The sequence below is a fragment of the Synchiropus splendidus genome, chromosome 5 (assembly GCF_027744825.2).
Source record: "Synchiropus splendidus isolate RoL2022-P1 chromosome 5, RoL_Sspl_1.0, whole genome shotgun sequence".
NCBI lineage: Eukaryota > Metazoa > Chordata > Actinopteri > Syngnathiformes > Callionymidae > Synchiropus > Synchiropus splendidus.
This window is the reverse complement of record NC_071338.1, coordinates 10,692,506-10,827,506: the sequence shown is the minus strand read 5'-3', so window position 1 is coordinate 10,827,506 and position 135,001 is coordinate 10,692,506. Positions and strand designations below refer to the sequence as shown.

The 135,001-nt window shown below is 43.6% G+C and overlaps 15 protein-coding genes across 37 annotated transcripts; 6 read left to right on the top strand and 9 right to left on the bottom strand.

The window, feature by feature from the left end:
- The first annotated feature begins 15,222 nt into the window (after positions 1-15,222).
- On the top strand, positions 15,223-21,803 carry LOC128758901 (ADP-ribosylhydrolase ARH1-like). 2 transcript variants are annotated; one of them, XM_053865378.1, is made up of 8 exons: positions 15,223-15,390; positions 16,756-16,870; positions 17,461-17,569; positions 17,934-18,032; positions 18,105-18,210; positions 19,332-19,598; positions 19,719-19,933; positions 21,339-21,803. In XM_053865378.1, exons 2-8 carry the CDS (start codon positions 16,787-16,789, stop codon positions 21,485-21,487), a joined length of 1,029 nt encoding a protein of 342 aa, XP_053721353.1. In that variant the 5' UTR covers positions 15,223-15,390; positions 16,756-16,786; the 3' UTR covers positions 21,488-21,803. The 2 variants fall into 2 exon arrangements, with proteins under 2 accessions (XP_053721353.1, XP_053721352.1); XM_053865377.1 differs by lacking the exon at positions 15,223-15,390 and adding an exon at positions 15,850-16,105.
- Positions 21,804-22,827: 1,024 nt separating this feature from the next.
- Positions 22,828-29,511, top strand: LOC128758966 (ADP-ribosylhydrolase ARH1-like). 2 transcript variants are annotated; one of them, XM_053865493.1, is made up of 8 exons: positions 22,828-22,995; positions 23,765-23,879; positions 24,254-24,362; positions 25,562-25,660; positions 25,729-25,834; positions 26,197-26,463; positions 26,584-26,798; positions 29,071-29,509. In XM_053865493.1, exons 1-8 carry the CDS (start codon positions 22,988-22,990, stop codon positions 29,217-29,219), a joined length of 1,068 nt encoding a protein of 355 aa, XP_053721468.1. In that variant the 5' UTR covers positions 22,828-22,987; the 3' UTR covers positions 29,220-29,509. The 2 variants fall into 2 exon arrangements, with proteins under 2 accessions (XP_053721468.1, XP_053721470.1); XM_053865495.1 differs by lacking the exon at positions 26,197-26,463 and having other exon boundaries at positions 29,071-29,511.
- Positions 29,512-32,069: 2,558 nt separating this feature from the next.
- Positions 32,070-39,487, bottom strand: atxn2l (ataxin 2-like). 4 transcript variants are annotated; one of them, XM_053866265.1, is made up of 24 exons: positions 39,297-39,487; positions 38,849-38,979; positions 37,914-37,953; positions 37,780-37,836; positions 37,453-37,524; positions 37,221-37,380; positions 36,938-37,059; positions 36,718-36,809; positions 36,334-36,576; positions 35,815-36,263; positions 35,657-35,743; positions 35,469-35,582; positions 35,296-35,376; positions 35,123-35,184; positions 34,636-34,955; positions 34,493-34,562; positions 34,282-34,416; positions 34,127-34,190; positions 33,866-34,044; positions 33,627-33,765; positions 33,439-33,551; positions 33,130-33,309; positions 32,877-33,048; positions 32,070-32,670 (listed from the first exon to the last, which is right to left on the bottom strand). In XM_053866265.1, the coding sequence occupies exons 2-24, from the start codon at positions 38,962-38,964 to the stop codon at positions 32,621-32,623; spliced, it is 3,117 nt and encodes a 1,038-aa protein (XP_053722240.1). In that variant the 5' UTR covers positions 38,965-38,979; positions 39,297-39,487; the 3' UTR covers positions 32,070-32,620. The 4 variants fall into 4 exon arrangements, with proteins under 4 accessions (XP_053722240.1, XP_053722239.1, XP_053722241.1 ...); XM_053866264.1 differs by having other exon boundaries at positions 38,849-39,487; XM_053866266.1 differs by having other exon boundaries at positions 33,439-33,548; positions 38,849-39,487.
- A 568-nt stretch (positions 39,488-40,055) lies between these two features.
- On the top strand, positions 40,056-45,757 carry mto1 (mitochondrial tRNA translation optimization 1). 2 transcript variants are annotated; one of them, XM_053864752.1, is made up of 13 exons: positions 40,056-40,193; positions 40,622-40,824; positions 40,892-41,091; positions 41,163-41,280; positions 41,461-41,756; positions 41,826-41,938; positions 42,004-42,194; positions 42,290-42,420; positions 42,981-43,185; positions 44,634-44,799; positions 44,866-44,975; positions 45,249-45,406; positions 45,498-45,757. In XM_053864752.1, exons 2-13 carry the CDS (start codon positions 40,635-40,637, stop codon positions 45,651-45,653), a joined length of 2,034 nt encoding a protein of 677 aa, XP_053720727.1. In that variant the 5' UTR covers positions 40,056-40,193; positions 40,622-40,634; the 3' UTR covers positions 45,654-45,757. The 2 variants fall into 2 exon arrangements, with proteins under 2 accessions (XP_053720727.1, XP_053720726.1); XM_053864751.1 differs by having other exon boundaries at positions 41,458-41,756.
- Positions 45,733-49,318, bottom strand: LOC128758615 (tectonic-3-like). Its single transcript, XM_053864753.1, has 14 exons — positions 48,911-49,318; positions 48,535-48,649; positions 48,166-48,263; positions 47,976-48,094; positions 47,633-47,741; positions 47,377-47,489; positions 47,265-47,303; positions 47,107-47,181; positions 46,820-46,939; positions 46,665-46,757; positions 46,485-46,588; positions 46,253-46,400; positions 46,056-46,190; positions 45,733-45,986 (listed from the first exon to the last, which is right to left on the bottom strand). The coding sequence occupies exons 1-14, from the start codon at positions 49,179-49,181 to the stop codon at positions 45,753-45,755; spliced, it is 1,773 nt and encodes a 590-aa protein (XP_053720728.1). The 5' UTR covers positions 49,182-49,318; the 3' UTR covers positions 45,733-45,752.
- Positions 48,776-55,786, top strand: sult1st6 (sulfotransferase family 1, cytosolic sulfotransferase 6). Its single transcript, XM_053864754.1, has 7 exons — positions 48,776-51,643; positions 51,937-52,065; positions 52,203-52,300; positions 52,383-52,509; positions 53,615-53,709; positions 53,786-53,966; positions 55,512-55,786. Exons 1-7 carry the CDS (start codon positions 51,463-51,465, stop codon positions 55,622-55,624), a joined length of 924 nt encoding a protein of 307 aa, XP_053720729.1. The 5' UTR covers positions 48,776-51,462; the 3' UTR covers positions 55,625-55,786.
- A 3,589-nt stretch (positions 55,787-59,375) lies between these two features.
- atp2a1l (ATPase sarcoplasmic/endoplasmic reticulum Ca2+ transporting 1, like) lies at positions 59,376-68,441 on the bottom strand. The gene is made up of 23 exons (XM_053864750.1): positions 68,189-68,441; positions 67,420-67,437; positions 67,267-67,349; positions 66,467-66,571; positions 66,006-66,144; positions 65,003-65,083; positions 64,834-64,919; positions 64,452-64,749; positions 64,211-64,377; positions 63,839-63,927; positions 63,663-63,765; positions 63,451-63,582; positions 63,258-63,374; positions 62,968-63,186; positions 62,786-62,897; positions 62,448-62,671; positions 62,153-62,373; positions 61,872-62,074; positions 61,712-61,797; positions 61,505-61,638; positions 61,308-61,425; positions 61,095-61,212; positions 59,376-59,680 (listed from the first exon to the last, which is right to left on the bottom strand). The coding sequence occupies exons 1-23, from the start codon at positions 68,304-68,306 to the stop codon at positions 59,664-59,666; spliced, it is 2,988 nt and encodes a 995-aa protein (XP_053720725.1). The 5' UTR covers positions 68,307-68,441; the 3' UTR covers positions 59,376-59,663.
- Positions 68,442-77,391: 8,950 nt separating this feature from the next.
- ppp1cab (protein phosphatase 1, catalytic subunit, alpha isozyme b) lies at positions 77,392-84,056 on the bottom strand. 2 transcript variants are annotated; one of them, XM_053865240.1, is made up of 8 exons: positions 83,914-84,056; positions 82,080-82,166; positions 81,322-81,453; positions 80,656-80,886; positions 79,962-80,066; positions 79,077-79,300; positions 78,266-78,400; positions 77,392-78,188 (listed from the first exon to the last, which is right to left on the bottom strand). In XM_053865240.1, exons 2-8 carry the CDS (start codon positions 82,132-82,134, stop codon positions 78,093-78,095), a joined length of 978 nt encoding a protein of 325 aa, XP_053721215.1. In that variant the 5' UTR covers positions 82,135-82,166; positions 83,914-84,056; the 3' UTR covers positions 77,392-78,092. The 2 variants fall into 2 exon arrangements, with proteins under 2 accessions (XP_053721215.1, XP_053721214.1); XM_053865239.1 differs by lacking the exon at positions 83,914-84,056 and adding an exon at positions 82,275-82,516.
- An 80-nt stretch (positions 84,057-84,136) lies between these two features.
- On the top strand, positions 84,137-88,547 carry pelo (pelota mRNA surveillance and ribosome rescue factor). The gene is made up of 13 exons (XM_053865238.1): positions 84,137-84,682; positions 84,921-85,013; positions 85,829-85,979; positions 86,049-86,139; positions 86,215-86,378; positions 86,541-86,601; positions 86,693-86,854; positions 87,086-87,132; positions 87,220-87,293; positions 87,570-87,641; positions 87,740-87,814; positions 87,886-87,917; positions 88,226-88,547. The coding sequence occupies exons 1-13, from the start codon at positions 84,642-84,644 to the stop codon at positions 88,318-88,320; spliced, it is 1,158 nt and encodes a 385-aa protein (XP_053721213.1). The 5' UTR covers positions 84,137-84,641; the 3' UTR covers positions 88,321-88,547.
- An 11-nt stretch (positions 88,548-88,558) lies between these two features.
- Positions 88,559-90,758, bottom strand: LOC128758844 (progestin and adipoQ receptor family member 4-like). 3 transcript variants are annotated; one of them, XM_053865242.1, is made up of 3 exons: positions 90,475-90,586; positions 89,532-89,778; positions 88,564-89,340 (listed from the first exon to the last, which is right to left on the bottom strand). In XM_053865242.1, exons 1-3 carry the CDS (start codon positions 90,508-90,510, stop codon positions 88,907-88,909), a joined length of 717 nt encoding a protein of 238 aa, XP_053721217.1. In that variant the 5' UTR covers positions 90,511-90,586; the 3' UTR covers positions 88,564-88,906. The 3 variants fall into 3 exon arrangements, with proteins under 3 accessions (XP_053721218.1, XP_053721217.1, XP_053721216.1); XM_053865241.1 differs by having other exon boundaries at positions 88,571-89,340; positions 89,532-89,750; positions 90,475-90,754; XM_053865243.1 differs by lacking the exon at positions 89,532-89,778 and having other exon boundaries at positions 88,559-89,340; positions 90,475-90,758.
- A 252-nt stretch (positions 90,759-91,010) lies between these two features.
- Positions 91,011-103,643, bottom strand: cmn (calymmin). Of its 6 annotated transcripts, XM_053865354.1 has the most exons (48): positions 103,598-103,643; positions 103,478-103,537; positions 102,584-102,628; positions 102,451-102,492; positions 102,321-102,371; positions 101,799-101,849; positions 101,687-101,737; positions 101,542-101,610; positions 100,753-100,803; positions 100,230-100,274; positions 100,106-100,156; positions 99,948-100,016; positions 99,843-99,881; positions 99,690-99,761; positions 99,573-99,617; positions 99,445-99,483; positions 99,280-99,321; positions 99,195-99,215; positions 99,072-99,119; positions 98,979-98,999; positions 98,840-98,893; positions 98,663-98,755; positions 98,449-98,589; positions 98,196-98,381; positions 96,057-96,104; positions 95,904-95,957; positions 95,783-95,827; positions 95,569-95,619; positions 95,315-95,362; positions 95,200-95,238; positions 95,055-95,105; positions 94,596-94,634; positions 94,493-94,531; positions 94,383-94,421; positions 93,938-93,985; positions 93,778-93,822; positions 93,480-93,542; positions 93,249-93,305; positions 93,133-93,180; positions 92,974-93,045; positions 92,848-92,907; positions 92,645-92,722; positions 92,515-92,583; positions 92,374-92,433; positions 92,273-92,311; positions 91,919-92,188; positions 91,373-91,429; positions 91,011-91,308 (listed from the first exon to the last, which is right to left on the bottom strand). In XM_053865354.1, exons 1-48 carry the CDS (start codon positions 103,614-103,616, stop codon positions 91,304-91,306), a joined length of 2,829 nt encoding a protein of 942 aa, XP_053721329.1. In that variant the 5' UTR covers positions 103,617-103,643; the 3' UTR covers positions 91,011-91,303. The 6 variants fall into 6 exon arrangements, with proteins under 6 accessions (XP_053721329.1, XP_053721328.1, XP_053721330.1 ...); XM_053865353.1 differs by lacking the exons at positions 103,478-103,537; positions 103,598-103,643 and adding an exon at positions 102,702-102,844; XM_053865355.1 differs by lacking the exons at positions 103,478-103,537; positions 103,598-103,643 and adding an exon at positions 102,702-102,844 and having other exon boundaries at positions 92,515-92,580.
- Positions 103,644-107,758: 4,115 nt separating this feature from the next.
- Positions 107,759-114,950, bottom strand: patl2 (PAT1 homolog 2). Of its 2 annotated transcripts, none has more exons than XM_053865884.1 (20): positions 114,805-114,950; positions 114,664-114,714; positions 114,082-114,235; positions 113,706-113,980; positions 113,579-113,644; positions 113,453-113,503; positions 113,220-113,384; positions 112,487-112,564; positions 112,255-112,403; positions 111,253-111,327; positions 111,056-111,179; positions 110,862-110,979; positions 110,648-110,754; positions 110,509-110,562; positions 109,284-109,426; positions 109,058-109,214; positions 108,841-108,972; positions 108,675-108,772; positions 108,473-108,613; positions 107,759-108,406 (listed from the first exon to the last, which is right to left on the bottom strand). In XM_053865884.1, exons 2-20 carry the CDS (start codon positions 114,685-114,687, stop codon positions 108,373-108,375), a joined length of 2,145 nt encoding a protein of 714 aa, XP_053721859.1. In that variant the 5' UTR covers positions 114,688-114,714; positions 114,805-114,950; the 3' UTR covers positions 107,759-108,372. The 2 variants fall into 2 exon arrangements, with proteins under 2 accessions (XP_053721859.1, XP_053721860.1); XM_053865885.1 differs by having other exon boundaries at positions 112,487-112,561.
- Positions 114,951-115,672: 722 nt separating this feature from the next.
- LOC128759020 (transforming growth factor beta-1-induced transcript 1 protein-like) lies at positions 115,673-123,433 on the bottom strand. Of its 2 annotated transcripts, XM_053865604.1 has the most exons (12): positions 123,167-123,433; positions 120,936-120,986; positions 120,337-120,485; positions 120,201-120,256; positions 118,931-119,064; positions 118,777-118,858; positions 118,338-118,422; positions 117,332-117,568; positions 117,038-117,211; positions 116,816-116,897; positions 116,585-116,733; positions 115,673-116,387 (listed from the first exon to the last, which is right to left on the bottom strand). In XM_053865604.1, the coding sequence occupies exons 1-12, from the start codon at positions 123,177-123,179 to the stop codon at positions 116,121-116,123; spliced, it is 1,479 nt and encodes a 492-aa protein (XP_053721579.1). In that variant the 5' UTR covers positions 123,180-123,433; the 3' UTR covers positions 115,673-116,120. The 2 variants fall into 2 exon arrangements, with proteins under 2 accessions (XP_053721579.1, XP_053721580.1); XM_053865605.1 differs by lacking the exon at positions 120,936-120,986 and having other exon boundaries at positions 123,167-123,430.
- On the top strand, positions 122,998-134,175 carry pkmyt1 (protein kinase, membrane associated tyrosine/threonine 1). Of its 5 annotated transcripts, none has more exons than XM_053865603.1 (8): positions 122,998-123,145; positions 130,575-130,973; positions 131,055-131,292; positions 131,375-131,654; positions 131,732-131,838; positions 131,918-132,090; positions 132,790-133,019; positions 133,153-134,175. In XM_053865603.1, the coding sequence occupies exons 2-8, from the start codon at positions 130,617-130,619 to the stop codon at positions 133,490-133,492; spliced, it is 1,725 nt and encodes a 574-aa protein (XP_053721578.1). In that variant the 5' UTR covers positions 122,998-123,145; positions 130,575-130,616; the 3' UTR covers positions 133,493-134,175. The 5 variants fall into 5 exon arrangements, with proteins under 5 accessions (XP_053721578.1, XP_053721575.1, XP_053721577.1 ...); XM_053865600.1 differs by lacking the exon at positions 122,998-123,145 and adding an exon at positions 129,955-130,103; XM_053865602.1 differs by lacking the exon at positions 122,998-123,145 and adding an exon at positions 130,256-130,394.
- Positions 125,168-132,373, bottom strand: LOC128759022 (elongin-B). 3 transcript variants are annotated; one of them, XM_053865606.1, is made up of 4 exons: positions 131,348-132,373; positions 128,503-128,637; positions 126,316-126,424; positions 125,168-126,000 (listed from the first exon to the last, which is right to left on the bottom strand). In XM_053865606.1, the coding sequence occupies exons 1-4, from the start codon at positions 131,387-131,389 to the stop codon at positions 125,888-125,890; spliced, it is 399 nt and encodes a 132-aa protein (XP_053721581.1). In that variant the 5' UTR covers positions 131,390-132,373; the 3' UTR covers positions 125,168-125,887. The 3 variants fall into 3 exon arrangements, with proteins under 3 accessions (XP_053721581.1, XP_053721583.1, XP_053721582.1); XM_053865608.1 differs by lacking the exon at positions 131,348-132,373 and adding an exon at positions 130,095-130,258; XM_053865607.1 differs by lacking the exon at positions 131,348-132,373 and adding an exon at positions 129,833-129,995.
- Positions 134,176-135,001: the final 826 nt, after the last annotated feature.

Genomic DNA, 135,001 nt, shown 5'->3' with positions numbered 1-135,001 from the left:
CAAAATAAAGAATTGAAGCAAATTGAAACAATGGCAGCAGAAACCAAGTGAGATCTTGAAGGTTCTCTGCTGTGTGACAGAAGGTCGCTGTGAGAGAGGTTCAAGCTTCACGCAGCACTCGAATACAATCACTCGCTGAAAGGACGACACGTTGCACCGCATGACTCACTACTTATGGGTCTTGTGTAGAACTGGAGCCTCTATGACTGCATCATCGCATCACACCGTCTTGGAGAAGTGGAGATGAGCGGACGTTGCGTTCAACCGATCAGGACTAATAGATGGCAGCAGGTCAGAGAGTGGACGTTCATGGTGAACAAATGAAATGAAATGTATTGTGTCCAACATTCCTCTGAGCAGATTATAAAACCACTCATTTAAATGCATTGCTGGGGTTTTTCAGTGATATCGCTGGACTGTAAAATGAATGTCCTTGTAGATTAGCCTTTGGTGAAGTAATGTATTTAAATAACAGGAGACATTATGGGAAAAACTTTGCTCACCATATATTTATGCACGGCCCATACAATGACTTCCTAATGTTTATGTTTATTTATTAATATACTGCTTGCAAAAGTCTCTACCACCTGCAATACTTTTCTTCCATGCAACAATACAATAGTTTTGCATTAAAAACATTTTATTTTTTTATTTATGTTTTATTTATCTGAACAGAACGAACATCATTCTTTCACACTGAGTATACTGTATGTTAGGGACGTTTGTTCTTGGGAACACATTAGATAACATTAGATTAGATTTTATGTTGGATAGTTAATTTCTCCTCACGTTTTACTTCATCATGCTTGACCTGCACCAGTCTATTGTGTTTGGACATTGGTCCCTTTCTACAGACATCTGGTGAGTCATCCTTCGTTGGCAGCCTTATTTAGTTTTTTAGTCTTCTGGTTTTGCAGTTGGCATAAGAACAAAGGTCTGGAGTGGAAAGAAAAGAGTTACATTAGATGGATGTTTTACCTGCAAAGCTTTTAGGACAAATAAGATGTGGACACTTTTGGTGGACTCCAGTGGCACCTTTGCATCCGGGTGATAAATGGCACATTTGTAATTCTAAGCTGCGCTCGATGGTATCTGACTGTGTCAGAGTGGTTTGTGTAGTGTGGCTGTACAGAGGGCCTCCATATCCATAATTACTTTGACTGCGGTTGTCCTGAGAGTTTCTGTGGAGAGACGACCTTGATTCTTTTATCGAAAACCAATTTAGGTGTTTCTGAGTCAGAGGGATTTTGATTGAAAGCATCTGCAGTCAGGCAGATCATTCGCGTTTGTTCTACTCAACGGATGAAACACAAGGTTTGGTGGATAGTTGAAATCTATGGTGCATACTTGTCATTTATGTGTATTGAAAGCCAAAGACTGAGTCAAAGGAGCCTTACTAGTAAGCAATAGCATGGCTGCTGTGCATGTATAATCCTGTTGTGTCATAAAGTATGAAGTCATGTTAGAGATGCACCTCCTGTAGCGACCCCCTGGTTTTATTTTATTTTTTTTACCATGACACAATTGTAGGACTTAAACAATTTCTAATGTCAAATTGTTTTGATTTCCAGTTTTGTTTTTATTATTTTCATGGTGATTTAATCTCAACACAATTAGGATCTTGAAAATGAACATGGTCAGACACAACAATGACTAAATACTAGTGATGGGACTTTATCGGGTTCATTACGATTAATTAATTACGACAAAAAATGCGTTAAAATATTTAATTTAATTTAATTTAACAGTTTGCGCTCCAGATAACATTTCGCTACACAATGGCCAGGGTTTCCTCTACTCTGAATGTACTTGAAATTCTTATAAAATCGAAATTCTGATACAAATATTTTCAAGACATTGAAAGAGCTTGAGTTTAAATAAGGTGATATAAAAACTTGAATATAGCCACCATCGTGATTTATTGTGCTATTGTCAAACTGATGCAAAATAAACAATGTTTTGTTGTTTAAATGTATGTAAGGTTGATCATTTGATTCAGATATATACCAAATTAATTCAAATTGAAAAATGTGGCTTCTTGTGGCAAATATTCTTTCAACCATTAAACTGCGATTCATTGAGATTAATTAATCACAAATACTCTAATTAATTAGATTAATTTTTTAATCGAGTCCCACCCCTACTAAACACATGAGGATTCAGCCTCAGTGGGGACGACTGTTGGTGTCTGTGAGTCATACCCCCGTGAGCAGGAAGAGAACCAAGAAGCAGCGCTGCAGTCAAGACACCTGCGCACGCACCTGAGCCCAGAGCTGGTTTAGATCCTCCAAAACACAGAGAAGCATTAAAACCTGTCCAGAAGTAAGTGGCAATCAGAGACCGATGAATGATGATTGATGAATTGTAGAAAATGAAAACACTAATAGCTTTAAACAAGAAATTAAGACCCGAGTAAACAACACCACCGATAGCACAAGCTCAGTATTATAGCTGGAACAGTTTCCCCTCCTTCAGTACCATGATCAGTGGGTGTGTGGGAGAGCTTGACCCTGACTTCAGGGCGCCAGAGATCAGCAGTGCCAGGGGACTTGTATTGTCCATTCCACTGTTAGCAGCCCCTCAGCATTTCGCAGAGAGACTCTTGACCAACATGTCTGTGTGAGATCAGGTCAGACCTGGGGAGCACACTATTTACAGTACATGTAAATCTGCACAACGTACTTTTACAAGTGCTTTTAAATTAAGTGTTTACATGGAGCGTGGTGTACGCTGCGGCACGGGAGAAAAAGGGTGACGCGCCAGCTCATCTGCATGGTCGGCGCAGCTCGACAGCGACGTAAGTGAAGCTTAAGATTTATCATGCATTAATTATCACTATCAACTTGTACTTCGCAGCTTGAATGTACATGCTCATTTTCATTTACTGGTCTGTTGGACCCATTGTCAAACCGCTCTAGAGTTCAAGTGAGAGCTGCAATGGTGAATTTGTACAAAAGCCCAGGAGACAGGCTTTTCTCAGCAGAGGACATGTGGGTGTCATGGTGCAAATAAGTGCAATGTTGCAGTACAAACAGTTGGATGCTGTAAGGTTATATGCTTTGAAGCTTATACGATGCAAAATAAATGAGTTAATTTTAAAGAATTGGATTTTATTTTATTATTTCATTATTATTTATTATTTACAAAGTAATTCACATGAATTATCCCATAAAGACACACAAGAATACTGAAAAATAATAGTTCAGTTTCGTACTGATTCCTGTTATCCATTCAGATGTGAAACCCATCTGTAACTGTGACTAAAGTGCATGATTGTTTGAGATGCACTATACATCACAATGGATTAAAAAGAGCGAAAGGAGTGCAGCACAGCCAGAGAGAGATTCCAGCACCGTACAACGCTGGTCTGCTAGAGCAGTGGCCCCCAACCACTGGGCCGGGGACTGGTACCCGTCCGTGGATCAATTGGTACCGGGCCGCACAAGAAATAGTTAATTATTTCCATTTTGTGTATTTTCTGAGTTTGAATGATCTTTTATTTTGAAAAATCACCAGATACTCTTGGTTAAGCCTTGGTCTCTTGAAAGCCAAAGAGCTCGCAAAATGAGTCAGAAACAGCCATCTTTGGAAAGTTTGTTTTGCGAAGAAGAAAAGGCTCAGTGAAGAGACACGACTTCCATGAAGAAGAAAGTCTTTAACAGACAATAGTAGGAGTTGTACTTGAAATATGGATTTATCATGGTCAGTGATTCCCACGTGCCAATCACGCAAACATGCAGTGGCCTTATCTGAGGGTTCAAAGTGGCAACTTCATACCCCGCGGGCCACGTTCAAATGGTCAAGTGTAGACCAGTCCACGGTGATAACAAGGTTGGGGGCCAGTGGAGTGGCACAAACTAGAAGATGCATGAAGTCCAGGGTTAAGTTTCCCCAGTGTGTGATGACTTGATGATCCATGTCAGCTGCAGGTGTTGGTCCTGTGTGCTTTATCAAGTAAATGCAGCTGTTTACCAGGACGTCTTAGAGGCCTTAATGCTTGCTTCAGCAAACCAGCTTTACGGGAATGAGGACCTCAGTTCCAGACGGAAGTGGCACTTAGCCACACTGCCAAAAGTAGAAAATCCTGGTTGAAAAACCCTGGGATTACTGTGCTTGATAGGTCCGCAAAGTCACCTCAAAATGAGAAGAGACCAAACAATAAAGAAGCGCTCAAGGCCACGATTGAAGCATGTTGGTCCAGAGATTTGCCACAAGCCGGCAGCATCCATGGCATGACAAATTAAGGCAAGGCATTAAGTCATTGGTGCAAAAGGGGCCCCAACCAAGTGCTAAGTACAGAGGCAAGGTTTGAATTTTTGGATTTAAAATTACTAATTTCATGCAATGTTCAAATTTTCTGATGGAATTTGAGGTCTTGATCAGTAAAATCAAAGCAAATAAAAGCTTGAAATATGTTCATTAGTTTACTATTTGTCTATATAATATGTACATTTCATCTTTTGAGTTACTGAAATACATGCAGTGCAGCAGGATATTCAAATTTTCTGACTAGTGCCTGTGACCTGGATGAGTTGACCCAGACTAAAGTCAACTTTATTGCATCCATACCCTGTCTGCGATTTAAAGACAGTAGACTACGCCTTGCTATGATTGACAAATGGATGCTATTTGAGAAGATGCATCTTGGCTGTCACTGGCTGCATTTCAGTGTCTGTTAGAACTGAGGGTGAGGAAGTTGTTCAAGGAAATCTGTCAAGGAGACACAATCAGACAGCGCAGACATGTTTGGCAACCCAGCCATTCAAATTTGGCCTTGGTCCTCACACAGTCTGCAACTCTGTTGGAGGGCAAAGAACAAGTTTACATCACAGAGACGAGCTCAGACACTGATGAACCCCGCAGCCTTCTGTCCGTAAACATACACATACATGAGTCTGTGTGCTTGTTAGCCCATGATGAGTGTGTGCTTATGTTTGTGTGTCAGCAGATTCCTCTGGCTGCTGAGATGCTGGGAGGGACAGCTCATGTGTACAACTCCAGCAACAATATCCCCAGCATAGTCAGATAAACCCGTTTCCCAGCGTTATTAGATAAGACCGTATTGAAAAACACAATTACATCAGCATATGCTCGACACAGCCTCCCAGCTGTGAAAGAGGAGATTAGTTTTTATAGCACATGTTCACATTACCAAAGATTGTTTCTGCTCCCCAATGTGCACTGTGAGATAAAGTCGATGCTGATGGTGCATGTTAGGGAAGGACCAAGGAAAATGATCACTTTGCAAGCTTTTAAAAGTGAATTCACACCCCTGATGGTTCTGTGAAGCTCATCGTATTGATTTTACTTTACATCACAGTATGTCAATATTACACATATTTCGAGGTCACAAAGTACTGCTGAGCAGCCAAGCCCAGTGATCACTGAAGTGCAACGTGACAACGGGAAAACATTCAATAATGGTTCAATAATTTAACACCTTCCAATCCTAAAGCACAACATACTGACATATTGACTTTAGCGTTGACACAGAAGTCTGCCTTCCTTGTTGCATGTTGACACGTTAGGCTTTCAATTCAATGAAATATTTCACCTTTCTTGGCGTTCAAATAGAATAGTTGGGGTGAGGACATGCAGGGGTGATGATGGCATGCTCTCATTGTCTCAATGTGGTGTGTGATCACATGGGATACTATATGTACCAAGTGACGCCAACCTGTATTCCTTGCGCAGAACCTCAAGGAGTGCAGCCTGTGGTGTAATACTTAACTGAATGTTCCGTGTTTTCTTGTGCTTTTATTTTTTTATTTCCTGTCCATGTTTTCCTTTTTCTTTGTTCCTTCCAGCTTCATGGCAGCGCAGCTAGAGCTCGTCCAATGATCAAGCTCGCTGATTTCTACACCTGAGTTCCAGTCTACGCTGCCAGATGGTTGTTCCACGTCCTCCGGTAAAGTTTCCCTCGAAATCTGTTACTCCTGCATTCCTTGTAAACTTTCTATCGTGCATGTTGTTTCTGCCGCTTCCTTAATTTCCTTCTAGTTTATTTTCTGTCTTTTGTAGCTGCGTTTGTGCGTTGTGTGAGAGTTTTTCTTACTCTTGTCTTATTTTCTTTTGTTGGCTTTTTTCTTCCTCGCGTGCGTGTTAGAGTTTTCCACCACCAAGCATTTTTTGTTGTTTGGGCCTCGTGTATGTATCCGACTGCGGTTTTGGTTGTCCCTGTTAGTTGGCTTGATAATAATTTGCCTCTTTTCTGTTTTCAGGTTTTGCCCCGTCCTTCTGTAGGCCAGTTGCAACCTCGCACTTGGGTCTGGTCACCTGAGCCAACCATGACACTGAACTATGTATTGGACAGTCCGGTGAAGCACTGCGGTGGTGGGCAAATCAGGAACGACGAATGCAGTAACATGCAGCGTGGGAGGGGCTTCTGAGATACCCCAGGACGTGGAAGTACATTTAGCGCTGATCAATATGTCACACCTTAGGAGTAAGTTCAGTAAATCCCAGTAGAATGCTGAGGTCCAATATTTCACATCTGAAGGTGAGCAGGAACCCAGGCATCAAAATGAAAGCCGGACATGGCAGTTTCGTCCTCTCTACGACTTTAAAGAAGTCTTGCCATGATTGTGTTTTGTGTTTGAAAATCACTATTGGGGAACCAGGTGGTTTTTGAGGAACTGGAGATTGAGAGGATTGAGAGGAACTTTTCTAGAAAAGATGACCAGTGTCATCATTGATGCTGCTGCTAAATCATGCAGAGCTATGACCTTCTTACTGTATCTCTGCTCCACATATCCAAACCATCTGAGTCTGACCTCTCTAACTTTCTCTCCCGAACTTCTCTACATAAGCCGCCCCTTTCATCTACTTGTTTCTACTTGATCTTGTGCTCCCTGGACACACCCAATAATACTTGAGCATCTTGAACTGTGCTACTCTGCCTCTTGTCTTTGGGTCAGAGCTCCTGTCTCTTAACTCAGCATCACATACCGAGCCCAGACAACCATGGATTGGCCTAATAAAACAATCAAATCTGAAACCTGCAGAGACTTCTGATCTATAAATCCAGCGTGCTTTAAGTGTGTTGTGTCTCAACGCTGAACATTAGCTCATTAGGTGAAACCTTTGGGATTCATTTGCAGAAGCCCTTTTCTGAACTGTATATCCAGAGATTTAAATAAGTCTGGCTCAGTTAGCCGTTTTTTTTTTCTTGAGGTTTAGCTCTGTCCATCATAAACCTTCATTAAAATGGGTTTTAGATAAGACACTTTAGTAACAGATGCAGATTCCATGCAATTAAAGTAGGTTCTCTCCCTTGTTCTGGTGGAAGCATCGGATCTGAGGAATTTACTTATTTCCTTATCGTCTTTCAAGTGTAAAAGTATCTGGCCTGGCAGGTGGTCTCATTCCAAGTGACAACAGTCCAGTTAACTCATGTTGGTTTTGAATACAGTTGTAAATTACTAATGTCCAGGTACTGATGATGCAATACAACTCTTTTTTTTTGGCATGAAGTTAGTCAACATTATTTAATTGCCGAGAGACTATATGCTACATCTGCAGTGCACACACAACACAACATGGAGTTTCCCTCAATCAGAAAAATTACATTCATTTTACCGTTCAAAGTATGAATGCTCCTACACACACAGGCTTAAAGCCCACTCGCATTACTTTCATTTGTAATAAAACTTGAATCATAACACAATTTCCTATGAACATAACAGAAGAGATTTTTCCATAATGGAGCAGCCAACTTCTCTTGCTTCAGTTGAATTACTGTTTGTAATAAAAGTCATTCAACCAAAGCAAAAGTAACACAATGGCTTTGTGGTAACACAAAACAAAAGGTAAAGTCACAATAAAGAGTCAATGGAAATTTCAGCTCATTTTGTGTGACGCTTTAATCTGATCTGATGTGATGTATTTTGCCAGGAAATATCAGATTTCAACGTGCTTTATTACAGTGGAGAGGTGACAGCCAGTGGTGAGGCTCGTATGAAACAGTGACAAGCAGAATGTAATTTCCCAGAAAATTATTATGTTGCATGGTGAGAATCCGTCATGAGCCTCATGGTGAAATAACAGAAACTGAGTCTGAAAGTCATTTCTCCTTTCATGTAATAAAAAGAGATATTCTGAGCCAATAGCCTTAAAAAACAATATCATGGCAATGATGAAGACTGAAGCTGGTTTAACACATAGATCACTCATTTTGCTCGGTAAAAACTGGATACAAGAAAATCACTCTGAGGGACCTGCGCCAAGCAGTGCATTTGTGATTGCCACCTGTTGCTGTCCTTAATCGATATACTTGCCTTTTTTAGTATTCAGCTCAGCTCAATGGGGCAGCAGGAGGAAGAAGTCTACCATAACTGGCTTACACAAACCTAGAGAAAGTGGAAAGTTGGACGACATTGAGCGGCAGTATGGGCAAAACTGAACCTTCTGCTCTGTGTCCTGTTATCAACATGCCCAGGACATTTTAATGGAAACCATTCACATGATTTTTAAAACTATATTTTTTTTCATATTGCATGTCCCACAATGTTCTGCAACAACTCTTGAGAATTTTAACGTCAAAAGGTTGAATCAAATTGATATTCCTGATTTAGCGGATGATTAAATGTTCACCACATTTACCTGCAGAGAAAATTACATTAAAAATATTCTGATAGTAAATGTTGTCATTGGTAATAATTTATTTATTATTGTAATTGTTTATATTATTATGCAATGTAGCACCTGTTGGTCTTTCTGTGTGAAGCATATTAAGTGCTTGCATGAGTAGACAAATCCAATATATTCAACTTTCATGTGTTTTCAACCTCAAGTGTGTTCTAAAAATAAAGTATGGCTACCATGAAAACATGATTTTCATATCCATGTATACATTGTAAAAGGCTCTTATATATTTCAGTTTTAATGTTCTTGACAACTGACCAACAAACTGTGCACCCGACCCTGTTTGTTGTTCTCAAACGTTCAATTCTAATGTAGAAAAACAGCCGGTGCTGAGCCACATCAGTGATGAATCCAGTTCGTGGTAGTGTATGCTGATTCAACAGAAAATTCTTCTGTGTTGTTTAGTTCATCGTCTATTTCTTTCTGGTTATGCTATTCATCAAGACCTCTCGAGAAAAGAACAACAAACAACCTTGAGGGCAAAAACAACAGCAGTGGAGCTCCATAAAGTGGTTTTATTTCACATTTGTTTTTCTCTAGCTATAACGCCGAACATTAGCAGCAAACTGGCTTTCAGTGCACAGTCCACAGAGGTGACCTGCGAGAAGAAAATCCATCACAGTTCACATAAGATATTCAAGATAATTATTGAAGTTAGGTTTAGAAAGCTCTCCGTGGTCTTATTCCCTTGGATTTTTACTACATCAACCCTCCTGAACTCTGCAGTCCTCAGGTAGTCAGCAGTTGATTCCAGTGTCAGAACAAAGCTGGCTTATTTCGATTCCACCATGATCAGAACAGATTCTCTCTATATTCTTCTTGCATCTGTCCACCTGAATGGGCAGTACCACAGACGCACGTCCTCACTTCCAACTCATCAAGTGTGCTTGCATCCCTGGAGTTTTTACTATGTCCAAAATGGACTTTATTTCTGTTAACTGATACGCTGATATTCTCCAAACAATGATTGTCCCAGCACCGTCCGATGCTGATATATGCATGTATCGATGTGCTCCACTAATTGAAATTGTCTCACCATGAAAGAGTAATAACTGTCATTCTCAAGCTTCGATCCTCTCCTGGGAGGTTGAGGGTTCTGCACGGTATGTTAGCTGTCGCTCGATCTGCGCTCTTCTGGACTGAGCCGTCGGATGTTGTGTCTGGGATGTGCTGGATCCACTTTCCCATTTTGGGGGTCAGCGCCCCGGGTGCTCCTACTGCCATGGGGACCACAGTAGTCTTGACCTTCCACATCTGTTCCAGCTGTTCTTTCAACTCCTGATACTTCTCAACCGTTTCGTGTTCCTTCTTCCTGATGTTGGCATCAGCTGGTATCGCCACATCTCAAACCACTGCCCTCATCTGCTCTATGTCCGGTTGGTTAGCCAGCAGCCCTTGTGCTTAGGGCCTGTTCTTGTTCTGTCATGATCAGTGCCTCTGTGCTGTCTGTCAGTCCAGCATTGTTCAGCCACTTCCTCTATCTGACGCTGCCATGCAGGGGCTTGTCCCTCCATGTTGTCTCCTCTTCCTCATCAGGTTCCTGCTGTCTGTGGCATTCACTAAGCAGTTCATCTTTAGGGGCCATCTACCTGATGTACTCTTAGATTTTCAATTTTTCATCCTGGTTGGTTGCTCAGGTGCTCACTCGTCCTTGGCCTCCCTCTCTCTGGTTAGAGTACTGCCTTATGCCTTCCTTGTCTTCATATCTGTGACATTCCTCCTTTGACCAGCAGAAGATCTCCGCACAGTGTCTGATAACTGGCAATGCAGACATGTTGATGGCTCGGATCGTGTTCTTACCATTCAGCTAACTTCTCAGGACTTGCCTTACTCTCTGGAGGTTCTGTATTTGACTGTGGTTGACTTCCTTGCAGCCTACTCAAGATTTCCATTAGCCTGTGGGATCCCAAGGTATTTATAGCTGTCCTGGATGTCTCCTATCCAGCTCTTCGTTCCTGATCATCTTGCCTCTCCTTGGTACCATCTGGCCACATTTGACTCATCAGAACGACTGTATATTTTGTCCCAAACAACAGATGGGATCATGGCTATTACAACTAGGACAAATCAGACCTGTGCAACTTTGTTCAATATCTAGAAAAATGAAAAAAAAAGTTCCGTCTGTGTTGAAAAAACTGCTTATTTCTCCGAGGTAAAAACAACACTTTAGGAAGGAAAGAACGTGTGCACAGACAGACCTCGTCCAGGGTCCATTACTTTGACTAATTCGGTCTTTGAAATGATAAACCGGGCTCATTCTGCCTCTCTTTTCTATGAGGAACAAAAATTAAGCAGATGAAAAAGACAGAAAAGGTTAATAACGCTGGTCAGATTCTTATCGTTGAACAATTGTGTAGGAGGGAGCTTGTTTTCTGAGTGAAAATAAGCGACTCAGGTAGTGGTGAAGGATGACAACAGCCATTACAAAACGCACAATTGGTCACACTCCAAACTAACTCCAGGCCATGTTTAGTTTGTGTAGTGAAGCGCTAACAAGCTTTTTGCCACAGATAGCGGCACTTTTGTTGATTTGCTTCCCACCGGGGTTTGAAGGGGTCATCAATCCCGTTGGTTAAACGTCTGAGGACACAAGCATTTCCAGCATATTTTGGAAACCCAGGTATTAACATTATTTGAGAAAATACAGCTACAAGACGAACAGATAAATGTGCAAGTATTGGTCCGACAATGGCAGGCGAATCGTCATCATCCCTTGGTTTACACTGTTTTTTTAGTTTAATTCCAAGACTCAACTTTATTTCTGTTTTACTTTCCAGTGGCTTCTCTATGAAGCGTGATTTGTGTTTAACCCAGCAGCTCAATGCATGTGATTTAATTCTCTGCCAGACCTGCTCCAGCGACATGAGCTCATTTTAATCGCAGAGGAAGAGCTTTGTCACTTAAGTCGCGGGAAGCTTGTCTGAATCGTTCACCTCGAAACCTGACTTTCCTACAAACAAGCTTCCTAATGCGATCAAAGGAGCTCTATTTAACTTTTAACCAAATAAAACATTTTTGCTTTGACAGCCATATTTTAAAAGAAGAGGGAGAGACAAGAGGGAAAGGTTGTGTCAAACTCCCTTGACACGGAGTGTGAAACTCCGCTATCTGTCACGTCCAACCTGTCAAATAAATTACCAAACCGCCTTGACGCTGGGCTTTCTGACTCAAGCCGCTCTCCTGTTATCGTATTGATTTTACATTGAAGCGACATCTACTCTACTCCAACAGCTGGATTGAAATTCCTCAGACAAGAAGGATTTATTAGGAGGCATGACAGCGGTAAAAGGGAGGCGGGCAGCGGGGTGTTCTTCACCTACCACCATACTTTTTTCCAGGACAAGCTTTATTATCAAAGAAAGTTACACTGAATGTAAGTATTATCAGATAAGAAATACACGATCAACACTCGTCTTTATCCCTGAACCATCCATTACATTGTGACAATGAATGCTGCACTTGTTAAAAAAGAAAACATATTCCACCGCTCTCCTGCATATTTCCAGGATGATAATGATTTCTTGTAAAAGAGCCGATGTAGTTCTGCTGGCTGACAGTGAGCGTGGTGATGTTGCCATGGGCCATTAACTTCAAGAGACACTTTCCATTATCTGCTAGTGCACTTGGGCTCCTGAGCGAAGCCCCAAGGACTGGACTTGGACTGGTGTAAAGGACTAAAGTGTAATAAACTGTTAATGTAGCCATTGAGATATGAATTGGGTGAAAAATGTTTCAGTTTTGTTGGAGTATTACGGCTTTTCATTCTGATGAAAACCCAACAGGTGACGCACAAAGAAACAGCAACTGGCCAACATGAAAAACAAGCTTCTAATTATATTTCTTTTGGAAAAATGTCTCCCTCTATTGTTGCAGTGCCCCGTTCTAATTTATTTTATGTTCAAAATGTTTTGTTTGGCTGTGTGAATTTTTGCTGGCAACAGACCAAGATATAATTAACAACAATTCTCCTTCTTGGTGGTGTTTTCGATCCAAGACTGTAACTTTTCCCTCCTACTTATGTAAACTTTGTTACCCTCTTTGTGCTTGACCTTGTTGAGGTGAAGCAGGAATGTTGCCTCCAAACCAACAACAAATGTGTTTGTGTGAGGAGAGAGCAGGCGCCGCATCCTTCCACATGCTGTGATCCTGTTATCATTTAAACTCTACAACCGTGAAATTACCTGTAATCTCAGAGGTCTGGAAATCAAGTTATGTCCATACATTTATGAAGCCAACTCCTGGTTTTCTGCCGAGGTGTAATTACACCATCTACCATTTACTGCCTGGAACCTGATGAAAAAAGAAAAAAACGAGCACCAGGGGAAAACCATGCACACTTATCCCAGTCATTAAAGATGGATGTCGGTGCACACACACGCACATTAAAATGTGCTTTATTATTCAATATTGATGTCCATTCATAATTGTTTCCTTTGTCACCTTAATGCATTTTCAGTAAACAAAGTAATGAACCACACATAACTCAGTCCCTCTCTGTCACACACACACATACACACACAAATGCACACGTGGACACACAGGAAATAAACAGTGTACAATCCCCTCCATATCACCATATTCCGCCCCAAATGGAATTCTCTTCCTAGTTGCTAGGCAACCCTAGATCCCATAGTATCACTTGTGTATACGACCCACCACGGTTGGGATGTGAGGGTATAAACAGGTTACCGGTGAGAAGTGTTACGGGGAAGATGCGCTGATACTGAGTTGGTCGCTCTTGCGAGTCATTAAAACTTCTGCCCCCAGGTAGGTGCTCATGAGCACTGTGTGAACAACTCCTCAGCCGCGTTTTTACCCGGAAAACTCCAGATAATGAATGCAGAGTGCATTCACAGTGTTGTCTCTCACCTGTGCTTCTATTAAACGTATTCATCAATCAATTTCAGAGGGGGTGAAATGTTCGATATTTGCAAATGAAGAAACAAAGGAGATTAAACCTGTCGTAACCTTAGCCAGGTCCTGGCGTTCAGGTGCAACTTCTCAACTACTGAAATCAAAATATATTTTCAAAACAGCAACTTCAAACACCTATGAAGTAAAAAATAATAGGCCTTTTTTTCATTTTTTTATCCCCACCAAAGTAAAAGTCCTTCAGGCTTCAAATGTATCCGGGGCTTTGTCAAGTATTCTACTCACGACACATATTTTTTTTCTGCCATCAGTTGTGATCCTGGACCACATTCCTCATTTTTGGGCTGACTGGACTCAAAAATAAGTCCGTGGAGCAGAAATTCTTCTCTGCTGCCGTCGTGGTGAGGTGCTCTCTTGTGCACAGAAAAATTCTCTCTTTTTTTAAGTCCCACCCCCATATCCCACCTAAACAGATGAAACAGCTTAGTTTCTCAGGTCTGTGCATTTCTATATCCATGCAAACTGTTAACTTAAATGTGAGCTGTTATGGCACATGACAGTGTGAAAATACTGCACTCCATTCCCTTCAAAATTCTAACTGTCACCAACTTCTAAAGCTTCCATTGCAGTGCTTAAAAATGTTATTTGATGAACCATGTCATTCTATATTCAAACATGCATTCGTGTGATTCCTCCTCCAGACCATAAGGATGGAAGCAGCACGTGTGAAGGGGCTGTTGACACCCTCTCACAGGGCATCAGGCCAACAGCCCACCGTGCCTCAGAGGCAGCCTGGGAGCCACTTTGTCAGGCTGTGTCAAGCTGGCTGTACCTTCCTCCTGTCAGCGACAGAGTAGGAGATGCTCACTGGAGCTCGACGCTGCCGAAGGGGGCAATTTAAAAAACATTATAATCACATGAGCAGAAATGTCTGCGGCTGGATAATTAGCAGTGGCGAGTGCAGTATATCTCGGTGATGCTGTTTGGTTTGGCTGCAGTGCAGCAGCATAATGGGCTTCTTCATTATCCGGCTTCCAGCTGTCTCTGAAGCACTTTAGAACTCCAGAAACAACAGATTCATTATTGATCTGTGGCGTTCATTTGAGGTGAGACGCTGTTGACAAACACTCAATGAAAGGAAAAGTTGAATTGAGAAGATGGAAAGTTCATTTACATTGTCTCCACTTGAGTCCTGGAAGCAGAGTCAGTCGTGTGGCAGAGCAAGACTACACGGTTACGTGCGTTGACCGACGCCTTACAGCTGGCTCTTTGGTGCTGAGGTGTGTGTGCAAGTGTTTCCCAAAGACATCCGGTGCACATTTATGTGTGAGTGTATGAAGGGCCTGTGACGGGGCCCAGACTGTTCCTGCTATTGTCAGCAAGTTATCCTGGACGCATCTTTCTCCTCTGACTTGCAAACTGGGCTGTACACAAAATCCACTTCGACAGCTTGACTAAGGCTTAAAGCTATTAACTATGCTGGGTCCTGTAAATATTGCAAGCTGGTTCAAGCTGGTTTTGAAAAGCGCCCAAATCCACTCCCTCCTTTATAGCCTTTTTAACGCCTCAAAAGTCAAGTCACCCTCCTCCACTTTAACTTGTCCATCTGCCTCATTGAAACCCCATCTGGTGAAGACGCTGCAGTCGAAATTCATCTGCCGCATAAATTCCATTGTCCTGTAGTTTCATCACCAGCGACTTCGGCACTCAGCAGCCAGATGTTCGCGTCACTCACTCAGTGTGACTCTACGGTGATACTGCGCCACCTAGTGGAGAACAAAGCGCAGTTTTCAGTCATAAACCCTCATGTCCTGGTTAATGGAATATTGCTGATCAAGCGCAAAGCAGCCGCGGAGCCCTTGAGCAGTGACAAAGGTGCAGTTATGAACATGGAAATGACGCAGTATTAGACATAACATTATGACTCCCCCAACTCCCCCACGCATTGTGTTGTGTGACGACACATAAAATTAGATGCTCAAAATTATATTCAATTTAATCGGAGTGTTATATGTTTTAGCGTATACCTCAATCTCTCGATTAACAAACAAATATTTATTTCATGAGTTAAACATATCACATTGACTTTCAGTGAGTTTAAAGAATGGACGTAGTATTTGGCAGCTGTCGGCAGAGGTTTGTCATTACAAATGACCTTATTACAAAAATGCTACAAACTAAAGTAAGAGTTCTTTGAAAGAGAAATTGTGACAGAACTATCTTCGTGAATAAATAACGTAATGTATACTTGTCTGAAGCATTAACATGCCGGTTACAACCTCGTACGAACAATAATGTGGTAGAATGGCACAGAAATCCTGAAACTGCAGCTCAGCAACTCACTCGAATTCACTGTCCTCCATCTTGGAAGTTGCCAAGCGACCCTCTCGAATTGGAGGCGCTGTTTTTAGCCCCAACATTTAGCCGCAGCACGCCTTTGAACCCCGTGGTGGAGGCAGGTCCGACAGGGATTTCTGTGTATGATCGCTAAGAAGCGAACCACCAGGACAACTTGCAGCCGCGGCGTCACGTGTCGCAAGTGACCGACCAGAAGACGCTGAAATCCGGAGAGATTCCCTGTCATGGACCGGTGAGGCTGCGGAGGAACATAAGTCTATACATATATCCCGACTTAACACGTTTGAGTTATAAGTTAAGAACTTGAATAATAACTTTTCTGTGTTCTGCTTTTGTGGAGTTACGCCAGGACCTCCGGGTTTCACCGACTGTGGTACAGCGTTTTAGGGTTCCTCACTGACCCAGTATGGTCCAGCACGGTGTCAAGTCGGTCTGGCACCATGTCCCATTGCTCAACGTACTAATAAGTCTGTTAAACTGCCAAAAATAATCGGTAAAACTTCCCCTTGGTTGAAGGTGTGCAATTCAAATAATATGTTTTTTTAAATAAATCTTAATACACACACTATACTTCACTAAACATCTCTGTACTATACCACAATACAGTTTACTGTAGATCATGTACTATACACTATGAGCTGGGTCATATGATACGGTTGGCTGTTTGCCCTCTTCTCTGTCTTGCACCACAACTCGGACTGCAGCAGAGAGGAAACAGTCTCTATTATAGCACCAGTACAATGTAACCGGTTGGTGTGGGAATGGTGAATTCTGTTGAAGTTGAAAGTTGTAAAGCTGTTCTGTTCTTTTTCTGTTTTTAATTCATGCATGGTTCAAAACAAAAGAGCCATTGTATTAATTGTTTCAGCTCTGTCTCACCAGCACGGCCTCACTGGACCACTACAAGGCTGCGATGGTTCTGAGCGGTGCAGGCGATGCTCTGGGCTACAGGAACCAGCTGTGGGAGTACAATCAATCTGGACCTGCCATTCACCAGGTCAGAGAGATTTCAGATCTGTTCAACTCACACTCGTGTCTTTGTTCACTCCGAGCCTTTGCTAAAATTGAGGTTTAGTTTTCAAAAAACATAGTTGTTGTTCACATAAAGCAGCGGCGTATGGGATCAGCTGCACATCTGTGCATTCGTGTGAAATGTCTGCACAGCATGCATCAAATGACTGCTTTTGTCACTGGTGTGCTCTGATAGATGCACCATTAAAAATACATTTATACACTATTGAAGGTCCTCGCTAAGATGAATGCAACAAATGTTTTTTGAAGCCATTATGGAAGTGAAATGGAAGGGAAGTTGTCAGTCAGGATGCTGAAAGAGAGTTACTGTGTGTGAAAACAAAGGGCGGTAAATATTTCATGGGTCGATGAATTTCATGAAACTGTTGCTCACGGTGTCAAGCATAATCGTGATAAACGTTTCAGCCATGCATGTTGTGAGTTCATCTGTTCCGAGTAAATAAGTATCACTTTGAAGTGACTCCAACTGAAGAGGCTCACGTTGTGATAGCTGTCAGCCATCAGGCCGTGGTTGAGAGTCATTTTTGAATGTCGACGTCCAAACTCTCCCTGCAGGAGCTGCAGCAGCTGGGAGGTCTGAAGAACATCAAAGTTGAACTTCCTGACTGGCCAGTGAGCGATGACACCGTTCTGCATCTGGCCACAGCAGAAGGACTGGCCACAGGTGAGTCCATCTTGGCTTTTTTAATAACTCATTTTGTGACCCCTCCTTCACCAAGGTAATCGTTTTGGAATTTATTTTATCAGTTTTAGTTTTTATTTTGTTTTCACCTTTTGTCTTTCAAATTCTGCAGGTTTTAATTGGGTTTTTGAAAATGCTTGAAAAGGGTCACAAAAATAAAAACTTAACAAAAGATCCCATTTTAATTTAAAAGAATCCACACCACGCTGCACTGTGAAACCAGCAGTGCCAAAGTAAAATGATTTGCAAATAGTCTCAATATGCTACTGCATGAACTCAATTATCAAAGATGAAAATGTATTTTGTTAACTGTAATAATCTTAATCCCACTCATCTTTTCTTGCAGGAAAGGCTGGTGAGGATTTGTTACATGAAGTGGCGGCTCGCTATGTCGAAGCAATGAAGGACATGGAGGGAAGGAAACCAGGACCTTCAAGTATCCTTGGTGAGAGGTTCATAACCCTCTGGTTTTCTCATGTGGTGAAGAAGGAATCACGTATCCTCTCCTTCCTCTCAGGAGTTTCCCAGCTGAGACCTGGAGAGGAGGGAGGCTTCAGAGTTCCCTACAACCCTGAAGGCACAGGCTGTGGAGCAGCAATGAGGTCAATGTGCATCGGCCTGAGGTAGAGAGAGCAGCATGTGGGGCAAAGAGCAGTGATAAATGTGTTTTTATTTCTCTCAGGATTAATATTTATAGGTGAAATATTTCAGTGTCGATATGCTTTTACAATGTGGCGCACTGTGACAGACATGTGGGTGTGAAAATCATCCCTTTATCAGTTATGTTGATGGAAATATCAAAGTGTTATGTTTAATGTGAGAAAAATCTGCCAACAGAGCAGACGCATGACTGATATTTCAAGAGGTCGCCAGTGTTGTTGTGAATGTCAGTTTTTAATCCTGCCAGCAGGATATAAGATAAGTCGTAAATAGTGACTCAACTGTGCATGTTTTTAAAGGGAATAAATTCAAAAATGTAAATAAAATCAAAAACTGAAAATGTATAATGAGTGTGGTGCACAAACGGAAAGAAAAAAAAACAGTGGTTTTAGAGTAGAGGAGGAATTTACATTCACAGTGTCATAGATATATTTGTGATGGTCCAGTAGCAACACTTGATGACCATGAGTTGTAATCACAGCGTTGTCTCATGAGACGATATAAGACATGAATACATGGTATGTGATACCGATATTACCAGGACACTATAAAAATTGATATATTGCAAGAGAATTGTTGTTGTTACAATATTGTATGTTAAACTCGTGGATACGAAATATAAGGTATTGATCTGCAGGATTTCCTAATTTATTCAATGCAATATAGTGTCACAGGACGTTACAGACCAAGACACTAAACTTAAAGTCAACGTGTTTGTAAATATCTCTTATCAACCCTCACATCTCAAGCGTCTGTCTGTGACCTCTGTGTTTCTCTTAGATCAGCCTAGATTCAATCAGAAATCATTTCATCAACAGATGTTTGGGGTGACTGTTGATTCATAATACAATAATGGTTCAGCATTTCTTATAGACTTGGTTCAATATTTGAGTGTCGTTGTGTGTCGAAGCGAATATGTTCCCCTAAATTGACAATTGACTCGGCTATCAATAATGAATAATGCACACTTTAACACCCGCTTTTACTGGTAGCAGAGGTGGAACCATGTTCTTGTTGAGGTGTAACAAGATCCTCTTACTAAGGTTTGACAAAGCTTTCTGTTCTGACCACACACACACACCAGGTATCCAAAGCCTGACCAGCTGTTGTCACTGGTGGCGGTTGCCGTGGAGACGGGCAGGATGACACACCCTCACCCGACTGGGTTCCTCGGCGCAGTAGCCGCAGCACTTTTCACTGCGTACGCGGTGCAACGTCGGCCAATGACCACCTGGGGCCTGGGCCTGATCAACGAGGCGTGTCCGATAGCAAGGAGCTTCGTTCAGGGTCGAGGCTTCGCTGTAGAGGAGACAGAGAGAGACTGGAACTTCTTCTGTGACAAGTGGCAGTGGTACAGTGTGAGCCTGGTGTTGGCGTGTGTGGTGCTGGTCAGGATCAGGTGGTGTGTGTGACCCGTAATCGCCCCTGTGTGGGACTCTGACCTCCCCTCCCACATGTGCTGTGCCTGCAGGTACCTGGATTCCAGAGGCATCTCTAATGGAGTGGGCCCAGTGTCATGGCCAGAGTCCTACGGTCCAGCAGAGAGAGACGACGTTTACAAAAGCTTTAGTCTGTCCGGTTGGGCGGGACGCAGTGGCCATGACGCTCCCATGATCGCTCTGGATGCTCTGCTGGGGGCTGGATCAGACTGGGAGGAGCTGATGAGCCGAGCTGCTTTCCATGGAGGTAAAGTGAGAGACACGAAATGACACGTTTTACAAGAGTATTAAACAAAACCAAAGAATTTGGTTTAAAGGCAAAAATGCTGCTTCAAATTCAACATATCAAGTGCTTTTAACTCTATATTTTAAAAAATCTATTTCTGGTTTGTATTCCCACTGTAGTAGATACAAAATAATTCCACTGCCAAATTGAATTTGTGTTTTCAACTCCAATTTCGACACAAAAATGATGTGGTGAATTGATGCTGAAACATAATTAGATGGTTATTGTATTCAATATAATAACAATTTTATTCCCTAATGTGGTTTGCGTGTGGCTGGAGCCTATCCCAGCGACAGTTGGCCAAAAGCCGGGGGACTGGACGCCTGCCTGTGACAGGCCACACATGCACCCACGGACAATTGGGAGTTTAGAGGACTTTTAGACGACAGTCTCCGAATGAAACTGGTGTAAACCCATGCAGCCACTGGGAGAACATGCAACCTTTACATTGAAAAGACCGAATGCGTGGAATCGAACATGCAACCGTCTTGCTGTGCTGTAACCACTACCCCACCGTGTACTCCGTAGCATAAAAAGATGATGGAGATAGTTTAATATTTCCACCAATCAGTGAGAAATGTCAACCATGGAAGTGTCCTGGTGAGAAGATGTGCTTCTGAGTTTTGGATCCACAGTTCAGGATTGAATTCTATCTATGTTTTTGCTGAAATACAGCATTATTTCATTCTGTGATATTGTATTGATATTTTATCTTGTCTATGTCCATATTTAATACAGTACATACTGTAGATAGCTGGTCATGCTGCTGCATTTGTGATGTGTTTCACAACATTTTCTTTTTGCACTCTGGAGTTATTGTGTTGATTATGGAGGCAATTCATTTCTCTGGACTGCAAAATTTACGACATTCTGATATTCCCCCTTATATATCACCTCTCCTGTATCGGGATATTATATGGGAAGATAACTGCCTACACGCGCCTATAACTCAACGTGGCGCAAGAACTGCAGCACAGCCTGTTGACGCAGTTAAACAGTCCAATGTCCCAGGAAGAGGCTACTCCACAAGCCTGACGTAGATCTGTTGTATTAGACTTCTTCTTGTTATTGTATGTTTTTAATAATGTGCTTCATTGTGATTTTAGCTGCTTTATTATAGGCATTATGTTTTATTTTATTTTTTAATTAAAGAGTAATGTGCATGTCCATTTCCTTAGCAACACAACAACACAGCTCAAATTTTTAGACCCCATGTTGCAATGAATACGGTGACATGCCAGTTGTATTTCCTGCGGTCAGTAAACCCCCTTACTTCTGGTATTCTCTCAATGTAATAAATTATTTGTTGTTGTGTTGTTGATCTGACAGTTTCACTCATCCAAATGAGGCCCTGTCCTTGTTCCAGGTGACAGTGACAGCACTGCTGTGATCGCCGCCTGCTGCTGGGGGCTTCTCTATGGCACAAAGGGCGTACCTGAAGGAAACTTCTCCAGTCTGGAGTACCGGGAGAGACTGGAGCGCTGTGCGGAGCAGCTGTATGTCCTGTCACACTGACTGGCTGGTGTCCAGCCTCACAGGGGCCAAACAAGGCCACACGCTCAGAGCCAGTGACGTGTTTGTTTGATGCCTCAGTAGAACATCGATCCTGAGTGGTGATGTCAGCGTGCCCCACTGACCTCAGAGGTTAGTCATGGAGTTCACTTAGTCAGCTATTTCCATTGCTCCCTCTAGTGACCAGACAGAAGCATAACGCGGTGCACGAGAGGAAACTTCATGAAGGATGTTGATTTTAGTATATAACGGGATAAAAAAAGATTTTAAATAATTAAATCTTCTTCTGAAAAGTGCTCTTAGACATATATTGGTGATAATAAACTGACAAAACAGTAGTTGATTTGAAAACGTTATTTTTGGTCATGATTGTTTTGACATTTTTTTGTCTAGCCCATTTTATTAATTAAGATTTCCCGAAGAAACAAAGAGCTGTGATGGGATGGAGGGTTACTGGGCAGGGTAAAAAGAAGTGACTTGTTAAAAGTTCCCCCTCCTCTTCAAAATCCTTCTTTTGTTTGTTTCACATGGTTTCTTGTTCAATAGTTAGGAGACGTCCGTCTCCTGTTGATTCTGGTCCATACCTCCCAGCGAGCCGACTATAAGGAATTCCTCTCACTGGACCTGGGCTCAGCGGCCCCACACTGATCCAGATGAAGCCCACAGGCTGGATATAGAGAGAAGGGGACAGAAGTAGACCCTTGCTGTAAGGGTGTTTCTGCCAGTGTGGCAGGCCAGCTCCCCAACCTGGACGGTCCGTGCAAAATTAATTCCATCATCTGTAGTCCAGCACTCGGCCCAAGTCATAGTACCATTCTGGACCCCTCTCAGCACGCATGCCTCCTTGACACACTTCTCACTACAGCTCCATACTGGACCAGAGGCTCGGGCCAGGTGAGTCCCTGTCTTTAACGGACCGTTCGTGGACTTCTCTCTGGACTTCAGCAAGACCTCACTCTGCCAGGCTCCTGAACGTGAGCCCTGTAAGTTATGATCAACATTTGGGAGTAGAATTCATTTTAAGTCTCCATACTTCAGTTGATTGTAATAATAATAATAATAATAATGCGCAAAAGCGTTATTTATTTGGCGCTTTTCGAACGCTGTTCGCCTGGATTTGTCCAGATTGTGTTTTCACCTTTGTAGAATAGCGACACCTACTAATTGTTATGAACCATTGTACTTTTTACCATTTACCAAAATGAGTTTCTGGAAGAGAAAAAAAAGCCCCTATATGTAAATCGATTTTCCCTTGGTGCTGGCACTCTGTTAGTATGTTTATATTTTTAAGCAAAAAAGTCTGCCGTTTCGTCTTTGCAACGCATTTTGACGTCATTCCCAGCTCCGACTTCCCCGCAGCCGCCCTGACCTGCGTGGTTGAAGGCGCTAGCCGACCTGGAACGACGCAGACGGCCGCTGGTTTATAACGCATCTGTATTCCCGCGAATAAGGGAACCGTCGGGACAAACACCGATTAGCTGAATTCCCGAGAGACTCGCTGCCATGGATTGGTGAGACTGCTGAGGAATGTGTATTTAGTTTTAGTGGGAAATGTGTAATTTTGATGGAAAACATCCAAGTTCAAGCCATAGTTTTGGATTTTGCATTCAAACAGAGAAGGTTTTTTTGGCCGCAGCAATGCGGAAGTACAGAACATTGAACCAGGAAGCTTGGAGCTTTGTGTGGTATTAATGACTTTCGCTTTCGTGGGGTTACTTAGGGACTCTTCACTCAAAGAGCACTGGGGTTCACTGACTCAGGGACGGAGGAGGACCGTTGGAGTGAAGCGTAGAGCCGAACTACGCCACTATGGGAACTGCGCCCATGGAAAGTTAGGAGGCGCATAACGGAGGCACAAAGGTTCACCGACTCGTGAGCCAGTGTACACTTTATTACTTCAATAAAAATCACGTGTGTCAATACGATTCTGAGCAGAACTGAGTCTACGGTGGGGTGAGGTTTAGGTCTTTCACATGTCACATAAATATGATCTCCGTCAGTCTTGTACTGTAATTATGGAGTTATAGAATCAGTATGCCCTACCGTTACCTTTTACAGCGGCGGGTAAATTATTTTCCACCACTACTAATGATGTATCGAGGTTTACCAGACAGATGGCGCCTGACACGTTTGTTTATTTATTTATTTCGTTTACAGTCAGTTGATTCTCACAGTGGAAATAAATAAGCCTGTTTCATTTTCCTCTTCTTTATTTTCTGACAAATGCATTCATTGGTCAAAAACAACGCTTCATGAATGGTTTCCACTGTGTCTCACCAGCATGGCCTCACTGGACCACTACAAGGCCGGGATGGTTCTGAGCGGGGTGGGCGATGCTCTGGGCTTCAGGAACGAGATGTGGGAGTTCAATAAATCTGGACCTGCCATTCACAAGGTCAGAGAGATTTCAGACGATTAGTCTGTTTTTTTGCTAACCGTGGGACGAATGATCGAATCTAACCAGATATCTGATATATGCACCATCCAAAATATATTTGTAGACGATTGGAGGACCTGTTACGATTAGAAAATATATTTTTCAAACCATTATGGAAGTGAAATGGAAGCCAAGGGGTCAGTCAGGATGGTTATAGAGAGTAACTGTGTGTGAAAACAAAGGGCTGTACATTGTGAGTTCATCTGTTCCGAGTAAATAGGTGTCACTTTGAAGTGTGTCCAACTGAAGAGGCTCACGTTGTGATAGCTGTCAGCCATCAGGCCGTGGTTGAGAGTCAGTTTTGAATGTTGACGTCCAAACTCTCCCTGCAGGAGCTGCAGCAGCTGGGAGGTCTGAAGAACATCAAGGTCAAACTTCCTGACTGGCCAGTGAGCGATGACACTGTTCTGCATCTGGCCACAGCAGAAGGACTGGCCACAGGTGAGTCTAGCATCTTCTCTCCTGGCGGCCTGCAACATGGCTGGGTGTTTTCTGATCTGTGGATGAGGTTCAGGTGGATGCAGCTTCAGGGACCATATTGATAATGTGTCTGGTCAGCTCTGTCTCACTCCCTTGTCGGTCTCACATCTGTGTGTGAGTTGTGTGTCAGATGTGACAAGATGGAGCGGCAGCTACACCAGGTCTAAACAAGAGGGAGAGACCCACTTTCATACATCTTTGTTTGTGCGCAAGTCGACTGAATGACAGAGATTAAATCTGAAGGATAGAACTTTTTATGTTGAAAACCTTCTCTGCTGAGTTTCAGTGAGTTGTTGTCATTGGGGTAATGCTGGGACAAGACAGTTCCAGTACCAGTCTCTGAATCGTGGAGCTTCACGATGAACAGAAACCATATATGCTGCATAAAAACAGCATCATCCTCTGGCGTCTGTAAACCCTGATGAATCTAAGAAACCCCAGGAACTGCTTACGGCCTCTAGAAACCTAGCATAGAGCTACTGCTTCTACCTTAGGGATCTGGCTGGAGTTGCCTCTGACATAAAATAAAAGGCCCCAAACTCGCACTTCGTGGCCTTAACAAGCAACCGTTTCTCCAGGAGGCGCTAGAGCTCGAGACACACCTGATGAGTGTGTTCCTGGGAAATAGCAGGTGCCTTGGTCAGCCCAAAGGGCAACACCTGCCCTAGTGAAGCAGGTGAGGATGGAGTGAGGGACTAAGAGAAAGTCTGGTGAGACACGTTGGATGAGGAGCTGCCTCGGTCTCAGGAGCGGTATCAGGGGATTTCAAGTGAGCGGGCAAACTCAAGAGTTATTTAGGTTTGTGATGTGAAGTGGGCAGGTGTAGCTTGGTTTCTGAGAGTGGAGGAGACAGGTGCGATAATCGTGACCAACCACTGGTGGGGACTGTGTGCTTTCCTGTATGTCACATTATTACTGTTGTTTGTTGTGATTGAAAATGTTTTATCAATACAATCATACTGTGAGTGTAAAAAAAAAATCAGACTGTGGATGCTGATCACCCAAAGTAAATAATAATAATAATAATAATAACAAAGGTCATATGAATTCATCCAGAGGCGCATTTGTTGCAGATAAATGCAGGATATATTTCCAGTCTATTATGATTCTCAAACTAAATATGAACAGTTTGTCACCTGTTTTTGGTTTCAATCCTGCAGGAAAGGCTGGTGAAGATTTGCTGCATGAAGTGGCGGCTCGCTACATGGAAGCAATGAAGGACATGGAGGGCAGGGCACCAGGACGCGCATGTTCCCTCGGTGAGAGGTTCATAACCTTTTCTTGTGGTGGTGAAGAAAGACTCAACATATCTTCTCCATCCTCTCAGGAATCTCTCGGCTGAGACCTGGAGAGGAGGGAGGCTTCAGAGTTCCCTACAACCCTCGAGGCACAGGCTGTGGAGCAGCAATGAGGTCAATGTGCATCGGCCTGAGGTAGAGAGAGCAGCGTGTGGGGCAAAGAGCAGTGATAAATATGTTTTTATTGCTTTCATCAGTCATGTTCTTCAGTGGGATATTTCAGTGTCGACATGCTTTTAGAATGTGGCGCACTGTGAGAAACAGTCGGTGTGAAAATCCACAGGGAACCTGAAATGTGATTAGCTGTAGTAGTATATTCATTTTATGACTATTTCCGGAGGCCAGCAGCCACTGCTCTTGCTGTGACAGCTGAAGAAACCTGACTCAGATGAAGCACATGGACGATCAATTCATTGTTGTGTTGTTGTGTGCAGCAAAAAGATCCTCATTACCTGGGTTTGACAAAGCTTTCTGTTCTGACCACACACACACACCAGGTATCCAAAGCCTGACCAGCTGTCCACGCTAGTGGAGGTTGCCGTGGAGACGGGCAGGATGACACACCCTCACCCGACTGGGTTCCTCGGTGCAGTAGCCGCAGCACTTTTCGCTGCGTACGCGGTGCAGCGTCGGCCGATGACCACCTGGGGCCTGGGCCTGATCAACGAGGCGTGTCCGATAGCAAGGAGCTTCGTTCAGGGTCGAGGCTTCGCTGTAGAGGAGACAGAGAGAGACTGGAACTTCTTCTGTGACAAGTGGCAGTGGTACAGTGTGAGCCTGGTGTTGGCGTGTGTGGTGCTGGTCAGGATCAGGTGGTGTGTGTGACCCGTAATCGCCCCTGTGTGGGACTCTGACCTCCCCTCCCACATGTGCTGTGCCTGCAGGTACCTGGATTCCAGAGGCATCTCTAATGGAGTGGGCCCAGTGTCATGGCCAGAGTCCTACGGTCCAGCAGAGAGAGACATGGTCTACAGTACCTACAGTCTGTTCGGCTGGGCAGGAGACAGTGGCCATGACGCTCCCATGATCGCTCTGGATGCTCTGCTGGGGGCTGGATCAGACTGGGAGGAGCTGATGAGCCGAGCTGCTTTCCATGGAGGTAAAGTGAGAGACACGATAAAGGAGGAAAAGTAACGGTCCACTTCAGCTGGTTTGAGTTTTCCAATCCAGTTTCCACCAATATTCCCTCTAAGTGTTCATGCGTCTGAGCAAACACACAAACTCTCTGAGCGGTCATCTGGACCAAGTTGAGCGATATATATATATATATATATATATATATATATATATACAGTGGGGCAAAAAAGTCTTTAATCAACCACCACTTGTGCAAGTTCTCTCTCTTCAAAAGATGAGAGAGGCCTGTAATTTTCATCGTAGGTACACTTCAACTATGAGAGACAAAATGAGAAACAAAAAAAACAGAGAATCACATTGTCTGATTTTTAAATAATTTATTTGCAAATTATGGTGGAAAATAAGTATTTGGTCAAAAACAAAAGTTCATCACAATACTTTGTGATATACTCTTTGTTGGCAATGACAGAGATCAAATGTTTTCTCTAACTCTTCACAAGATTTTCACACACTGTTGTAGGTATTTTGGCCCATTCCTCCATGCAAATTGCCTGTGGAGCAGTAATGTTTTGGGGCTGTCACTGGGCAACATGGATTTTCAACTCTCTCCAAAGATTTTCTATGTGGTTGAGATCTGGAGAGTGGCCACTCCAGGACCTTGAAATGCTTCTTATGAAGCCACTCCTTGGTTGCCCGCGCGGTGTGTTTAGAATCGTTGTCATGCTGAAAAACCCAGCCACGGTTCATCTGATGGATGAAGGTTTTCATTCAAAATCTCATGATGCATGGCCCCATTCATTCTCTCCTTTACGCGGATCAGTCGCCCTGGTCCCTTTGCAGAAAAACAGCCCCAGAGCATGATGTTTCCACCCCCATGCTTCACAGTAGGTACAGTGTTGTTTGGATGCGACTCAGCATCATTTGTTCACCAAACACAACGAGTTTAGTTTATACCTAAAAGTTCTATTTTGGTTTCATTTGACCATATTACATTCTCCCAATCCTCTTCTGGATCATCCAAATGCTCTCTAGCAAACTTCAGATGGGCTTGGACATGTACTGGCTTCAGCAGGGGGACACGTCTGGCACTGCAACATTTCAGTCCCATTGCTCCCACAGTTGATTTCTTCACACCACGCTGCTTACCTATTGCAGATTCAGTCTTCCCAGCCTGTTGAAGGGCTACAACTTTGTTTCTGTTGTTCTGAGTGACTGTTTGAGGTTGTGGACAGGTGTCTTTTATCCTGATAGCCAGTTCAAACAAGTGCCATCAACGAGTGGAGGACGGAGGAGCTTCTTAAAGAAGAAGCTACAGGTCTGTGAGAGCCAGAAATCTTGCTTGTTTGTAGTGACAAAATACTTATTTTACCGAGGAATTTACCAGTTAATTCATTAAAAATCAGACAATGTGATTCTCTGGATTTTTTTTTCTCATTTTGTCTCTCATAGTTGAAGTGCACCTATGATGGAAATTACAGGCCTCTCTCATCTTTTTAAGTGGGAGAACTTATCATGGTGGCTGACGAAATACTTTTTTGCCCCACTATATATATATATTTATTTATTTATATATATAGAGATTTTTTTTGGCCACTGGAGGCCACCGTATTCTGTGACCGCTCCTCACGGAACAGTGAGGCTGTGTGGATCAGGCTAAAATGAAGAAGGAATATGTTTCTTTCACTGACTACACTGTTCATGTCCTCACCTGACTAGCGTGTAGTCTCTGTGTATTGTAGCCTGAAACCTGCGCTGCAACGATTCTCAGCTCTTAAACATCAGCCAGCTCCAATAGTTCACTTCAAATAGCAGCTCTTTTAGTTGCTCTTCGCCCCATTGTGCATGTAGCGATGTCAGAAGCCCTGTAGTCCGGAAATTCGGGAATTTATATTCAATTCAGGATGAATTTTTGTTGCACAGTGTAGATATTTTTGTGCACTGAGATCAGCTGTGCGCAATTGCGCGCTCGCGCAGCATACAGTGAACATTGGTTTCCACACTATCCAAACCAGAGAGGTTCATTGAAGACTGTCTGTGGTGTGTGAGGGCCTCTCTGTCTGTGAGTGTCCTGCAGTGGACTGATAGTCCCATAGGATACAAAATGACATGCCTTCTCCAAGTCCACTAACCTTCTGACAACTGGTTGAGTGGGACAGCAGGGAACAAGGTATCAGGCTGGGCAAGAGCCGCCCAGAACAACATGGTGGCCACTGACAAAGCCGTTTGCTGTCGTGTTGTTGAACTGACACATGTCCAGTTTCACTCATCCAAATGAGGCCCTGTCCTTGTTCCAGGTGACAGTGACAGCACTGCTGTGATCGCCGCCTGCTGCTGGGGGCTTCTCTATGGCACAAAGGGCGTACCTAAAGGAAACTTCTCCAGTGTGGAGTACCGGGAGAGACTGGAGCGCTGTGCGGAGCAGCTGTATGTCCTGTCACACTGACTGGCCTCACAGGGGCCAAACAAGGCCACACGCTCAGAGCCAGTGACGTGTTTGTTTGATGCCTCAGTAGAACATCGATCCTGAGTGGTGATGTCAGAGTACCTTCTGACCCCAGAGGTTATGGCTCTAGTGACTAAGCAGCAGCATAACACGGCAGTCTAAAACTTAACTCCTAAAAAGATTCAACTCCAATCTGCACGTGCGGCAAATGTTAAAATCGTACAAGTGCACTTGTAGACGCAATGTTGGTAATAAAAACGGATAACATAAATAAAAAATATTTTTGGTCATCATTATTATGACATGCTTTTGTCATACCCAAGGGACTGGTGGTGGGTGGGGACCTTCGTGGGTCGTTTGTTTCACTGGGCATAAGCCTGATCTCCATATATGTGGACCTGGGACCGAAGAGGTTAAAGAAACCATCATACTTTTGATATTTCTGAATGGTTGGTCATTAAGCTGCTCATGAAGTGTCTCAACACGTCTTGTTTCTCACGAGCAAAAAGGTAACAAGAGTCCTATCAACCATAAGTCAATTCTGGTTCAGCTTCACTCCAGGTGAACTCTTTGATATAAGCACTAAGCAGTACTTTTGAGTCGCGCATGTTGATTCGTTCACCCTGGTGCTCCATCAAGTCGACTGGAGGATCATTTGAATCCTGAAGAATTAAACAACTTGCCCTGGATTCCATATGAAGAGCGTCAGGTTTATGGCATCGTTGTGTGTGAAGCGATAATACTGAAATAAATCCACAGAGTGGTCGTTGCTCGATGTTTAATTGCGATACGTGTCAGGAAAACTCAGAAACGCAGCGGCCTCCGAAGCTCACAACACACCACACGGGAACTTATCACTCGTTGACGACTGACTTCTCACGTCTCTACGTCAGATCTGCACGCACCGTGATGCATTCACGGACTGGCCAAGAGTCGGAACTCGATGCCGTTGAAACGAACCAAATCAACATCCGAAATAACTCTACTTTGCAGTAGAGATCATAACCCTATTATACGTGGGCGTGTTTTCTTTAATTGTGTTATGAACGAGCTATAAAATTAGAATACAAGAAAGATCAATTTCTGAATTTAGTTCTCCGTTAACGCAATCTTAGAATTTGTTTAGGAGAATAGCGACACCTACTGGTTGTTATGAGTCGTGATAAAAACTTTTACGGCGTTGGAGTGTCTGATTTCATGTTTGCCTATAAAAAGAACGAGAATAGTACACGCTTTCCGTCAACATGACATGGAAGGCTCTTACCGCAAGTGATATTTTCAGGGAACTCATGCCATTCCGACCTTTCGATCCGGAACGCGCGGAACTCTGCTGTGACGTCACTCAAGCTCCGACCTCCCATATCCGAGGTTTCACTTCAGTTACCTGGGACTCACCTGTCTTCCATCGTGACTGTCACTTGGACACGTTGGTGGCTGCTGGTCTGCAACAAAGAGCCTGGACGAACCTGTCACCAGTGACCGGACAGACTTGTTGTCATGAACCGGTGAGGCCGCAGATGAATATGTGTAATTTTGTCCGAAAACAGTTCAGTCAAAATCAGTGAAAACACAGTCGTTTTCTTTTTTTTTTTTTTGAAGAAAGTAACAAAAGAAGGAAAGGTTTCCAGTCAGCAGTAATGCGGAAGTAGTGAACCTGAGTATCGCAGGGTTATATCGGGAACTAGGCGCTTTCTCACCGCTGCAGTCAAACAGCATTAGGGTTCACTGTTCTGTGGCAAGGCGCAGTGGCAGGAGGCCCAAGTGCCAAACCTCGCCTCTAATAGTTGAAAGTATTGTCAGTCAAATATGTTGAGTTCACGTCTTTGTATTCGGTGAAGGCCACAGTAGTGAAGGGGTGAAGAGGTTTCTGAATTTTTATTTTATAGACAGTGCCATCTAGTGGCATCAGGAAATTTGAACACCGTTTCATGAAACCTCATCAGCCCATCACCACACACGTGTAGTTGAATCTTACAAAATATTCAGCTACAACCTTAACACTCACAACTATGCTGTGCTCCACGATGCTGTACCGTACCGACCACAGGTCTACAGTACCTACAGTCTGTTCGGCTGGGCAGGAGACAGTGGCCATGACGCTCCCATGATCGCTCTGGATGCTCTGCTGGGGGCTGGATCAGACTGGGAGGAGCTGATGAGCCGAGCTGCTTTCCATGGAGGTAAAGTGAGAGACACGATAAAGGAGGAAAGGTAAAGCTCAACTTCAGCTAGTTTGAGTTTTCCAATCCAGTTTCAACCCAATGATACGCCTTCTCCAAGTCCACTAACCTTCTGACTGCCGGTGGAGTGGGACAGTGGGGAACAAGGCCACTGACAAAGCAGTTTGCTGTCATGTTGTTGAACTGACACATGTCCAGTTTCACTCATCCAAATGAGGCCCTGTCCTTGTTCCAAGTGACAGTGACAGCACTGCTGTGATCGCCGCCTGCTGCTGGGGGCTTCTCTATGGCACAAAGGGCGTACCTGAAGGAAACTTCTCCAGTCTGGAGTACCGGGAGAGACTGGAGCGCTGTGCGGAGCAGCTGTATGTCCTGTCACACTGATGGCTGGTGTCCAGCCTCACAGGGGCCAAACAAGGCCACACGCTCAGAGCCAGTGTTGACTGGATGCTTCAGTAGAACATCGATATGACTGCTGATGTCAGCGCGTCCCTCTGACCTCAGTGGTTATGGCTCCCTCTAGTGGTCAGGTACAGCACATCATCACAATGGATGTTGATTTTAGCATAAAACGCTGAAGATTCAAATTAAATCCGCATATGTGGTGAATGTTGAAATGTATGCAATGTTGAAATGAAATGTAATATAACAACAATACACAAAACTGCAGTTGAGTTGAAAACTTTATTTTTGGTCATTATTGTTTTGACATTTTTTTTGTCTTGCCCATTTTATTATTAATTAAATTTTCCTAAAGAAGCAAAGAACTGTGAGGGCGGGGGCAGGGGGTTACTGGACAGAGTTAAAAGAAATGACTAGTTAAAAGTCCCCTCTCCTCTTCAAAAGCCTCCTTAATCCTGGGTCGTTTGTTTCACAAGTTTTCTGGGGAACCCAGCAGCAGACTGTTATGTCCTCCTCAATAGTTTGGACCCGACAGGAAGCTTCCGGATGAAAAGAAAAAGAAGTCATCGGAGAGAAGAGTTGACTGCCACATCGGCATGAGGCTGCTGTTGTCTGTCATTTTCATCCTTGAGGGTTTTAAAAGGTTCTCGCCTCCAGAGACTCTCATGAGGAACTTCACAGAAGAATAAGGTGCAATGAGGCGTTACTCGTCCTCTCTATTCCGTCAGTCTTGTTCTTATGAGACACGTTCAAACAGCTTGGTATCCAGCAGGTGATGCAGAGGGACAATGTTTGGGAGGGAGGTAGGGATGGACGTGTTTAGTTTCCAGGTTGGTGGAAGGAAGCAGGATGCGTCTGAACCTGCATCGCTGTGGGGGCATTAAAACAAGGACAGTTCAGTATTTCATCACCTTTGTTGGACCACTTCTATTTATGCATTGTTCTACATTCTACAGCGCAGATAATGACACATGCCGCTGACATAAATGTGCTCAAATAGCACAACACTTATTTCTCACATCAAATGTAACCGATTTTTTGATGTTGAACCTCTCCTCAGGATGTGGCTACAGACCTTGTGGATGTCCAATGTAAAAGTGTTGGTGTGCCCCTTGCTGTGGTCCGTGTTGTGGGTGCTGTGGCACTGATCCCGGGCCCTGCTGCGGTGGAGGCTGTAGCATCACAAGCTGGGGCTGGCCATGGTTGCCCGAATGGTGCGGACCCGACATGGCTCCTTGGACATGGGCCTGGAAGTGTGAAGAGAGAACATGCTGACTGTGCCGCACGTTACCCACTACACCAGGGTGTATAGGAGCAGTGCAGGGTACCTGTGCGATCTGTCCCAGGGGGTATGTCTGTGGGATGCCCTGATGACTGTGGATGCTGTAACCCTGGATGGGGTAGGACCCCTGAGGAGACGTGTGTCCTGGTGGCATGTTGGGAGGCGTGGGTGCCGAGAGGGGGCCCGAGTGGTACAAAGACTGGGGCTGTGGGCCGGACTGGGTGTTCTGGACAACAGATTATTTTACATTAACTTGACCCAGAGCAAAGATGCATCCAGAACTGTAAACCTTATTTGGGATGAATTTACGACTCATCATGTTCTAAAGTGAATTAGACATGCTCTGTGAACTTACTTGTCCTGGGCTGGGGGCAGCATGTTGTGGTGGGGGCTGGTTTCCTGTGGGTGTACTAGAAGGTTGTGGCTGATGAACGGCACCGGAGTGGTGCGAAAAAGACTGAGGAGCTGCTGAGAAAAATGGGTACTAAGCTGTCATGTACAGTCACTCTATGTTTGTTGGTCTGAGGGTGTGTCTGCGCTCACCGTAGATGCCCTGCTGCGGCCCCTGGGGTCCATCTCCCTGTGTTTGGAACTGGGGGCCACCTGGTCCCAGGGCCTGAGGGTGAGGAGCCCCACCTTGACTGATCATACGGGCACCACCCTGCAGCATGGAGTACATGGGCTACAAGGCAAAATAGTAGAGATGCATTACTTAAAAGGCTGACGTGCACGATGGCTTCACACAGCTGTGTGAGAATAAGGTTAAAGCAGCGGCAGCTGACCTGTCCAGGGTAAGTCATGGCCTGGATGACCTGCTGCTGCCCGTACTGCTGCGGGTTATACTGAAGGTAAGACTGAGGATAGGGGGAGGCCACCAGGGGGGGTCCGGCTGCTGAGGCGGCTGCCTGCAGCATGGGGGGCGCTGAGGCTCCATGGTCAGAACGCTGGGCCACAACCGAGCCTGGAGCACAGTGAGGAGGATCGAGAAATGAGAAAAACCAAAAGGTGCTGCTGAACAAGAGCTTGGCAACAGCCATGTGTACCTTTGGTCCGAGGATACTTCCCCTGGCTGACCGTGGACATGGTGTACTGGTACATCTGTGGGGGCTGAGGGACAACAAATCAACAACGTCAGTAAAAAGCGAGCCGAATCAACTACACTTACAAGCAGTGATCACTCTAAATCTCAGCGACCTACCTGCACAGAGTGGATCTGTGAGACATATGACAGGTAGGGGGTATTGTAGAGGGGACCCTGTCCTCCTGGGTGCTGAAGAACAACCGGGCTGGGAGGCGTGGGCCGAGGGGGCGTGGGAGCTGTATTGGGTTTTGTCTGTGGGAAATGGAAGAAAGACTTGAGCGACTGAGCTGACACAGAACCACAACAGTCAAGAGTTCTGAGCTCTCACCATCGTCATCTGCGGTTTGATCGGGTTGAATTCTTTAGCATTAGGATTTAATGTGGACTTCTTGACTTGGCTAAAAGAGATACATTATTCACATTAATCACATGACTTGATGCAAAAAAAAAAAAATTGAATCCGAAACTCACTCGGCTACACCATCTGTTCGCTCGGAGGCCTCAGGCCGCCCCTCGTCACTCCCTGGAGTCCTGGCAGGTTGGGGAACAGCAGGTGATTGTCTGTCTGAAACTAGGCCTGCTGCTGCAGCTGAGGCGGAATCCTTGGACATATCCTCGGAGGGGGGCGCGGTGGGGCTGGGAGCCTGAGGCTGAGATTTGATCTCTGAGGCAGGATGGGCGTCTGACGGTGAGGGCTTGACTGCACCAGGTTGTGTGACATCGCCTACGGCAGGTGGCGTTGCCGCTGCCGGAGAACTGGGAGAGCTGGAGCTGGCACCACTCGGCTGGAGCTGTGAAAACACCAGAAATATGAAGTTCACGATTCTGCCCACTAAATGTCTGAATCAAGGACAGTTGGACATGAACATGCAACAGATCTAACGTTCAAGTCAGTCGATACACAAGAGGCAGTCAATGGGCTGAAATGGCAGCATTGGGCCAAGTCCCAGGGACTTACTCTGAATTCCTTGCCGAACTTCCGCAGCTCCTCAATTTGAGACCTTTGTTGAACGGACGGAGCTGGTGAAAAAAAAATGAGCCGACAATGAACCACTTGCCAAGATGCATTTTCCTTTCTTCGTCAGCTAAAGTGTGTCGTTGCCCCAGCCTCACTGAGCGTGAGCTCCTCACCTTTATTAGCCTTTCCTTCCTCTGCGCTGCTCGGGCTTTCAGCTGAGCGTTCCTTCGCAGCAGCAACAAGAATCTCATTCACTGCAGATAAGGAAGGAAAGGGTTTTCAGGATATTTGATGCAACGGTTAGCTTTCATAATGAAACAAAATGCTTCCATGGCTGGACTTTTACCATCTACTGGGAAAAGAGGCGCAGGACCAGACGTCTTCTGAGAAGGCAGGGAAACGGATGATGTATCCAAATATGGCGTGTCCTGACTAGCGCTGGATTTAGGAGAACGGGTAGCTTCCGAGACAAACAGAAACATTACTGTTAGTTCATCAATGTTACATTTTCAAAAGACAGCTATGAGCTTGTACCATTAGACTGGGCGTGCGAGTTGACAGCCCGGGCTGTTCGGCTGGACTGTGGGGGTCTTTGGGCTTTGGGGGAGGTTCTGGAAGAGACTAAGGTAAGAATGCATGGTTAGTACCACAGTGATCAGTTTAAAACCAAAACAGCAAAGAAACAAACCAACCTCCATTAACAGGACGGGCAGCCTCTGACAGTGAGTGAGGAAGTGAATGGGAATGTGGGACCATGTGTCCGTGGTGGGCAGGGGGGCTGGCAGGAGACTGAGAAGGGGATGTGGAGGTGGTTGATGGTGTTGGTGCATTAGGAGAAGTTGGTGTGTATGGGCTTGTGGGACCAGAGGCAGGCCCGGGGCTGGCACTTCCTGGGGGGTGGTGGGGAGCGTAGGCGCCACCTCGGCCAGACAAGGGACTACTTCTCTCAGATGGGGAGACACCAGGTTGGGGCCCTGTAGCGGAGGGCAGTGAAGGTCTGGGCGAAGAGGAAGAAGGAGGAGTAGACCGGTATCCGCCACTCAGTCGATTGTGAGACGGAGGGCCTCCTGGACCTCTTTCGGTTCTTTCCCTCTCGCGGTTCTCTCTTTGACGCTGAGGAAGTGGAATGTACTTTCCCTCCCTGCAATCAGAGACGGGTGTTAAAACATTTGGGTATTTTCAAAATCAAAGCTCAAAAACACAACCCTGACCTGTTGTTCACTCCTGGACTGTCTCGGCCCCGTTCTCTGTCACGGGGACTCTCATGGGTCCTTTCCCTGTCACCGCTGTCTCGCACAACTGCGCTATACTTGTCCTCCTCACTTTTGCCTTCGTCGTTTTCGAGGTTGGCGCGGTGCCGATACTGAGGGCTGGACTCGATCTCACTGGCCAAACGAGCTGCGCGGGCTTCTCTCTGCCGATACACCTCAGAGTTTCCCCTTTCCAGAGGTACACTGGACAGAAATAAAGGTTCACAAGACTTTTCCCAAACCAATGTTTCAGCTTCTGAACATTTCTTCACAAAATTAGCTCCTTTAGATGGGCACAAGTTGCACTGAGGACAAAAAGTCAAAAAGAGTGAAGACGACACTTACGTGTACATGGACAGACTGGAATCATATGTTGATGTGACTCCATATTTCACCTCATTGTAACGAAACATCTCATTGGCATCCCAGCCATTGGACTGAAAGTGAAGGGAAAACATGTTCAGCATCAGTGTTTTGTGTCTCACAGTGTTGAAATGCAATGAGATCAAAAAAGATAAGTTAGATGACACTTGCTAGAGGTTCATAGAGATAGAGACAAACTCACAGTATCATTCTCCAGATTATAACTCTCTCCATTGCTGTCCCCTCCATCCCATCTCTGTAAAGCCTTTTCTTTGTGTTCACCATTGACACGACTGGAACTGATGGCAGTGTCTGTGAATGTGTCTGTGGAGAAATACAGCCAGAAAAGTTAAAATAACTATGAAATTTGAACTTAATTTCACAGATTATTATCGAAATGCATTCCTTTCAAAACTGTGACTGACGCTACATGGAGTTCAACTCCTTGACCATTGATGTATGCAGATGATTAAGCTAAGCTTTACCTCTTGTTGCAAAGTTGAGGTCAACATCTTTACAGGTCATGGTCACCAGGTCTGATGGACTGAAGATCATGGTATCTGTGATTTCTTCCCGCCGTGGAGGAGCTGATGATGAGCCGTCCTCTTCATTCCGCTTGTGAACAGCATCAACAGCCAACTCACACTAAGGAGCCAAACGTTTTCTTGGTTACGAACCGTACGGTCTGTATAAATCATCAAGGACGAGTGAACCTACCCGGGAACTGAGGGTCTTGAATATGCCTTCAAACACACTGCCATTCTTGACTCTTATGTCACAGGTAGAACCCTGAGAAAATCCATTTTAATCTCATTAAACGTAAAACAATCACTCAAACGCACAGACATCAGTTGAGCAGCAATGACAAGAGTTGATGTAATCAGTCAGTGACAAGAGCGTCTGACGATGTTTGAGTGGAGGTGATTTGCATGTTGATGCTTTGTGTGGGTAAGTACTGAATTCTTTGATGTTTGTTAGGTGCGGGGGGTCAAGCTACTAAGCATTCTGATTTACAAATGCTATTCAAGGCCGCCAACAACTTACCACAACAGCAGTGAGGAAATGAAGCATTCTGGCATTGTTGTAGACACCCTCGAACACCTGAGGATTAAGACCAACCTGGGTTACAACAATGCCAATGTTGATGACCCAACGTTTCAAAGATGCAAAATACTCACCGGGGAAGACTGAAAAGATGGCTTAGCTGAAGTTCGGTTCCTGCGAAGGAATGTTAAAAACAGGTTTGTTCAGTCAAAAGCATTTTTGTGCAAATCACCTCACAGAAATTTTAACATATAGGCATCCGTCAGTCTAGCTAAGGAAAATAAGTAAACAAAATGATTTTGTAAATAATTAGATTGGTATGCTGTTCAAGCTCGCCCATGCCCAACACAACAACATTTAACATTTTGGAGAAAACAGTGGTTTTAATTATGTTTACATTTTTACAATTTCCTGTTTAGAACGCAAATACGGTCTTATGCATTAGTTTTCGAACAGTCAACGATAACAACTGCAATGCCGGCACCAAAAACATAAAAAAACGGAGTACTGGGTTAATATTTTATTTCAGCAAATCCATTTAACGAGTGGATGCTGTTTACATGAGGTGCGCGCGGGTTTAAAGACGCAACAAGGTCTGCAGAACAAAGACAGTGACGGAGGCGACCAGAAAAAAAGAGTAAACAATCCAAGATTCACACTGTTGGATGATCTGACCTCGAGTTAGCCATCAGTCGTTCTGGTGAACCCTTAATGCGGCAACGATCGCGCGTTTCAATTCCACTAATGCTGCCCTATGTAAACAAAACAACACACGTAACCGCTTCCTCCCCGTCTGTTGGGCCAGATAAACTTTCTTTCACCTGTATGGTGATTTGCTCCAAAGGCTCTTCCTAACTGTGACCCGCCTCGCTTATGCGTTTTCTCTCCTTTGGCGCTTTCCAATTGGTGCGCTTTCCCTGTCCATCACAAAACGTGCCGTCTCATTGGACGCACGAGCAACACAGCCTGTTAGGGTACGCCCGTTTACCAGCAAGCGCTTTAACCGGTAGGCCCGAGTCCCAGGACAATCCGGGGATTGTCCTTACGCGTATCCCACAGCATTGCTTACCTTCCAGCCGGGGTCCTGTTGCCGCCGCTCACTGGGGAGGACATTCCAGGGGGGGCCGTGGTTCCATTGGAAGCTTTTCTCCCACCCGATCCAGATTGCTGCTGTTGTTTCAGCATGGCGGAGCACAAGGCCTGGATGGAGCCGAGTGTAGGCAAACTTATAAACACGCCCGATGTGAAGACGGTTCGAATGCGCGCTGTGTAAAACGAAAGCGGCAGTCCAGAGACGCCAGAGTAACCTCGCAGAGACCTGCTACTGTTGCTAATCACTCGGGGCCTATAAACCACACGCAAAACATGCCCCGTCGAGCTGCTAGAACCTGATGACCAACTAGCCGGAATTAATCGACGAGTGAAACAACCAGCCGAGACAACTACGGAGAAAGTCGAGCACTTTTCAAGCGATGTAGCATCGACCAGCTAAGTTAGCATTAGCTCTGCTCTCCAACCTCTCTCAGGACGCCTTCCACGGGGTTTACGCTCCTCGCTCGGCCTCGTCGCTGTGACTTCAGCAACTACAAAGCTTCCAAATTAACTTGGCGGTATTGCCAGTCCCTTCGGAAAGTTTAAGTATCCAGGTTTCTTGACGAAAACCTGCAGCGGTCGGTCAACACCACCTCACGGTAGCTTCTCTTGACTCAATCCGCGCGCGACTGACTGGAAACCGGCTGGGAGGGGGGAAGGGGTGAGGGGGAGGGTACGTCGACGTGCGCGCGCACCCTCCATTGGAATGAAATGGAATATGCACTTTTTAAACTCAGTAATAAGTATTAAAAACACCATAGCATGTAAATAAAAACGTGTTGAATAGCTGAATGCGTTTGCTTGAAGCCGCGTTGAAGTTGAAAGTTAAGATGGCCACTGACGCACCTGGAAATTCAATTTCAGGTAGTGAGAAGAGTGAGAGAATAGATTTGTGTGGACATGAGAGCCGAGTATGTTCTGGGAACTTACAATTGAAAATAATAATAATAATAATAAAGACAGGAAGAAACAATGTGTTTCATGCTCAGTTGGTCAAATGTGCCGAAAGACAAAGAAGAAGACGACTGTTTAAAATACATCGCAAACGCTTTGGAAATAAGCATTTTGTTTTTGCATAAGCACAACAATGTGTTTTCTTTCATGTTACAATTTATATTACATTGATATTTATTAACGCGACAGTGTTTTGTCAGTGCGTCTTTACTGGGTCTATTACGGCTCCACGCCGTTTCCAACATGGCTGCACACAGTGCTGCGTTACGAGTGCAGTGAGTTGGTCAAGGAGCTTCCACTGAATTTGATCCTTGAGTCTACCTCACGACAGATTCATGAACATTTCCACCGTTTATGTGCCTGATACTGTGAGTTGCTTGAGTAATGTGCTGTCTTTAACAGAATGCGCTGTCGTATTAAGTAGTACCGTGCTTCACAGGATTGGCAGGGACTGAAATGAAACATTTGAAATAAAACTTATTATTATAAAACTTATAATTATTATATTATGTTATGTTATAATAATTAATATTAATAGAGAGACACCCCGCAAACGTTTTTGTTATGTGTTTTGTTTTTGTTTTGCATTTACAGTGTCACTGCCATGGATGCAGTACTTCATGATATTGAAAAATAAAATCTATAAACTGAGACTGTTACAACAAGTTTCACCGAGCTAGTTATAAGTTGGATTTAGCTGCATGTTGTGAAGGTTGCCAGTGTAGCTATTTACAACTGGAAATGAAAAAAATATTCATAACTTTATGAGGTCTGACAATTACTTTCTCCCCATTAGGTAAATATTATAAATGTTGGCGAAGAAGCTTTCTCATTTGAAGAGTCTTCGGCTGGTGGTTTTCCGACATGCCAGTCACCTCGCCAACCATCAGTATGACGTCATTGTGGTGGGTGGAGGTCATGCTGGGACAGAGGCAGCAGCTGCAGCAGCCCGAGTCGGGGCAGAGACACTTCTGGTCACCCAGAAAATACATACGATCGGTAAATTGTTCACACCAGGTAGTGGCTTATTACTTTGTAAACTCATGGTGCTTCTGTCTCTGCACAGGTGCACTGTCCTGCAACCCGTCCTTAGGGGGGGTAGGGAAGGGCCATCTAGTCAGGGAAGTGGATGCTCTGGATGGCCTATGTGGTCGGGCTGGTGACTGGGCTGGAATCCATTTTTCCATCCTGAATCGTAGAAAAGGCCCTGCAGTGTGGGGCCCGAGGGCCCAGCTGGATCGCCCACTCTACCGCCAATTCATTCAAGTACGTGCCACACAGTGCTAATTTTTAGCTGCAAGGAAAAAAAAACCCAATATTTTCCTGTCATCATTTAGTCAGAGCTGCTCTCAACACCCCGGCTGACTGTGGTCGAAGGCTCCGTGGAGGAGCTGATTGTGTCAGAACCAAACCCAGAACAACCTGGAAAACACAAAATAACTGGAATCCGTTTGAGTAAGCAACCGTTCGAAAAGCACATTTCCATGGTGTGGGGCATTATCAACCACTTCTTGCTAAATGTAGTGTTCCAATACTCAAATAAGAGTGATGTTTGATCTCACACTAACTCTCTGATTTAGATAGACCTCATGTTTCTCTGCCTTACAATGAATCACAATATGTTCTCTCCAGCAGCTGGAGGCCACACAATATCAGCCACCTCTGTGGTTCTCACCACCGGCACCTTCCTTTCTGGGTCACTCTTCATGGGCCAGACCAGCACACCTGGGGGTCGTATTGGAGATGCTCCATCCAGCGCTGGGATGTCCCACACCCTCAGAGAGAGACTACAGCTGAGGATGGGCCGACTCAGGACTGGTACCCCACCGAGGATCGTAAAAGACTCTGTAGACTTTTCCTTGGCTAATCTTCATCCCCCTGATAGTCAGCCGACTCCGTTCAGTTTCCTCAATACCAAAACTCACTGCAAGGTGAAGTGAATTGTGTTTCAAGCTATGTGATGCTGGGTGTTATTCAATGACTCCAATAATGTTTCACAGCCTGAAGATCAGCTGCCCTGCTACTTGACCCATACAACACCAGGTGTAGAGAATGTGGTGAGGGAGAGCCTGCACCTTAACTGTCATATCCAGCAAGACACCAAGGGTCCTAGGTACACAGTCACGATCACATATCTCACACACACTGTTCGGATAACTGGAGTCCTGTCTTTCACAGATACTGCCCCTCCATTGAGTCACGAGTCTTACGGTTCCCAGGGCGAAAGCATCAAGTTTGGCTGGAGCCAGAGGGTTTGGACTCAGATCTTTTGTACCCCCAGGGTCTGTCGATGACCATGCCCCCTGACGACCAGCTAGCTCTCATCAGAGAAATACCTCCCATGCGCAACGCTGAAATCCACACGCCAGGTAAGCAGCTAAAAAATGAGCATATCCCCGCCAGGTCGGTGGGGTCTGCTAAACGTTCACATTTTGACTGTGTTTGGGGGTCTCATTCTCTGCAGGCTACGGTGTGCAATATGACTTTGTCTGCCCCACTCAGCTGACCCCCGCACTCCAAGTAAAAAGTACTCAAGGGCTATTTTTGGCTGGACAGATCAATGGAACTACAGGATATGAAGAGGCTGCTGCCCAGGTATTTTTTTCTCCTCACTTAGTGGCGATTGGTGTCACTAGTTCCTGTATAAAGCTTGAAGTTGAGAAGAAGATTTTCATTTGGTAATCCAGCATTGTCAGCTGTGCAGTCTCTTTCTAGTAGCGCCAGTAACGTTGGTCACTGTTACCTTAGGTCTTAAGGGATAAAAGGATGTCTAAATTAATGGAAGGAATTAGATGTGTCTAAGCGAAACATACGTTTTACATTAATAACTTGGTTGTTTAGTAGACAGTGTTGTCTGACTAATATCATTCAAAGTGTGACGCTGTCGCTGCTTCCAGGGAAGTAGGCGGAGTTTTCATGGTGGTGAAACTTTGGAGATGCTTTCATGTTGTTTTTAGAGAAACCTTTGTCTGCTGGTGGGCTTATTTGCATCCTATTCTCTTCCAAATCGGCCATTGTTTATACGTAATGGCTGCACTCACAGAAACTCAGAACAACAAAGTAACTGAGGAGGAACCGCCCGGAGCTTGAACGATTCAAACATCTGCCCAGCCGGTGAAAACATTGAAACCCGACTAACCTGTTTGTTTTGTCAGGGGTTGTGGGCGGGGGTCAACGCTGCCAGGGCGGCTCTGTCCATGCCCACGATGGCGCTGTCCCGGACAGAAAGTTACATCGGGGTCCTCATTGACGACTTGGTGACGCGAGGGGTGACTGAGCCTTATCGCATGTTCACCAGCAGAGCTGAGTTTCGGACGTCTCTGCGACCAGACAACGCCGACCTTCGCCTCACGCTGAAAGGTGAACACAGTTGTTGAGGTTCACTTTCTTGATTCTTCTTAGCTCCTACTTCATAGACGTTCAGTCATTCTGTCCTGTATAGGAAGTGGGGATCCTGAGTATGAATGGTTTGTTCCTTGTTAAAGGGAAACGTCTACATGGCAGCACGGTCACACCTGAGTTAGATGGAGGACCACTCCCCAACACAACAAATATAATCTTTATGGTTTATTATGATAGCCATGTAGCCGTCTGCAGAGGAGATCAGCATGATGCTAGAAAAAAAATAAATAAATTGTTTGTCCTGCTCTTGAATATGAAGTGAAAATAGACAGAGGGAAATTCTGCTTCATGTTTTAACCATTTCACACAAAACAGACAAGAGGAAGGATTATAATCCAAATAGGTCAAAACACAAGGTTCTACAGTGAGTTATCCATGTAGATGGCCACATTTCTATCTGAACCACAACGTTCACCATAAATGTGCATTGTGATGTGACTTAATTCTGTGTTAGCCAGAGGGATCATGCAGTTGGAGCGCTCCATACTAGGCCGCTGTGTGCAAACTGACGGAACATGGTGTTGCTTTTTATATCATCTGGCCAGAATGAGCCTTAGAGAGAGCCACACATGTTTTGTTCCATCTGTGAGGTGCCAGATATACAGGACCCAGGTCAAGGGTCAAACCAGCCTGAGGTTATTAGGAGTTCAAAGAGGGGCTTCCGGTCTTGATTTACATGCCGTAAAAACAAACCCTTGATTAAACCGAAGCCAATTTGTCAAGACAATAAAAAACAGATGATCAGGAAGGATGTTTCTTCAACACGATCTGCTCCATGTTAAAAGTAGTTGAAACTAAAGATAGTCCTGTCGCTCATTTTGGCTCAGTTGCAGTTACATTTCATAAGGTGCCGCATTATATTGGTGTGTGAGGAGCCGTTCAGCCCAGACATAGAGGACAGATCTAAAAAGGCTTAAATTGAACTTGCATTTTGTTGCTTAAGTATAAAAAGGAGGAGAAAATATGAAGATTGATGGTTACAGGGGAAGAACAACAGACACAAAAAGAGGCAAAATAAGAGAAAAAGAGAACAAATCTGTCTGTTTCAGTGGAAACACATGCTACAGCAGTTTTCTTAGAAAAGGTGGGCTGACCTCACATCAGATGGTGGCATTACCATCACAGCTGACTGATGTTGAACTAGTGTGAACAAGCAATGAATCATTACTTTTGTTATGTCCTGCAAAATTAGGTAGCGACTTTCTCATGCATCCACTCCACTGGGACTGTTTATAATACAATCATGCAGCGCCTTAAAGTGTAATTATTACACACTCATTTCCCTGTGCTAGTGGTGGTGACATCGCATCTTTATGAAGTTTGTGGAGAGTTTATTTCAGCTCATTCATACCACAGTGTTTTTGCTGTATAAAGCAAACAGGTACATGTCTTTGTTTTGCTGGCAGGTTTTGAAGAAGTTGGATGTGTATCATCACAGCGGTACCAGAAGGCTGTCAGTGTGAGGGACAGTCTGGAGGATGCGCTAGCAGCTCTGCAGTCTCTGGTTCGCAGCAGTACAGTCTGGAAAAGGATGCTGCCCAATGTGCATATAAGCGACAACAAGAGTGTGACGTGAGTCAATGGCGCCACATGTGCGTGACTGATTCACCACGTGACACCTCACTTTCTATATTTCAGAGGCCTGGAGCTGCTGCGGTACAATGACGTCACACCTGAAATGTTGCTGTCTGCTCTACCAGAACTTCTGGAGCCCTACAAGGAACTGTCACAGAGGCTGAAGATCGAGGGTGAGCATCTTCAAGCACATGGTGGTGAAAGGACATTTCTTAGCTCTTGAAGTGATTCAGTTTTCCTAGTAGATCCTTGGGATCTGAAGACTCATGTTGCTGTAGGTTGTGAGTCCAGCACGACCTAACAGTGAGCCCTTCTGTGCGTGTAGCCAATTGCAGTCTTTATCATAGTGGATATTTGTAGCGTTTGTCTCCCTTAATCTCACACATCTTAACGTACTTCGGCTGATGTTTCAATACTAAACTAGGTCTTGTCCTTTCTGTGCCCAGCTGTGTACCGACCACACTGTCTGCTACAGAAGAAAGAAATGGAGAGAATACAGCGAGAGGAGAACATGACTCTGCCACAGGACCTGGACTATCTGTCGCTGCCCATTTCCCTGTCACAGGAAGTCAGAGAGGTTCTGGACCGAGTCCGACCGAGCACGGTGAGCTGGTAGCCAAGTCTGCCCTGTGGTAGCCTTTCTCCTAACAAGCGTGGAGGACTGTGGAATACACTTGGTGTCTTCTGTCCTTTAGCTGGGTGCTGCGACTAAACTACAGGGAATAACTCCTGCGGCCATTGTCCACCTGCTCAACTATGTACAGCAGTCAGAACGGAGGAGGAAGCGAGCGCACAGAACACAAGACCAGGACCGAAAAGTGCAAGAGTTGTTCATCGACAATCCATGTTGACCAAAGAAAACATTTGAATAACCTAACAATATATCAACATATAATACTGCAGAGGCTGCTGGGTTTTCTTTGAATGAAATATTTTATTAAAAATAAACATTACAAAACGGTAACAATCATCACAATGGCTTTTATCACTAAACTCCACGAGACCTCTGTGTGAGTGTGACCTCTGTTGATCAAGTGTCCTTCAATTTCAGCCAGGCCCCTGGTGAAGAACCCAAATGGAAACTTCCAGTCAAATTGGGGTTGACCTCTGGGGGGGTCTGGGAAAACGGTGGTGTCAACAAATGTGACCTCACTGGTGAGTGTGAGTGGAGTCGAGAGTGGACACTGGAACAGAACAGGAACATTAGGGTGGAGATACTAATGGAATACTGTGATAAATAAAACAGAGCCTACTTTCATGCGGGCACACTGGAACAGGTATTTGGCCCCCAGGATGTAGTTCTGGGGAAGATCGAGGGGTCCGAGGCGAGCCCACAATATCCTCAGTGAGAGAGAGCGAGGAAGGTTGCAGCCCGAATCACAGGATTCCTAGTCAGAGTAGCACATGTCACATGCTGTGTTACGAGACACCTAGGTGGTCTTGAATCTACCTGCGTGCTCAATGGACATTCCTGCCTGATGACTCTGGTCCAGTCTGGCTGCGACCCAGAGTTCATCGCAATCACGCCAGGTGAGGCAAGTCCCTCTAAGATGGTATGAATCTGGGAGCGCAGCTCTGAGCAGTTTCTCACAGATGACCTGGACCACGGGGTAAGAAAAAAGAGGGCAGAACTTTGCGTCATGATCTGAAATGTGAACATCAGATGCTCAACCCACACTCACCTGAAAATACAGCCGGAAACAGTGTTGAGTTGAAAGAGGACACGTGACCTTGCACTGACGTCAGAGGAGCACTCACCTCCCTGTGACACCCCAAGTGTTGTCACCTGAGACCCAGTCAAGGAATATCAAGCACGAACGCATACAACAAGTAACTTTACCAAAACAGATCAATGAGGATACAGGCGTCACGGCTCCATCAGAGCGGCCGATAACAGGAGACCCAGCTTGAATTCCAACTGAAGGTATGTCTGGTTTTGGACTCTGTGTAACAAGCTAAGAAACAAAGCAAATATATAATTCACTTGTCTGTGATCGTGTAGACTGAAATAACTTACCTGGAATTGCACTGTGTGATCCTGCAAAAGCAACTGATTGAGTTCAACATCAGCAAAGACCACGTTGACAGTTGCAAAGGTGAGTTCCCCCTTACTTGTGTATCCAATAACCAACTCCACCTGAAACACACATGTTGAACATTCTTCTTTAATAACAGAATTCAGGCAGGAATCTAGAAGGTAAACATTTCTTTAAGAAGCAAAAAAAAAAAGAATTTGCCCTCTAAACTGCAGCCTTCAGATCTCTACATTTCTGCTGCTGTCAGTCAGACCAGAAACTGTCTCACCTTTTTTGCCACATTGACGCACATGTTGTTCTGTTCACTTGGAGCCGCCCAGTCAGAGAGTGCAGTGATGGGGACCTTGAGGGAGTAACACATTCAATTTTATGAAGCCACAAATGACGAAATAGAAGTTGAGGCAACAACCATATGCCATGTCTCACCAGGAGGTCCGACGGTGGCGTCGGCTCAGAAACTGGAATCTGCAACAGCATTGATTATTATTTCCTGAGTCATAACAGCGTCACTAAGCAAAGTTCAGTGTCATTTTCTCACCTTGAGCAGTGCTAGATTGGTGAAGTAGGAGTGAGCGTCGAGATTTGAGTCAGCAGCGCAGGATTGAGACGTCAGCTTGCGTGAACAAGACAGTGTCACAGACCTCAAAAACTCTACCGGTAGGACAAAAAAAGGTTTCTTGAGAGGCGACTTCATTCACGTGTCCTTTCATGGAGTTCAAGAATTAGAAATCTTCTCCACTGTTGTTAACTAGTACTCAACAATCAACAACTCATTGTTTGCTGTCAGAGCTCACTTGCTGGGTTGCGGTTGAAGCAGAGCGAGGAAGCAGCTCCAGGAGACGGTTGGTGAAGGAAACTCTTTATTGATGAGGTGGAGGAGTAAGTCTGGACGATGTCATCAGCCTGTGAAATGACAACAATCGACCCTTAGATCATTGCATATTTCGAGATCCAAATTGTTTCACCAATTAAAATATACTGTACAAATAATGTACAAATTCACTCTTATTTTGATTTTATAGTCAATTGGACAAATCAAAGCACCATATGGTCATATTCTAAAACTGTGATACTATTAAACGCCATCTAACCTAATCTAAATATATTTCTGCTTGAAATGAGACAGAGACCTGGTACCTGGTAAAAGTCTCTATTGTGTTTAGGTTTCGTGGCTGTTGGTGGCGAGAAGTGATAGGAATTCCCTACAGGATGAGGAGTCTTGGGCGAAGCTGGTGGAGACTCATCTTGACCAAGTGCTGGAAAATATCATTTCAACTAGCTGCTTTTTCAGGAAAACATGATTAAGAAAAGTTGGAAACATTTTTACCTGCTTTTTGAACACAAAAAAGAGTGTCCGTCACTGTGACGAGAGATGAATCCACATTGGAGCGGAAGACCAACTGTTTGTCAATGCAAATTCCAGATCTGGCGAGTAAAAGGTGAGAGGCAATGTGAGCTTGTTTTCTGAGCTATGGAGGGAATCCATCCACTCATCCACCTCATACACACACTGTATATATTCAAGTCATCATTTGTAACTGATTTTCCAATTTACACAAGTTACATCATTAGAGTATGTTTTATTAAGAAGCATTTATTAAGTTTCTATTAAGAAGCATCTTGGTGAGCAACAGTGTGTAGTACGAGGATGATAAAGCGACTCTCATATCAAATACAGATAGTCGTGAAAACTTACATTGACTTCTTAGGACAGCCAGAGAAAACATTGCTCAAATTAGCAACCTCACAGTCCACTGTGTCACAGCAGCAGCCGATGTCACAGAAGCCAGGCGTTAAATCACAAAGACACGCTGAGGAACAAAAAAAAAAGATTATACAAGGACTCTTAAGAACTTTCAAAGGCTTTTCATTCTCACATGCGCTGCAGACTTTCATCACATAATAACTGTGCATTCCCTAATGCCAGGGCAATTCAGTACTTCAGAGATTTGAGTTTATTTTCAACGTAAAGTATTTTCAAAGCATGCACACTATTCATCCATAAACTCCATAATAGTAATGGATAATCCACAAGAGTCAATGCGATTTACAGGACATTCATTTGTAATTACCCTTGGTCCCAGCAGGCTCGGTGGTGGGGAAGGATGGAGCTTCGCTGATAACGGTGGTCTCTTCACTGACGACAGTAGGACCCCCGGTAGCATTGGGCGCAGGTGTCCCCACATCAACCCCGGTGACGTTCTCCACCCCTGGAGCGGGAGACGGCGTTTCGTCGTGGTTGCCACTGACGGTGGTAGAAGTTAGCTGTGAGTCTATAGCCGCAAACTCCCAACACAACAGAACAAATATCAACGCTAAAGCGCTCCATTGGTGGGAATTCATGGCTTCACAAAAACATTGTGAACCATTTGTATAGTAGCGTTCAAAAGATTCCACAAAGACTCGAATTTTGAAATGCTTTGCAGTTTAGTTAGCTACGCATGCTAATTTTAGCAAGCTTCTCGTAACTAAGGAAGCGGTCAATTCACCTTCCGGTGGAGGAACGTCATTACCGTAAAACCTATGAGAGTGGGTGCTCTGAACTTTTTGAAGTCAAGTAGACATTTATACGACATGGCTGATAGTTTATTGCGTTCCTTGGACTAGGAAATGGATGAGTGAATGATACATAGATGTGTCTGGTACAACCATACAAATAATTACATGATTTATATCATATACTTTCCCAACAACTAGGAAAGTATATGCAAGGATGTTTACGTCATGGGCTGTAAATGCAAATATTTCTTTATACAATTGATATGTAGAGAGAATTTCATTGCATTGTTTCAAATTATTTGTGTATATTCAACCAATTAATATTATCTATTTATCTTATGGACTGTGTGATTCCACATTAGCTGCATGGTATTTATTCTTATCCAGTCACTCACACTAGATTATGTTTTCAGCATGTTTATCTTTAGCAGTCAATGTTTTATGCCGACTTGAACAGGTATTTCAAAAGTTAATTCTTCTCTGAGACGTTAACAGTACTCGAATTTGTTGGTTCGTCCGATCTGCTGTCCATGTAGTTGAAGCAGATAAAGGTTTAGTTGTTTTGAGGCCAGACAAATGAAGCATATGACTAGTATGCCTCAGTGGCCATGATGAGATTAGCACCCTCCCGTTATTTCCCCACAGAAGTGGATGGAATGTTCCCATCTGGATAACATGTTGACATTACTTAACGTCTCTCCCTTCGAATCATTTTTAAATGACTCTTCGATATTTAAAATGAATTGAAAGTTCAAGGTCTGCATTCAACTATCAATTGTCGTCAAGCTGCTTTGTACAATAGTACCACTTCATCCATCTGAAGAGAGGAACTAAATCAATGACAGTGTATTATAATCTGCCTTCACAATGAGAACATGTGCTGAGTGGCAGGAATTGATCATGTGACCAGGGATGTGTGTGAGAAGAATTATTTAAAAGGCAAATTATATTAGTCTTTCAACATACACGATAGATATTTGATATGAGAGACTCCGTCATGAGTTATAACAACGTCATCATCATCTTGTCACGTGCTTCCTAGCCTGCCATATATCCTCTTTCCATGCTTTCTGTTTACAAATCCGGTCCATCAGGTCTGCCGGGATGTTTGCTTTGTAAACCTTTTCACCTCTTCCTATTTTGTAAGAACCAAAATGGCCACCGGGCAAAATCGGTGCGTCAGTTTCCCCTCATACATTTTTTTTTTATTGTTGTCAGATTGAAATCTTTTTGAGACACTTAGTGGACCTGGCAAGGCGCCCTCTGGGCAACTGGACTGGACAGTGTGGAATGTGAGACACAAACAGATGCCCATAACCAGATGACTTATCCAGCTGACTGAACTCAGAGTTGAAGCTCTGAAATAACTGACACTACAACCGCAAAGAAAGTCAGTGACCTTTACTGCTTCTAAGTCAGACTTTTATGGCGTTTCAAAGAATGGGATCAAAGGTTTTGAGTGGCACAGGTATCTAGAGTCATCTGGTTTATGCAACAATAAGGAGAAACTGGTTAAGTATTACAGAAAAGCCCCAGCAAACACTCCAGCCGGACAATACCTTGTGTTAGCCCTCATGTTACTCCACAAATGTGATGTTTTCTTTCTGGCCCTTTGTGTGAAGAACTAAGGACCTCCCTTTCCCCTCCTCATGTTACATAGGAGGAGATTTTGATGTCCGCTTCTTGGACAGAGAAATCAGACGTGACTGGGCAAGTTACATAAGTGCATGCTGCGACCTGCTAGTCCCAGTTTGGTCGATCACAATCAGATAAGACACCCGACTGATTACAAACACACATGGAGGCTGAAAGTTTTACGCAACGGGAATATCATTTTCTCTGAGGAGCCTGCAGAGAGACTCATGACCAGCTGAGCAAACAGGAAGGGAAGTTGGAGCAAGAGTAAATCTCAGCCAAAGGTAACAGGACGGCTGCCGAGAATTTTACATGCTGGTTGTGGACAAGCAGGAGGAGACTTGAGTTGGACTTGAAACCAAATTGAAGTGAATGTTTGACAAAGGATCATAAGTCAACGGAAACACACAAAGGCGAGGAGCTTCAAAAAGAGAATTTTTTCTGCAAAAAGAAGTCTGCCACGGCTCACCACGACAGCAACTTCTGCGTTATGGAAGACCAGGTTTCCTATGGGGAGGCTATTGAGAAAGCCTCAGGGTCCATCACCCGCTTCCCTTTAATCCCCGTCAGAGGAGTTCCTCTCATGAATCATATTGCGTACAACTGGGACGCTGTGTGGGCTTTCCGTCCAGACCCCTCCGACCTCCTCATCGCCACCTACCCAAAGGCAGGTAATGGTTTGATTTTTTTTTTTCATTTTGTTGTCTAAGGAAATGACTACATGCATAACATATATATATATATATATATATATATATATATATATATATATATATATATATATATATATATATATATATATATATATATACTCACCACTACGCTCTGCTGATTGTTTGGTCAGCAGAGAGATCAAAATGACCTCAAACCTATAAAGACCGCTGCATTGAATTTCGCTGTGCTGCGTCTACCTTGCTGGTATGTGGTTTTGGTGTCTTGAACCATACACTTTGGGTTTGCAAAGGGACAACATGGACTCAAGAGATCGTGGACCTTCTTCTGAACAATGGGGACGCAGAGATCTGCAAGCGAGCCCCAACACCAATCCGCAGCCCCTTCCTTGAGATCAACTCCCCTCCTCCCATACCTTCAGGTTTGCTTTTATGCTATACCTTCTTCCTCATGCCATAAAAATACATACATGTTGTGATCAGAATTGCTTGACTTTTTGACATTTCTGCTCACATGAACCCCAAGTGAAAAATCATTATTTGACTTCAATATTTTTAGGACTAGATCTGCTTAAGAAAATGGATCCTCCAAGAGTTATAAAGACACATCTTCCATTCCAGCTGGTGCCGCTGGGGTTTTGGGAGAACAAGTGTAAGGTAGGAAGTTAACGTTTCCCCTCTTCCGAGTTAACACTTAACCATATATGATCCTTCACCTCCTTTTTAACTGTGTTTAAAGGCTATCTATGTTGCACGCAACGCAAAAGACAACCTGGTGAGCTACTACCACTTTGACTGCATGAACCTGACCCAGCCAGAGCCCGGCCCATGGGAGGGCTACGTCCAAAAGTTCATGCGAGGAGATTGTAAGTGCATATGAGTTCATAGAGTGGTGAGAAAAAGAGTTGACCTACTTCCTGATATCTTTTTTTACACGTTTGTCACACCTCAATGTTTTAGAACATTGATAACATTAAACATTTGTCAAAGAAAACACAAGTAAACACAATACACAGTATTTAAATGGAGTGTTTTATTATTGAGGGAAAACAAAATCCAAACTTATATGGTCCGGTGTGGAGAACCACAACCACCACACCAAGGGCAAGTAGTAAGAATAAAAAAAAGTAAGAATAATTTAAGATATATTACTCTGGAGAAGGCTGTTAAGCAATTTATAAACCTTTCAGACTCTCAGTGAGAACCATTATTCACGACTGGTGAAAACAGTGGTGATCCATCCCAGGAAGGCTCGGCTGATCAAAGTCACTTCAAGAGCGCAGCAATGATTCATTCAAGCGGTGTTAAAAGAATCCACAAAACATCTAAAGAGCTTATTAGAGCGTACATTACTAGCGTCATGATTGATTCTCCCCCTCCATTTGTTGCTATTGATCAATACAACTATAGCTATAGATGCATCTAGACCAGACCTGGGCAAAGTGTGGCCCGGGGGCCAAATGCGGCCCTTTGACTGTATTTATGTGGCCCTCCTGGAGTCAGAGCAAAACTATAAAACTGACATTGTTGTTGTCTCTGACATTTTGTCTTATGGATTGTTTTTTGTTTATTATGAAGTAACTGAAACATAACTTTCTTGCTTAATTATTTTTCTAAATCTTTTCCGTTGGCTATTTTAGGAGTATTTCTTGTCCCTTAAAATACATCAGAATTGAAAGTAAATTTTGAAATGTATGAGCCACATTGACAATCTTTAAATGGAATGTGGTTTAAATTAAATAAAACACAACAAACCAACAGTTTCTATTCATTTTTACAGTGTAGATTCATAATCACACATGATTTTTATTTTCAATTTTCTCTTGTCCTCCTCTCTTTGTGTTTGACGGCCCTTCTCAACGATCACAATATATAACCCGGCCCCTTGGGAAATTTAATTGCCCACCTCTGATCTAGACAGAGTTTTGCACCGCAGTGACCATTCAAGCAGAGCCTGTGTTGTGTTGACAGTGGGTTGGGGCTCCTGGTACGATCACGTGAAAGGATTTTGGGAGGAGAGAGAAAAGAAGAATATTCTCTACCTCTTCTATGAAGACATGAAGGAGGTGAGCATTTACCCTCTGCTTTTTTCATGATTCACAGCTGTTGGTAATCGACAATTGACATATTATATTATTCCAGAACCCTCGTCGTGAAGTGGAGCGTATCATGAGGTACCTGGACCTGTCGCTGTCTGATGAGGTCATCAATCGTATAGTGGAGCTTACGTCATTTAAGAAAATGAAAGAGAATCCGATGGCCAACTACAGCTGCATACCTGAGAATGTCTTCGATCAGTCCATCTCTCCCTTCATGAGAAAAGGTGGGTCATCTGACCTCAATGAAAACATCCTTGAAATTCAGAAAAGCCACTTTTGCTATATACTGAAGTCCATTGAAAATGGGCATCATGTACAAGAGTGGTGAGCCAATGTGGTGTACCTGCTGTGTTTGGAGAGGAAAACAAAAACCAATCCACCAGCTCATTGAAGACTGAACACGTCTGGTGGCAAAATAATAATATGGTCTAAATTGGAAAATTATGAGTCCATATAGTGGCAGTCCAATATGCGTCCATTGAAAAATAAGTCTCTACATACTGTCCCGGGTCATGTTGTCATGGCCATTCACTCCACCATGGCAACGTCTATTAGATATTGCAACATCTTGATCTTGGCAAAGGCTCCTGCCTGTTTGATGATCCCTGTTGTCAAATGCCACAGTCTGCTGTCCTGAAAAGTTTGCGCTCCTCCGGTGGCAGTCTTACCATTTTTGTTTCACTTATGGTAGTACAGCAAAAATGCAGGCCACGTTTATAATCTCATCTGCATGTTTTTATAGTGCAGTTTGCGTTCCTCATGTCATGCACATGAATTTTTTTTGGAGTCATGCTTTCATCATTTTCTGAGCTGCATTATTAACAGTCTTTAGTGCTGGTAGCAGCATTGACAACATCAGCATTGCATCTGGAAATAGCTTTGATTGCAACATTTCAAATTTACAAGTGGTGCCTTGTCTATGAGTTCAATATATTTATTATTATTTAACTACTTACTAATGGTGGCAGGTTATCTTAAGAGATGTGGAACAAAAATGATGAGCCTCTCAGCTTGACACAGCTCAAGCTCTCATTTCACCTTCACTGCTTCTGTCTTTTTCATTTATCTGGACCAACTTTAGCTCATTCACTTACCAACTACCAAAGAGGCCCATTATCTCAGCTGGTTTTTAAACTTGGTGTACGACCACAAACTGTATGAAGAAAAGAGAGGGAAATCGTTAACACATGAGCAATAATAGTCAGTGGCCAGGAAATGCATAATATAATATATTGTCCGACGAAGACATTTGTGTCAAATGTTGAGACCAGTCTGTGAAAATAGAAGGATTTTGGATCAGAGAAAATTGTATTGTCATCATTCACATCTACGCCTGCATTTTATTTTTCACTTCTTTTGGTTCATTTTGAATTCCAAGTGGTTTAACAGGTAATTAAGTTTGTGGACATTTTTTCTGTTCTGTTGCCAAGATATTCACCACTTTAAAATATTTTCAAATATTTATAATTTATATGGAGAATCTTGAAGCAAAAATGCATTTAAAAATGAAACAACAATTCGACTTTTCCCCACATCCCAAATAAGGCTGTTTTTCTTCTGTCCTCCGGCTTAACAGCCCCTCATATGTGTCTCCGTATATCATGTGTCCCCGCCTGTTCCAGGACGATCGAATTGTTGTTGATAGATGCAATGGCGGCCTCTAACGGACGGTTTACTTTACTGCACCCTCAAGTTCCTCGTTTTGACGCTCCCCTCTTTCAGACTCTGCATGTTAACACATTTTCTCCTGATATGATCGTGTCCAACAGGAGAAGTCGGGGATTGGACCAACCATTTCACACCGGAGCAGTCGAAGATGTTTGACGACGACTATGAAAAACAGATGAGGGACTCCAACATTCCCTTCAGAACAGCCATTTAAAAGAACCTGTTTCCAATTCCAATCGCACATAACCCAGCAGAGACTGGCTGAAGCGGTACCAAGAGAACAAATCGTTAAAGCTTGGCTTGTTTATTATGTTTTTTTTTTTTAATCGCAGTATGATGTAACAAGTAAATAAAGCCCAGCTTCATCCGTCAGTAAGTCAAAATCTTTGTGACTCTGTGAATGTGTCACTTTGTGGATAAGATTGGCAGCTCAGTGGTTAGTGGCATGGCTGCACACAGGAACAGAGTGAAAGCAGCATGGTAGCAGTAGCAAGACCACTGACAACGGTGGAGTGATCAGGGGAGGAGTGGATGTAAACTTCCCCTGTATTGTGATCCTCCGTTATTGGCACACCACTCCATGTTCTCACTTAGTTGAAAAAGGCATCCTGGATCCACGGTGCTGCTGCATTTGTGCTGGTTTCCCAGAGGCTCGACGGGCCTCATCACTCAGAGCCGCCTGCATTTCAGAATGTATCCTATCAATCCCCTGAGCTTTACCACATTTATTGTTCTGGTTTATGTTTCTTCTGCTTGTATTTTTAGGTCCCTGAATGGCTGATGATGCCAATGACAACAAAGCGAGCTACTACCACTGTGTAAGACTCAACATGAGCCGAGCCTTGGGAGGCTACTGCCCACAAGTTCATGTGAGGAGAGTGTGAACTAACGGCCCTGGATTGCCAACAATGAGCAGGAATGGACCTCTGGGTATCTGATGACAAAACAGAAGACTGAGGTTTGGATTAAGGAGGTCCAGAATAGAAGGGTCTGGCAAGGATAAAGTATGGGAACCTTTGAGAGTCGTAGGACTGAAGACGGAAGACTGCGATTTGATTGAGATTACATACACAAGCGATGTGCTCAGAGTGTCATCTCCAACTTGTTTTCAGCACACATTCTTCCGCATGTACAGCATGTCTGCTGCTACCAAGGTACTGATCCATGTTTTGGTATCAGTTTCATGAGTAGTTGGAATAGAATAGAGTGGTCACTCTGGAGCAACATTGTGGATTCAACATGGTTGCAGTGATTAAAACATAGTTTCTTAGTCACATCTCTACGGAAGAGGATTAGGGCCAGTGAAGAAAAATATTCTCAGTTTTATCTCAGTTTTCGGACTTTAAAGTCAGAATTCTGACTTTTTTTTCTCAGAATTCTGACTTTAAAGTGAGAATTGTGACTTTAATCTCAGTTTTCTGACTTTAAAGTGAGAATTGTGACTTTAATCTCAGTTTTTCCTACTTTAAAGTGAGAATTTGACATTTTTCTCTCAATTCTGACTCTAAAGTGAGAATTTGACTTTGTTTTTCTCAGAATTCTGACTTTAAAGTGAGACTTTAATCTCAGTTTTCTGACTTTAAAGTGAGAATTCTGACATTTTCCTCTCAATTCTGACTTTAAAAGTGAGACTTTAAAGTGAGAATTCTGACTTTTTTTCTCGGAATTCTGGCTTTAAACAGCAGGGACGTTTCCCGCCCGACAATTCATTTCTCAACGTCACAAAGCGAGAATTCTGATTTATGAGATTAAAGTTCTCAATTTAATTCTGCCAATTATTTTTTTTCTTCACTTCCGTACATCTCGCATCAGTGTACAGATGTATTTATATCGCTGTCCATCGGTCCATTTTCAAGACAACCTCTATGAAGCCCAGTTTTTGAGGTGACGGCCAGAATATTGTAATATCCAGAAGGCTTCCACACAAGCGAGAGTAGGATGTATTCCAACGGGTCTTTATTTCACAGCAACACCGAAGATAACTTCTTCACGCTTTTCGTACCACGCTCTCACTTCCCACAACCCCCAGCAACTCCGTCACGCTGCCCCTTCCCTCTCCCTAGTCAAACAGAACATTACAGATCAACAATAAAACTATTTAACAGGTGTTACAATATGTTTACAATATTATGCCTTGGAGCAGGAATGGAAGGAAGGAATCAGATTGTTGATCATGTTTCTATGTCGACAATGACGAAGGCTGCCTCTGATTTATTCTCATTTGTTAATACACAGATTTTTATTCTATTTTATATGTTAAGATTATATTTTGTTACACATGGGCTTTGAAATGTATTGGAGCTAGATGAAGAAGCTGATTTTTAAATGAATAAAATGTTGACACTTCTCACCTTACAATAATCATAATTAAATAAAAAAATATTTCTTTTTTTAAAGGAGTATACTCAGTTAGTGGTAATTCAGTTAATGTGTAGCATAAACTGTAAAAATGGCAACCCTTTTTGTTATTATGTTGTGTTGAACCCAACATAAGCAAACATGTCAAGTCATGTTTTTGCATTGGACAAAATCAAAAAAAAAAGTTCCAGCCCAACTCTAAAAATGTCTGTGCATCCCAGCATGCATTGCAGGATATGTTTCTTTTTATGGCCAGTCATTTATATGTTTTTCATCCTCCAGTGTTGTGAGACTGAATCTTTATCCTGGCCATATTTGCAATGTTTCTGTGACATTATTAGCACTAAATAACTGCGGTGACTAGAGTTAAAGATACTACTTCCACAGCTGCCCTCTGTGGCCTGTAAACCTCTCTTTTCAGAGGCTGTAAAACATCATTTGGGCTAGAGTTTAGTACATGCAGAAGTAGTTTACAAAATGATCTTTCATAATCATCTGAAAACCCGGTGTCCATGGTAAAGTTGCCTTTGTTTATTAAGCCAACTCTTTTTTTAAAATAGTACATCTGTGAATTAAGAATGATGTGGTCACTTTGTTGCTGTTTTTTCTTTATCACTTTATCACTTTGTGTTTTCTTGTAGACCAGGAGTGGACAAGAAAACACCAAACATAAGGGGCCACATTATGCCGGTATGCTGAGACTAGTGTGAGGGTGCGTGAAACCAAAAGACAGAAGAAACATAATATTAAATGCACCATAGTTTTCCTGCTTCAGAATATTACAGTGTAATCACATCATTACAATTATTTGGTTTATAAATGCCTTTTTAATTTAACATTAAGTGGTGAATATCTTGGTAACTATGGTTAAAAAAAGTATTATTATTATTATTATTTACAAAAACATTTGAATGACAAAAAATACGGTTAAAATGAACATCACCCATTGGAAGAATCAAATTGGAAAAAGGTAAAAACTATGACTAATGAGTCTCTATTTCAAAATAGAAAAGTAATGGATGTTGGGCCACTCTTTCTCTTTAGCTCAGCTTCACAAACAAAGCGCACCTATTATTTGTTTAGTGGTGAATGTGAGCAGTTTGTTGTCGCTTGTTGGTGAAGGCTAAGTTTGTGCAGATGAATAATTGAGCCATCAACTGTTTAGTGAGGTCTCGGCATGGCAAATATGCACTGTCAGCATTCTAATCTAAAGATGCCCCGTGAGTTCACTGTCAGATATTTTCATTTACAAGTGCAATCCTCTTTCTCATACAAATGTTCTCAGCAAGTTTTTTTTTTTTGTCATCTCTTTATTGCATCTTATCACGTAAACAATATATAAGACCAAAAGTGTTGTGACTGAGTAGACATGTCCATTGTATGTCAAAGAGACCTGTAAGCGCACAGAGCTAGTGGAGCGCACGATTAAGGCACAATGATCTGTGGTGTCTTTTTGTATCTGGACGCCACAATGTGTGCGTAGCCCAGCCAGAGCGGGAAGACTACACCAGACATGAGCTACAAAGAATAGGATAAATGTCCCGAGCTGGAAAGTAAATCATATGAAAATGGACAGAGGACACGAAAACACAACAGCTGAGAAAATCCAAGTTTAACAAAAAAATCACTTTTAATACATACTTTATTTCTTAGAATAAAATCTTAAATAGTTTAGTTGGGACGGATATTTCCCTTCGTTTTTAATTTAAACTCCTTTCATATATAGAGGCTATTTTTATGAAACATTTTCACATGTTTTATTGATTTTTTTTTTCACATTTTCCCTTGTTTTCTTCTCTCTCGTCCATGGGTTGGCTCACTTGAACTCTTGGCTGTGATCTTTCTCTCTTCTCTGCCTCTTTATCCAACCTTTATGATCTCATGCTTCTGCGTCTTTATTTAGCCTCTGTACCTGTTGTGGATAGAGAGATATAAATTAGAAAGAGGAAATGCTACTGCATATAACTTAGTTGAGCTTCATTTGGAGGCAAGCAAATGCATAAACAAATACAAAACGTTGACCCACAGTTGGAGCTAACACTCGACCAGGTCTAAATAGCTGAATTGGGGCGTTTACATTTTGAAGACATTGGGTTATATGATGCTGTTCTCTTTTAAACTCCTTGTTGTCCAGGAACTTAACTACTGAAGGAAATTAAAATGTAGTTTTATTTCGAAGGTTGGACAGGGGGTGTTTTAGACAATGCTGGAGAAGCACAAAAATATATTTTGAAATGGCCAATAGCTCTTCAAGAGATAAGCATTGTCATCTCTGAGACACTCAGGGTGCAGATATGGGTATCATCCAGATGTAATGCAAGTATCTGTACAGGTGCCCCGTCTGTTCAGGTGTGAGGGAAGGATGTGCTGCATCTGCAGCTCATGGACCTGTCACAGGGAGCAGGGCTCAGACTCAAGCATGGTTAAATGGCTGTGGTGACTCAGAAGCTCTGTCATTACGTTGGAAGCAGAACTATGACATCACCTTCTGAGGTGCTCTTCTCTGACCCATTTGGAACTCTGCCCTGAAGCTCAAATAGAACCTGTGACATATTTACTTCTACCTCTGCCCCTGACTTAACAATGTGGAGTTGAAGTGGTGAACCAACAGAACATGCAGTCTGAGGACAGTGTTGGATCAGGGCTGATATACAAGCTTTATAGCTCTGAATAAACATTTTCCCCAGAAGGCAGCAAAGCAATCCAACATAACTATATATGCCTAAACAGCAATGCATTTAATGCCATATTGGGAACCAACAGACTATTGTTGATGTTGATAATTGCTTTCATATATTTTGCACAGCAGTGGATCTTTTTTTTAACAGAGCAAGCCAACAACCAAGTCGTCACAGTCCTGGTAAACCCACATTGAAACACATGAGAGCTTCCAGACTGAAACATTGACAGCAGCAGCTCAGAAGTGAGGGTCTCACTTGCTGAGGCGTTCCACTGGCAGGTGGAGACATCGATCAAGAACAGAGATTGACATTGATGCCAACCACTCATGATGACAAGTCTGCGTGGCAGCAGAAAGACACAACACAGAATGCACATATGTGCACATACTGCAGATACGCAGTGGCAGACACTAGCTGTACCTTGGTTTAGTTACAGGCTAATGATGGTGGGTTGGCTGAATTAGCCTGTAAATGAGCAACAGAGGTGAGGAGAGTTAATAAAGAGTGGAGAGAGAAGTCAGTGACGGAACAGGATTATGAAGAGGGAACTCACAAAACACAATAAAAGTTACGGTTTTACAGTGATGATGTTAAGTCAATTGTGATTTTTTTTTATTGGCGGAGGAGAATATCAAAGCTACTTACACTCAACGTAGTTACGGGCGACAAACTTCAACACCTCGTCAATCAGGATAACGGGGAATGAAAGTTTGAGGACCATCATCCACTGCTCCGTGCTCAGATGGGTCAACTTGAAGATCATCTGCGGAGGTGAAGAAGACGGGCAGGAGAGAGGTCAGTGGTTCTGGTACAAGCCCAGCAACAAAAAAGAATGTCGCGGAGAAAGCTGGGACTTACGGGCAGAGGGTCAACATAGATGATCATGAAGTGCAGGGACATGGAGAGGGTCATGGCAGAGAGCAGCCAGAAGTTGCTCCATGGTGGCATGCGGATCAGAGACTGGTTCTCAGACAAGCTGAGGGATGGCAAATGAGTGTAAGTGCTGGTATTCTAAAAGGCGGAATGATAGATGGGCCTAAAGATAAGATGTTGACCTGTTGAGGGCGTTGCACATCTCAATGGTGACCAGAACGGACAGAGCCATGGTCATGGGAGGAGCAGCCTCAAAGATCTCGCACTCAATGCCAGCGAAGTCCTCGTTCTCATCATGGCACTGCATGAAGTGGGACTACATGGAGGAGAGAAGACGTTATAGATGGTCTGTTTCAAGGTGTCTGTAGAGGAGAAGATGCTGCACATACCAGCTGGTGGTAGCTGACCAAGGGGCCAGTGGGGTCGTACAAGAACCACCAGGCAGCACCACCAACAGTGGCAGCACCGACGTATCCTGTTTGGGAGATACATGTCTGTAAGGTTTCTGGCGTTAAATCAAATCCAATCCAAATCTGTTTGTTTACGTACCACCAATAGCCATGTATCTGAAGAACAGCCATCCAGAGATCAGGGGCTCCTTGGGGGAACGAGGGGGCTTGCCCATGATGTCAAGATCAGGAGGGTTGAAGCCCAGAGCGGTGGCAGGCAGACCATCAGTGACCAGGTTGACCCACAGCAGCTGCACGGGGATCAGAGCCTCGGGCAGACCCAGGGCAGCGGTCAGGAAGATACTATGGACAAAGAGAGCCAAAGTCAGCCAGGCCCTGTTTCTATGAGCTGTCTCTGACAGGAACCTCTGTGAAACTCACCAGACGACCTCACCGACGTTGGAGGAGATGAGGTAGCGGATGAACTGCTTCATGTTGTTGTAGATAGCTCTGCCCTCCTCAACAGCAGCCACAATGGAAGAGAAGTTGTCGTCAGCCAGGACCATCTCAGAGGCAGACTTGGCAACGGCAGTGCCAGAGCCCATAGCGATGCCGATCTCGGCCTTCTTCAGGGCGGGGGCATCATTCACACCATCACCAGTCTGGGGTTTGTGGGGGGTAGAAAGAAGGTTAGACCACCTGTACCAATAGTGGTGCTAAGTGAGGTATTTCCTACCATGGCTGTAATGTCATCGTGACCCTGCAGGAACTCAACAATCTTGGACTTGTGGGATGGCTCCACACGGGCAAAGCAGCAGGCTCTGCGCACAGCTTCAGGCTGCTCATGGCTGGGCAGATCGTCAAACTCACGTCCGGTGTAGGCCTTGCCAGTCACATCCTCATCCTCGGAGAAGATGCCAATACGACGGCAGATAGCGATGGCGGTTCCCTTGTTGTCACCTGAAATGCACAGTGACAACATTTTAGAACAGAGCTGCTGGGAATAGCGTGGACTTGGGTTTGCCCTTAACCAGACCCCCAAGTTCCACCGTAGATCAAATCCAAAATACTCACCAGTGATCATAATGACACGGATGCCGGCAGCTCTGCACAGCTCAATGGAGCCAGTGACCTCCTTACGAGGGGGATCCAGCATACCGACGCAGCCAACGAAAGTCAGGTCATTCTGGGGGGAAGTCCAATCATTATTTTCTGCATCACCACAGCATCCAAATCATTATCTCCCGGGTTTTTACCTCATAATCAGCAAACTTGGTTGAGTCCTCCAGGTTCATCTCCTCAGGCTTCAGTGGGCTGTCGCGGGTGGCCAGAGCCAGGCAACGAAGAGTGTCACGGCCGGTACCCCAGTCTCTGATCACAGACATGATCTTCTCCTTGATGGAGTTGGTCAGGGGAACACGGGTGGTGCCAACACGCACATATGTGCACCTATCGATCACACCCTCGGGGGCGCCCTGTGGAAACATCGTAAGGGATTAGTCCAGCAAAGTCCCTCAGAGAGGACGGGGCTGTCGGCGGCACACACCTTCACGAACATCTTGGCTCCGCCGTCGCCCTTGGTGGGGGTGCAGTACACAGACATGGACTTCCTGTCACGGGAGAACTCCAGAGTAAAGTTCTTCTTCATCAGCTGCTTAATGACCTGTTGGACAAAGCCAGGTGGTCAAACCTCAAACAGAAATGCTAAGGAAATAGCCTCAATGTGTTCCAGGTCTTACGGAGCAGCAGGCGTTGGCTCTCTCAATCTTGGACAGGTTCTTGACGTTGCTGTTGAAGACGTTCATCTTCTCAACCAGGCAGCACAGGGCAGTCTCAGTAGCCTCGCCGACCTTCTCATAGATCTTCTTGGACTAGTGAGGTGAAAGAGATGACAGTGTTGAATGACACTGGCCTGATTTCATTCTGCTGTCCATAGAGGACATGTCATTACCTCGTTGTAGTCCAGAGAGGAGTCGTTGCAGAGAGCACAGATGGTAGCCAGCTCGACCAGGCCGTCGTATCCGCTGCAGTTGGTCTTGGAACCTCCCTGGGAGCTTCAATTGTAGAGAGGTGTTAACTTGATGCCACTCTTAGATGACAGTCCCTAACCTGCAAAATGGAACTTACACTTCTCCTTCAGGGGTGTACTTGGAGCCAGAAATATCGAAGGCATCAAGGTCAACATGGTCGCTGTCGGCGCTCTTCACAACAAACATCTGTGAAGAGGGACAGACTTTGGTTGAGATGTTTTCTTCCCTAACTTTGATATATGAGGTAGAAGTTAAATAGCCCTCCTAGATACTCTGTGCTGTTTCAAATTACCTTTGAAGCATGAAAACAGAGTATTCATGTTCAGCAATGACTGTAATTTTACTTATGTACAACTAACAGACCTACAGAGGCCAATAAAATACTGACGTTTTCTCACTGATGTGTTTGTTTACAATGCATGGTGGCTCAAATTAACAGTCGTATTAAAAAGCCTTTTCCTCAACTCACCTTGGTCACACACATCTGGTTGGTGGTGAGGGTGCCGGTCTTGTCAGAGCAGATGACAGAGGTGCAGCCCAGGGTCTCCACAGAGGGCAGGCTTCTGACAATGGCGTTCTTCTTGGCCATACGACGGGTACCAAGGGCCAGGCAAGTGGTGATGACAGCGGGCAGACCTGAGGGACACCGCTTAGTTAGTGAGACTGTAAAGTAGAGGAATCAGATCATTGTTGCTAAGAGCTCTCCACACCCTCAGGGATGGCAGCCACAGCCAGGGCAACAGCAATCTTGAAGTAGTAGACAGCACCGCGAATCCAGGAGCCTCCGTGGACGGGGTCGTTGAAGTGACCAATGTTGATGGCCCAGACGGCAACACAGATCAGAGAGATAACCTTGGACAGCTGCTCGCCGAACTCATCAAGCTTGGCCTGCAGAGGAGTCTTCTCCTGCTCGGTGGCGGCCATCTGGTCACGGATCTTGCCAATTTCGGTGGAGACTCCGGTGGCCACGGCAACACCAATAGCCTTACCAGCAGCGATGTTGGTGCCCTGTTCACACGAGACAAGGGGATTGGTTAGATGAGCGGTGGCTCAGACAGAGAGCAAGAGGAAGACAGAGATGGAGACACTCACAGAGAAAAGCATGTTCTTCTTGTCCTGGTTGACAGCTCTGGGGTCGGGGACAGCCTCAGTGTGCTTGATCACACTGACGGACTCACCTGGGACGAGAAAGAGACTTTGAGTGCAACTGTTCACGGACAAACTTCCATCCCATCTTAAATGAGCTCTGGAGCATGCTTACCAGTGAGGATGGACTGGTCAACACGCAGGGTGGTGGACTTGATAGAGACGATCCTGATGTCAGCAGGGACTTTGTCACCAACTGTGAACCACAAAACACACGGTTATTGGCTTCTTGATGTCAACAAACATCATTACAGCATGTCACCTCCCTGTTTCTGCCTAAAATGTGTCTGTTTTATACAAGTGTTTGATACAAGTCTTTAGATTATCTAATGCCATGTCCGGACAGGAAAGCTGGACGTGTTGACGCAGATAATACTTCCAAGTTGCCACAGAATTTGTTGCTCAGTTCTGTTGTCTTTTTTTCAGTGAAATATGTTTTCATCATTAAAAAAGAAAATTGCAGAGAAACAATATAATTAAAATCCAAGGATAAATCCAGTAATATTTAAGATATTCATGATAGATGAACTACAAAACACACAAAAAAGTTAAAACATGTCATTGAACCAGATCACAGTCCAGAGAGAAAGCAAATAAACAACATCAAAATAAGGACTGAATGTGCCCATAAAATGAGAAGAATCTCTCTTGTTTCATTGCGATGATTAATATAGATAATATTAAATATGAGTGGATGAGTTGCGAGAACTCTTTCTTCCTCTTTGTGTTTTTATTGGCACTAATAGGATATTTACTGGTGAATTTATTCATGGTAGAATCCAAACAAATACACATGTAATCGCGATGATCCCCCAGATAGAGGAGGAGGGCAGGCAAGGAGCCAAGGAAGCGACAGGTGTACACTGACAATCGAACAGCAGTGCGCCACAGTAGTGGGGAGGAGGGAAGGGGTCCGGCAGGTGCTGGCGAGGGTATTTATACTGGTGATTTTGTTTTCCTTCAGTCAGCATGTTTTCACAGCACCCCCTGGAGCCCGCCGCCCCGTCGGTCCTTAAAAAGACAGGGGGCTTTGCCATCTGCTCCCACCAGCCGAATTTTTCTGACAGCGCTTGTTTTCTTCTGTCTGTCGCGTGTGGACGGCTGCGGCTCCAACTCACCGGACACCTCGACGATGTCTCCGGGAACGATTTCTCTGGCCTTGATCCTCTGCACACTCTTTCTGTCAGAACGGTACACTTTGCCCATCTCAGGCTCGTACTCCTTAAGAGCCTCGATGGCATCCTCAGCGTTACGCTCCTGCAGCACAAGCATGGAGAGAAGACACGTGCGGTCAATGACTGAGCCGCATCACGGAACTCAGACGCGCAGTTTGATGCGCACTGGATTTGTTTCACATTATGAGTGTTGCGTGATGGAATGTGAAGCAAAGTAATTTATATTTAATTTTAAATAAATACTGTTGCGAATATCTGTGTTTCAACATAAACTATTTTGAAGTAAGACTGTGACTGCAACTGGAACCTGAGCGCTTCTGTCACCAGTGGAATGGATTTGTGTCTTGTTGCTCAATGAACGCGAGGGAGGCGGGGCAGTGTGGGGTACTGTGGAGGTCACTGACCTGCCACACTCCGACAACGGCATTGGCGATGAGGATCAGCAGGATGACGAAGGGCTCCACGAAGGCGGTGACGGTCTCCTCACCTTCCTCAAACCAAGCCAGCACCTGAGCATCAACACAGAGGAACAGAAAAAGAAGTCAAAACAAAGTTGAGCACAAATCTGTGCGAAAACAGAAAGTAGAGCGATATATGTTTATTTTGTAGCCTTAACCTTATAATAATGATAATAAGTACAAGCAGTTCATTTCAAATGAGGTGTTTTTAAGTGCGACTTGTTTGTCATGTCACGATCATGTTATGTAATTGTTATTAATTTGATTTCCAATCCCCATAATCCCTTGCTCCTTCTGGCTGCCGCCCTCTTTCTTTGGAAGGCGTTGGGTCTCTCCTTCAGCCGTGACCTTTCCTGAAGGATTCTGTTTCTCTCCTCAGCTTGGGGCTTTCTTAAAATAAACCCTCATCCCCTTGGCCCCCCTATACGATCCTGACCCCCTGTCTCTCCCTCACTCCTCAATATTCGCCTTCTAAGGCCATCCTGACAGCTGGGGAGAGAGCTGGCCATAGGAACTGATACACCTACTGCAGGCTCACGCTAGCTGTCGCCCACCTCTCAAGTTATCGCCCTCAAAATACTTGGAGGAACTGAGGAGGCCTTAGAGAAAGGAGGTGGGGAGAAGAAGTTGTTCACATTCTGATTGGCTGATCGTCCACTGGGTGGATTTTGCGCTTACGAATCAAGTCCTTGATAGATCAATTCTCTTCAACAAGGGAGAAGCACAAACACAGCTTGTCTACTTACAAAGGAGATGCAAGCAGCCAGCAGCAGGATCCTGACGAGAAGATCCTCAAACTGCTCAACAATCAGCTCCCAGATGCTCTTACCTGTGAGAGCAAAGACCATGAGCAAAAACTACGCCACAGCAAGACAGGAAGTGAGAGTCTGAGGACTTACCCTCCTCAGCGGGCAGCTCTGCAGCAGGTGACGGACAAACAGACAAAGAAAGAACAGGATACAGAGGAGCGTTAGCTGAATTATCAAATGACCTCAGTCACAATGCAAGTAAAAGTACTTCAAGCATCAATACGGTTACAACACTTACATCTAAAATGCAAGTATCTTCAGCTTGGTAGCTGCTCTTCACTAAAAGACCTCTTTTTCATTGCAGCACAGACAGCGTCAAACAGCTTGTAAAAACACGCACAACAATTTCGTTTCGTTTGGGTGCGATTTTGTGATCATGTGAGTGCGTTCATGAACCTATAGCACAGTTTAAATGCACATCTCTTAAAAACAGACTCATCGAAGCTGGTTATTGATAAGCAATGATGTCCCTGATCATTTAATCCTTCCAAGGACTTCCCCCTTATAACTATGCCTAAAATTATCCTGCCCTCCTGTTAACGCCCGCCCATACATCACCCAGGAAGCTTCTTGAGCCATCACCTGTCTCTCTCGCTCTCCAGCCATCGTCTTTGGCTTTCTTTAAATAGCTCTTCAAAGCCCTCAAAGTCTCTGCTTCTCAATGTCTCTGCCTTCCCACCAGCTGTTGCTACTCTAATACAGCACCACATGCAAAGTCTGGACCCGGCATCGGTGTTCCCCATCTCTAAAACAACACTTTAGCAGCAGTCACTAAGCTGTTCCAACTGAATCTAGCCGTCCTGTGAAGGTTTTTGAGTCAGTAGGCCTCCCACCCCCCCAGCAGCGCCCCGTCTCTCACCGTTGTAGCCAAACTTGTCCAGGTTCTTCTTGAACTGGTCGGGAGTGAGGCCAATGTTCTCGTTCACCCCAAAGTAAGCCAGGCATTCTGCCGGTACCTTTGTGTGTGCGTTCTCCATCCTTCAGGATAGACAAGGGATGGGCCGTTTAACGGTGCCTATCCACGCTCTTTAACTTTTCTGATGTTCTTGCAGTTGTACCCTTGGTCCACCACCCTCACCTAGAAGTGGCACCCTCCGACTTAGGAGTGCTGGTCTGACAGAAAGAGCGAATAACTGCACACATGTTCAGGGTTTTATATCACCAAAGGCGACAGGATTGGTGGACACCCCGCTGACACCCGCCTCCAAATTCCAGCATGGGGGGGCACGACGGCGTAAAGGGGGGGTGGCATGGTGGACTTGGACAGGAACTGGAGAACGAGGTTGGGATTTGAAGGAGTGGGGGTTGTGCCATGGATGAAAATGAGATCTGTTTTTGGAACATGCATGGTCAGTGGAATAAGACGAAGGGAGAAGGTGAGAGAGTGAGACAGGAGATCAGGCTGAGGGGAGCACAGGAGGAGGTTGGGGGGGGAGCATTGAGTGACGGCTCAACTGGTTTCTGCTGAGGAAGGTGGCCCGCTTGGGCCGACACGCACTTCGACACCCAAGAAGGGATAGATTGTGGACAGAGCGGGAGAATTCACATTGATATTTTTACATGAGAAAGTGATGTTAACATGCTCACCCAGCTTAAAGCCTAGAGTCACGTCTCACCTTTGACCCAGCAGCCCTCATCAAGATGTGTATTATTGTTGCAGCCTTCGAATTATGACTGTGGCAGTGTGTATCGGGTGATGATATTGGGAAATGATGGAGGGAAGAGTCGCGATTGCTTCAGGACAGGAATGGCACTTGGAGGTCCAGCCAGGAGAAACGAGATCATAAATACAGAGGGATCAAGTTTTATACCTGTTTTATGGGGGAGGATGATATGGCACGACTTAAATGAACGGGCAACACATGAGCCATCTGTTCAGTGATTCACAATGGCCTCTTGTGGCAGACTGAGAGAATAATCGAGGCAAATACCTGCAAAAGTAGGTGTTTCTCAATCCAGTAAATTACTGAAATAACTCTGATTTCCTCTCATCAGACCCAGTGAAACTGAGTCAGTGCTCGTATCCTGTGTGAAAACAGGAGACTGAGGTCCATAGTTCAATATTATGGATGGGCGTCTGCTGCTTTACTGTTTGTTTGAACAGCAGTAAACAGCCGTCGGTGATGAGCAGGCGTCCAAGTTGCTCTTTCTTATCAATAAGCTGACAGGTGGGGCAGGACAGCGGTGTCCACTGATCATCAGCACTGACAGCTCCAGGACAGATTTAGCTCTGATCCGTTGTCTGCAGAAATCTGCTGAATTGCCTTCAATCTTTGTATAGTGTGAGAATGCAATGTTTCATTTCAATTCATTCCAATGCCCCTCCGTTATTGATGCAGCAAGAAGAAAGTTTCATCTTTTTTTATTCATTCCAGTTTTTGTTGCCTTCAAGATCTTACAACTCAAGATCTTACAAAACACTAACCATCTCATTTACTGGGGTGAATAATGTCAGCAGACCTGAAGTGGCTGTTGACACAGTTCTTGGTTGTTTTTATGTCAATGACAATACTTTTTTTTTTTTTGAAGATTCTAATGTTGAGTGGTTGACTCATCACATAAATTCAAGGGAGCAACGTCTCGTTCAGATTTAAGGAGGAGTTCATGGAACACCAGTGTCTTTTTCATGAGCGAGGGAAAAATGAAGCATGAGCTCGACTGACAGAGCATCCTGACTGTCCATCTGTCGTGGAGAAGACAGAGCTGAAGCTCTCATTTACCCATCAACCAGAGTTGCCACTGCCACCTATGGCCTTGAATTTTAGAAAGCGACCGAAAGAACCATCTTGCAGACACCGGTGGCGAAAATTATTTGTCCATATGTATGTGCGAGAGGAGCGCAGTCATTCATGTGAGACTCAGTGAAGAACTTCTGCTTTGACAGAAGGTGGTTTGCACCTCTTTGGCTACAGCCTCAAAGTATTCCATAGAAACAAAGCCATTTGGAGTGCAGATATTTGGAACATACGACAGGCTGATACTAAGAAGAAATTAAGGAGTCGGTGAATAAGAACATGAAGCTCGTGTGATAATTCTAGCATTGGAGCACAACAATCCAGTCGTACCTCAGCGTATGTAGTGACAATGTAGTGTTAACGTTTACAATATGATGAACAGCGGTTGCAGAATGTGCACGACGGTAGTCCACCAGTATTGTTGTGACGTGTTGATTTTCAGGGAGAGCAACAAGACAGATGAGGCAGTGATGGCATTGTTTTCAAAAACGTTTGGACCAGATCACTCAGGAAGACAGTTTGACAAAGTATCTCTGACTGAAAACTACTGACACAGGCAGGCGCAGAACGTCTGTCTCTGTGTGAACAGGGTCTTCGGATGCCTCCTGGAGACCAGCATGTGCCGATGGGACCAGGCCCAGGACATGTTGGATGTTGGCTGGCCTCAGAGTACCTTGGTTTGTTTAGAGCTGGAGGAGAATTTCTGGGCTCCCCCACAACTCAACCTCACCCAAGTGGTAGAAGATTAATGGACTAGTTTTTACGTAGAAGTAGAAGTTTGGGATGCTGATGTTTACATGGATGAGCTTCCGTCCTCTTCAGTCTTCTCCAATGGTCAAAAAACAGGCAGATGTTATTGGATGAGCCCAAATTGTTCGTAGGTGTGACTGTGTGTGAACAGCTGTCTGTCTGTTCAGGATGCCCCTCAACCCTCGCACCAAGGAGAGGCACCACCCCCGTATGAGAAAATGAATTTGCTGCTCCCACTTTACATAGCTAATCATTAATAAATAATAACAAAGAGATCACAAATATATTAGTGGTGGGACTTTAACAAGTTAATTACGATGAATTAATCACAACAAAAAACGTGTTAAAATTTAATTTAATTTAATTTAATTTAAATAAGTTTATATAAAAACTTGTTTTTTGTGCTATTGTCAAACTGATATATATGCAACCATTTCTGATGTTGAAACATATAAATGACATCAGTTATCGCACATGTGGCCAGCCTCGCATGCTCTGCCTCGATGTGACATCCAAGTATTGTAAGCTGACTCCAGTTGTTGTGACAGCTCAACTATAAATTATTAACATGTTTAATCCAAATTCACTATCACTTTCACAGACTTCGACAAAAAAAGCTTTTTAAAATAACCATGTTGATGCTCGCTCAAATGTCCCTGTGACCCACTTTAGTGCAGCGCTGGAACTTGAGTCCTCGGTCAGATCATGACTCAGGGGTCAGACAACACTGGACCAAATTCTGCCATTAGATTAAGGAGAAACAGTCTCCACGTTTCCATCGGAGCTATAATCTGGCGCAATCTGCGAGTGGAAAAGCTGGGGTTGAATGCATTGTCCTACAGGTGACGATTTAACTGGGGGGCCTTAATATGGCTAACAAGTTCATATGCAGAAAGGGAGCCGAGTTAGTGCGTAAGGTGGACCTGTAATCGATGCATGTAATCGTAAGGCGGTGAGGGGTTTAGATGAGGGACTCTTGTAGGCAGCCAGAGGTAAAAGCAGAACATTAGCTTGGCCAGCAAATGTGTGTCACGTATTTGGGACGCTGGCGCTCACACAGTTTGTGGCACCCTAGCTTTTACAGCAAAACTCCAGCTCTACGGTTAGGTGGCAGGGTTAAAGTGGCAACTGTGGCAGGGGGTCACGGGGGCAACTAACTTACCCAAACTCACCATTTGATTCATGAGGAGGAAAACACAGATGTGTTTGAAACTCTACCCCAACGCTTGGCTCGAAGGCAGCCACAAAGTGGCAGGGTTGGCAAGCATGGGGCGTTTTGCAATTCCTCCCTGTGAGAGCAAACATTAGTAGACAGTGTCCGGTGGGCAGCCGTTGGGAAACAAACAGCAAAACAAAGTCTTGTGAAATTGGCGATGAAGATCCAAGCCCTACACAGCAAAAAATATTTGACTGTAACGCGGAAATGAATAGCAAGGATCCAATATACCCAGTTATGTCCGGTATTCGTTCAAGTCGTAAATCTGACCCCGCTCTTTCCCCACAGTAGATTTCTAAAATAGGAGGTCATTTTTGTGTCGGCTTTCATGTTTCCACTCAGCTGCTGAGCAACACCTGACTCGGCCTCTGACCTGCTGCTGCCACTGACTGACTCCTTTGCTCCTCACAGCCAGTAACACAACCCGGATTTACAAACCTTTCATTTCCCAGTTCCTGAAGCAAAGTGTGAACTGAAAAACAAGCTCATCCTCAGCCAAGTGTTCATGATCAATATTGTATAAATAGCGTTTGACGGCACAAAAGGTGCTGAGCTATTTAACGTTTCGGGTGCTTGACCGCAGCCTGCCGTTTGTGCCGCTCTGGATTCAGCTGTTGTACAAGCGTTCTGACCCGAGATTCGGTGGCTGCGGCGGGGGCGGCCTGTCAGTGTCTCCCTCAGGGCGCAGCAATGACATTTAACTCAATATCCCAGAAGGATCGGGTTTCTCCCTCACTCCCCTCCATCTTCCGCCTTGGCCCCAGGTGTCAGTTGTGTGCATGTGTGTGTTAATGTGTGTGTGTGTACTACTACAGGGACACCCGTCACCTCACCATCACGCTGCAGTGCTGAGGGATCACCTTAACGGAGCAGAGCCTTGTCCCTCCGCCCTCTCGCTCACTTGTGAACTCCCTCCATGTTCCAGTCGCGCACAAGTGATAAGTAGCGCGACGGTGGGGCTGTCAGACCTCAGAGATGTTACGCAACAGAGAGTGTCTCTGCTGACTTGCCTGGCACCAACACTCTCTCACATCTCCTCAGTCAGGTTGGAACACGATGGACACCATCCAGGAGTTCAGGAGACTAGGCTTGTCATGACGTCGCCATCATTCTCATAATTGTGTTTAACTCCGTTCCCACGACTGAGTTGATCCTGTCTCGCAGACACACAGCAGACATCTCACCAGTCGCCATAACAATCTTTCTAGATGGTTGAAGACATATTTTCCTCAGTGGATTTCTGACTTCCCTCATCAACCCGCTGCCCTCTGTCCATCTGCTAAGACGCATAGATCCCTTACTCCTCTGTTGATTTGAGATGTGTCCTGGGTCTCTCCAAACCTCGCCGTAGAGATGCCTACACCACCCCAACATCTTCTCTCAGTAGGACAAAGGAAGACGACCTTCTACTCTCCCACATGGCCAAGCTTCACATCTCCAGGAGAAAGTAGACACCCTGTGATGCAAACTGTGAAGCAGCTTGAAAACAGGCCTTCAGGTCACTTCCTAAAGCTTGTGACCACACGTCAGAGATGGAATGTCTCTTGACTAATAAATTACGAGGTTTGTTTTTGGACCTTTTTCCAGAACAGAGTAGACACAGAAGTCACAGCACTAATACATCTGACACACAGACTTTCCCTCACTCAAAATTCAAACAAGACAGTGACTGAAATGATCTCAGTTGGCTCCTGCAGTTCAGCTGTGAAGCTTCTCTTCCTTCAATGACTGACTGTGTAGCTGGTGTATTTGATATCATTCTGTTAAAAAGGTATTTATGTGTCCAAATGTTGTTGTTTTTTATGGCTTGCCGCAGCATGTAAAAACGCTCAACCACAAAAGGGCACAGAGGTCAAGGTCATAGCAGCGGCTTTTCATGAAGAGCGTCCTGTTTTAAAGGAGTTCATGTCGTCCAAGTGAAACGGCAGCATTGTGTTTGTCCGTCGTCTGTCCACTCCTCCACCAGCGCAGCACAGAATGTGTGTTATTGCCACAGAGTAATTAGTATTGGGGCAATATGGCGGTGGATTATGAGCTCCAGCGTGCGTTAGCGGCGTTCTGCTTGCAGCTTTAGCTAATAGTAATAATAGAAGCGGCAGCTGAGTCTCTGAATCCAGAATTCCTCCCCAGATATAAATAGAGCAGGTGACAGTGTGCTGCTGGACATGGAGCCACCGCAGCTTTGCAGCTTTTTAATTTCAGAATGCCGGACCTTTCGTGCAGACCTGTGAGTTTAACTTTCATCTATTGGAGGAAAAGGAGGTGGACACGTTCGACTGCACGCAGTCACCAGTATCCAGGCGACACTTTGGGCCCAAGAGTGCTGGGTTGTTCACACCATTCCACACACTTAAGGCTGCACTATATATGCCACCGGGGAGCTGATGGGAAGGCCAGCCTGTTGATCAAAAGCTCCTTCTATTGGTGAGGCGTCCTTCACGGCCTGCTCCGTTTTATATTTGACCAGCAGTGTGCTGCGTCTGTCCGTAAAATTCAGTGAAATACCAAAGTCACCACAGCACCTGCCCCTTTCCGCAGGAGGCACTTGCACACAGCACGAGGCTGATTTCAATAAATCTTCATTTTACTGACACAAGATTAATTTTATTCCTCTTAATACCACGCAAGAGTATAAACGTCGGCATAGGAAGAAAATCCCTCTGAGGTGTAATCGTAGCAGTTGTAAAGATGAGTATTTCGGGCCAGCGCAGCTGTACAAACGACTATGTACACTATTTGGTGTCATTTTCAACATGAACTATCTATTTAAAGTTTTGTTATTTAACAGAGGCTCTATTTGGGGGCTGATCGCTCAGACGGTTGGGAATGCTGGACTCAATCCTGCCCAAATTATTTCCTGATAATGAGAACAAGGTCACCAATGGGCACTTCTTGAATGAATGACGCTCACTGATAGTGTTGGTGATGAACACTGTTAGTCTTATAGGAACAAATGGTTGAGGCTGTCTGCGCCCCTTTCATCTCAAGTTAAATAGACACTTCAAGCTATCAGTTTCACATGTGATCTGGAGCATTGCACCACCTTGTCCAGAGCAGCTGAGATTTCCCCGACACAAGAGGCAGGTGATGCAATGACGTCTGGTGAATAAATGAGTCAGTTTACACCAGACATGGGCAAAGCCACATGTGGCCCTGTGCCGCAATATTTCCAAGAGCTTTAAGTCTATGTCCACATAAGCATTTCTCCAACTCGTTATTACTAATGATTACATTAATTATTATTTTTGCATCACCATTTTTATGACAATTATTCATATTCTAGGTATTAATTTCCCACCTCTACTTGGCATTTGGTAGATTTAATGTTTTGTTGGAAAATGGTGTTTCTCCAGCATTTAAAATTATTTTAGGGATTTATTGTCCCCAAAATTTTACTGTGTAAAACATTGCTAAAATATTTTTGTTTTGCTTGGTTGTTTTTCATCAATTAAGTTGTTGTTGTTGTTTTTCACATATTTCATCATCTCATGAGTATATGTAAAATGAAAATATAAAAATTAAAAAATGCCCCTTTTGCTTTATCACATATTTCCACAATAAGTGACTTCCTTATATTTTGTCCCTGTCACCCAAGTGTTTTCCTAAATTTTCCCACCGCGTTAAAGCATTTTTTTTTTCTGTATTTTTGGATGACCCCTAATAACAGTCACAGTTCATCAAGTACCCCTTGGTTAATTCATCCACCCACCCCTGATTTGAAACAAAGACCTTCATCGATGCACCGATCTTGTTCTTGGCTTTCGGAGACCGTAGATGGAACAAACTTCTGGTCTTAACAACCCAGCAACGCAATGATGAGCATCAACACATTTAGTGCACTGGGTGAATACTGTAACACTGGGTGTCAAGAGGTCACTTTGTTCTTCTATTTGACATTGTAAAACTGACCAATACTCAAATGTATTTTTGAATATTAAAATCCCTTTACCTGAAACAAAAAAATCTGTACACACAGAAGCATATGCCGCATGAGACCTTGTCCAAGGGATGACATTGCCATCTTTGCTGTCGACAAAATTCCTGGCTTAATGATACAAAACATGCGACTGTAGTGGTGGTGTGTGTTTTTTACGCATTTAGTGTTTTTGTGACCTGTATTTTTTTGGTGGAAATTCTCACTCCACTTCTGTGGGTCCAGCACAAATAGACATTCCTTGTTCGGCCATGTGGCCTCTCCGACCCTCAGCATGCGTGACCTTTTCATAGAATCACTGTTGACCATGAAATGACCCACAAAGACAAGGGGTGAGTGTAGTTTTGGAGGAGGCCCTTAAGCGTGCTCATTTTAAATACTACATAACAATGTTATCTCAGCATGTCTCCCTCACAGTGGAACCTGAGGCTGATACATAGGAACTCCTTTAGATCTGGTGCATCCTTCACCTCTCACCCCATTGGTCCTCTAAAAAAGCAGAACATGATGGACAGAGCGTCTTGGAGGAGGCTCCGCTGACAGGAAGACGAATGAATGCAAAAAGAGCCGCAGAAATGCCTCAGAAAGAAACGGGATCCTTTTTTGATATATATATAGAATGAGGGATGTAAAAAAGAGGGATTCGGTTTTCAACACTGAACATTTCGACAGACAGAAATAGGTTTTATTAAAAATAGAGATTAAATTCAAATGAAAAGCGTCTTTCTGATTTGAGTTTGGTAAACGAGTAACAACCTTAGCGGTCAATCGCAGACCATTTCCGCGGTGCGAAACAGCACCACCATGAGGAGACCAGCTGAACAACGGGGGATGCACAGAACGGAACGGAAGATAACGGGCCATTGTAAGTATAATAAAAGCAAGTCAAACGCGACACATTTCGCCGACATCATATCCAAAAAAACTGAACTAGGCCAACCGCCGGAAGCACGAGTGCAGCCAGTACTTGCTGAAGAGAAAGAGAAGCTGCGACAGACGACCTGGTGCTGACATAGAGGGAGCAGAGTCAGAAGTGCTGCGTAACGGAGACGGACAGATCAGGGATGAGTCAATTAGACGGAGTTCAAAAGAGGATAGGAATCCTGGTCTGTAATCGTGAAGCTTCAGCGGCGAGGGGGAGACATCGGTCCGGGAACAAATAAAAGACAGACAGCAGGGAAGAACAGTGGAGTCAAATGTGGCACGCTGCTTTAACAAACACTCCGGGCGATAAATTATTCAAGAAGGTGCTTCATGTTGCGGGTTCTTCTTGCAGCAGACACTCTGTTCAACTGAGAGTCTCCGATATTGATTTTTGTTACCATTTAGTGTTCAAGTAATCATTTGCTGGACAGACCTCCAGCTGGATTCAACTTCAATATGCTAAAACATTGAGGCGAAGGAAGAAACGAGTGCAGTGTGTAGCTCAGATTCTTGCTTTATTGGTCAACTTGGTGAACAACTACAAAACGAATTCACAAAAAATTCTCTTTCAAGTAATCAAATCTGTACAAACCTAAACTGTATGGGGTTTTTACAGCTCTGGCTTATAAGAATCTGAAAAGTCATGTGTACGTGTGTGCACACGTGTGTGTGCGCTTGACATTACTCTTGTGAAGCAACGTTATTCACAACACACATGTACACACACACTTGTGAGATTTTACAGTACGGGAGGACAGGGAAACACTGCACTGCCCTCCTTCACAAGTACACACACGCCACCTGCTGGCAGGAGTCTCCTGCTCGACCGCTCAGGTCAGCGCAGTAGTTTCTCCCAAACCTGTGTTTTCAGTCATGACTACTGTATAGACAGACACTGGTTTGCACCAGTCCACTGAGAGTGGCAAAGAGAAAAGGAGAGTAGAAATCTCTAATACTCTCAAACAAATGTACAAATGATTTTGATGCACACAGGCAGACGCTCCACGTTTGTCGTCTGCCCACATTCACTCGCTCACCCACTCAAACAATTGGTAACATTAAATGTTTTAAGAAGTACAGATAAAAAAGGAAAAAAGCCCTGGGTATAGGTTTGATTTCTGGCTGTTTGGTGAAAGAAAGGACAAGAGAGGTAGAGAGGGCAGGAAGGGTTGAAGGGTTGAAGGTCAAGGGCTGGCGACTGGTGTCATTTCTTAGCTTTCCTTGGGGGGGTGACGGGGCGGCCAGAGCCCATGCCCCCTCCACCACCATAGAACAGCTTCTTGTCTGCAGGTTTGAGAATCTGAGGAAGGAAGAAGACTGGTTCAGAGCCATTTTCACGACAAGTGACGGAGTGACAAGACAAGTGCCGACTCTTACCTGGAATGAGCACATGAGAGTCTCGTCTACGCTCATCATGGCTCCTGCGTTGTCAAACTCGCCGCAGTAGTTTGGGGCAGAGAACAGAGTCACCAGCTGCCTCTTTGCAAAGAACTCATATCCATCCTCCACCACCTGGACGCACAGACGGGTGTTATTTAGTATGCACTTACTCACAGCACCAACAATGACTCATCATTCATGGTTTCACGGTCATTCAAACTAGAATTTTGGAAATTTCAGACATGCGTGTGTGAGTCAATTGTTCTTTTTTTTTTGCCTCTTCAGATTTTGAACACATTACATAAAATGTAGTCAGGGGTTCACAACGTTCAACTGAAACCTTCAGGACTTCAACTGGACTTTTGAGTCAAAACAGTGTCTGGAAAATGACTGGCCTCGTTTGAGAGACTATTTGGATTGAAGCAAATAACCTACTGCAAAACAAAAAAAAACAAGATAATAAATAATCTCCATTAGAACACGACAGTTGGAGGTTACTCTGGGAGCAATGTTTGGCCCCTCCCAAGACCAGGGATGGGCAACTACATTTCCAGCTTCTACGTAAGCAACGATTACTGTGAAATATTCTTGAAAAAGAGTGAGAAAGGAAATGTATTTGACATAAATGTTTGAAAATATAAGCCAGCAAATGCACACAGGAAGATTTTTTAAAAGTACAGTGGTGAATAATATAAAAAAGAATTATTATGCTGGGACTGACTGACCATTGTTGACTGTCTACGGCTTTAAAAACACAATATATAATAACGTATCATAAAACACAACTGCAAGTCTTGACGACACTGACCTGGTGGGCCCGACAAATGAGGTCCATGTCGTGTTTGTGAAGGAACTTGGTGACCACATCTGCACCGAAGGTGAAGGACACGCCACGGTCATTCTCCCCCCAGCCCAGCACATCCTTGTCAGGGTCGGCCCACAGAAGGTCACAAAGGAGACCCTGATCCGGTACGTCAGTGGGACGCATGACCCTTCGCACCTGTTCCATAGACTGAAGGTCCGGAGACAGACCTAAAGACCAAACACAAAACCAATGAGAAAACATTGTGGAGATGTAGGTTTTGACTGAAGACCGACTCCAGGGCGATGTGCTGCACACTTTTTCCCTCTAGATGAAAGTGAACCTGTGACTTTCTCCTGTGAGGCTGACAATCATATCATGGTTAACTTGGAGCAGTGACAATTTCAAACTGTGGTGGTTACACTGATGTCCAGCTACTTGGGGCTTCACGTTTTTAAGAAGAATGTGTCACCAGGAAAGCCAAAGGTGGCTTTACATACCAGTCATCCTGCTGTTTGAGAGACTATTGAATATTGGCATAGATTAGATGGCCTGTGACTGAGAGGTTGCAGGTCCAAACCTAGATTTGGATAAATTTGTGACAATGTGTCCCTGAGTAAGACACACTGGCGTCTCCCACTGGTTCGGAGAGTTGACAGTTTCCACCTGTGTGTAAGAGTGTGATGCTCTTTGTGCACTGTCTGAGCATAGACAGGCAAGAACCATTTGCGATATTAAGGGAACCCTGCAGTTTTGGAAAGCCAGTTTCCTCTTCTAAAGTGGTGAAGTCTGGTGGGTTAAAGCCCCTCTCAAGCCATAGCTTAGGAGGTACAACTTCCAGTGTGCATGCGTGCACAGGCCTGAGTCACAACAAGAGTTTCTTGAGAATACCTCCATGGCAACAGAAGATCTTCTCGTCAACAATGGCAGCAACAGGCAAACAGTTGAAGCAGTCAGTAAAGGTCTTCCACAGCTTAATGTTATATCGCCTTTTACCTATGGGAACACAGAATCTTGGTCAAATGATTATCCAGGGAGCTATAAACGGTCAGAGTCCATCCCTGTGTTGCATCACATGGCAGACAGTCTAAAAAGTCTTATCACTTATTGCGGTCCATCATGCACTTTAGCCCAGAGCTGTAATGCAAGGAGGTGGCCATGTGAGTGTGAGGTCGTCATCAATGGAACATTGTAAATAACATGTAAAACCCAACCTTGTGAAAGCACTTATGAACAGAGGTTTTTTCAGTTCATTTTCAGTTATAAAAACAAAATTCAGACTCTTAGTTTATAGCGCGGGACACACCCTTACTGTAAAGATGGTGACAGACTTGTGTTTTCAGTTAATGTTTACAGTATGCACTAAGCAGCTGCAGAAATCTGCCTTGCATGACAATGGAGAAGGTCAAAAAGGTGACTTGCGTGTGTAAGCTTATTTCAGAAGCACCTGTTTTGAGTAGTAAGAAGGGATTTGCTAAACAAAGATGGCACACATTCACAAATGAGGGAACAAAATCAAACAACCAAGAAAACTATAGAAATATAATTTAAAACAGAATCTATCCATCAGCATCACAGAACTCACACTCATCGTAAAATCCATATATTCTGTTGATGGAGGCGCATTCATGGTTTCCTCTGAGAAGGAAGAAGTTTTCTGGGTATTTGATCTTGTATGCCAACAGGAGGCAGATGGTCTCCAGGGATTGCTTGCCCCTGTCTACGTAGTCACCCAGGAACAAATAGTTGCTCTCAGGTGGAAAACCTCCATATTCAAACAGCCTGAGCAGATCATAGTACTGGCCGTGAACATCGCCTGGTGAATACACAAAAACAATATAGTTATGACAGGATCAGGGTATTATTTCCTATGCCACTGGGATGGGGAGCAGTTATGCAGTTCTAACAATGCACACAAAATATTTTAGCAGTCCTGAGTGATTAATAATGCTCACTGAGATTCTGATAATCGAAAAACATTAGCAATCTGTCACAGGAGCCTTTTGATCAAAACAGCTGAATGTTGAGTAGAATTGTAATGTTGTTCCAAATACATTTAATACTGCAACATTTTTTTTAAATGCTGTTTTGGTCTAAAGTCAATATGCATATAAACATGTTTAAGTTAGGGGCACCCCATTTATCCGTGCAGTCACCAAGTCGCTCTTCTTACCAACACATTCATATTTTTATCTCGAGTCAGCCAGTGTCACTGTGTGCTTAGCTCAACATTTGAAGCAAGTTTGCTCACCACAAATCTTGAGGGGTGCCTCAAGTTCAAGCAGGATTGGCTGGCTGAGGAAGATCTCCCTGGACTTCAGACAGAGACCACGGATTTCATTCTCTGTCAGTTGAACATTTTTGCCAGGTCTGGATCCTTTCACTGGGACGGGGAAAGGATTTGTGAAAAAGATGTATTTACACAACAACCACTCAAAAGACTATGTTCTAAGGAGTGAAAACGACATTGTCACATCGCCACATTTGGAACTACGTATATACAGAAAACCCCAGACCCCAATTTTCTATAATCATAGCAGCCATTTTTTTTTTGCATCAGGTCGTGGAGTGGAAATTATGACATAGTAACTCTTTGAAAAAAATAGCAAAAAGAACATGAGTGCGCCGTTTACAAACACCGAAGGACTGAACGAGGAGAGGGCGGCATATTTAGTGCAAATCCCAAGATGGGCCTTGCTCAACAAATAATCTGCAAGTATGAAAACTAAACATTAGGAAGAATGATGTATTAGTGCAGATCATTGTGAGTGTTGCGATTCCGTCGATATATTTACGAACGGTCCTCGACGAATGGACGGTTTTGAACCTGTGATATATGTTACGTGGGTACAATTAATAACCACTACTATCACGACCAAGAGCACAAACGTTGTACGTGCTCGGAATTCATTTAATAAGTGTAACGAATTCAAATGCGTACTACTTACTGGTAACCCCTTTACCGTTCCTTAGCCTGTGCTAGCTAAAATGGCTACCTCTGAACCTTACCTTCCAGCAGACGCTGTATAATGGAGTCGATGTTCAGCTTGTCGGCTTCTGCCATGCTAGTCCTCTGTTATCGGTTCCTTGAATAAACTGCAAAATTGAAAGAGAAAAGAAGGTCGTCACCTGATCGGTGGTCAGTGAACAAATCCACTAGTTTTAGCTTCAGCGGTTAATCGGCTGCCTGCTAGTTCGGCTAACCTTGGGCCAGAAATGGCAACCTCAAAAACTGAGGCCGGTTGTTGACTTGTTTTGGAGATTTGATGGTCTGCATGCACGTCCGACTGTACTCGATTTAAATGTATTCCATTAGATAACGACCTTCGCAATGATTAGAATGTATTTATCGCCGTTTCTGTCGAGATTATTAGCAGCATGTCATCGACAAAAAAGAATCGATGGGCGCTAACAGAAAGCGGGGTTGAACGGAAGTGGCGCGGTGGCTTCCACCTCCTAATTGGCCATCTTTGCAGGGAGGCGGGATTTGTGCAACCTAACAGCCGAGATGATTGGGTACTTTAAAAGCTTATCACCACTTACTTATCTGAAAGAAGAGCGTTAAAAAGAAGTCATTGCATATATATATATGTCTGTGAAGAAGTCATGCTTGATCTGAATGAAACAAAAAGATGTTGGCTTTTTCATGCACCCGTACGCAACGGCGCATGGGATTAAAAGCAATTTGTAGTTGCTGAAAAGCAACACAAACAGAAGTGACCAACGGCGGAATTTCTCGTGTTTATTTTGTATGCTATACAATTGAGGGAACCGCTGGTTAGGGTCATGCATTTTATTGTATTTTAAATGGTGGTTAAAAGGCTCTAAATCGCAAAGGTTGATTTGCCATTTCGTTTCTTGAAGTTGTTTAGAGTGAGGCAAAAGAATTTATTTATTTTTTATTCAAGGTGAAGACTAGATCAGTGGCATGTGAGTCTCTTCCATACAAATGCCAAGTCCACCACCACTGTCAGAAGCCAATGAGGGGAGCAGGTGAATCATGTCATGTGGGAATACTTGGGCAGGTTGATGGCCAGATGAGCAGCTCCATTCTGTATGACCTACAGAGGGTCTGGTGGTACCAGCTGGCAGGCTGTCCAGGAGTCTGCACCAGAACTTTCCAGGTCAGAACAGGCACTAGCCTCATGATGTTATGCAGCTTGAACATGCAAGACCTAGTCGTTGTAACAATAATAGCAGCCTGGGAGAGTTGATCATTTGTATATCTGTATTTGCTCTGCACGGGTTACTTTGCATGATGTTTGAACCTAAAACACGAGGCGATTTAAAGGCTCAAACAGGTTTCAGGTTTTGTGACCTGGATAAAAAATACCCAATGCAAAACTAGTCATTGTTTTTTTTTTTTTTTTTGATGTTTTGAAGAGTCTGAAGTTCCCAGTCCTTAATTTAAAACACTGTTTCTTTCCTTATAAGAAACAAGCACAATCATTTCCGTTTATTCTGCGGGTATTTGAATAATATTTCGAGAGCTCCATGAGGGAGATGATGGTCATCAAAACTATACATCAAACTCTGCGTAACATGGCTTACTAGTTATGTCCACAATGGCTCATCATTTAATGTGTACGGTTGGCAGGGAAACAACATATATACTATTTGTGTGCTGTGTATTGATAATAGCTGAGATTCTACACCTCATCAATGAATCCAAACATAGAATAAATGACATAGTAGGATGAATGCAGTTCACAAATAATAACATTTTCATTCCCACAGACAAATGCTGCTTTTCTGGACAAAATTGTTTACTTTTACCACCAAATATTCTCCACTTTTTACAGACAATGGAAGGTTTAGCTGATAATGAAAGATTGGATCTTACTGAGTCAGTCCTCTCAGGCGCCTTTTGTCGATTCAAAAATGCCTTTGCAAGATCGGTCGCGGTGAAGGAAACTCTCAACTGTGACAAACTGGCAAGCAATAACGCAGTGTGCCGAAATACAAAGATGAAGAGGACGAAAGGCACGGGCCTGAATATTAAAGGGATTGGTGCGTCACTTTCAAGTACGTGTCTGTCTGACGTGCATGCCGTCTTCAAAGGCATCACTATACAGTAAGGTAACGATAAAGCCGGGAAGCAACCCAGAGCAGATGACTATACGGAAGGACATACACAACTCCGACGAGCTTCCGCACGCAGATATAACTTTAAAAATGTACACATTTTCCTGCCAAAAACAGACATATCTTCACAGGCCACTTTTAAATAAATGTTGTACGAGTAACAAAAAGATATTTCAGCCTTCAAATAGGAAAAAGCGTAATGGCGTGTCTTCATCGGTTCCCCTCGGGACACAGCGGACGAACTGGACGGTCAGAGACGAGATCGTTTTCGCTTGATTTGGGTCCGTCCACACACTCCAGTCCGGGTGGTGGCGGTGCAGGAGGAGCGAAGGCCCGCAGCTCTTCCAACTCATCTCGCTACACGAACGAGCTTCATTGAAGTGGAGACCTCGATTGTTTACCTCGTAACCATGACTCGGCCCTGGATCACCGTTTCTGCTCTGAGGGAATAACAGTTCTAGTAGTCGAGTCTGACGCCGTCCAACCATGAAGCTGGTTCATAAAGACATTGAAAAGGACAGTGCCGGGTAGGTGACGCGTGATAACTAATGCTAACGTGCTAGCCCGCATGTCGCTTTGAGACACGTGAAGTGTGTCATTATTTACACTTTTATCACGCGCGTTTCATGAAAGACTCCAAGCAGCGATGTCTGGAAGGGTTGATAATATTGGTTGCCATGGTTTCCGATGTAACTTCACAGTCGCCTCTGAAGTTGCACTCGTGTGCTGTTGTTTTGTTGAGTCGTCAGCTGTTGTGCTCCACAGACAGGTGACTCTGGTGCCAGAGGAGGCCGAGGACATGTGGCACACCTACAACTTGCTGCAGGTGGGGGACAGCCTGAGAGCCTCCACCATCAGGTAAATATAGACGAGTATAATGTGGTAAAACCTCCAGATATGGTTTTTTTTATGTCAATGGTGCACTACAATATTGTGAGTTGATGGAAATATGTGTGTATCCTTCAATTATAAATCATCAGTCATCACTATTGGTCTGGGTTACGTGACATCCTTTGGGTTAATGATAATAAATAATAATGATAATTGGGATCCAAAACTTGTAGAAACCGCATCCTGCAATACCTGGAAGGAACTTGCTGTTTAGACAGCACCTTTTATCATTACATAGTAATTACAGTTATTACAGAATTTAAAGCTCCTTTTACGTAGAAAACAGTTAAGAATCTTCCATATATTGTTTTCATTGAAATTCAAATACTGATCAGATAAACTCACTTGAGTCACTCAAGCTAAGTCTCGTCATTTGTGATTTACTCACTAACACAATGCACACAGATACAGCTCTCTGTTAGGGAAGCCACCATTGCTCTTTTTCACCCTCAACTTGTTTTGCTCACAAGCATGCTGAACATGCTCTGGTTTTAGTTTGGCCATCGCTACGGAAGTGCTAGGGCCCACCGACGTGCCAGTTAAGGTTTTTTTTTTAGACAGGACAAACCTTCCACGGTTGCTGAAATGTGCATGTTGAATCCTGTCTAAAAGGGTTTATTCCTGGAGCCTTTGCAGTCAGTCAACCATCTAATGCATCATTTCAAATCCTCTGATTTGACAAATTAATTCATTGCTGCTATAGCAGAATCTACGCTGGTGAAAAATTATTCACATTGAAGGGGTCCCTCGCCACTGTATTAAACCATCTCATGGACCCACAGGAAGGTGCAGACAGAGTCTGCCACAGGAAGTGTCGGCAGCTCCAGAGTGCGGACCACCCTGACTTTGTGTGTGGAGACGATTGACTTTGACTCTCAGGCCTGTCAGCTGAGGGTGAAGGGAACAAATTTAGAGGAGAACCAGTATGTCAAGGTGTGTCAGAAATAATCTCAATTGCCCTGCCGACATCCAGATTTCTAATGCAAGGGCTTCTCATGACAGATGGGGGCTTACCACACAATTGAGCTGGAGCTCAACAGAAAGTTCACGCTCGCTAAAAAGAGCTGGGACAGTGTTGTGCTGGACCGAATTGGTGAGTCTGACGTGTCTTCCGCCACTGAAACAGAAGTGAGACAAAGTGACGTAACCGACGTGTTCCGCCTCACAGAGCAGGCATGTGACCCGTCGCAGAAAGCAGATGTGGCGGCTTTAGTAATGCAGGAGGGTTTGGCTAATCTGGTGCTGGTGACACCGGCCATGACCCTTCTGAGAGCTAAAGTGGAGGTGACCATCCCACGCAAGAGGAGAGGAAGCTGCACTCAGCATGAAAAGGTCAGTCATTGTTTTATTGCTCCCAACATGAAGAACATTCTCGCTACTGAATGGCATTACCATCTGAGTGCTGTGAAGTCATTGGATGCCACAAAACGAAATACGTTTTCTGCTTCTCATTTCACACTTATGAAATAGAGAAATGTGTGTTTGTGCGCGCAGGCACTGGAGAGATTCTATGAAGCCGTCATGCAAGCAATTCTCCGCCACATCAATTTTGATGGTACAGTATCTTCTCTGTATTAGTTGTTTACATTTACAAATGCATTTTTTATTCGGCCTCTGCTAAACTGATGGAGCTGTAATTGTTTCAGTGGTGAAATGCATCCTCGTGGCCAGTCCAGGGTTTGTGAAGGACCAGTTCATCACCTTCCTTTTCAAAGAGGCTGTACGTCAGGACAATAAGGTTTTAATAGAAAATCGGCCCAAATTCATGATGGTCCACTCGTCGTCAGGTCACAAGTACTCCCTTAAAGGTATGAAGTTCTGCCTATCACTGGACCATAGTGGTGGCTCAGCAGTAACCAAGGCGCCAGTACAGTTCTTAGACTTATTCCCATGTTTTCTTTTTTCAGAAGTGTTGTAGATGTGTGTAAATTTACGTCCTTGTTATTGTGTTGTGTGTTATGGTCAATTAGTTTTCTGTTTTGTTTTTTTTGCTTTGTTGGTTCTTTGATGGTCAAGTGTTTTTTTCTCTTCTGGCTCAGAAATTCTTTCGGATCCAGCCGTCACGAACAGACTCTCTGACACGAAGGTGAACATGCTCTCTGGTTTGTTGCTGATGTACACAACTTCACAAAATGAAAGTGTATCAGTGATTTCTTTGTGTTTAACTGTTCAGGCAGCAGGGGAAGTGAAAGCTCTAGAAGACTTCTATAAGATGCTCAAACATGAGCCCGACAAAGCCTTCTATGGGTGAGTAGAAGGAGACGAGACGGATTGAAGAGGAGACTGCGGGTTGACTGGAGGAGGGTGGTTCACTGGACACTAGTGAGAGTGGAAGATGCTCAAGGGAAGGACAGGATCGGAGGGGCAGCTTTTGTGGGGGGCTTAAAGACAAAGTTAGATAGGCCAGAAAAGGTTAAAAGTTAACTGAAAACAAGATTATTTCAAGCACACACTGCAGTCATTTCAGACAGCATCTTGAGCTAGGTTGAATATCTTCGCTGAGTGAGTCATTGTTCCTCACAGAGTGGCGCATGTGGAGAAAGCTGCTGACGCTCTCGCGATCGACACACTGCTGATAAGTGATAATCTCTTCAGGTACAAACTCTTGGATGATTCATGATCACCAAAAACTGAAGGACAAATGTCCACTTTTGATGAATTCCAAATTTTCAAATCTTGTCTCCTTCTTCAAGACACCAGGACGTCCCCACGAGGGCACGGTATGTGCGCTTGGTGGACAGCGTCAGGGACAATGGCGGCAATGTCAGGTAATAGAATTGCTCGCTGACGTGCAAATGGTGTGATCTAACCCGACCCTTTTATTTTTTTTACTTTGCAGAATATTCTCAAGCCTTCATGTGTCTGGTGAACGTAAGTCATCCGTCTTGATTCTTTCAAATTTGAGTGATGGTACTAAATATTTGGATGAATTTGGAAGCTTTGGTGGTGTTTAAGTGACGCATCAGGAGATCATTGCAGGCAGAGCAGAGTCCAACATGTGACACAAGTGCGCACATCACGCACACTCATTTAGACAGATAGTGATCAGCAGCTGTGGGACATAATAAGGAAATAGTAGTTGTTAACGGTACATATATACCTTTAACAGTACAGTTTAGTAGCATTGAGGTGTAGTTTCTGATGGACTCTGATCTTTGGTGTTGTTAACCACTTTGCAGAGCTGACTCAGCTGAGTGGGGTGGCCGCCATCTTGAGGTTTCCCATGGCCGACCTGTCAGAGCCAGAAGACGACAGCAGCTCGGATGAAGATTGAGGGAATCCACAGACACTTTTGTGGTTAAAAAAACACATTACTTGTGTGTTGCCAAACAATACTATGCTGCACGATGATGGTTTACATATTTATTTCTGCAGCCTTCTGGAACTCTAATTGAATCGACCCTATGGCTATGAAATAATTTCATTATCATGTGAGTTGGTATGATCAAGTGGAATTGACAAAGACTGTACAGTATGTGTATTCTTATTACACAACAGAAGAAAAGAAAAGTTGTCTTTTGTCTTTTTTTGCCACATTATTGTGTCAGAGTGGGAGAGGCTCTCTGCCCTGTGTCACCGTGTTGGTTGGAGGTCATCTCCGCCAGAGAACAAAAGAGGAGCAGAGCGTTATTAGGTATAAAAAATATAATTTATTACATTCTACTTATGGGTACTGGAATCCCAACTACTGCATTCCAATGTCTTCATGTCAAGTAGGCAGGATATTTAATTCATGTAGTTTTGGCAAGTATTAAACAGTCAATCCAGTCTTGTCAGCAGTCACTAGGACTAAAGTGCATTTAAAAAAAACTTTGGTGTGGAATCTCAATACCTTCTGGGCTCCGGTTCTACAATCTCACTCACTCGGTGGGACACTGGAAGGTCTTGATCCAGGCCAAGTCTTCCAGTGTGCCCCAATGCAGGTAGATGATGGAGCAGATGACCATGATGTGCATGATCTGGTGACTGTTGCCCCAGTTGTCGAACAGTCCTGGGCTGAAGCGCTCCGGGATCTGGATGATGTTGACCAGTCCTCCCAACACCGCCAGGGAGTCCATGATGATGAAGAGGCGCAGAGAGTTGGGGCTGCCCACGCCGCTGCCGTAGACGCGGAACAGGAAGAGGCTGAAGCGGAAGAGGGCCTGCCACACGAACGCTCTCAGGCGCAGGATGTTGGTGCGGGCTGTGGTGGCGCAGTAGATGCCGTAGACTGACAGGAGGATGTAGACCAGCAGAGAGGCCTGCTGCAGAGTCGGGTAACAGCGGAGGGTGATATGGATGATGGGCAGGGCACCTGGTGACAGATGATGAAGTCATGCAACATCTGAATGAAGGGATTCATTAAAGGATTGGAAATGGAGTGGCATTGGAAGTGACCCCCTGACTGGGTAGATCAGTATTTACAAGCTCAGTCTATAATGAATCACTGAGCTTGACGTATGTTCACTGCATGATTTAATCTACTGGAAAAGCTCATAGTCCTACCCAGAGTGTTGACAAGGCAGACCCCAAACATGTCCAGGGACAGCAGGGTGTCGTACACGTGCTCCCCTCCAATGTGGTTCATGAAGACATGGTAGACCACCGAACCTATTGTGGGACTGAGACAGGCCAAGTAGTGGACCACGCAGATCCAGACGCAGTCCACCTCCATCCACGGGATACTGAAGGGCAACAGCACCAGAAACAGGAAGAAGGGGACTCCTGGGCGGTTGGAGGAGAGACAGCGCATCTGCCATGTGTATTTGCATTAAAGCATACAAGGCTCAGAACACATTAACACATATTACTAACCCACAACCCTTATTTTAATCATATGCATGAATTCCTTTTTAATGCAACGCCCATCAAGCCCTGCAAAGGGACGATGTATTTTTCTGTTCAAATGGAAAGAAAAAAATTATGAATCGTAATGAATCACATTTAAATTTTTTACACCCAAATGATCAAAATAAAGTTGAATCTCTAAGAGCTTTTTTGTTGCAACCTTGCCAGAGATGGTTTGACGCCATTGATGTGAAATAATCTCACAGAAGTGTGAGGGAACACCAACTAGTTGTTAGTTCACTGTGATTCATTGTCAAACACAGTCTTGATAACGGTGCCATGACACACTGCAGAGGCCTCGACATCAGTCACAACCTTCGACCAGTTGCTTAGTGTTATTTTCATGAGACTTACTTAAGATTTGGTTTTTTTTGTGGCTCTCTTTGGCAGCCCAAGTTCACAGTGAGGATATTTCCAGGGCAGGGATTCGCAGATTACAGTTAATACCCCATATCCTCATTACACCCTCACAGGTAAGCTAGTAACAATCCATAAGTGAGAGTCTTCTTTCTTTCTCTGCGGCTTCCTGTTTATGGCAGAAGGGTACCTGCTTCATTCTCATCAAAGCAAGGCAGCAGTCAGAGTGAATGCGTGCACTCACCATGAGTGTAGATGTTGCCAAGCTCATTGTGCACATAGAAGAGGCTCCTGAGACACTCCTGGGCTGTAGACACTGGCCGGTAACCCGTCAGGACATACTTGTTAAACTGAAGATGCCGTGGAGTTTTGGCAAAATCCAGCAGCCTGGGACCTTTATGAAGCATCCTGGCTCTTCAAACACGCTCAACTCTTTACATTCCAAGCGATGAACACGACCATGATCGCGACTGTAAGTACCGCTCCTTGCGGCACATTAATGGACAGGTACGGCTCCAGCAGAGTGACCTGTTGAGCTGGCCAAGTGGCATGCTTTCAGACGACCAATCAGCCGAGGCCTCTTATTCCCTGGGATAAAGCTGAGGTAATCCTCACAAAAAGCCATGTGCGCGCTGCGGCTTCTTATAATAGCCCATAACTACTTAGAACTTAGCGTGTAGCATTGATAATCTTGACACACATTGGCTCGCAACAGTTCTCCACTCGGTGATTTACCTCTTTTAGAAATGAATACGTCTCAATTCCCCCAAGTTGGTTCCTTGATGAGTTTAATCAAATACTGTACAATAACACACAGGTGTTTGCAGCAAGTAGAAATAAACATTTCCCGTGATGAATAAATTAGACCAAGTAACATCATACTGCTGAATACAACAATCATTTCTCTCCTTGTACAAGTGCAGGTCACGCAGGGTCATGGTAAGATATATTACACGGATGTAGATCAACTCAACATGGTTGAAAGCTGGAACAAAACACTGATCTTAGGGTGAGGAACTCAACAGTCAGTGTGACGCAGTGGCAGAGATTAGGGTGTGTTCCGGTCCTTAGGTTTAACCTGTGGAGAGACCAGGTTGAGATGTTGTGCACTGACACGAGCGGCAGAGTCTGTCTATACTCACCCTGATAGCCACTGTTCCCCAAAAAGCTGTTCAAGTCATACTTTTCATCTTTGGCTCCTGAAGAGAAGAGAAAGTTTCAGTCGAGTGATGTGTTTTAGTGCTCTCTGTCTTTAGCGTAACACACCTGGATCCATGACATCACAATGGAAAATGAGCAATATTGCATTGAATTTATGCTCTCACCATCACTCCTGTATTTCTAACAGGGCTATGTTTGATCAATGAATTGCAACCTGACATCATAACAATGAGCTTCACCAAAAAAGTTCCAGGGAGCAGCAATTCCATAGGGTGAATTTGCAAGGAAGGACCTTCCTTTGTGTAATGATTTCACCGCTCTACTTTCCTGTCTACTCAGGGTAAGCCCCAGTGACACCATTAGGGGAATAAGGAGGAGAAAATAAATCAATAAAAAAAACGTAAAGGTCACGTGTAACTTTTGTGTGACCCTACGATTCAGATGTTGCTTATGGCCACCCTACTTGGAGGAGCTGGGGTTCCAGAAAAGACAATGCTCCAGAAATGTTAAAACATGTCTCGGCAAACCTTGTGGATGGAAATGCAGTTTGAGGTGCTGCTGAATGTGAATCTGGCGCGGCAGCTCCTGCTGATCGTCCGGCTGTTCGGAGTCCTGGGCTGCACTCAGGGTTTCTGCAGCCGTGGCGGTGCCCAGTGTGCGTGACAGGTCAGCCAGGTCCACAGCTCCGGCCCCAGGGACCACGTCAGGCGTGAAGGCCGACTCCGCGGGCAGATAGGACGCAGCAGATGGGTGGGAGTAGAGAGTGCTGGGGGTTGGAGCTGCTGGGAATGCAGCGGCTGAAAGTTTAAGTAAAGAATATTGTCTAAGTTAATCCGAAATTTAATATGCCCAGCTGATAGTAGCTTTTTTCAAATGTTTACCGTCTGGCTGCATTTTTCCATTCATATATCCTGCATCCTCTGGAAATGATAAGTGCACATCACAACCATTGTACTTGATACCAGACACCAGAGCTAGTTACCGTATTGTCTGGCCAACGTCCCGTCAGCCTCTACTGCAGAGGCCAGCGATGGAACGGCTCCTGCAGTCAACACAACAGCACAGACAGAAATGTAACATTCCATTCCAGAGTCCGTCTCAAGACACTAGCCACACTACGAACCATATTTCCCCCGTGACTTTGCACCATCGAACCCCTGAGACTGAGAAACATAAGGGGCCTCAGCACCTGCTTCACAGAGACCGTTGAGGTGATTATTTTGTCAATATTCCTCTCATTTGCAGATTCTCACCATAACTGCTTGAAGATTTTCCTTGTTGTATGAATCCAACAGACTCTGACTGGAACTGTGACCCACCCTGAGCAGCACCTGCAAACAATGACATGCATAAACTGAATTCTTATCGCTTTGGTATTGCTTTTAAACAAATCAATTACACTGTTAGCACAAAAGGTGCTTCTCTAAGAGGTCTTTATTTATTTATTGTTTTTTACCATATTTGCCTTGAGGAAGCTGAGCAGCACCCTGGGCTTCGGCAGGCAGTTGACCATAACCTGTGCAGGAGGTGAAAAGAGAGTTGAGGGTAAAAACATTCGACTAAAAGAGAAGAGTTTACTCACCATATTTGCCTGGTCTGTTGACCTCACTGCCAAGACCAAGAAGTTGGCCACCATTAGGAAAACCACCAAACCCTATAAATAATAGGCATGATCATAAATGGAAGTGGATTCAGTGTTCAGACAGAAAAGCTAGTGGAGAGAAGAGAACCAACAACTCACACTGATTGTATTGGCCCATAGCAGGGCTTCCTCCCATGCTTGCACCACCTGACAAAAGTTAAGCATTTATGAGTATATTCATTCATTTATTAGTCCATATAAATGTCTGAGCTCACCATATTTTCCAGATGATTTGGCTCCATGAGCTGGATTGAATGCTCCGGCACCATCACCTGAATGTGAATATTGTCAGAATAATGATGGAATTCTTTCGCAGTTCAAATAACATGTGCAAAAAGTGAGCAATCAAAAAACTGTACGTGAATAATAACAAAAGAATTATGCCACTGATGTCACGAAAGTTAAAGACAGATTTCATCCCTAAATTACTGCTTAGTTAGACTTACCGCTCTTTGCTGCTAAGTTGTTTCCTGTTGGAGCTGCACCGCCGAACTGCAACCCTCCGATACCTGAGTAAATATGAACCAGAAACACTTGGTCTCACACCTTTGAAAACTAGAGTGGAGTTTTAATGTAATCTGTGTTCTCTATGACGTTTTATCTTGTTGTTTTCAGCCATTGAAAAGTCATTTATTTTTAAATACATTCTCATGTAAAAGGCAAACACAATTTAAGTGTTCATTTCTTTGAGGAACTGTCAGTACCTTTAAGAAAGGGTGCCACGCGTAGCTTACCACCACTCACCGTATTTGCCGTTCGATGCTTGACCTTTTCCTGTTAGACCCATCCCTGAAAAAATATCAAACGGCTTTCAACAGAGGCATTGATTGAATTCATTACTTAATTGATGTGTTGTGTTGTGTTTTCAGTTCCAACAAATCCGTTTGGGAAAACTTCAACTGACCTCCATACTTGTTGCCAGACATCCCACCTGGTCCAAACTGCCCCATTCCTGTAACAATAGTAAAGAAATAGATGTGCGTCTTGTGAGATCATTCCATTTTATTGAAACCTTTAGGAAAGATGACACAGCCAACCTGGGTTACCAACAAGTCCAGTCTTTTTGGTGCATCCTTGTGACATTAATAATCTTTCTAATCTTTATTCCTAATAGAGGGCCCCCCAGTTCTCATTTGAAGCGGCTGATCTTGACGTTTGCAATAGTGTGTACCCATCACAGGATGGAGCAGTGGTGAACCTACATACAACAGGGCTCACTGATACACAACACTGGCTCTTAGCTTGTACTGAGCTGAGCTCACTGCAAACAGCAAGGTCTGCAGCCGCAGGAGGAGCTCAGTTGTATACAGAGGGTGGTCATAAAGTAAATGGCTCCATGTGCATCCTACCTGATTTCCCATTCGCTGAAGGTGTATTTGGGCCCAGACCTGAAAGTAAAATCAATATTATAATTTAGAATAGATCTAAAAATTGCCCTCCAAAGTCTAATGTCACTTACTTGCATAATCAGGTTGCACCCCGTAGCCATTGCCGAAGCCTGTGAACCCAAAAGAAACCTCAGCTTGGGGTAAATATGATGCCTTACAGATGAGAGAACCTACCAGATTTTGACTTCACTGGTTCACCCATTCCAGCGTTCCCTTAAAAAGAAAGATCAAGTCAGACCGCGAATACTATTCAAATCAACCAGGGATGTACTTGTGTGCTACCACTTACATGACATGTGGACCATTAAAATCTGAACTTAACATTTCAACTTGGTTTGTCTTTCGCTCATATTTGACTTAATAATTGCAAGAAACCAATGCAAACCGAAAAAGCAAGCAGAGAGCAGGGACCTCCTGGACACCTCCCTTAACAGGTGCTTCAGGCATGACAAAGAGGGATGAGGCCACTGGCTTGAGCCAACACACAGTGGAAACATTAAGCCTCTTGGTTGACCCAGCAACACCTTTGCTTTCCCCCAAAAGAGCATTCATGATTCGTCCTTTTCATTTTCAATTCATTTTCATTTTCTGTTTTCCGGTTCATAATTCAGATTTTAAACAGAGACAATCTACCTCCATAAGGGTTTCCATATCCAGCGCCAGGATAGATTCCTTGTCCAAAAGCTGAGATCAAAAATGGTGAAAACACTGTGTCAAAGTGCTGGTTCCATCGCATACAGTAGGCGAGTGAGTGACACATAAGGAAGGTGTCACCTACTTGGCTGGTTAGGTTTTCCACCGTAGGGATATCCGAGACCTGAGATCAAACAACAACAATTGCTCTTGTAAAGTCGATATGAGCAACATTTGACATAGAAAAGACTGAACTCTACCTGCTCCATATCCATTGTTAAGTCCAGGATATCCTCCAGCACCGTTTCCTTTAAATAAGAAATGCTTTAGTCTTCTATTATTTTCGCTCAAAACGTCATGCTGTCGTACTTGCATATAACATATATACATGTCATTATTGAGGCTCACATTCAAGTGAACCACAGCCCCTGTGTCACTCACATGTCACGCTCCATACATGCAGTGTTAGTTTGGTTCAGAAACAACAAAACACTGCAAGGCTAGAGAAAATTACCATTAGATTTAGCCCCAAATACATTTGGTGCACCAGTTCCTGCTCCGAAGCCTGTGGGGGGGGCAGCAGACAATTATCTACTATGTCACGGGAAGGACAGGACTCACAGGTTGCCAGCCACACACATTCACATGGATGGAACATATATTATGATGTCCTAGTTTTGCATTCAAAAGCAGACAGCAAAATTGAAATGAAACCAAATATGAAGCACCTTTGGTATTTGCACCCATTGGTGCCCCCGCAGCCCCATTGTGAGCTGAAATGACAGGAGTAGAGATCAGCACGTTTGCCATCCTGACAACCTCCGTCTGAAGTCCATTTTTGAATCTCACCTGGACGTGGTATTTTCATCCACTGTCCATTAGGAATTCCTGATGGTCCGCAGTCTGGAAAAGAATCAAGTTAACACGGATGTAAGACTCACCAGACTGGCAGTGACACTGGATGATAGGACAGTTACAGTGGGGTAAGAGAAACGTGCTCACCAGGATTGACTCCCTGTCCCTTCGTCATCCCAGATCCTTTTCCATGACCTGAATGTCAAACAGAAGAGCATTGTGTTAGAGCATGCTGCTACTTATGGATATTTGAAAGGTTAATGTCCACCCCATGCACAGAACAAAGACACATAAGACCAGACAGAAAAACAAACATGACAACAACAGCATTAAAAAAAACACCTTTTCTCCAGCGCTCAGATTGTTAAAATTATACCGCTGAACCACTGGAACTGTGAAAGCCTTTTCAGTCTCTTCTTATTCAACTCCTGAGTAAAAAGATTGATGTTCTACTTAAAAAAAACAGAGCGTGATTTTTTACTGAAGTATTAAAAGACAGCCTCAGAAAACATTCAAGGTTACAGTACAGTTGTCATGCAGCACAGACTGTACTGATCATCCAGCACTAGTTTGACACACACTGGTGAGATAACATCAACCCATGCACTAGTAATGTTAACAAACCCGACTCAAAATTTCAGTTTACCAGCAACCCCAGCTGTCCCTGAGGAGCCACCTTTGACCCCCGGCATCTGAGGTCCTGCCGCAGGGTTCGACTCCTCCTTTGTACCCTTGGGCACTGTGGTGGTCTCTTCCGGTACCGTTTCAGGATCCCCTTTGGTCTGAACCACAGAGGTACTTTCTGGGACGTCAATGTTGCTTCCCACCCCTAAAAGTTCATCACCCTCTGTACCATTTTGCTCAGGAACTGCATCCCCAGTCAAAAAACCTGGAGGTCATACGTTTTATTATGGGAATGGGATTTTTCAAAGGTTCATGAAGCAATCCTGCCTGAGAAGATTGTCAATCACATCTCAGAGATTGGGTCGGTCAAGCGGGGTGAGGGTGACAACAAGTAATGAGGTTATTGTGTATTCGTCTGTTGCCTTGTCTTCAAGGTTAAGGTACATTCTCAACCTCTGGGTTGGAGGTCAACCACCTGCAATTCAATCTCAAAATAATAACATGCTGACTCATCAATTGTCCAACAGATGTTTCTAACGATAGTCGACATACAAAGGTGGTCACTGTGCTTCATTACCATCATTCCTTCTGTCATGACCTAAAATTTGTTGCCAAAAATGCACAGTAGTGTAGTCAAGACCAATGAGGGGCAGGACCAAGACTGGGGCTCAGATCAAACTAAATACAAACAACTTTGTTTGTCGGTTTATTCCAATAAAAGCGTTTTAGTTCTTGACTAATTTTGGAAAAAACAACTACACTTTCTTTTGCAGTAAGAAATAAGTGGGTGACTCTATATGACTGATGGACTTGTGCTTCTGTCTTCTGTATTCAGTTTGGTCTGGCCCTCCTCATTGCTGCATTGCCTCTTGCTCCGGTCTCAACATGGTCTTGGCTCAATATCGACTACTACACTAATGCAGCGCTTCACATTTTGACTGTAACTAAATCTGCCTCACTATAGTCACCAATAACAACCCTATAGTGCTCCTACAATAAAAAATAATTTGGGTTGCTGGACTTCATTTGCTGAGAATTGACATAATAACATTCATAAGATACAGAAGCCGCTATACGATGTGTCGTGAAAACATATTTCTGTGATGACAAATTCATTTACAAGTGTGATGGTCGCAAGCTGGTTGATGTGATTGTCTCAGCCTACAAAGCTGCAACTGCTGTGTCCCAGGGAACTGAAAATGGCAGATCACTTAATAGTTCACGGCATCACAATGTACTTCAATCCAGGTCCAACACCGGCCGAAGTTGCACTGTGCCATTATCTTTGAGTTATCATTTTAGGAGAACCTCATGAGCAACCAGATCAGAGGAGTAGGTTAGGACACGTTCATGGCTACTAAGCCATGCACTGCCTGGACTGCTACTCAAGACATGGTTCAAGGGGTTCAGTTACATCTAGACCCAGCTATTCGTTATCATATGAAAACTATCTCTGCTTTAATGGAACGGCACAGCATTTAATGGCACTACAACTCAGACACTAGAAATGTAAATGTAAACTCATAAATGTAGTTTATAGCATCAGAAAGCAGCTGCTGATATGAAAACTAAAAACCTAAAACCTAAAACCAACTGCAACTTAACTAGATACGAGGATGGTCTGGAATCAATCAACCCTCTCTTACTGGTCAAAGTACTTGCCTTGAGGATGGGTCACAGGCTCTGATGCAGGGTCAACATATGGCACCACTGGTCCTGATGTGCTTTCTTTCAGACCCATTCCTTGTAAAGCAGTCAGGGCTGGTTGAGGCGTGGGTCCAGTGGGAAACATCGCTGCGGGTGCTGCAGTTGCTTGAGGGATGAGCTGTGGCTGTTGGTAGCCTTTTCCTTCACACACATCAGAAGAAAAAATCATGTTTTTGTTGAGGGGGGAGAAAAGACTGTGGACACAAACCTTGAGGGAATCCTTGTTGAGCTGCACCTTGCACTGTGGCAAAACTGGGTTGTTGTGGAGACTGAACTCCACCCTTGAAGCCCTTACCGTTGTACATATCAGCACCATTGGTACCCTGGCCCTGTGGCATTCCTCCAAACCCTGGGGTTTTTGAAATATAAGCTAGTTAGGTTTGACAGATTTGACATGATTTGTGATAAAGTGACTGACTTACCAGCGCCAAGAGTTTTGGAACCTTCACCAGGAGACACGGCGCCAGCCCCTTTTGTGACTTGGGTCTGCATACCTCTATTCGCTCCGCTGTAACCTGCGAACAGAGACGTTTTGGGATGCAATTGAATTTCTAACTGCTTCACAAACCCAAGAGTGGGATTAAATATATGAAACATACCATTGGGTTTACCTCCAACTCCACCAAGAGCAGCACCGTATTTGCCTCCCTGGCCTGCAGAGGAGAATCACAACAAATGTGCAGCTGCAAATAATGACTGACCACATTTATGGGCAAATATGAGGGGATATATTGTTACCATAGGGCTTGGCTCCATAACCTGAGATGAAACAGGACATGTATCAGAAACCTTCTCTCTCAGATAAGACTGAAACACCATATATGTGTGTACCGTTGGGTTTAGGTCCATATCCAGTAGGCAAAGCTCCAGCTCCATAAGCTGCAACTCAGACAAATAGATCAGCATTGTATTTGAATGAACTCCATGTCTTGAAGTGAACAGGTCTCGCTGTACCTCCTCTTGCGGCATTGTACCCTGTAAAACATTTTTTTTTTTATTTACAGGAATCCTCTTCAATATATTTACTTTTTTATCTTACCTGTCGGTTTCCCTCCGTACCCATTTGGCATATTTCCGAACACTAAATGAATCAGAAATACCTGATTACCAATATATAATTCTCTGTTTTTAGTGTGTAAATCTCAATGATCTACTATATATAGACATGCTGAGATGTGAAGTGCAAGGTGTGGCTGATGGTTACTTGGTTTTGTGGGCCTACTGGCAGCAGCAAATCCAAATCCTGGCAATATCAAAAAGAGTTATCACTGTGTTGGAATTGCATGTAAACCTCCAAACATTGATTTAGAGGTCCATTCAACTTGCCCTTACCATTCGCACTCTGTCCATTGGATGCACCAGCAGCAGCTTGGTAACCTGCACATAAAAAATGAGCCAAACCAAATAAATATGATTAACATCCAACATGTACAATGCTGACAGTTTCACCTTGTTTTGGCCCCTTCATTCCTCCGTTACCAGCTTGAGGACCCAAACCAAAGCCAGTGCCCCCATTGTAACCTGATGTTCAACACAAAAAGTAGTTAATCAAAATTATATATATATATATAAAATGTTCAGCTACAACAGTTGTGTTCTCACCTGCCATGGGTCGCGCACCATAACCATTGCCACCAAAAGCTACAGAGACAAGTCAGAGGATGACTAAAGTGCAAACGACGACAGTAGTGTTTTGTAAGCACGTACCTTTCCCTTGGTTGCTGGCAAGCTGAGGAACTCCCATCCCTCTGGAGGCCCCCATGCCCAATCCTGCACCTATAATGAAAAACCCACATCAGATTCCATAAAATGTGACGGTGTGAACAACTTGTGAGGCAAACATTTGACATGGCAACGTAAATTACCTGCTCCATATGACGGATTTCCATATCCTTTCATCGATTTACCTCCGGCTCCTGGAAAATATAATGAGTCAAAGTATTGCTTTGGAAAATAACAATCCTGCAGATTCAGATTCTTATTTTATACCATTGGGTTGTGCTCCATTGACTCCAGATGCAGACGACTTTTGACCTGTGAAACAACAGCAGCAGTCAGGAAAATCAATCAAGAGAGTGCAAACCAAACTGTATTTGATCCAAATGTCACTCTGGCACAAATACTGAAATGCCCCTATCTCCTAATGTAAAAGAATCATTTCCTGATTCTTTTTCCTGATTAATTTCATTTCAAATTTCCGTCAACCCAACACCATTGAAAACACAACTCCCTTGGCAGAGGTAATAAAACATAGTCATCTCACGATGCATACACCAACCACGTGAGGTGACCCCCACTTAGAAGTGAAACAGTTCCTCACGAGGAGTCAGAGCTAAAACAGTGGTGTAAGAAAGAAACACTGTGGTGGACATTCTAGCTCCCTCCTCTTTATGTTCACTAGGTCAGGGCATGTAGGTATCTGACATGAGGCACAGCCAGCAATGATGCCTTATCACCGTGAACCATTTTTGGCCGGGGGTCGTAATGTAATGACTCATCTAATTTGACTTACCATTGGGTTTAGCTCCATTCCCTCCCAGAATTCCAGTTCTGGTACCAAAGCCTGGAACAGCATTTTAGAAAGAGATGAAGGGTTTTGAGTTTGAATGAAGAGTTTTCAACCACATACAAAGATTTACAGTCAACAGTTTTAAGGAGCCCTGGTATGCTTTACCATGCTTTAAGAGTATCATGTAACATATAAGTGTAAAGAATTTCTGTTCCTCCATCTCTGACAAATTTGCTGTAAAAATAACAAACTGACACAATACCCTCCATTTCGCCAGTACCTTTTCCTCCTGTTTTCAATTATTAGAACTTCCATCACAAAGCTTGTGACCCGAAAACCATGGTCACAGCATTATTGTTTTCTTTAAAGATGTCACTTACACAAACGCAGGATTTTGCCTTGTACCACTGAATACACTTTGGATCTAATAATAATAGAACATCTCCACACAGTAACAGTGCTCCTCAAATCAGAGTATCATCAGGGAGTTGATGTGATTTGAGACAGTTTTGTTTCTGTGATATATATCTGTGATCAGGTGAAAACAGAACGTACTCAGAGGCATGGCACATTTGCCATGTTTGTATTTTGAGGGAGGCTTCCATTTTGTAAAATGTAACTTCATATAACTTTAAAAGTGCAAACATTAAAAAAATATGTTTTGATTGATGAAAAAATGTAAAATAGGACCCTTTAAACACCAATTTGGTAACTTATTTTAGATTGTATGGTGGTTAGATTAGATGGCCTTTATTCGCCCCACAGTGGGGAAATTCAATGCATTATAGTTACCATTATTCATCTGTCCTTTGTTTCCTCTGTTTCCAATGGCACCTAAAGCAGCAGTGGGGACTCCATAACCTGAGAGGAAACCTGAGTTTTGACAAAACCATACACAAACTACTATCACACGCATACACTTCCAAAACCAGCCTACCATTGCCTTTGGTTGCTGGTCCGCCAAGTGCTCCACCTTGCGCTCCAAAGCCTGAAACAGTTATGAGTTGTTAGACTATTTGTGTATGTTTTGAGGACTAAGTGCCAAGTACCATTGCCTTTAGTTTGTTGTCCGTTAGTTGTTCCTGCTTGTCTCCCGTATCCTGCGAAAGCAAGGTCATTAGATTAGAATGGCCTTTTGTTGGTCCCATAGTGGGGAAATTCAACGAAGAAAGAAAGAAGGAAGAAAAAAAATTACAGTTGTTGAACAAAATAAAGGCATCAAAATAAAATAAAAGCATCACATACTCATAAGTATAAATACATATACGCTGACATCAGCATATAATGTTTTTAAACATGTTTTAAATCAAGATGCTCCCAAATGTCATGAACACCAGGGAGGCTAAAACAGGGCTCATGGAACGTTGCCCGTTAAAACCAGTTAGAAGAATCATTTTCCCTGATGGGAAAAGGTGAACGCTTGAATATGTCAGTTTGTGAAGGCACAGGCTGATTTTGGATGTAATTTATTTTGACACACGGGTCAATTTCCTTAGGTTTGATAAGCAATAAAGTGGGATCAAACGGAGCACCTTGCAGTGCACCACTACCAAACCCATTCCATATCTTACCTTGTGGTTTTCTTCCTTGTCCTTTGTTCATAGCACCGGCTCCTCCGTAGCCTTAGTAGAGAATTCACAAATATGAATGCTAAACATTCTATATATGTTCAGATTAGCTTTTTCTTTATTAAAAACTCACCTTTTATTCTTCCATTGTTTACACCACCAAGTGCTCCATAACCTTGAAGGAATGAATGCCAGATGGTTTCAGTAGGTGGCATTCAGAGGGCATGCAACAAATCGAGCAAATGAAAATAATAAAATGGAAATACCATTAGGCTGCAGTCCATTAGCAACTCCTGATGTAGCGCCGTAGCCTAAAACAATGAAAGAAAAGTCACATTTATTCAATATGAATTTGCTCACATTTTCAAACCATTTTTAACTGACATGTATTATAGAATATTTTCTGATATTTCAATGGTGGAACGCTAAATAAATCATGATCATGAGATAGATTTTGGACCATTACTTTACAGGTCCAAAAATGAAACACAAGAACACAGCTCGCTGCGTCTTCAACTCATCATAAGGGGTCAGACGGCAGTCACACACTCATTTGCTTTAATGACTCAATTAGCGACACACACAAAAGACTAAAGTCCAGCACCGTTCTAACTTCAAAACAATCATACCACCTCCCTCAGAGTGATGTCACACCAAGCCTGATATTGACAACAGCGTTTCCAGATAGGATTTGATCATCTCCTACTGTGGTGTTTTAGAAGTCATTTGGTTTGTTTGAATCTGTTTGCACACAATGTCTCTCAACAGACGCCCAGTCTGTGATGTCATCCCCCGCTGAAGCCTCTTGCTCTTGCTTGCGATTTAACCTCCACCTGCCCCTTATAAGCTAACCACAATACTTTCTCGTATTTGTCAGCATAGTTAGACAGCAGTTAGTTGCTTACAGCATGGTACCTGAAATCTGTTTACAAAATAATTAGCTTTAATGCAAAAATTATTTAGGAATTATTCAGAGCTGCAATGCCATTTCTTTGGCCTTTTTTTTGCCACTTTTGGTCTTTGAGCTAGAGCTCAATACTAACAAGTGATTCACTGTAGAATGTCCTTAAAGACAAGACGTGTCGACTCATGGCACATAAATCATACAAATACTTAAATAAAATAAGGATCTATTTCTGAAGGTGTTATCAGCACCTTACCTGCAGCCTTGTTAGGGTAGCCGCCGTATCCATGTTGAGCACCCAGAGACTGACCCACACCTTTGAGAGGGAACACCATTCGTCAAAAAATATGCCATTATCAAGTGATGTATGATTTACCTTTTGATGGCATCAGCATCCTCCCAATACCCCCTCCGTTCTGTGGTTTTCCTAAAAAAGAATTCAGTTGTTTTCAGTGAACTTGCCACGTGCTGCAATTTTGTCAACATCAAAAGTGAGCAACTCACCATTATTTTGTGGCAACTGTCCATTAGATACTCCTGATGAAGCTCCATAACCTTGACCGCAGGAAATGAATCATTTTATTATTAAATTATAGTCAGTTATTGTACATAAAATACACTCTCAGGGTAGGTACTATAGGCAGGTAATTTAGGGAAATATCTGTCAAGCTAAAAAGAAGAGTTTGGGACACATTTATGAATTATTCATGAGAATTCTTCCACACTCATTACATTTACCGTCAGTGCACTGGAACATAAAGCAAAATAAAAAAGCAAACACTACATTCTTCAGAAACAATTAGTGCAGGCGATGCTTGTGTTTACTAGGCAATTGGTTTAAAGGAATTGTTGAGGCTGTGCACCTTTGACACCTCCGTTATTCAAGCCAGCTGTTGCTCCATAACCTGAGAGACACGAATGCAAGTAAATTAGAGAGAGAATTATTATTATTATTATTATTTTTCTAATTGCTTCGACGGAGATGCATATACCATTATGCTGTGGGACTTGTCCATTGGCCATTCCAGATGTTGCTCCATAACCTTCCGCAGAGAAGATGCATTAGAAAATATCATGTTAACATGTTTATAAGCGTTGAAATTCTATCTTGCAGTGGGAAAAAGGCATTCACAACGATAGACATGGGAGAGAATCATCTCTCAATAATTGTTTTTGTGAAATACATAGGTAATTTTGAGCGTGGGACTTTGTTTTTCTGGGTGAAAATGAGCTGTAGAATCAAGAAACACTGTGGTCAGCTTTCAGTTGGGCGACCAGTTTTCGGTAAGTCCTTAGACTGGGTCTGGTCGTGAAGTCAATGGAGTGACTGTGCTCGAGCAGTAAAAGTACTCTGCTCCTTCCTTGCGCTGGGATGTTACATTTAGACGCCTGCTGCCACTCAAGTTGAGCTTCCTTTGATTTCTCCTGGCCTGACTGCAGGTCAGATGACAAGTGGTCATGCAGCCGCTTCACATCATCACACGAAAACTCTGCAGAAGGTCGGACACTCCTGACAACTCATGGAGTGTTGCTTAGATTCCAGGTTAACACGATCATCTGAAATTTTACGAGCAAGCCAGAGCATCTGCTGGACATCGATCGTCTCTGCCTTTCATCAGGAGACGCAGGAAGTTACCCAGCGCCGTTACATGCTTTGAATGCGCGGAAGACATAAACACGCAATTGTTAAATATGTGTCCATGTGATTCAATGTCAACTCAGTTGTTAATGGTTAAAAGAAAAAGGATATTTTTACTTTGTGTATTGATTTCACCTCTTATGATAAACCCTGGCTGAATCACAAGAAAATAACTTTGTTTATTTGAATTAAAATTTTCTCTTTCACTTTCAGCAAATTTTATTTCATCAGATAAAATATATATATATATATATATATATATATATATATATATATATATGACTTCATTGCTCCAATCAATCCACACTTAAAGACAAGTGAGTGACAAATACAAACATTGAATAATCAAAAGTAAATCATTTCAAATTTAAAAATATCCCCCCTTCATAGGTTCATTAAAATGAGCTTGAATACAGGCCTCCCATGGTCACAACACATTTTTTGAGAAGCAATGTTGAAGAGATGGATGGAGAAACATCAGCAAAAAGATACATGAGTGGTCCATATGCATCACTCACCCAGGGACAGAGTCGTCTGCACCAGCCAGAGGAGCACTGCACTGCGAAACACTATCTGTCCCGGCATGCTGGACTCGGAAGAAGGAAGTCTGCTCTGGAAGGAGTGCGGCCGATGCTCTGGTGTGGGAACGGTCCCCTGAGTGACGGGGTGTAATATACCCTCTGGCCAGAGGCGCCCCTCCTCTCACCATCTTATGAAACCCCTCTCTTTAAACACTGGAGACACTAAATGAGACAAGGAGCCAACACACTAATTGACTTTTTAAAGTACATTGACACTTGTGAAGCAAAGGCTGGGAGCCATGATGGACAGTGACTTATGAACTCAGGAAGACAGAGTAGTTTCTATTAGTTCGTGAAGGCAATGGCAGTCAAAACAAAACAAAATATACAAATAAAATCTGGACAGATGGTGACACTCAGTATGGTAGGTGTTTGGAATTGGTTCGGCAAGTCGTGTTGGGGGGAAACATGAATGTTCTATATCAAATATAAATGACATTTTAAAATTATTCTGAGATTGGTCGGTTTCAAATGTGTTTATACCCAAAACATTGATTTTGATGCGTCTTAGTTTTTGCGTTGAATCTGAGAATTAGAATTATTTCTAACCATTACAATACTGATTTCAATAGAAGTCTTCTGCTTCTAAATCATCCTCAAACCACTGTTTGGCCCTCCATCCAGTTGACTTAAAGGCTTGAAGACCTTATGTTATGACACTTATATCAATATTTTTGGCTTTATATTGACTTGTCCTGGTTTTGAACAATAATGCTTCTGTGCCTCAATAAAAACATATATAACATATATAAAACGGGAAACATACTAGATTGTTATAACATGGAACCAAGAGTTTGAAATTGTCAAAGAAATCTGAAATACTAGTTTTCCTGCAAGACATATTTCAACCAAAAACCTTTTAATCTTAAGATGATTAGTCTTCGATAACAAGAGAGCTAGAAAATTGATGTGATGTTTTGGACTAAAGGTAACCAGTGAGATCTATGCTCACCAGAAGCATTTACCCAAAGTTTTTGTTTCCATGGAGACACGAGTGCTGCCTGTTTTACTACCAAGAAAAAAAAGGGGGAAATATATCTCACCCTTAACTTAGATTCCTCACCTAAAGGCCAAATCCTCTTCTTAGGGGGTCAAGGAGAGGTTGACAGTTCACCTCCATCTCACTCAGACCTCTCACATACTTGGCTGCAGCAACTTTCTCAACATCTTCTGCTGCTCACCACATGTTTGCACAACATTGACTGGGCATTATTTATTCACTTATTTAAAACCTGCTTAAGATTATAAAGCTAGCAGCCTAGGAGCTTAGCTTCAACAAATACACAGACCTGGCTAAGCTGTATCAAATATTAGCTGCGACAAAGGATATTATGCAGTTGCTGTGGTTGAAGTGAATGATTCGCCTTTTCAAACAGTTGAAGTACGTTTGGGCTGAATGTAGCATCAAGTTGGCAATGAATCAGGGACAGTAAGTGTGTGTTTTTCCTCGACATGCCAGTGATGTGTATTCCAGCCAGACATGTTTGAGATGTTGGCAGAGAGCTTGGTTTGGTTGCTGCCAAGAAAAACTAGCAGATAAATACAGAGCAGGGCTGTAGAAATGGTCAGACTTGCTGGCAGGGACTTAGAAAAATAAACAAGGGAAGCAGATGACACACCACCACTTGTCACAATGAAGAACCTGGGCCAGAGTCTAATCCAAACCACCGCTGTATTCTGAATTAGGTTTACCAAAACCATGAACTGAATCTCTCAGAAGACAGTTGAAGACGTCCACTTGTGACCGTGCTACTTGTATGTACCCATTGTCTGCATCCACAGGTGGATGCATTCCTCATTCCGCCATTCCCAAGTTTGGACTCATTTTCTCAAGCAAAGCAATTGCTTTTGCAGCCATGGGTGTAAGGATTGCAATAGTGTTTCATGCAGAGGGGTTTGCCACAAACAAGAAGTTAAACAGTACAACCAACCTTTGAATTCCAACCAGACTGAACGTAAAAGTAGCACAAACTTGCTTTGGAAGGAGCCGCTCTCACACACCCAGCCAAAGACCCTCTGTCACATCTAGATTGATGTCGGGAATCGCCATCGCGGCGCGAAGCACGTTCCACAAAAGCAGCCTTCTGGGTTCTGACCCAACTTTCTTACATAAAATCAGACAAGGAGCAGAAAGGGCCGTTATTTTCTGCATGACATCCAAGTGTCCCGCTTCCTGTAGCACTACCTCCAACTTTGCTTGCATTTCCTCTTCAGGAATGTCACACTCTGCTGTCCCAGCACAGAGTAGTCCTCTCATCACTCCAGGAAGGTCTGGGAAACAGCTCTGTATGGCACCGATGAATTTGGAAAAACAAAATACTGAGCAATTTTTTTTATTTATATTGCAAGTGCTCTACAAGGGTGCAATTTTAAATTATTCCTGTTTCCAGACAAATACAATAAATAAAATTCCTATACAACTGAAAACATTTAAGATGGAAGATTACATCAATACAAGCATCGCTACAAATCTATACACACGTCGAGTGTTTCACAAGGAGAAAAGAAAAAGAAAAAAAAAGAAATGCATGAGCCGTACCATCCTAATATAGTTATGACAAAAATATACTGCCTCAGCTGTACAACGACAAATGTTTTCCCCTGGTAAACAACGTCCCTCAAACTCATGGAGTGACTTGAAAATTGATGAACGTGCACATGCAAGCTATTGTTCAAAAATTCCACAATCCAACCAACGCAGAGCAACGGTTGCTTCCTTCGGGATGAACCGGAGTTTGGTGAACCCAGCATGGAGACCAGAGAAACCCAAATAAAAAGGGAAACAGTACTTGGGAGGTGCAAAACGTGAGGGGAGGAGGGATGAGGAAAAAAATAAAAATGTATTTTACAAAGTTCATGAGCAGAGTTGCTACAATAACTCTTGCACCAATGAGAACTCGATCAGCCAAACGTCTCATACCACCATCCAAATTAAGACGGCAGGGCCAGATATCCTGTTGCAGACCTAGAGACAGAAATGCAGTCATGCCACTAACTGGGCTTTAAGATTCGGGAATCTGACGCCACTTACTCCATGTTGCTCTTCAGCTGATGGACTGTGCGCTTGTCCAGGTATCGGCAGAAGAGAGTGAGCAGGTTGGACGGCAACAGCAGCGGCTCCACTAGCGAACACCGAGACAGTTGCCCGGCCACCTGGAATATCGTGTCAGTCCTAGAACAACAGATAGGTTTTAGAGGAAACCAGCCAGCACATTTAGAGCGTGGACTCTCACCAGGACTCAAAGTCCCCGATGCTTGGCTCCAGAGGAACACCTGAGGACAACAGCTTCTCTCCTTGGGACAAGAGGGCGTAGAGCAGAGACAACCCAAACTGGAAGAGGAGTCAAGGATTCAGGAACATCATGATGATCTTGCAGTCAAGGGGATCTCAATTCAGACCTTGTTCTGACATGCCAGTGAGAGGCTCTCATAGTTTTCATTTGAAGTCAGATCTTTAAGGACCTTGATCAGCTGACTGAATGACAGGGAGCCAATCACATTCCGTAGTGGAGGGTACAGCACAGGAAGAGCCTGAGAAGACAGGCAACTGAAGTAGCTGAACAGTCACTGATCTTCTGAGAGTCCAAAACAGAGACCAACAAAGGAACCCATGTACCTCATCTGCGTCACTACTCATCAGCAACGGCAGGTTCAACGTCACAATTCGCAAAATTCTTTGAGCCGATGCAGGTTTCAGGAATGGAAACAGCCTGGCGATGAGTTTTTTGCCTTTGGACACCAACAGGAAAGGAAGGAACTCCCCTCCCGAATCTCTATTCATCATGAGATTAAAAGGTGAAGAACTGCAAATGACTCAACGTACAAGTGGCATGTCAACTTACAGGGGATCATAGTGTTGCATCTGTGAGTAGATGCCCTCCACTTTCCTCTGCGTCTTCTCTTTTAATCTTCTCTCTTCTACTTCAGACAGCACGGTTGTCTTCACCCTCTCCGTTTCCTCAACCTCCAACAGCACCATGAACAACTGCAACATGACAGCACCAGGACAACATATAGAACTTGCTCACCTAAGAAGGAAACCATTTCTATCCTCACTGGCCACATTATTGGATGCATCCATTCTACGCTCAATAAATGCAAATGTGTGTTATCTCTCACACGGCAGCAGCAGCAAGTTGATACTCTCGAGATAATTATTTGCAGACTGAAATGAAGAACTGACAGAATGTCTTTCTGCCCGAGTACACAGAACGCAAAATATGTTTGCACGACCGAACCTTGAACATAAAGAAGCAAAACAAATACTGCCCTGTCCACGATGACTTTCAAATTATCACATTTTGGTGAAAATAAACTTCGGGTGTAGTAGAGAAGGAACCTGACCTCAAGGATGTGCAGATGATGATACAGTTATATTACACAACATCACATCCTCACTCCTAAGGTGTCACTTGTTGACAGTTGAGGAGCAGACTTGAGTGTCCAACTTAGAGCTCGACTTATGGTGCCAAGCGTCAAGTACATCGAAAAGTCAGTACATCGAAAACAAATCTGAAAGCTAATGATTGTCAACCTCATCCCTCATCGCAATTGGCCTGTTAGGGTTCCATAATATTCCGTTTTCATACTTGCGTCTGCTTTCATTGAACAGTTATCAGTCACATCCATGTCCTTTCCATGTGTAGACATTTTTTTTGGCATATTCTTGTTTAAATTTGGTTATTTCTGAACACACTATAGAAGCAGCATCCAGAAAGGTGCGAACCCTACTCCTAACCAAACAAAAAAGTATCATTCTGAAGTCTAATAATTTTGGAAGGAACACTTCTGTGAGCATCAATGACACAAAAATGGCTGGCAGGTCCGACTGTTAGTCCAAGCAAGGTGAACCAACGGTAGGAAGTGAGTGCAGACCGCAGTTTAACATTTAGGGTTGATGACCTGCCAAAGTCAAACCAGTCAGGAGCCCCTAGTTTACCACTTATGTTCTAAGAGCTCCCGTGACAGTGAATTTCTCCCTTATGAGATTAATAGTCTTCTCTTAAATGGTTTTGATATCAATATGCTTTTCCTCAAAGAATCATTAAAAAAAAAAAGCCAAAATACCTTTTCTATTTTGCTGAGGACGTCCAACCGCTGCTGTCTGGTATCCTTTTGATCCTAAATTGCACAATCCAGCTTGTATAAATAAAGGCAATTCTGTATTTTTCTGTATGTACAATTGTACTTTCCGACCAGTTTTTACCTCAACGGGACTGTGAGCTTGAACGGCATGAACTGCACCAATGGCCCGGCGAGGGGAGTAACACGTGGACACTGCGACTTGACCCAGAGAGCCTTCGATGTGGACAACTGAAGACAAAAATAATAAATAAATTTCTCTCATTTCTGTTGCTAGCATTAACAGGGGGAAGGGTGCATTTGAAAAAGTGACTTGTTGGTGAGGTTTCAAGCACAACCTGGGGTGTAGGAGTCAGTTTTGGTGATGTACGGTGTAGTGAGCTTTGGAGGTTCCCTCTTGCCCCGAACACCCAGTTCCTCCTCAGCTATCTTCACTTCCATACGTCTGTAGTATTCCTACAACAGGTGCACGTTCAGGCACAGTCAGAAAGATGGCAGCCAGAACTCAACCGCATGTCCTTCCTTAACAAACCTGGTAGTAGTAGTCCTCCAGATAGGGATTCTCACTCTGCAGCTGAATCATCTGGAGTCGAGTGATCCATTCCTTTTCCTTTGCAGTCATCAGATTGCAGTAAGGATCCCAAACCTCAGATTTTCTGTTAAGCAGACGAATCATTGAAACATCTCAAACATCAAACCAGGCCTGTATGTCGTTGACGTCTCACACACCTTTGGAAGAAGCTCTGTTTTTGGCTGAGTAAGCGCTTGTGTTGTGGGTGAAGTTGTGTGACTGGACCTGGGTATCTGCAAACACAACACAGACGCCATCAAATCTACTCAGATGTTACTTAGATAAAGCCATCATAAACAACCATTACAATATTCACAGAACCAGTGTTTACTCAACATCTGTGCAACTCTTGACTCGGAGAAGTCCATTGCACTGACAACAGCTCAGTATCTGTCGTACCATTAGGTTCTTACCACTAACATAAATAGAATAAGGAGAAAGCAGAATAAAAAAGGCACTGGCTTGTGGGTAGTAAAACTAGACCTGAAATCTCAACATCAGCAAGTGGTAAGTTGCAGGCAACATGACAGTTGACTGACTCACCTGCTGTGGAGCAAATCCAAACATGGGTTAGTTTGGAAGGAAAGTACTAGGGTGTACATCAATGCACTCGCGATACTTGATTGTGCAATTGATATTTTTGCTGAGATATCGCAATACTTGATCGTATCGTGTTTAAGCGGGCTATATCAAGATTTAATACATAGAAACTTTGATATGCTGCTGCATTCGTGACATGTTTAATACTAGCATTTTCTTTCTGTACACTGAAGTCTTTTTTTTATAAAGGGAGCGATTCGTTCCTCTGTAGGACTGCCAAATTTAACTGAAAGTCGAACTGGACTGACGTCATAACAATAAACCCGTTTTAATGATGAAAATATTTCACGGCATTATTTGATTCCCCCCTTTAGATGATGCCTCTATAATGGTACTGCAATGTATCGTATCACCACTCCTGTATCGGGCAACTAATTGTATCGCAAGATACCTGTCAATACACAGCCCTAGAAAGTGCACACATTTCTGTAGCGCTTTGCTAGTGTTCAAGCCACATCACAAATTAGTTTTTCTTTTCCCCAGACATTTGATTTACAGTTTCTTGAGAAAGTGCAGTGACAATCAAACTTCAGGAAAAGACCGGTGATGTCATCACACACCTGAATCGCTGCACTGGATTTGAATGTGGACTGTTATAGTGGGTCGGCCTCGGCGAGTTGGCACCAAAGCGAAGTTGCATCATTTTGGGAGGGAAGGATCGAGGAGTTGAGGGACAAGGCCGGTTTGTAGGAAACAGAAAGCCTCCATTCTAACATTGAAAAAAAACAACAAAAAAAAAACATTGAAATCCATTCATGAGAGAAGCAACTTTTACTTAAAAATGAGGAAAACCTGATGATAATGCTGCTGTTGAGGTAAGCGGTGGCGTGAGAAGAGTGGAGACTGAGCTAGCAACGCTGAGTTCACCTGCTGGGAAAGTGAAATCAGTTGCAATAAAAGAAACCTGCACTTTCAAGCAAGTTGACATTTTTAAAGGTGCCCTACTATACTTCTCCATGTTGAAGTGTTGTCCACAGTGTTAAGATTAAATGGCACCTCAACATGAATGATGTTCATCCATTTCCTAGTCATTTAGTTTTAAAAACAGCAAATGTGACTCAGACCCAAAATGTTACAGTTTGTGAAGATGCTTTCTATCACACATTAACACAGTTTGGAATGGCTTTCAATGACACATTAACACGTTTTTTTAATGAATAAAACGGTGCCCTTCATGTTGTCCACAACAAGACAAACATATGACCTAAGGGAGGAAGAGAAGATTGTGACGCTGAAAAACAAGACTGCCAATTTAAACACTTCTGTAATCAATATTTTTGATCAGTTGAAACCGGAGTCACAAGCATGGCTCATATTGAGTGAGACAACCTTAAACTAGATATAACATTGTAAATACAAACCTTTAATTTCTTACTTTCATGCAAAGCTACTGTTATTAGTATGAAAGATTTGATTACCAAAGGAAAAAAATACAATAGGGCCCATTTAATAGCTTGCAACAATGTGTCAATATGGGAAAAATACAAACTTGACTTGGCTCAAAGCTAGGCATTGACGCTTTCACCTGAGTGGGGTCTCTTTGACCAAACAGTCTCCGGGAGTAGAGTCCTCTCGGATCCCCTCTCCGGCCACTGTAGGAGGAGACTGCAGGGTAGTGCATGTCCAAGAAGTTGGTGCGATGCTGCCCCCTGCCTCTATGGCCGTCGATCACACAAACGATGGCGCTGTCCTGAGAAGCAGATTTTTAAAAACGGACCTCACAGTGGAACATTAAACATGAGCTTTCATGGTCGGAACCTGAAGAATTGATCCTGATATTTTCCTGCTCTTCCTGTAGGATGGTGTCCACTACAGGGAAGTGTGAGAGTCTTAGTAACGAGAGAACACAAGAGGGTAAAGAGAGAACAAAGGAGAGCCACTTGCGTTGTCATCGTCAACAGCACTGCGGTACATAGTGTTTCCATAATCCACAATGGCACTGTCGAGACTCTGAAAATGAATGAGCATGAGGACCCATGTGGATAAACTGCATTCAGTTTTGTTTAGTCACCTTCAGGCTCGGTGGGCCCTCCACCATCCTCACTACAGCTGGATCCTCAAACATCTGGCCCCGGTCCAGGCCACTTCTCCTGATCCTACCTCGGCCCCTCTGGGCCACAGGAGGCCGGGAAAAATACTGCACCCTCTGTTTGGGTGGCGATGGGGTGCTCTGGATCAGTGCGGGTCGCTCCTCTTCCAGAAAGGACGGCGGGGGAGATGTCAAAGGAGGAGGTTCTCCAAACTGAAGAAGGCTGTCGCTAGGCTCTTCAGTAGTTCCAGTGACATCTGTAAACATGAAAATGTTGTCTACAAAAATGGCCACCTTCGTACACAGACACATGATGCAATTACCTAAAGAGTGCGTGCCAGTCGATCCAGCCACTTACCCATCCCAAACGTCTCTTCGTTGTAGATGTTGATGTCCTCGTCTTCCTCAGCCATGGCCTGCAGAAGCTCACTGTCCGTGTTCATCTCCTCCTCTCCATCGCTCCACTCTGCTCCGTTCTCCGGCCACTGAAGTGGTGGCTCCTTCTCTGGGGTCTGAGGACATTTCTCTCCAATGTTTTCCTGATAGCACTGTAGTTTTTCTCATGACGTGCCGCAACATTCTTATTGCTGCTGTCTAATATGGCAGTTTTGCAGATTTAAGATCACCATTTTTGTTTTACATATAGTCAAGAAAGACAAACCCATTTGTGATTTGTGAAGTGTGTCAGTCACACAGCACGAAAAGTCTTAATGTTCGTTCCAATGAAGCAGCAATTCCTGTCCAGTAGTTGAAGCATGAGTGCATCAAATGTATTTCCATTGCAGAACACCCTTCATTTCAAACATGACTCGATCATTATTAAGGGCCACTGGCGTGGCCACGCTGTACCTGCCCGTGAGAGAGGGCTCGGAACTCATCCGTTTTCTTTAAATAATTATTTAAAAAACAGCACTAATAAAGGTAAACCAAACCAACGGACCTGTTGCTGCTCTGGCTCCTCCATAATGGGCGTCGTAGAGGTTTTCTCCTCCTGAAAGTGCGCAGACAGGGCGACTCCTGTCGACACCGTCGTTCTCCAAACAATCGTGAAGGAACCTCATCACCGCTAAATTGTACTCACCTGTGCACGCGTTGACGTAAACGCGTGGTCAGTTGGTTGCCTTATTGTTCATTTCTAGGTAGTTTCCGTTTTGTTTTGTTTTTTTAACTGAATAATATGTCGTTGCAGCAAGATTAGTACAGAGCGTCCATTTTTTTCCCATTAATTTCACCAACTTTATGTAATAAGTGAGAAATATTGACACCTAGCGGTCAAGACTCTGAACAGCATGTCATGTGACGTTGAATCGCTACAATAAAACACTGTCACTAGTCTTTTTTGATCCTGTCGCTTGAAATAAGTAATCATGTAAAACGTGGATGAAAGAAGTTGCTTTATTTTTTATCATAAATATAATATGATTAAAAAAAATAGATCATATTATATTTGATATATAATATGATAAAAAAAAAATCATATTCTGCTGACAGGAAAAGTAGAATTGCCAGCCATTCTATATCAGAGATAACATGGGTATTTTTTTAAATATAGATAATTCAATTTATCTCCCCTTTTTTATTGTATTTTATTTAAGTGATGATTGTTTGTCTTGTCAATGTGTCAGTTTACCTAGTTGAGTGAACATGTTGTGTCCTTATGTGTTCTCTCATGATCCCAAATTTCACAGAACCAATTGAATAAAATATCAAGTTCATGAAACTCAGAACATATGTGTGGACATGTGCTCCAAGTATAAATGGAAGAGTAGCATGGGCTGATGACAAAAAAAAAAAGTTTCATTGTTCCTAAAGTATGTATTTCCCTAATATATTTACAGTAGTTCTAGTATGTGTCTGCAGCATGATGCCATCTTAGGCAATGAAACTGGAATAGGCATCCATGAACATGTGATACCATTCATCAAAGGTCACCAGAAATATCACGGTGGTAAACAAAGTGTCATGTTTTATTCGCCTTTCTTTGGTGCAATGAGTACATGAGTGAAAAAATAATCCATGATAAATCCAACATCTTCACTTGTCATGTTGACCATAACATAGCATGTAGCCAACTACAAATAAGTGCCATAGCAGTTACAACTTAAAGCTCAGCAACTTAAAGCAAATATATTACAGGGGATTTCCTCACGCAAGAACAACAAAAGCCACCCAAAAATGTTTCTCATTACCTTTGGCAAAAAAGAATCCCCCCCAACATTCAATTTGAATCAATTCCAGATTTACATCCACAGTAAACTCTTTGGTATTTCAGCATAAATGCTCAACGTTACGGACATTGGTTGCATCATTTTGATCAGGAAAAGCCAAGAGAGACCAGCTCCTCCCTCGTTCCCAGAGTCAAAATAAAAAACAAAAAAGTTTTCTTCATTCAGAATCTTAACCAAAAAGTTTAATGAAGCAAGGGTGGCAGTAGGGTTTGTTCTCTTGTTCTTTGAAACAACCTTTGCTCAGAGGTTTAAGGCAGAAGTGACATACAAGGTGATGCGGGTGAAATTTGGCCCCCATGGCGGTGACGCAGCGCCCCAGGATGGGCTGCTGGCAGGCCTGACACATGCTGCCCCGGGACTGGTGGTAGTGGGCCTCGCAGAGCGGCTTCCCCTCGTGTTCAAAGAAGCTGCCGTTGACAAAGGGGCTGTGGCACTCCTGCGCAGAGAAAATGGAACAGCGAAGTGAGGAGTTGCAGGTCTCACATGTGCTTATCATTTTGATAAATTCACAACATTAAGATTTCTTTAAGTTTAAGTAGTAGATCTGACAACATGGTTTCAGCTTCATAGTTTATTCACCGTTGACCAGGTCAAACTAACATGACTCTGCATGACTCTTTCAGCAATACTCACCCTGCAAACGAAACACTGAGGGTGCCAGAGAGAGTTGAGAGCAGAGATGTAGTTTTCCAGGATGGGTTGACTGCAGCCTTGGCAGCGGGAGGCGAACAGAGTCAGGAAGCACTGCTGACAGTACTGCTGGCCCTCGCGGTCGTGGAAACCTAAAAATCCCATTCAAATTTAGAAACAATTTTTGCACATCTTCACATTTGACAGGTCCTGCTGGACAAAAATGCGTTTTACCTTCATCGCCAAAGGTCCGGCTGCACTTGACACAACAGAAACACTCTGGGTGCCAGTTTTTCTCCAGGGCAGTGACCATTTTCTACAACAGAAGAGGAAATGATTCCGAACATTTTCAGACAAGTAGACAGCAGCTGGATATATGTATCACAAAGAAATAGAAACAATCACCACCTCACAACAGCAAGAGTGAAAAATACATGCTCGACATGAGTCTCTTACGTTCAGAATGGGCTTGTTGCAGTTTGCACAGTGCGGTGAGAAGAGAGTAAAGTAGTCTGACTCGCAGTATGGACGACCATCCTTCTCGAAAAAGTTGCGACTGCCCAATTCGGTCTCACACTCCGTGCACACAAAGTGCTCTGGGTGCCAGACCTTCCCCAGAGCTGTCACCACCTGCACAAGGACAGTCAGTGAAGGGAAACCACTGTTCTAAATAATCAAATGACATAAACACAATGACATACAGGGTATGATCTTTAGCCAAACATAATTAAGACAGTTAATGCTACAAACCTGTCCGACTACTGGCTTCTGGCAGGCAGAGCAGTTCCCCTTGGAGGATGTTTGAACTCCTTGTCGGCTCAGGTCTGACTGCAGAAGCCCCAACATGCTGTCCAAGGAGCCGCCGGGTGCTGGTTGTGGAGGACTGACCAGCTGCTGTGGCACCGGAGCCACAGGAGCCGCAGGAGCCGCAGGAGCTGCTGGAGCCACGGGAGCCGCAGGAGCCGTGGGAGCCACTGGCAATGCTGGCTGGGAGAGAAACAACAATGATTTGTCTGTTTTATGAACGGGAACATGGTCAAATTAATGTAAATAGAGAATAAACAATTTTAAATGAATTTGGTATATTACCGAATCAAATGATGGACACATACATACATTTAAATAACAAAATATTGTTTATTTTGCATCAGTTTGACAATGGCACAATAAATCACGATGGTGGCTATATTCAAGTTTTTATATCACCTTATTTAAACTAAAGCCCTTTTAATGTCTTGAAAATATTTGTATAAGAATTTCAATTTTATAATATTAAATTAAATTAAATTATTTTTTGTTGTGATTTATTAATTGTAATTAATTTATTTAAGTCCCACCACTAATTATTATATTATATTATATTATATTATATTATATTATATTATATTATGCATTATTTTTTTCCATTTTGTCCCCTGTATTATATTATGAATTATACATACATTATTATATTATACCTCAAATATTTATTACTACTCATTATCGTATAACAAGTTATTCATTTCCTTCCATAAAAGGGAAAAATAATGTGTTTTTTAATCTGAATCTTCTACCATCTGGAACACAAATTGTGGAACTTTTTAACATGTTACCATGTTAGAGTCATCATCACTTTATAAAACAAAACAAAAATGATAGAGAGACTGATCCGAGGCTAATCTCTAGGCAAAGTCTGGTGACTGGTGTTAACCATCAATAGAAGGGAGTGAGGCTGCTGCCCAATGGTCTGAGTATGTGGGTGGTCAGGTGGACTTACTGTGCTCTGCACCCGGAAGTCTGACAGGGAAGCCATCAGTTTGTCCAACTCCAGAGTGGCAGAGGTCGCAGAAGGCTTGGAGGAGCTAAAATTACAGAAGACAATTACTCCAGTGATGCTCACACTCTCATGCAGCTTCAGGTGATGAAAGTCTTTCAGAGCCATATCTGTTTCAGTGAAAGTTGCATGCGGCGTTGACATTTCAGCTCAAGCGTCCGTGTCAGCATTTTAAATCACATTGGATGTAATCTAGGGCAGCGATGTCAAACAAAGAGGATGCAATTCAGAGCACAGTCCAAGATGCGGTCCGAACAGAATCAATATTCATTGAACAGCATTTGACCCCAGGGTTTGGGTTCGACAAATGATATACAGGGTGTTTTTCCAGTAACAACGCCCTTGCATGCAACGTTTACTGCATAAAACGGACCGTTCTTACTTGTTTGAGGAGGGTCTGTCCTTGTCTTTGATCATGTCCCTGTCGTCTTTCTTGGAGGAAGGGAACTGAGCCAGAATCTCATCTGAAAATGTGTCAAGGTTTTTTTCTTCAATACACACTTCATGCTATGACGGATTACACAATACACTCAGACCTGTAATATTGAACTGGGTGGCATTCAGCTCCTGCAACAGGTGATCCAGCTCACTCAGACCTCCGCCTAACAATGAAGAGGAGAAGGTTGGAGGGGGGTCCGCTGTGCGAGGGGATCGAGGTTTACACACTGTGCTGTGAACAAGAAAACCAGAAGAGAGTAGAACATTATTGTTAGCTTCCCATGCCGTCATTATCTGGAGTGGTGATTTGAAGCGTTGATGAATATAGTGCGTCCCTACTTGAAATCCGGCAGAATTGGAGGACAATTTACCAAATACAACTGGAACAGACCTCTTCATAAGAACTAGCTCACATACATTTGAGTCTGAAAATACTCATAAATGCCCAGTGAAACTTGATCAGGTGTGCTAGTTTCATTTTGAATCCGTTATTGTCAACTGTCAAAATGAGACCAAAGATCTGCCATGCTCAGTCATCATTAGTCATCCATGAGATGACAAAAGCATTAGGCGCAACCCCATCGGCGGCACCAGAGAGCTGAGCTTCAGAACAGGAGGTAACAACTGTCGTGAGAGGTCTTCACCTCCACGAATGCAGAGGCTTCACCACAAGAGATAAACCACTCCAAACAGGAAGGTCAGATAAGAGGTTGCCCAACAACATCCTGGACACAAGCGACAGATTCATTTAAGCCAGGGAGAGGAGAGAGTATAGAGAAGGAACTGAAGTGCTCATGAACGTGCCACCTCCTCAGTGAAGCACGGTGGTGGTAGTGCTATGGCATGAGCATTGGGCTGTACAATGGAAACAAATGTTAGACAGTGACAGTTTGATTCATGATTGTCCCTTAAAGTCCCTTAAAGAGGGGACGGACATACAGTATGGACGTGTCTACTGCATGAATACTCCTGAACCTTTCTCACTACCAATAGTAGTATAGTAACAACGGTCTTTTGTCAGCAAAACAAAATCAGTACAATAGCAGTGGTTATGGCTTGGAATGATGAACAATCACACAGAGAACCACATGAAAAATGCTAGCTTGTATGTTTAATGTCAGTGTCTGAATGTAATAACTGACCATAGCAGAAGCTGTTTGATAATTAAAAGTTGACCGAAAAAAAAAAAAAACTACTGGATGACATCAGTAAATCTCAATGGTAAAGGCTGGATTTATCCTTCACTTGGAATTTTAAATATGTGAGTTAATTCATCGATCTAAAGTAGATATATATTTTGAGACACACTCACAAAGTTAGACGCTTTTATACCAGTGCAGACGGTGTGAAGAAAAGTGAGGGACTTACCTGTATAATTTGTCTGGTTTGGGATTCTGAGTCGACTTCATGGCTGCAGAAACTGTCTGAAAAAAATAAGTTAAAGAGGCATTAATCTCAACAGCGATGAGGAGCGTAGTGGGTAATGCGAGGATGTGTTCCATACCTGCTGGGGCGTGTAGGCTGGCGGCGGTGGCCGGGACTCCCCAGAATTCTGGATCACACTGTCGCTGTTTGAAGGTGGATCCGAGGTGAGGAGTACGGGACACCGTGCCAGAGGAGAGCCGGTGTTCTCCAAGTCAGCAAGGAGGGCATCTGCAGGGTAAAGACAAAATGGAGTTTTGGGAGCAGGTCAACTTATTCATCACTTTAATGTTGGGTATGATGGTTGTAATGAGAGGTAAAGGGAAGAGGAAAAGATGCTTTCTTTTGGCTGATCACTAAGTTGGTTAACAAAGGTGGGAAGCTTCGGCTTGTGTGAGTGAAAATCACGCCGACCTCTGCACCTGAACACAGGTAAAAGGCTGAAGAGTGATGCCAGTCATGGAACACCTGTCTCATGCAGTGAGCAGGATTTTCACTCGGCAGCTCTCCACTTATGCCACTCTCTCTGTGGTGCTTCCATGAAGCTGCTCACATGGAAGTTCAGTTGTGAAGAGAGACATGGACAACTAAACATGCCATGAAACATGGGAGGAAATGGACTGGATGAAGGAACAACACGACACAGTGACAGATGAAACAAACATAGAAACACTTACGTACCAAACACAACAATACGAGGACTGAGAGGGTAGTTAAGTGTCTCAGGCACTCCTGAGGAGAAACGGACAGCAGCAGCAGCAAGTCAGCCTTCACGTCAGACAACATGCAGAAACTGGACAGGACAGTCACAAGTGAATAATAACAATCTAATGACCGAATAATGGTATGACATGCTATTGTGGACAGGAAGCAAAGGAGGAAGAGTGTGTAGCAGCTGATAGTTAACTCCACTTCACCCCCACCCACCCCATGCTGCAATGGAAACGGTCCAGATACTCAGTATTCAGAGCTCTACAGCTGTACAACATCATTTTGGCTCGCCAAGCTCCAGAGCTACAAATCCAGAACAAGGCAGACTAAACATGAACTATTACCAGTCTGCTTTGGCAGAATGTCTCTATTTATACAGTGACTTCTCTCCATCACAGAAGCTTCTACTCTAGATTTAACCATAGGGCCAAACTGTTAGCGGGAAAAGGATTCATGTCAGTAAGCATGGCGCCATACACAACAATACAGTGCGTTTTGAAAAATGAAAATACAATATCAAAAAGTTCAAACTGGAAAGTAAGTGACGGCGCAAATTGTGTTTAGGATTTCTTTTTTGTTGATTTATTTGTCTTTGCTTTTCTTTAAAAGTTTGCAAGTCAAAAACATTGCCGATTTGAATATGCTCTCAAAGATTATCGGAGGGTCCAAATACGGCCATTAATCCAGATGGAGGTCAACAAGACATCTAGACTACATGTCAACTTAGGTGTGAGAAAGACGTGTGTGTCCCATATCAATCCAGGTCTATGCAGGCAGGGGACCTGTGGTAAAGATTATCCCCCGAAAATCTTCAGAGGAATAGAGGTGCTCAAGAAGAGGAGGTTTTGTGTGAAAACTCCAACAGATAGAATTTGGGATGGATCCTCCCCTCCTGGTTGGATTCACATTTCCACCATCCTCTAAGAACAAATCATTAAACAGAATGACCTATGTATGACCTGGCAACCCAGCACAGCCCTGCAGGTCCAGATGGCAGTCACGCTTCTGGGTCTCCCAGACACGATGCTGGACTCAGGAGCATCCCGCTCATGTGTACATTCACCATCCTATTTTTGGTGCTAAAATTGTGCATTTCATTCCAGCATAGGACCATCAGAGAAGCTGGCTTAAAAGGGAAGTCTGGTACACTGAGATAAGCGTTTTCAAGTGAGTTACAGGGAGAGCATGTGTATATGAGCGTGCTTTTCAGTGGGATATCACCAGTAGGAATCATCTCCATTAGCCGTCCTACGATGGTATCTGAGGGTGATGAACGGATACCCACTGAAGAGATAGTTTACTTTGATGACATATCTCCGAGGCCACTTCAACGCCGGGTGATTCACACACGGAGCATGTGGCCAGGACCTTATGTCTCCTGTTTAACAGCCACACACATCCATTCACACACGAGCTGCACAAACTGCTCTTATAAGGAGATAAACTTCTCTCAGTGGGAATTATGACCATATTTAGAGCTTCAAGTCGACTTGTTTGTCTTGGCCGAGGGCCTGCAGAGCAAGTGGCCTCCCTCACAAGCGTCAAATACATAAACTTGACACAGTGTTGTACAACAGTGTTTGGCGTCCTAAACATGGCCACTGCCTGACTCATGCTCTGTGTGCAATTTAATCCAGATGTGCCCCACGGATTCGCTTTAGAGCCTAATGGGCCAGATTGGCTCCAGTCGAGAGGTCGAAAAATACTGCTCTGTGTGAGATGAGCAGCAGTGGTGAAGGGCTTTTCTGTTTTCTTTGTGGTTTCTGAAACAGCGGGCTGGTTTTGGGCTATTTCAGGTCACTAGAATGGAAGAAGGGGGGAAGACGACCAGAACCTTTTGCCTCAGGAGTGAGTCGCCTCTTTCCCCACCGTCATTTGTTGGCGGTAATGGACACAAAAGGTCAAGAGCGGATTCTCTGAAATGTAATTTGCAACGGCTTTATTGAATGAACAAGGCATGCTCAAACCAGATAACAGACCATGTCATAAAGTCAAGGAAAACATACTCTTTGTTAATGAGAGGAAACAAGTTCACGCTGGGAAGTGGAATAACACACAACCATTCCTGTTTCTGGAAAGAGGAATCCCCCTCCATATCGACCGGAGCTGCCTGTCAGACATGGCAGATGTCTAGTTTTCCATGGCAAACCACCCTCCTCCGAGACCCCCACGATTTAAAAGTAGGTTCCTCACGCACTCACCTAGATCCTCCATGATGTCTCTCCTCAGGCGGCCAGGACGATGCGACCATGAAGAAGTTGTAATGGAGGCGTGTGTGTACAGTGCTGGCGCTATTGTCTGCTCCTCCGTAACTTCTTGGACACCGTTATCCGCCTACGGAGGAGGAGGAGGAGGAAGGGCAGGAGGGAGGGCGTCCCGATGCCTTTTCCTTTTCCCCCCCACCAGCCTCTTCCTGTCCTGCGGGCCAGACGGAGCTGCGACCGGAGGAAGAGGCGTAGTTGAATAAATGTGGTCGCGTCGCCGCATTCCCCTGACAAATGACGTCACCCCGCATTCTAGGTCCTTATTTGGGATCATTCAAGTCGTGGATGTCATCTTGACAACGACACATAAAGCAGTGAGCGAACGTGCGCACAGTCGTGTTTGCTCAGGAAAGACCCTTAAAAAGGTGCCGATCAGGATCATGGGTCTTTTCATCGCTTACCATTGCAGCCCGGGTTGGTTTAAAATTGCTCAAGTGTTAGCGAGTGTAGGAAGCAAGCGGGAACATTTTCTGAAAATGGAGGATGACTAAAATGTTGGTTCTTCTGAGTGCAGTAACAAGCAGCTGCTGTAACGTGGCTTTCCTCTTAGGCCGACCACTGGACTCCAGTGGAAAGCAGATGAGCAGCCGTGTCATCGATCGACTTCTCTGAGCAGAACACTTCCTCAGCGTCGGTTCAACAGCGGTCAGCAGGTCAAGGCCAGACTGTACAGTAGGTTCACTTGTGCTCAGAGAAGGTTAAGGGTGCTGCACTACTGAAAGGCTCATATAAGTCATAAATTCAGTGGTGATGTCCTTAACATGTAGCTAGGAACCTATAGATAATAATGCTGTTCTTTGAGTCGGTGCAACCAATAAAGGTAGAATGTTTACAGTGGCCAGCGGATTTACAAGTCAAGATGTTTGGATACTAGGTCAGTCTTTTTTTTTTTTAACAGAAAAAGTAGTTTATCATTCTCAGGAAAAGGGAAGTCATACTTGCTTAAGTTACTTACCAGCTGACTAATATCTCCCAGGAAGACCGAGGAAGTTTGTTTTTCTATGTATTGCAGAGGGCCTTTGAAATGTTCCACTTAAATATAGTGTGCAAAATTATATATGTTACGCTGCTCTCCTATAGTTTTGTTTACTAGACGCTTTCTATGTTCACACTGAGTCATTTTGGAAGGTTTTGTCTTGTCTCCGTGGTCACAATGTGGTGTTGATTCAATCCGAGGGTCAACCATGTGTGTCCATACATGCTCAACAAGCAGCGTGAACATGTCGTGACCACTCCCCAGCCAGATTATCAGAAGTCACTACAAAAACCCGCATTTGACCTCTCAAGATGTCACAGATACCTGTAGTTGTGAGGCAGCGAGCCATCGGCATTGTCAGGAAGGAAAATACAGACGCTTAAATATGTCAATGCTTGATTCCGTGATGTTGAATCAATATTTTTGCGATACTTGATTGTAATATTGTCTCGATATTTTGATATTGACATTTAATACATAAAAGTAATTTGGATATGCTGCTGCATTTGTAATGTTTGTTTTCTTCTTGCACATTTGACTTAGTTTGTTGATTAATGGAGCGATTTATTCCTCAGTTGGACTTTAACTCAACATCTAACTGGACTGACAGCACAACAATAAACTCATTTACAGCTGATGAAGTTGTTGGTTTGGACAACAGGCAAATTTTCACAGACACTGACCAGTGTGAAAATCGGGGATGACAACCCTTGTGCAAACGGACACTAATGTACATGTTACGTGATGTATTGCGTCCTTTTCCCATCGCTATGAGTGAGAATTTTATCACATTCTATTGCTGTAAATTTTGACTTCTATGCCAGAACAGGAATTTATATTAAAAAAGGAAAAATGCCTTGCAGACGCTGCGTTTACAATTTTGGTTCAGTATAGTTTGGCATGGAAATTGCTCAGTTTGCCAAGTATCAATGTCATGACGTGAAGAAAGAGAGGCATTTGGATAGAAAGCAAACAGGAAAGAAAAAAAGTTTAATTAAGCAAGCTCACAGTTACAGTTTATGTCTGTGAGTCAGAAGACGCCACATGAGGATGTGGTGAAAATGTCATCTGAAGTCAAACACTGCTAACTATCATCATATACAAAGACAAACTGATGTCCACACAAGTTCTCTGGTGTCTGCCTTTGGTCTCATGGTACGACATGCGGAAGAGCTAGCGTACTAAAGAAACAAAAGTACTTCATCTGACCAAATAACCACGTTCCTTTCAGACATATCTGCAGCATGTGTGAAAGTAAAGGGAGTTTTTTTTTCCCCATGCTGTTTCTCCATTCAGACAACCACCTCTTTACCTGTGCATGTTGCTTTTTAATGACACAACTGTGACACACCACTACACCTTCACCTTTTCAAAAATATTAATGATAATAAGACAACACAAACACACAATCATACCGTCCAAACATATTTCTTCACTCTGGACATTGAGTCATTTGGGGAGCAGTACTGCATGTCAAAGTTATCATTAAATGACTTGTGAATTAACTCAAACAGGTTTGGATGTGAAGGGTCAGGGCAGTGCTGGGATAATAGCATAAAGGTACCGTGGATACGCTTGGTTACCCAAAATGTCCCCATCCACTAAACGAATTTACATTATATCCTTGTCTGAGCCAATTTTTGACTGCAGTTACTCCACACACTCCCCTTTCCATGCTCCCCTCACTGCACTGCCTGCTCATTTGCAGTGCTACCAGAGTCCTGAGGCTTCATCACATCTGGGAGTTCAGGGGGGCTGGAGAAGGCTTCGATGTGCAACGGCTCAAATCTCTCATCTGAAGGAAGAAAGGGTGACATAGCAAGTTAGTAGAGCAGTCTCTTCCAGCCCCAAGTGTTGGAACTATATTCTTTATCATCAACATCAAGTACATATCAAGTCTGTCAAACTGAATTGTAGCACAATCATCTTAAGCAGGTGAATTTTATATGCTAAATTCTGATCCATTTGTTGAGGGGAAAAACAGAAACAAAAAACATACGACCTCCTAACCAACAGGGGGTTGCTTTAGCTCCTCTTACTCACAACAGTGTGTGAAAGCTCATTAATGATGTGAAACTAATCCAGAACAGAAACAAATAAAAAGTAGTACCATTGACTCGAAATGCCAGACCAACTGTGGCTGGTGCCTGCGGTCTGGCAGTCTGGTTGGTAAATCCACAGTCACCAAGTGTTTTTCCATCTTCTAGCAACTGATCATCCTGTGAGAGAATACAGATGTGTTACAAAGGCAAGTAGACAATGAGATCAGTAGAAATAAATATGACCTAAATCAAAAATAACCTTAAATCGGGATTAAATCAATTTCTACAATTTGTCACCAACCTCTGACCAATATGGCAAGAAGTCCAGAATATTCTAAGAATTACTTCACATTTGACCCACTAATACAGGGTTAACTTTTTTTCACCAGTATTTCAGAATTCATTGCAAAAATTAACTCGATGTGTTTTTGACAGCCACATACAGTATATGTAGGGCAAAATGGCCTGCTTCATCTCCAAATAACTCACATAATCAGAATGATATTGTGTTATTTATTGAAGAGAGTATAAAAAAAATACTGCCTGCTGCCAATATTTCAAATCCATAAACAGTGATACTGTCAGTTGAGTTGAATATGTTCAGTGACTGAGTGCGCAACCCACATACTCTTAAATCAAATAAAAACTTGCCATTGAAAATAATCAAAATGTCAGTTAATTTTTCAACTCATTTACCCCAAAAAACAAAAGAAAGTGTACTTAAAAACGACAAATATGGTATATAAACAACAAAATCAGAATCACAAAACTATTTATTGATAAGTGAAGTAAAAAATCAGTAGCACAACAGATGAAAAATGGGAACACGGTCTGGACTCAGAGATCAGATTTTTTTTTTTTGGCTCTCCAAGAAAAATACAAATCTGACAAGACAAATATAACTTTGTCCAAAACACGTTTGCTCATTGACTTAAACTCTCTTGAATTATAAAAAAGCCTGACAGCGCAAAAGTTTCTTACGATTACGGAAACATGATCCACAATCACCTTGGAGGGCACCGTAATATAACTTTGTCCAAAACAAGTTTGCTCATTGACTCAAACTCTCATGAATTATAAAAAAGTCTGACAGCGCAAAAGTTTCTTACGATTACGAAAACATGATCCACAATCACTCTGGAGGGCACCGTGAGCCCGCTACACAGAGGGAGCCCCTCGGTGAGACAGCTCGAGCCTCCGGTTTACACGGCGTGGGGGACGCCAATATTGTCATGAATACCATGCTCTGTATAACAGCAGCATGGTATTCAGTGTCAGATTCTCAGAGGAGCAGACGCTCATCCAGCGCTGAGTCACAACAGCAGTGATTGCTGTCGGAGATGTTTTGAAAACCAGTGATTATTTGGAAGTGGATAAATGCATAAGAACAATCGCTCACACTCAAACTGAGACAAGGGTGATAAACTCAAGCACGCCTTGTTATTCGTCATGCTGCAGAGATGCAGGAAGAGCGCTCAAATATGGAAGTTTTATCATAAAAGGAGTGACTTCTTAAGTTCTCATGAAAAATGACTCAAAAAGCTTGGAATGTGAAATCGCAGCTTACAACACAGCTTTGCATCCCAGTCAAGTCAAGTGTCTGCTCAGTTCGAAATATTGTCTCCCATCTCCACTGTTCTAAAGCCAGACCATACAGACTGGTGTTTGCAGAGAGAAACATTTAAACTACATGATGAAGGTTAAATATAACTGTTAAATCATTATTTATACACTCATTGTTTCCTTGTTAACTGTTCAAATAAAGTTTGAAAGTTCAATGACAGCAAAATCTTAAATCGTTGAATGATCTACATTATGATTTGAATTAAAATAATTGCGATTATCATTTTTGCCATAATCGTTGAGCCCTACTTGGAAGTCTATAGTCAACATAACAGAAAACACCCAGCACGGGTGACTATGGTCCATGTATATCCACTGACTGACAGCCTAAACGAGAACACGCACAACTTTTTTTTCTCATCAACCAATCGCATCAAGTGTGGCCGGTTTCAACCAATTATTTAAAATTATTAGCCATTTTGGATTGTCTGTATATGATATTTGGCCAAGTATTTTAAATGTTATTAGGCTTCGGCTACAAATGTTCAATTTCACGAATGTAACATGTTCTAAAGTTGTCATTTAAGTGAACTGTTGGTCCTGTTGAGCAACAACAGGTTTGGGAGTTGCTTCAAAAACAGGCTGGTCAAGCTACAGAAAAATGACAAAATTAGCATTATTCCCAGACTCACTTTATAGAGCCGTTGGTCCTCCGGTGTCCTTTTCAAAATACCCTCCACAATACGTTTGAGCTCATACACAGTGGTGGACTCCTTGGCGTCTGTGAAAATTGTGGTCTTGTGACGCCGGATCATCAAGAACACGTCCTAAGAACAAGACATGGAGAACATACATTATCATCGGGCTGCATCACTCAAAACATTGTCATCAGGACAAGCACATGTGAGACAGTGCATCATTTGAGTATTACTGAGAAATCTTTTTTTCTCTCTGTGGAGCTTAAGTTTAACAAACAATAAATGTCAGAAATAGCCTGATTCTGATCTGTTGAATAACAATGACATTTACTGTAAATCCAGACACGTTGCACGAAAGGAATCACAGAATTACACAGTATTTTTAGTTATCACAGTAATTTCCCACATTTAATCATCAACTTTTACTGATTTTTATAACTTATCTGTCAGTTTTATGTAAAAATAAGTCTGTACTTGTAATAAAGTGTAAAACAAATTGTAATAATAAAATAACAATTTGTCTACTTGTTTGAGATCCACTTTTTGGAAGACCTTTTGAAATATCGCTATTCAAGTTGTCTGGTGACAGTTCTTGTTAATTACCGCATTTTATGTATCGCAGTGAAAGATAAATTGCAATGTCACTTTTTCTTCCAATACCATACAGCATTTTTCTTAAGTCATTAGAAATAACTACTGTGAGGAAACAGTGGCAACCAAAACGTCAACAATCATGTTCCCTACAGCAACGGTTTGATAGAAATAACAATACCGTTTGCAAATGCTTTTCATTAGTTTCTTTAAAATAAGCTTTCTACATCAATTTCATAGATTCTCCTATTCCATAGTGGTTCTACATCAAACATGAATGTGTAATGATCTGTTTACCGGAAATCCTACATGTTGGTAGTTACTAAAGAAGAAGAATAAGTTGCGTTCAGTTACGTTGAACACTTTGACTAACTGGTGACAAACCATTTTGCTAGCAGGCTAACACTAGCAAATACGGCAATGCAGAGAATTTCACCAACAACACATACGGCCTTCTCAATTCCATGAGAGGATATAAAATCACGACAAGTTACGGCACCCAACACTTCCGAGAGCACTTCGGTTGTCCACGGAATTTCACACATTAAACGTAATGTTGTATAGAAGGCGAGGCTCACATTGAAATCTTAGCATTAGCACACAGCCATATAAAGCCCAACGCTAGGTTCGCAGAGCCTACGGTCGTCGTGATCTGTACTAGCAGTCTTTAAACATAAACGTCTGAACATTGACAAGGCATTTGACATTGAAGTGAAACCAAAGAAGACTTTACCATCTCAAGTGGTTTAGCTAGCTAATTGCGCCAGCCCTTTCAGTGCAGCAGAACCCCAGTCTTGCGTGTGTTGCGTAATTCAAATGCGGCCGTTAGTATTCACGAAAGGCAGCTACGCGTCAAGCAACCGGAAGTGGTGACGTCAATGCTACGTCGGTGAAACGTGTGTTTTCAGAAATTGGCGCGAGCTCCATTTGCGTTTGAAGGGTGCCGTACGGGCTGTGTCTCAACTCTCCATTTTATTTCGGATTGTTGCCCTTACCGGAATATGGTCAGTGCTCTGCCTTGTTGTAAATGTTTCCTCAATACCAAATATTATGCCGTGGCGCCTTCGTGTTTGTTATCCGTTAGCTCGCCGTAAAAAAGGTGACGTTGCTAATGTGTATTAACCGTTGTCGTTGACAGCTTGAACCTTTACCTGCCATGTCATTATTTGACACCTTTTGTTTAATATGGTCTTTGAACTTTGCTTACGTGTCTAGCCTTTGTTGCGTCAGTGTCTGTATTTAAATCAGAACCGTTGTCTTTGAAGTTCAGTTGGATGTCGCCGCCGATGGAAAAGGTACATCGTACACGATTGTTGCCGTTAAAAAGGGACGTGTTTTCCTGGTAGGGCGAGTATTTGCTGTTCCGGTAGACAGAACATATATCGATAAAAACAGTATGTGTTGATTAATCTCTTGCGGTAACGTATGAACATTTGGTTTCCACTCATCTAAAAAATGTTTTTCTTTCTTTACAGTCTTGGATTTGCTGAACATAAAGAGTCGATTATCCCAACATTATGTCAAGGGCAGAAGAAACCCCCGGGCCCAGGTCTGCTTTGCCTCTTCCCACCCATTTTTCCTTTGCTGAGCAGTCTTTCTCTGCTAAAAAGCGACGTCGCCCAGTCTCATCATCCAACTCGTCCACCTCTCCCGTAAATCAGCTCTCACACTCTCTCCCTCCGCTGCCGCCATCTAAAGGATGGTCCGTTTTGAGCAGACTGGCTCCCCTTAATACTTCAACCGGTAGTCCTGCCTCCAGTTCCCTGAATGAATCTCAAAGTGATGCGTACCCGGGCAAGCAGCAGTCCTATTTTAATCAGACCTTCAACAATTTGGGCCTGCTGGGTAGGGGCTCTTTTGGAGAAGTCTACAAGGTAAAGTACAATCGATCATACTATCACTCTTATGATCATTGTGACGTGGATAAACTGAAATAAATCCTCACTCTTTTATAGGTTCAGTCCAACAAAGATGGACAATACTATGCCGTGAAACGCTCTGCCCATCGGTTCAGGGGAAGCAGGGACCGAAACAGGAGTCTGAGGGAGGCCAGAAATCACGAGAAGCTCTGCCCCCATCCTCACATCTTACATTTCGAAGCATCCTGGGAGGAGCGTGGGCGTCTCTACATCCAGACAGAGCTGTGTAGCACAAGTCTACTCATCTATGCTGAAGACCAACCTCCTGGATCTGGTCAGAAAAAAATACTGTGTTGTCTTGTTGTGCTATGCTATGCAAACTCACTTACATTGTTTGTTGGGTTTGTTTGGTGCAGATGAGCCTGCAGCATGGTCCTATTTGTGCGACCTCCTCTCAGCACTGGATCACCTGCACTCCAATGGTTTCGTGCACCTGGACCTCAAGCCTGCAAATGTATTGGTCACTGAATCTGGACGTCTCAAGCTGGGCGATTTTGGGCTGCTGTTGGAGTTTGATCACAAGAGTCCAGATCCCCTGCAGAACAAGGTGAAGGAGGATGCCCAGGAAGGTGATGGCAGATACATGGCTCCTGAGCTTCTGCGTGGAGAGTTTGGACCTGCTGCTGATGTTTTCAGGTCAGAAAATATACCCAGCCTTCATTTTGTGTAACTTGATTATTGAATAACTAACAATGTTTATCGATTTCCTTTAGTTTGGGAGTTTCTATTTTGGAGCTTGCTTGTAACATTGAGGTTCCCAATGGTGGCGAGGGCTGGCAGCTGCTCAGACAAGGCTGCCTCCCTGCTGAGGTTACAGGCGGTGAGTTCGACTTTGACATTAAAACTCTTTGCATGTCCTTGTTGCAATCCCACCTATGATTATTTTTCCACGTTTCTAGAACTATCCACTGAGCTTCAATCTATCCTGAAGATGATGCTGTGCCCAGACCCATCCAAGCGGCCCACGATCGCCGAGCTTCTGGCGCTTCCTTGTGTTCGAAAACACGCATGGAAGAGGAAGGTGCACCTCACGCTTACTGAAACTGCCTTGACTTTGGCCTCCTTCTGCCAGGTGCGCACTTTTCTTTCCTTTGATTTGGTCAGAATTTTGTGAATGGCCAGTAGCCCACGTTACAAACTCACTGACCTGGTCATTTTGGTAAGATGTTAGTTGCTACATTTCATAACATAAGAGTGTAATGGGGAAACTATGTGATGTCTCTCAAACCCCAGACTGACCTGCTGAATGTGGGGTGCTGTCACTGTATGTTAAGATGTTTCCTTCCTCCCTCAGCTCATATGTTTATCCTCATTCTTCCTCACCATCAAGTTCACAGTTAAAGGGAGTTTTTTTTTTTGTGTGTGAGTAGCGGTGGATACCACAGCAGTGTGATTTGGGGTTTCACATTGAAGGACTTTAATATGCAAATTAGATGAGTGAATTTACTTTCATCCCAACATTGCATCACCCTTCACATTATTCTCATTTACAGTACGTCTTTAATCATTTTCAAGCTACAGCCTTTATATCAAAGTGGAATATTTCATTGAGAGAACTCAAAAGCCAAAAGGGTTTTTCCTGTATCGCACCAGTAATCCTAAATATGGCTCCTATTTGGAAACCAGCAGGTGAGGTTAAGTGGAGATGGAGTACGTGTCACGACCTACTGCTAATCATTTTCAAGTGAGGTGCAGGCAGCTTTCATAATTCTGCTCACCATGTCTGTCTTAACTTGCCTGACATGTCAACCCCACTTTCTGTGTCCGCCAGAACATTTTGTGCTTTGGAAGTAGAATTCTTTCTTCGCTTCACTTTCCGTGGCTGCCTCAGAACAAACCAGAGCCCTGCACGCCTCCTCGAAACATGTGCGAGCTGGATTTGACGCACGTCCTTGCCACCCCTCAGATAAAATCAGCAGACAGCTCAGAGGACGAAGAAATGTTTCTGTCTGAGCCTGAACCTCAGCCTAACTCTGAGAATGCCACATCTTTCTTGAACAGGTGAGATTTACTGTCACTTACCCCCTGATAAAGCACTAATTTCAAGTCCAAGCGTGTGAATACTATCAAGATGTCATATTTTTTTGTCATTGACCTTCATTATTCTACCTTTCTTCTTTTTTCGATTCTACAGGCAGTTGCCCCCATTCCGCCTGGATGGTACATCTACTCCTTTAGTAGGATCCTCGGCACCCAAATGCCCTGTCCACTCACCCATTCGCTTGAATGTGCCAGACCTGTCCCCCTTTCATTTGTCTAAGCACTCCAGCGTGCTCTCCCTGACACCAAAGTCCAGCCCCATACACAACAACAGCTTGAATGACAGCTGCCCGAGAATCCGCCACTCCTGCCATTCTTCACAGAGACGCAGCCGGGCCTGGATGCTCTTGGAGGACGACTTGCCCCGTTCCAACTTTGAACCAAAAAATCTGATGGGTCTGTTCCAGGAGACCCCTGTTGGAGGGTCACCATAAGTTCTTCAGAGTTCATTGAATATTATCTTTGCTTGTCATACAGTTTGAAAAAGTGTTTTGTTCTTTAAGCAGTGTTTTGTGCACAGAAGGGCTTCGGCAACTTGCAATATTATGCTTGTGTGAAACCAATCAGTTCAGTGGCCTGTTTGAAGCCATGGTTTTATTTGCATCTTCTGCATTTGTAGATTTTGGGAGGTCATAGTTCAAGCATACTCCAAACTCTCTTAATTTTTTTGGATTGATTTTATTTAGTTTGAACTGATAGCAGTGACAGTTTTTCTTTCTTTGTAAAGTTCTGTTTGATTTTATGATGTAGTGGATCTGTTTCTAAAACACTCAAAAAATAAGAATGTATTTTCTTTCTTAATGTGTGGCATTGGCCCTGTTGCCATTTCTGCCCTGTTCTTTCTTTTGACCACTTTTAAGGTGCCACATGCTGTGGACCGGGACGCAAAATATACGATGATACTTTGTTTCATTGATTCATGCCACTGTGAGCTGCAAAGCATTAAACGCCATTTTATGTTCCCAGAATGTTGACACGATGGTGTTTTTCTTTACAAATCCATCACAACTGTGTCATCGTTTGTCTGCAGAGCTCACTGTCCTGTTCCTCTCAGGTTAAAACCCACTGTTCATGTGCCGTGTCACTTTACTGTAAACTATTAAATTCAAACGTGTTATCTGCCAATCTTTCTCTTCTTTTTAGTGTTTTTTGTTTATATATAATAATTGTGGCTGTTTCACTGCCCAGTAGGTGGCAGCACCCAAACATTGTTCGGGTTCTGCTCTGATGAAGGTCCGGTCTAACGGCCTGTCGTCACATGTCCCTTTAAACTGGCAGTTTCGAGGATCTATTTCTACTACTATTTACATAAATATAACGAAAGTTAGTGGCTTACAGTGAAGCTGTACAACGTTGATTCGGGTTTCTCCTGTCAAATCACTGCCATTTCACACGAAGCTTTACGGTAATGTCTCCAAACGCCATTCATAAGAAAGAAATAAAAGTTTTCTAATTTACAGTGGCGCATGAGCGCAACGCTATGCATTTCAGTCATGCATTTTCGCTGTCATAAGTATTGGATAAAATGCACCTGTTTGATAGTTCTTGCTTATTATTCGTTATTTTGTCATTTATACACATGTTGTTAAAAATTGGCCAGTTTATTTAGCTTTTTTTACCTTTTAGTAAATTCACACAGTTAAATAGTCTGAAATCGGTTAACTGTGTAAAATCTAAATTAGCCGGCTAAGTAAATGGTTGGTTTGAGTTTGATAATGCAGCGCCCATGCAGCGCTCTTACTTTGAAAACCGGACGTCTATTTTCTAATGAAGAGGAGGATTTACCGTAATTCGTAGTGCAAAGCAGCACTCCAAGCCATCACAGTTTGAAATGACAACTACAAGAGCTCCATGAGAAATAAGGCGAGCGCTGCGGTGCGCATGTCAAAACATCAACAGAGCTGTGCTCTGAGGTCACTGCAAACAAGGATTGTGTTGTTGTG

What these genes read in the sequence shown, in the direction of transcription:
- LOC128758901 (XM_053865377.1), top strand. An exon ending in AGCAGAAGGACTGGCCACAG is followed by an intron (nt 17,570 to 17,933) that starts GTGAGTCCATCT and finishes CTTTTCTTGCAG; the next exon opens with GAAAGGCTGGTGAGGATTTG. An exon ending in TTCTGTGACAAGTGGCAGTG is followed by an intron (nt 19,599 to 19,718) that starts GTACAGTGTGAG and finishes CTGTGCCTGCAG; the next exon opens with GTACCTGGATTCCAGAGGCA.
- LOC128758966 (XM_053865493.1), top strand. An exon ending in CTGGACCTGCCATTCACAAG is followed by an intron (nt 23,880 to 24,253) that starts GTCAGAGAGATT and finishes CTCTCCCTGCAG; the next exon opens with GAGCTGCAGCAGCTGGGAGG. An exon ending in AGCAGAAGGACTGGCCACAG is followed by an intron (nt 24,363 to 25,561) that starts GTGAGTCTAGCA and finishes TCAATCCTGCAG; the next exon opens with GAAAGGCTGGTGAAGATTTG.
- atxn2l (XM_053866264.1), bottom strand. Translation starts at nt 38,964, where the DNA reads ATGCTGAAACAACAGCAGCAATCTGGATCGGGTGGGAGAAAAGCTTCC. An exon ending in CATCTTTTCAGTCTTCCCCG is followed by an intron (nt 37,837 to 37,913) that starts GTGAGTATTTTG and finishes CTTAATCCTCAG; the next exon opens with GTGTTCGAGGGTGTCTACAA. An exon ending in ATAATCTGGAGAATGATACT is followed by an intron (nt 36,810 to 36,937) that starts GTGAGTTTGTCT and finishes CTTCACTTTCAG; the next exon opens with TCCAATGGCTGGGATGCCAA.
- mto1 (XM_053864751.1), top strand. Translation starts at nt 40,635, where the DNA reads ATGTTGGCGAAGAAGCTTTCTCATTTGAAGAGTCTTCGGCTGGTGGTT. An exon ending in TCTACCGCCAATTCATTCAA is followed by an intron (nt 41,092 to 41,162) that starts GTACGTGCCACA and finishes GTCATCATTTAG; the next exon opens with TCAGAGCTGCTCTCAACACC. An exon ending in ATGAAGAGGCTGCTGCCCAG is followed by an intron (nt 42,421 to 42,980) that starts GTATTTTTTTCT and finishes TTGTTTTGTCAG; the next exon opens with GGGTTGTGGGCGGGGGTCAA.
- LOC128758615 (XM_053864753.1), bottom strand. Translation starts at nt 49,181, where the DNA reads ATGAATTCCCACCAATGGAGCGCTTTAGCGTTGATATTTGTTCTGTTG. An exon ending in CGAGCCTGCTGGGACCAAGG is followed by an intron (nt 48,650 to 48,910) that starts GTAATTACAAAT and finishes TTTGTTCCTCAG; the next exon opens with CGTGTCTTTGTGATTTAACG. An exon ending in GCGTCAATGTGGCAAAAAAG is followed by an intron (nt 46,940 to 47,106) that starts GTGAGACAGTTT and finishes TGTGTGTTTCAG; the next exon opens with GTGGAGTTGGTTATTGGATA.
- sult1st6 (XM_053864754.1), top strand. Translation starts at nt 51,463, where the DNA reads ATGGAAGACCAGGTTTCCTATGGGGAGGCTATTGAGAAAGCCTCAGGG. An exon ending in CCCTCCTCCCATACCTTCAG is followed by an intron (nt 52,066 to 52,202) that starts GTTTGCTTTTAT and finishes CAATATTTTTAG; the next exon opens with GACTAGATCTGCTTAAGAAA. An exon ending in CTCTCCCTTCATGAGAAAAG is followed by an intron (nt 53,967 to 55,511) that starts GTGGGTCATCTG and finishes CGTGTCCAACAG; the next exon opens with GAGAAGTCGGGGATTGGACC.
- atp2a1l (XM_053864750.1), bottom strand. Translation starts at nt 68,306, where the DNA reads ATGGAGAACGCACACACAAAGGTACCGGCAGAATGCCTGGCTTACTTT. An exon ending in TGACCAGTCCATCCTCACTG is followed by an intron (nt 64,920 to 65,002) that starts GTAAGCATGCTC and finishes TTCTCGTCCCAG; the next exon opens with GTGAGTCCGTCAGTGTGATC. An exon ending in TGTGGCTGCCATCCCTGAGG is followed by an intron (nt 64,378 to 64,451) that starts GTGTGGAGAGCT and finishes GGTGTCCCTCAG; the next exon opens with GTCTGCCCGCTGTCATCACC.
- ppp1cab (XM_053865240.1), bottom strand. Translation starts at nt 82,134, where the DNA reads ATGGCAGAAGCCGACAAGCTGAACATCGACTCCATTATACAGCGTCTG. An exon ending in ATATGGATTTTACGATGAGT is followed by an intron (nt 80,067 to 80,655) that starts GTGAGTTCTGTG and finishes GTGTTCCCATAG; the next exon opens with GTAAAAGGCGATATAACATT. An exon ending in CTCTCATGTGCTCATTCCAG is followed by an intron (nt 78,189 to 78,265) that starts GTAAGAGTCGGC and finishes TTCCTTCCTCAG; the next exon opens with ATTCTCAAACCTGCAGACAA.
- pelo (XM_053865238.1), top strand. Translation starts at nt 84,642, where the DNA reads ATGAAGCTGGTTCATAAAGACATTGAAAAGGACAGTGCCGG. An exon ending in CCGCCACATCAATTTTGATG is followed by an intron (nt 86,602 to 86,692) that starts GTACAGTATCTT and finishes TAATTGTTTCAG; the next exon opens with TGGTGAAATGCATCCTCGTG. An exon ending in CCCGACAAAGCCTTCTATGG is followed by an intron (nt 87,294 to 87,569) that starts GTGAGTAGAAGG and finishes TGTTCCTCACAG; the next exon opens with AGTGGCGCATGTGGAGAAAG.
- LOC128758844 (XM_053865241.1), bottom strand. Translation starts at nt 90,637, where the DNA reads ATGCTTCATAAAGGTCCCAGGCTGCTGGATTTTGCCAAAACTCCACGG. An exon ending in TGGCAACATCTACACTCATG is followed by an intron (nt 89,751 to 90,474) that starts GTGAGTGCACGC and finishes CCAACCGCCCAG; the next exon opens with GAGTCCCCTTCTTCCTGTTT. An exon ending in CTGCCTTGTCAACACTCTGG is followed by an intron (nt 89,341 to 89,531) that starts GTAGGACTATGA and finishes ATCTGTCACCAG; the next exon opens with GTGCCCTGCCCATCATCCAT.
- cmn (XM_053865354.1), bottom strand. An exon ending in TGGAAAACCTAACCAGCCAA is followed by an intron (nt 95,106 to 95,199) that starts GTAGGTGACACC and finishes TTTTGATCTCAG; the next exon opens with CTTTTGGACAAGGAATCTAT. An exon ending in TTCAGCGAATGGGAAATCAG is followed by an intron (nt 93,986 to 94,382) that starts GTAGGATGCACA and finishes CTATTGTTACAG; the next exon opens with GAATGGGGCAGTTTGGACCA.
- patl2 (XM_053865884.1), bottom strand. Translation starts at nt 114,687, where the DNA reads ATGGAGGAGCCAGAGCAGCAACAG. An exon ending in AACAGCAGCATTATCATCAG is followed by an intron (nt 112,404 to 112,486) that starts GTTTTCCTCATT and finishes TTTCAATGTTAG; the next exon opens with AATGGAGGCTTTCTGTTTCC. An exon ending in CAGCTGAAGAGCAACATGGA is followed by an intron (nt 108,407 to 108,472) that starts GTAAGTGGCGTC and finishes TTCTGTCTCTAG; the next exon opens with GTCTGCAACAGGATATCTGG.
- LOC128759020 (XM_053865604.1), bottom strand. An exon ending in AAACCAGACAAATTATACAG is followed by an intron (nt 119,065 to 120,200) that starts GTAAGTCCCTCA and finishes TCTTGTTCACAG; the next exon opens with CACAGTGTGTAAACCTCGAT. An exon ending in CACCCAGTTCAATATTACAG is followed by an intron (nt 118,859 to 118,930) that starts GTCTGAGTGTAT and finishes ACACATTTTCAG; the next exon opens with ATGAGATTCTGGCTCAGTTC.
- pkmyt1 (XM_053865603.1), top strand. Translation starts at nt 130,617, where the DNA reads ATGTCAAGGGCAGAAGAAACCCCCGGGCCCAGGTCTGCTTTGCCTCTT. An exon ending in AGACCAACCTCCTGGATCTG is followed by an intron (nt 131,293 to 131,374) that starts GTCAGAAAAAAA and finishes TGTTTGGTGCAG; the next exon opens with ATGAGCCTGCAGCATGGTCC. An exon ending in CCCTGCTGAGGTTACAGGCG is followed by an intron (nt 131,839 to 131,917) that starts GTGAGTTCGACT and finishes CCACGTTTCTAG; the next exon opens with AACTATCCACTGAGCTTCAA.
- LOC128759022 (XM_053865606.1), bottom strand. Translation starts at nt 131,389, where the DNA reads ATGCTGCAGGCTCATCTGCACCAAACAAACCCAACAAACAAT. An exon ending in AAACAAACCCAACAAACAAT is followed by an intron (nt 128,638 to 131,347) that starts GTAAGTGAGTTT and finishes TCTTGTTCTTAG; the next exon opens with GACGTGTTCTTGATGATCCG. An exon ending in TCTGGCATTTCGAGTCAATG is followed by an intron (nt 126,001 to 126,315) that starts GTACTACTTTTT and finishes TTCTTCCTTCAG; the next exon opens with ATGAGAGATTTGAGCCGTTG.